The sequence below is a fragment of the Phyllobates terribilis genome, unplaced genomic scaffold (assembly GCF_046119375.1).
Source record: "Phyllobates terribilis strain yellow unplaced genomic scaffold, ASM4611937v1 Scaffold_5__5_contigs__length_657084704, whole genome shotgun sequence".
In the NCBI taxonomy this organism is placed as follows: Eukaryota; Metazoa; Chordata; class Amphibia; order Anura; family Dendrobatidae; genus Phyllobates; species Phyllobates terribilis.
This window is the reverse complement of record NW_027362765.1, coordinates 446759566-446903744: the sequence shown is the minus strand read 5'-3', so window position 1 is coordinate 446903744 and position 144179 is coordinate 446759566.

Below are 144179 nucleotides of genomic sequence, written 5' to 3'. Positions count from 1 at the left end.
GACAATCCTCAGACCACCTCCAGAGAGCTGCAGCATCAACTTGCTGCAGATGGTGTCACTGTGCATCGGTCAACTATACAACGCACTTTGCACAAGGAGAAGCTGTATGGGAGAGTGATGCGAAAGAAGCCGTTTCTGCAAGCACGCCACAAACAGAGTCGCTGAGGTATGCAAAAGCACATTTGGAGAAGCCAATTTCTTTTTGGAGGAAGGTCCTGTGGACTGATGAAAGCAAGATTGAGTTGTTTGGTCATACAAAAAGGCGTTATGCATGGCGGCAAAAAAACACAGCATTCCAAGAAAAACACTTGCTACCCACAGTAAAATTTGGTGGAGGTTCCATCATGCTTTGGGGCTGTGTGGCCAATGCCGGCACCGGGAATCTTGTTAAAGTTGAGGGACGCATGGATTCCACTCAGTATCAGCAGATTCTTGACAATAATGTTCAAGAATCAGTGATAAAGTTGAAGTTACGCAGGGGATGGATCTTTCAGCAAGACAATGATCCAAAACACCGCTCCAAATCTACTCAGGCATTCATGCAGAGGAACAATGACAATGTTCTGGAATGGCCATCCCAGTCCCCAGACCTGAATATCATTGAACATCTGTGGGATCATTTGAAGAGGGCTGTCCATGCTCTGCGACCATCAAACTTAACTGAACTGGAATTGTTTTGTAAAGAGGAATGGTCAAAAATACCTTCATCCAGGTTCCAGGAACTCATTAAAAGCTACAGGAAGCGACTAGAGGCTGTTATTTTTGCAAAAGGAGGATCTACTAAATATTAATGTCACTTTTCTGGTGAGGTGCCCATACTTATGCACCTGTCAAATTTTGTTTGAATGCAGATTGCACATTTTCTGTTAGTACAATAAACCTCATTTCAAGGCAGAAACATTACTGTGTCCAACAGTTATTACATATATCTAACTGAAATAGCTGTTGCAAAAACACCAATTTTTATAAAACAATAAGCTTAAGATTAATAGGGGTGCCCAAACTTTTTCATATAACTGTATATACACTGCTCAAAAAAAAAGTGGAAAACACACTACAGGCTGATCCAACTTTGATGTAATGTCCTTAAAACAAGTCATAATGAGGCTCAGTATTGTGTGTGGCCTCCACGTGCCTGTATGACCTCCCTACAACGCCTGGGCATGCTACTGATGAGGTTGCGGATGGTCTCCTGTGGGATCTCCTCCCAGACCTACCTGGACTAAAGCATCCGCCAACTCCTGGACAGTCTGTGGTGCAACGTCACGTTGGTGGATGGAGCGAGACATGATGTCCCAGATGTGCTCAATCGGATTCAGGTCTGGCGAACGGGCGGGCCAGTCCATAGCTTCAATGCCTTCATCTTGCAGGAACGGCTGACACACTCCAGCCACATGAGGTCTGGCATTGTCCTGCATTAGGAGGAACCCAGGGCCAACCGCACCAGCATATGGTCTCACAAGGGGTCTGAGGATCTCATCTCGGTACCTCTGGCGAGCTCATGGAGGGCTGTGCGGCCCTCCAAAGAAATGCCACCCCACACTATTACTGACCCACTGCCAAACCGGTCATGCTGAAGGAAGTTGCAGGCAGCAGATCGCTCTGCACGCGTCTCCCGACTCTGTCACGTCTGTCACATGTGCTCAGTGTGAACCTGCTTTCATCTGTGAAGAGCACAGGGCGCCAGTGGCGACTTTGCCAATCCTGGTGTTCTGTGGCAAATGCCAAGTGTCCTGCACGGTGTTGGGCTGTGAACACAACCCCCATCTGTGGACATCAGGCCCTCATACCACCCTCATAGAGTTGGTTTCTAACCGTTTGTGCAGACACATGCACATTTGTGGCCTGCTGGAGGTCATTTTGCAATGCTCTGGCAGTGCTCCTCCTGTTCCTCCTTGCACAAAGGTGGAGGTAGCGGTCCTGCTGCTGGGTTGTTGCCCTCCTACGGCCCCCTCCACGTCTCCTGGTGTATTGGCCTGTCTCCTGGTAGCACCTCCAGCCTCTGGACACTACGCTGACAGACACAGCAAACCTTCTTGCCACAGCTCGCATTGATGTGCCATCCTGGATGAGCTGCACTACCTGAGCAACTTCTGTGGGTTGTAGAGTCCGTCTCATGCTACCATGAGTGTGAAAGCACAACCAACATTCAAAAGTGACCAAAACAACAGCCAGAAAGCATTGGTACTGAGATGTGGTCTGTGGTCCCCATCTGAAGAACCACTCTTTTATTGAGGGTGTCTTGATAATTGCCAATAATTTCCATCTATTGTCTACTCCATTTGCACAACAGCATGTCAAATTGATTGTCAATCAGTGTTGCTTCCTAAGTGGACAGTTTGATTTCACAGAAGTTTGATTTACTTGGAGTTATATTTTGTTAAGTGTTCCCTTTATTTTTTTGAGCAGTGTATATATATATATAGTTAGTCCATGTCCATAGAAACGTGATATGAGGTATATGGATGTTTTGTGGTTTAATTGCACTGCTAATTGACTGGCCATTTATGATCTGAAGGGTTATTGTTTGTTTGACAAGGACATCATATGTGTTTCTTTTGGACTTTGTTAGGGTTTTTCTGGCCAGATTGTTGAACAGTATTGATGATCGATCCCTCAGCCCACTAGTATCTATATTTTATATATTTATACATGTTCATTACATATTATCTGATTGAGGATGCCTGATCAGTTAGAGTATTGGTAAGGCCACATAGGGGTAGTCAACGAGGAGTGGGGGCGCCATACCGTTTCAAGTTAGTGTGCCAACCTCCACTGTCAGGAAGGGAATTGTAAAAGGTAAAACTAGTCCCTATATCCCCTCATTTCTGCTCTTTTTTTTAAATCCCTGTTTTTCTGTGCAAATGTATGTGCATTTATGTTTTTATGTAATGGGTTTTTAAAAGAAATAATGAAAGGGAGAATTTTTAAGGTGTCTTTTTTTGCTATGGTTTACATGTATAAGAGCCCCATAGGTTGATGGCTTTGTTTGTTGATTGAGGGGGCTATTTGGGGGCTCATATTGCATGTAGGGGGCTCTGTGGGGACTCATACTGTAGATAGGGTGGTGTGAGCATACTTAATTCTGCTCAATATTAAGTGATACAATTAATATAAAAAATAATTCTAATCAATATGTTAATATTAATATTGATCAGAATTACCAAAGTTAATTTCAGCATAATGGATCGGCGTCCACAACAGTCACGGTCTCTCATGTGGCCCCTCATGAAAATTATTCTCCCACCCCTGCTCTATTATGTATATCGCTATGTTATGTATAGTGCTGTATGTAAGAGATAAATTTGCGTGCCGCTATCTCTGCCGTTTTCCATCCACAGATCTGCACCAGAGCACCTGCGTTTTACTCACATGACCTATCACATGATCTATCAAAGGGGATCATGTGGCATGTCACGTGATACATCAGGTACCTGGGGGAACCCACACCTTTTAAACTGCCTGGACCCTGGCTACTCCTAATCCACCCCTGCAGGTAATACAGTGATCACCAGTGACATTATACACAGGAGCTCTGTATATAGTATATAGTGTACAGGTAATACAGAGATCACCAGTGACTTTATACACAGGAGCCCTGTCAGGGCCGGCTCCAGGTTTTTCTGGGCCCCGGGCGAAAGAGTCTCAGTGGGCCCCTTTAACACATACCACGATTCATGATGCACAGATACCGCAGAGAAATATATATATGCAGTACAATGCAAAGATTTCACTTCTTACATTACATGAGCGGTATCTATTGTAAATTCCAGAATAGCTCAGAAACCAGCAAATTGCTCCACACAGTATACTGGCCCCCATATAACGCTCCATACAGAATACTGGCCCCCATAAAATGCTCCATACAGAATACTGCCCCCCATAAAACGCTCCGTACAGGATACTGGCCCTCATATAACGCTCCATACAGAATACTGGCCCCCATAAAACGCTCCGTACAGGATACTGGTCCCCATATAATGCTCCATGCAGGTTGTTCCCCCCACATAATGCCCTATGCAGACTGTTCCCACCTTATAATTCCCCATGCAGGATGTCACCCCCCATATAATGCCCCATGCAGGATGTCACCCCCCCATATAATGCCCCAAGCGGGATGTCAATTCCCCCATATATTGCCCCATGCGGGATGTCACTCCCCTCATATAATGCGCCATGCAGGATATCACTTCTCCCCCCCATATAATGCCCCATGCAGGATGTCACCCCACATATACTACCCCATGCAGGATGTCACCCCCCATATAATGCCCCAAGCAGAATGTCACTCCCCCCCATATAATGCCCCATGCAGAATATCACTTCTCCCCCCCATATAATGCCCCATGCAGGATATCACTTCTCCCCCCCATATAATGCCCCATGCAGGATATCACTTCTCCCCCCCATATAATGCCCCATGCAGGATGTCACCCCCCTCCCCATATAATGTCCCATGCAGGATGTTACCCCCTCATATAAGGCTCCATGCAGGATGTCACCCCCCCATATAATGCCCCACGCAGGATGTCACCCCCCCCATATAATGCCCCATGCAGGATGTCACCCCCTCATATAATGCTCCATGCCTCCATACATTAAAAAAAAAAATACCTCACTCCTCCTCACCTGCTGCCACTGTTCAGGTCCTGACTCCAGCGTTGCCGGCGTCATCCCGCTCTGCGCTGCCTGTGAAGGCTCAGGAGAGGGCGTGGTGGAAAGACGTCACCGCACCCTCTGACCTGAGAAGTCACAGGGAGCGCACAGCAGGAAGACAGCGGATCTGCAGAGGCACGGGGAGAGGTAAGTATCCGGCTGCCGGGGCCCTGAGCAAGCGGGGGAGAAGGGCAGTGCTGGCACCGCTCTCCTCCGCCCATAGCCCGGCGGGGTGCCTGACCGCGAGTGGGCCCTCCGTGTGCTCAGGGACCCGGCACTTGCCTGGGTGCACCGGGTGCTGACGCCGGCCCTGAGCCCTGTATATAGTATATAGTGTAAGTGTACAGGTAACACACTGACTCACCAGTGACGTCTCTAGTTGAAGTCCTTCGTCTTCGCTTTTCTTCTTCATCCAGCACAGACCGCCATCACTTCTTCCAGCCAGGACTCGTCTCTGCAGAAAATAACAGTTATCTAGAGAACATTCCTCAATTTTTCCCTAACTTGTACACTACGCCAGATGAAGAAAAAGGCGACATAGTGCCGGCCTGCATCGTAACAGGACCCCCCTCACTGAAAACCGCATCCTCAAAAATAAAATACATCACAGCCGTAATAATGTTTCACATCCTGGCCCTTCCTGTAATGACGTGTCTCATTCCTGGCCCCCATTGTGTCTCATTCCTGGCCCCCATTGTGTCTCATTCCTGGCCCCCATTGTGTCTCATTTCTGGCCCCATATGTTTTCCCATCCAGGCCCCATGTGTCTCCATGCTGCCCCCAGGCTGCATATGATGTCCCATCCCGGCCCCAGGCCATATATGTTCTCCCATCCTGCCCCCAGGCCCCATATGATCTCCCATCCTGGCCCCATACAAAAAAACAAAAAAAATTTCTCCTGGCGGTACAGCGGCGTCCTCTTCCTCATCCATTTGAGGCGCGGACACGCTGGCGCATGGCAGTGACGTCGTTGCCAGCGATGTGCGTGCCGATGTCAGCTGCTACCCTCTGATTGGCTGGAGGCTGTTAACTGTTGCTATCAGTGCCGACTCCAGATTTTCGTGAGCCCCAGGCGAAAGCGTCTCAGTGGGCCCCTTTAACACATACCACGATTCATGATGCACGGATAAAAAATATAGATACAGTACAATGCGAAAGATTTCACTGACTTCTTACATTACATAAGTGATATCTATTGTAAATTCTACAATAGCTCAGAAATCGGCGAATCCTCGCAGCGCACAGTGCATGTTTTGGGGGGATTCAAAAGTCTGTAGTCACACAGAGTGACACGACATAGACATTTCATTTTAGACTAGACAGTATAGTCCTCCATACAGTATTATAGGCACCATATAGTCCTCCATACAAAATAATGGGTCCCACATAGTCCTCCATACAGAATAAAGGGTCCCACATAGTCCTCCATACAGAATAATGGGTCCCACATAGTCCTCCATACAGAATAATGGGTCCGACATATTCCTCCATACAGAATAATGGGTCCCACATAGTCCTCCATACAGAATAATAGGTCCCACACAGTCCTCCATACAGAATAATAGGTCCCGCATAGTCCTCCATACAGAATAATGAGTCCCACATAGTCCTCCATACAGAATAATGGGTCCCACATATTCCTCCATACAGAATAATGGTCCCACATAGTCCTCCATACAGTATAATGGGTACCACATAGTCCTCCATACAGAATAATGGGTCCCACATAGTCCTCCATACAGAATAATGGGTCCCACATAGTGCTCCATACAGTATAATGGGCCCCACATAGTCCTCCATACAGAATAATGGGCCCCACATAGTCCTCCATACAGAATAATGGGTCCCACATAGTCCTCCATACAGAATTATGGGTCCCACATAGTGCTCCATACAGTATAATGGGTCCCACATAGTCCTCCATATAGAATAATAGGTCCCACATAGTCTTCCATACAGAATTATGGGTCCCACATAGTCCTCCATACAGAATAATGGGTCCCACATAGTCCTCCATACAGAATAATGGGTCCCACATAGTCCACCATACAGAATAATGGGCCCCACATAGTCCTCCATACAGCATAATGGGTCCCACATATTCCTCCGTACAGAATAATGGGTCCCATACAGTCCTCTATAAAGTATTATGGGTCCCACATATTCCTCCATACAGAATAATGGGTCCCACATAGTCCTCCATACAGAATAATGGGTCCCACATAGTCCTCCATACAGAATAGTGGGTCCCACATAGTCCTTCATACAGAATAATGGGTCCCACATAGTCCCCCATACAGAATAATGGGTCCCACATAGTCCTCCATTCAGAATAACGGGTCCCACATATTCCTCCATACAGAGTAATGGGTCGCACATAGTCCTCCATACAGAATAATGGGTCCCACATAGTCCTCCATACAGAATAATGGGTCCTACATAGTCCTCCATACATAATAATGGGTTCCACATATTGCTCCATACAGTATAATGGGCCCCACATAGTCCTCCATACAGAATAATGGGCCCCACATAGTCCTCCATACAGAATAATGGGTCCCACATAGTCCTCCATACAGAATTATGGGTTCCACATAGTGCTCCATATAGTATAATGGGTCCCACATAGTCCTCCATACAGAATAATGGGTCCCACATAGTCCTCCATACAGAATAATGGGTCCCACATATTCCTCCATACAGAATAATGGGTACCACATAGTCCTCCATACAGTATAATGGGTCCCACATAGTCCTCCATACAGAATAATGGGTCCCACATAATCCTCCATACAGAATAATGGGCCCCACATATTCCTCCATACAGTATTATGGGCACCATATAGTCCTCCATACAGAATAATGGGTCCCACATAGTCCTCCATATAGAATAATGGGTCCCACATAGTCTTCCATACAGAATAATGGGTCCCACATAGTCCTCCATACAGAATAATGGGTCCCACATAGTGCTCCATACAGAATAATGGGTCCCACATAGTCCTCCATACAGAATAATGGGCCCCACATAGTCCTCCATACAGTATAATGGGTCCCACATATTCCTCCATACAGAATAATGGGTCCCATACTGTCCTCTATAAAGTATTATGGGCACCACATAGTCCTCCATACAGAATAATGGGTCCCATATATTGCTCCATACAGAAGAATGGGCCCCGCATAGTCCTCCATACAGAATAATGGGTCCCCATAGTTCTCCATACAGAATAATGGGCCCCACATAGTCCTCCATACAGTATAATGGGTCCCACATATTCCTCAATACAGAATAATGGGTCCCATACAGTCCTCTATAAAGTATTATGGGCACCACATAGTCCTCCATACAGAATAAAGGGTCCCCATAGTCCTCCATACAGAATAATGGGTCCCACATAGTCCTCCATACAGAATAATGGGTCCCACACAGTCCCCCATACAGAATAATGGGTTCCACATAGTGCTCCATACAGTATAATGGGCCCCACATATTCCTCCATACAGAATAATGGGCCCCACATAGTCCTCCATACAGAATAATGGGTCCCACATAGTCCTCCATACAGAATTATGGGTCCCACATAGTGCTCCATATAGTATAATGGGTCCCACATAGTCCTCCATACAGAATAATGGGTCCCACATAGTCCTTCATACAGAATAATGGGTCCCACATATTCCTCCATACAGAATAATGGGTACCACATAGTCCTACATACAGTATAATGGTTCCCACATAGCCCTCCATACAGAATAATGGGTCCCACATAATCCTCCATACAGAATAATGGGCCCCACATATTCCTCCATACAGTATTATGGGCACCATATAGTCCTCCATACAGCATAATGGGCCCCACATATTCCTCCGTACAGAATAATGGGTCCCATAAAGTCTTCTATAAAGTATTATGGGTCCCACATATTCCTCCATACAGAATAATGGGTGACACATAGTCCTCCATACAGAATAATGGGTCCCACATAGTCCTCCATACAGAATAGTGGGTCCCACATAGTCCTCCATACAGAATAATGGGTCCCACATAGTCCCCCATACAGAATAATGGGTCCCACATAGTCCTCCATACAGAATAACGGGTCCCACATATTCCTCCATACAGAGTAATGGGTCGCACATAGTCCTCCATACAGAATAATGGGTCCCACATAGTCCTCCATACAGAATAATGGGTCCCACATAGTCCCCCATACAGAATAATGGGTCCCACATAGTCCTCCATACAGAATAACGGGTCCCACATATTCCTCCATACAGAGTAATGGGTCGCACATAGTCCTCCATACAGAATAATGGGTCCCACATAGTCCTCCATACAGAATAATGGGTTCCACATAGTGCTCCATACAGTATAATGGGCCCCACATATTCCTCCATACAGAATAATGGGCCCCACATAGTCCTCCATACAGAATAAAGGGTCCCACATAGTCCTCCATACAGAATTATGGGTCCCACATAGTGCTCCATATAGTATAATGGGTCCCACATAGTCCTCCATACAGAATAATGGGTCCCACATAGTCCTCCATACAGAATAATGGGTCCCACATATTCCTCCATACAGAATAATGGGTAACACATAGTCCTCCATACAGTATAATGGGTCCCACATAGTCCTCCATACAGAATAATGGGCCCCACATATTCCTCCATACAGTATTATGGGCACCATATAGTCCTCCATACAGAATAATGGGTCCCACATAGTCCTCCATATAGAATAATGGGTCCCACATAGTCTTCCATACAGAATAATGGGTCCCACATAGTCCTCCATACAGAATAATGGGTCCCACATAGTCCTCCATACAGAATAATGGGTCCCACATAGTCCTCCATACAGAATAATGGGCCCCACATAGTCCTCCATACAGTATAATGGGTCCCACATATTCCTCCATACAGAATAATGGGTCCCATACTGTCCTCTATAAAGTATTATGGGCACCACATAGTCCTCCATACAGAATAATGGGTCCCATATATTGCTCCATACAGAAGAATGGGCCCCGCATAGTCCTCCATACAGAATAATGGGTCCCCATAGTCCTCCATACAGAATAATGGGCCCCACATAGTCCTCCATACAGTATAATGGGTCCCACATATTCCTCAATACAGAATAATGGGTCCCATACAGTCCTCTATAAAGTATTATGGGCACCACATAGTCCTCCATACAGAATAAAGGGTCCCACATAGTCCTCCATACAGAATAATGGGTCCCACATAGTCCTCCATACAGAATAATGGGTCCCACACAGTCCTCCATACAGAATAATGGGTTCCACATAGTGCTCCATACAGTATAATGGGCCCCACATATTCCTCCATACAGAATAATGGGCCCCACATAGTCCTCCATACAGAATAATGGGTCCCACATAGTCCTCCATACAGAATTATGGGTCCCACATAGTGCTCCATATAGTATAATGGGTCCCACATAGTCCTCCATACAGAATAATGGGTCCCACATAGTCCTCCATACAGAATAATGGGTCCCACATATTCCTCCATACAGAATAATGGGTACCACATAGTCCTCCATACAGTATAATGGTTCCCACATAGTCCTCCATACAGAATAATGGGTTCCACATAATCCTCCATACAGAATAATGGGCCCCACATATTCCTCCATACAGTATTATGGGCACCATATAGTCCTCCATACAGAATAATGGGTCCCACATAGTCCTCCATATAGAATAATGGGTCCCACATAGTCTTCCATACAGAATAATGGGTCCCACATAGTCCTCCATACAGAATAATGGGTCCCAAATAGTCCTCCATACAGAATAATGGATCCCACATAGTCCTCCATACAGAATTATGGGTCCCACTTAGTGCTCCATACAGTATAATGGGTCCCACATAGTCCTCCATACAGAATAATGGGTCCCACATAGTCCTCCATACAGAATAATGGGTCCCACATATTCCTCCATACAGAATAATGGGTACCACATAGTCCTCCATACAGTATAATGGGTCCCACATAGTCCTCCATACTGAATAATGGGTCCCACAAAATCCTCCATACAGAATAATGGGCCCCACATATTCCTCCATACAGTATTATGGGCACCATATAGTCCTCCATACAGAATAATGGGTCCCACATAGTCCTCCATATAGAATAATAGGTCCCACATAGTCTTCCATACAGAATAATGGGTCCCACATAGTCCTCCATACAGAATAATGGGTCCCACATAGTCCTCCATACAGAATAATGGGTCCCACATAGTCCACCATACAGAATAGTAGGCCCCACATAGTCCTCCATACAGCATAATGGGTCCCACATATTCCTCAGTACAGAATAATGGGTCCCATACAGTCCTCTATAAAGTATTATGGGTCCCACATATTCCTCCATACAGAATAATGGGTCCCACATAGTCCTCCATACAGAATAATGGGTCCCACATAGTCCTCCATACAGAATAATGGGTCCCACATAGTCCTCCATACAGAATAATGGGTCCCACATAGTCCTCCATACAGAATAATGGGTCGCACATAGTCCTCCATACAGAATAATGGGTCCCACATAGTCCTCCATACAGAATAATGGGTCCCACATAGTCCTCCATACAGAATAATGGGTTCCACATAGTGCTCCATACAGTATAATGGGCCCCACATAGTCCTCCATACAGAATAATGGGCCCCACATAGTCCTCCATACAGAATAATGGGTCCCACATAGTCCTCCATACAGAATTATGGGTCCCACATAGTCCTCCATACAGAATTATGGGTCCCACATAGTGCTCCCTATAGTATAATGGGTCCCACATAGTCCTCCATACAGAATAATGGGTCCCACATAGTCCTCCATACAGAATAATGGGTCCCACATATTCCTCCATACAGAATAATGGGTACCACATAGTCCTCCATACAGTATAATGGGTCCCACATAGTCCTCCATACAGAATAATGGGCCCCACATATTCCTCCATACAGTATTATGGGCACCATATAGTCCTCCATACAGAATAATGGGTCCCACATAGTCCTCCATATAGAATAATGTGTCCCGCATAGTATTCCATACAGAATAATGGGTCCCACATAGTCCTCCATACAGAATAATGGGTCCCACATAGTCCTCCATACAGAATAATGGGTCCCACATAGTCCTCCATACAGAATAATGGGCCCCACATAGTCCTCCATACAGTATAATGGGTCCCACATATTCCTCCATACAGAATAATGGGTCCCATACTGTCCTCTATAAAGTATTATGGGCACCACATAGTCCTCCATACAGAATAATTCGTCCCATATATTGCTCCATACAGAATAATGGGCCCCGCATAGTCCTCCATACAGAATAATGGGTCCCAATAGTCCTCCATACACAATAATGGGCCCCACATAGTCCTCCATACAGTATAATGGGTCCCACATATTCCTCAATACAGAATAATGGGTCCCATACAGTCCTCTATAAAGTATTATGGGCACCACATAGTCCTCCATACAGAATAATGGGTCCCACATAGTCCTCCATACAGAATAATGGGTCCCACATAGTCCTCCATACAGAATAATGGGTCCCACATAGTCCTCCATACAGAATAATGGGTTCCACATAGTGCTCCATACAGTATTATGGGCCCCACATAGTCCTCCATACAGAATAATGGGCCCCACATAGTCCTCCATACAGAATAATGGGTCCCACATAGTCCTCCATACAGAGCTATGGGTCCCACATAGTGCTCCATATAGTATAATGGGTCCCACATAGTCCTCCATACAGAATAATGGGTCCCACATAGTCCTCCATACAGAATAATGGGTCCCACATATTCCTCCATACAGAATAATGGGTCCCACATAGTCCTCCATAGAGAATAATGGGTCCCACATAATCCTCCATACAGAATAATGGGCCCCACATATTCCTCCATACAGTATTATGGGCACCATATAGTCCTCCATACAGAATAATGGGTCCCACATAGTCTTCCATACAGAATAATGGGTCCCACATAGTCCTCCATAGAGAATAATGGCTCTCACATAGTCCTCCATACAGAATAATGGGTCCCACATAGTCCTCCATACAGAATAATGGGCCCCACATAGTCCTCCATACAGAATAATGGCCCCACATAGTCCTTAATACAGTATAATGGGTCCCACATATTCCTCCGTACAGAATAATGGGTCCCATACTGTCCTCTATAAAGTATTATGGGCACCACATAGTCCTCCATACAAAATAATGGGTCCCATATATTGCTCCATACAGAATAATGGGCCCCGCATAGTCCTCCATACAGAATAATGGGTCCCCATAGTCCTCCATACAGAATAATGGGCCCCACATAGTCCTCCATACAGTATAATGGGTCCCACATATTCCTCAATACAGAATAATGGGTCCCATACTGTCCTCTATAAAGTATTATGGGCACCACATAGTCCTCCATACAGTATAATGGGTCCCACATAGTCCTCCATACAGAATAATGGGCCCCACATATTCCTCCATACAGTATTATGGGCACCATATAGTCCTCCATACAGAATAATGGGTCCCACATAGTCCTCCATATAGAATAATGGGTCCCACATAGTCTTCCATACAGAATAATGGGTCCCACATAGTCCTCCATACAGAATAATGGGTCCCACATAGTGCTCCATACAGAATAATGGGTCCCACATAGTCCTCCATACAGAATAATGGGCACCACATAGTCCTCCATACAGTATAATGGGTCCCACATATTCCTCCATACAGAATAATGGGTCCCATACTGTCCTCTATAAAGTATTATGGGCACCACATAGTCCTCCATACAGAATAATGGGTCCCATATATTGCTCCATACAGAATAATGGGCCCCGCATAGTCCTCCATACAGAATAATGGGTCCCCATAGTCCTCCATACACAATAATGGGCCCCACATAGTCCTCCATACAGTATAATGGGTCCCACATATTCCTCAATACAGAATAATGGGTCCCATACAGTCCTCTATAAAGTATTATGGGCAACACATAGTCCTCCATACAGAATAATGAGTCCCACATAGTTCTCCATACAGAATAATGGGTCCCACATAGTCCTCCATACAGAATAATGGGTCCCACATAGTCCTCCATACAGAATAATGGGTTCCACATAGTGCTCCATACAGTATTATGGGCCCCACATAGTCCTCCATACAGAATAATGGGCCCCACATAGTCCTCCATACAGAATAATGGGTCCCACATAGTCCTCCATACAGAATTATGGGTCCCACATAGTGCTCCATATATTATAATGGGTCCCACATAGTCCTCCATACAGAATAATGGGTCCCACATAGTCCTCCATACAGAATAATGGGTCCCACATATTCCTCCATACAGAATAATGGGTACCACATAGTCCTCCATACAGTATAATGGGTCCCACATAGTCCTCCATACAGAATGGGTCCCACATAATCCTCCATACAGAATAATGGGCCCCACATATTCCTCCATACAGTATTATGGGCACCATATAGTCCTCCATACAGAATAATGGGTCCCACATAGTCCTCCATATAGAATAATGGGTCCCACATAGTCTTCCATACAGAATAATGGGTCCCACATAGTCCTCCATACAGAATAATGGGTCCCACATAGTCCTCCATACAGAATAATGGGTCCCACATAGTCCTCCATACAGAATAATGGGCCCCACATAGTCCTCAATACAGTATAATGGGTCCCACATATTCCTCCGTACAGAATAATGGGTCCCATACTGTCCTCTATAAAGTATTATGGGCACCACATAGTCCTCCATACAAAATAATGGGTCCCATATATTGCTCCATACAGAATAATGGCCCTGCATAGTCCTCCATACAGAATAATGGGTCCCCATAGTCCTCCATACAGAATAATGGGCCCCACATAGTCCTCCATACAGTATAATGGGCCCCGCATAGTCCTCCATACAGAATAATGGGTCCCCATAGTCCTCCATACAGAATAATGGGTCCCACATAGTCCTCCATACAGTATAATGGGTCCCACATATTCCTCAATACAGAATAATGGGTCCCATACAGTCCTCTATAAAGTATTATGGGCACCACATAGTCCTCCATACAGAATAATGGGTCCCACATAGTCCTCCATACAGAATAATGGGTCCCACATAGTCCTCCATACAGAAAAATGGGTCCCACATAGTCCTCCATACAGAATAATGGGCCCCACATAGTCCTCCATACAGTATAATGGGTCCCACATATTCCTCCATACAGAATAATGGGTCCCATACTATCCTCTATAAAGTATTATGGGCACCACATAGTCCTCCATACAGAATAATGGGTCCCATATATTGCTCCATACAGAAGAATGGGCCCCGCATAGTCCTCCATACAGAATAATGGGTCCCCATAGTCCTCCATACAGAATAATGGGCCCCACATAGTCCTCCATACAGTATAATGGGTCCCACATATTCCTCAATACAGAATAATGGGTCCCATACAGTCCTCTATAAAGTATTATGGGCACCACATAGTCCTCCATACAGAATAAAGGGTCCCACATAGTCCTCCATACAGAATAATGGGTCCCACATAGTCCTCCATACAGAATAATGGGTCCCACACAGTCCTCCATACAGAATAATGGGTTCCACATAGTGCTCCATACAGTATAATGGGCCCCACATATTCCTCCATACAGAATAATGGGCCCCACATAGTCCTCCATACAGAATAATGGGTCCCACATAGTCCTCCATACAGAATTATGGGTCCCACATAGTGCTCCATATAGTATAATGGGTCCCACATAGTCCTCCATACAGAATAATGGGTCCCACATAGTCCTCCATACAGAATAATGGGTCCCACATATTCCTCCATACAGAATAATGGGTACCACATAGTCCTCCATACAGTATAATGGTTCCCACATAGTCCTCCATACAGAATAATGGGTTCCACATAATCCTCCATACAGAATAATGGGCCCCACATATTCCTCCATACAGTATTATGGGCACCATATAGTCCTCCATACAGAATAATGGGTCCCACATAGTCCTCCATATAGAATAATGGGTCCCACATAGTCTTCCATACAGAATAATGGGTCCCACATAGTCCTCCATACAGAATAATGGGTCCCAAATAGTCCTCCATACAGAATAATGGATCCCACATAGTCCTCCATACAGAATTATGGGTCCCACTTAGTGCTCCATATAGTATAATGGGTCCCACATAGTCCTCCATACAGAATAATGGGTCCCACATAGTCCTCCATACAGAATAATGGGTCCCACATATTCCTCCATACAGAATAATGGGTACCACATAGTCCTCCATACAGTATAATGGGTCCCACATAGTCCTCCATACTGAATAATGGGTCCCACATAATCCTCCATACAGAATAATGGGCCCCACATATTCCTCCATACAGTATTATGGGCACCATATAGTCCTCCATACAGAATAATGGGTCCCTCATAGTCCTCCATATAGAATAATAGGTCCCACATAGTCTTCCATACAGAATAATGGGTCCCACATAGTCCTCCATACAGAATAATGGGTCCCACATAGTCCTCCATACAGAATAATGGGTCCCACATAGTCCACCATACAGAATAGTAGGCCCCACATAGTCCTCCATACAGCATAATGGGTCCCACATATTCCTCAGTACAGAATAATGGGTCCCATACAGTCCTCTATAAAGTATTATGGGTCCCACATATTCCTCCATACAGAATAATGGGTCCCACATAGTCCTCCATACAGAATAATGGGTCCCACATAGTCCGCCATACAGAATAATGGGTCCCACATAGTCCTCCATACAGAATAATCTGTCCCACATAGTCCTCCATACAGAATAATGGGTCGCACATAGTCCTCCATACAGAATAATGGGTCCCACATAGTCCTCCATACAGAATAATGGGTCCCACATAGTCCTCCATACAGAATAATGGGTTCCACATAGTGCTCCATACAGTATAATGGGCCCCACATAGTCCTCCATACAGAATAATGGGCCCCACATAGTCCTCCATACAGAATAATGGGTCCCACATAGTCCTCCATACAGAATTATGGGTCCCACATAGTCCTCCATACAGAATTATGGGTCCCACATAGTGCTCCCTATAGTATAATGGGTCCCACATAGTCCTCCATACAGAATAATGGGTCCCACATAGTCCTCCATACAGAATAATGGGTCCCACATATTCCTCCATACAGAATAATGGGTACCACATAGTCCTCCATACAGTATAATGGGTCCCACATAGTCCTCCATACAGAATAATGGGCCCCACATATTCCTCCATACAGTATTATGGGCACCATATAGTCCTCCATACAGAATAATGGGTCCCACATAGTCCTCCATATAGAATAATGTGTCCCGCATAGTATTCCATACAGAATAATGGGTCCCACATAGTCCTCCATACAGAATAATGGGTCCCACATAGTCCTCCATACAGAATAATGGGTCCCACATAGTCCTCCATACAGAATAATGGGCCCCACATAGTCCTCCATACAGAATAATGGGCCCCACATAGTCCTCCATACAGTATAATGGGTCCCACATATTCCTCCATACAGAATAATGGGTCCCATACTGTCCTCTATAAAGTATTATGGGCACCACATAGTCCTCCATACAGAATAATTCGTCCCATATATTGCTCCATACAGAATAATGGGCCCCGCATAGTCCTCCATACAGAATAATGGGTCCCCATAGTCCTCCATACACAATAATGGGCCCCACATAGTCCTCCATACAGTATAATGGGTCCCACATATTCCTCAATACAGAATAATGGGTCCCATACAGTCCTCTATAAAGTATTATGGGCACCACATAGTCCTCCATACAGAATAATGGGTCCCACATAGTCCTCCATACAGAATAATGGGTCCCACATAGTCCTCCATACAGAATAATGGGTCCCACATAGTCCTCCATACAGAATAATGGGTTCCACATAGTGCTCCATACAGTATTATGGGCCCCACATAGTCCTCCGTACAGAATAATGGGCCCCACATAGTCCTCCATACAGAATAATGGGTCCCACATAGTCCTCCATACAGAGCTATGGGTCCCACATAGTGCTCCATATAGTATAATGGGTCCCACATAGTCCTCCATACAGAATAATGGGTCCCACATAGTCCTCCATACAGAATAATGGGTCCCACATATTCCTCCATACAGAATAATGGGTCCCACATAGTCCTCCATAGAGAATAATGGGTCCCACATAATTCTCCATACAGAATAATGGGCCCCACATATTCCTCCATACAGTATTATGGGCACCATATAGTCCTCCATACAGAATAATGGGTCCCACATAGTCCTCCATATAGAATAATGGGTCCCACATAGTCTTCCATACAGAATAATGGGTCCCACATAGTCCTCCATAGAGAATAATGGCTCTCACATAGTCCTCCATACAGAATAATGGGTCCCACATAGTCCTCCATACAGAATAATGGGCCCCACATAGTCCTCCATACAGAATAATGGCCCCACATAGTCCTCAATACAGTATAATGGGTCCCACATATTCCTCCGTACAGAATAATGGGTCCCATACTGTCCTCTATAAAGTATTATGGGCACCACATAGTCCTCCATACAAAATAATGGGTCCCATATATTGCTCCATACAGAATAATGGGCCCCGCATAGTCCTCCATACAGAATAATGGGTCCCCATAGTCCTCCATACAGAATAATGGGCCCCACATAGTCCTCCATACAGTATAATGGGTCCCACATATTCCTCAATACAGAATAATGGGTCCCATACTGTCCTCTATAAAGTATTATGGGCACCACATAGTCCTCCATACAGTATAATGGGTCCCACATAGTCCTCCATACAGAATAATGGGCCCCACATATTCCTCCATACAGTATTATGGGCACCATATAGTCCTCCATACAGAATAATGGGTCCCACATAGTCCTCCATATAGAATAATGGGTCCCACATAGTCTTCCATACAGAATAATGGGTCCCACATAGTCCTCCATACAGAATAATGGGTCCCACATAGTCCTCCATACAGAATAATGGGTCCCACATAGTCCTCCATACAGAATAATGGGTTCCACATAGTGCTCCATACAGTATTATGGGCCCCACATAGTCCTCCGTACAGAATAATGGGCCCCACATAGTCCTCCATACAGAATAATGGGTCCCACATAGTCCTCCATACAGAGCTATGGGTCCCACATAGTGCTCCATATAGTATAATGGGTCCCACATAGTCCTCCATACAGAATAATGGGTCCCACATAGTCCTCCATACAGAATAATGGGTCCCACATATTCCTCCATACAGAATAATGGGTCCCACATAGTCCTCCATAGAGAATAATGGGTCCCACATAATCCTCCATACAGAATAATGGGCCCCACATATTCCTCCATACAGTATTATGGGCACCATATAGTCCTCCATACAGAATAATGGGTCCCACATAGTCCTCCATATAGAATAATGGGTCCCACATAGTCTTCCATACAGAATAATGGGTCCCACATAGTCCTCCATAGAGAATAATGGCTCTCACATAGTCCTCCATACAGAATAATGGGTCCCACATAGTCCTCCATACAGAATAATGGGCCCCACATAGTCCTCCATACAGAATAATGGCCCCACATAGTCCTCAATACAGTATAATGGGTCCCACATATTCCTCCGTACAGAATAATGGGTCCCATACTGTCCTCTATAAAGTATTATGGGCACCACATAGTCCTCCATACAAAATAATGGGTCCCATATATTGCTCCATACAGAATAATGGGCCCCGCATAGTCCTCCATACAGAATAATGGGTCCCCATAGTCCTCCATACAGAATAATGGGCCCCACATAGTCCTCCATACAGTATAATGGGTCCCACATATTCCTCAATACAGAATAATGGGTCCCATACTGTCCTCTATAAAGTATTATGGGCACCACATAGTCCTCCATACAGTATAATGGGTCCCACATAGTCCTCCATACAGAATAATGGGCCCCACATATTCCTCCATACAGTATTATGGGCACCATATAGTCCTCCATACAGAATAATGGGTCCCACATAGTCCTCCATATAGAATAATGGGTCCCACATAGTCTTCCATACAGAATAATGGGTCCCACATAGTCCTCCATACAGAATAATGGGTCCCACATAGTGCTCCATACAGAATAATGGGTCCCACATAGTCCTCCATACAGAATAATGGGCACCACATAGTCCTCCATACAGTATAATGGGTCCCACATATTCCTCCATACAGAATAATGGGTCCCATACTGTCCTCTGTAAAGTATTATGGGCACCACATAGTCCTCCATACAGAATAATGGGTCCCATATATTGCTCCATACAGAATAATGGGCCCCGCATAGTCCTCCATACAGAATAATGGGTCCCCATAGTCCTCCATACACAATAATGGGCCCCACATAGTCCTCCATACAGTATAATGGGTCCCATATATTGCTCCATACAGAATAATGGGCCCCGCATAGTCCTCCATACAGAATAATGGGTTCCACATAGTGCTCCATACAGTATTATGGGCCCCACATAGTCCTCCATACAGAATAATGGGCCCCACATAGTCCTCCATACAGAATAATGGGTCCCACATAGTCCTCCATACAGAATTATGGGTCCCACATAGTGCTCCATATATTATAATGGGTCCCACATAGTCCTCCATACAGAATAATGGGTCCCACATAGTCCTCCATACAGAATAATGGGTCCCACATATTCCTCCATACAGAATAATGGGTACCACATAGTCCTCCATACAGTATAATGGGTCCCACATAGTCCTCCATACAGAATGGGTCCCACATAATCCTCCATACAGAATAATGGGCTCCACATATTCCTCCATACAGTATTATGGGCACCATATAGTCCTCCATACAGAATAATGGGTCCCACATAGTCCTCCATATAGAATAATGGGTCCCACATAGTCTTCCATACAGAATAATGGGTCCCACATAGTCCTCCATACAGAATAATGGGTCCCACATAGTCCTCCATACAGAATAATGGGTCCCACATAGTCCTCCATACAGAATAATGGGCCCCACATAGTCCTCAATACAGTATAATGGGTCCCACATATTCCTCCGTACAGAATAATGGGTCCCATACTGTCCTCTATAAAGTATTATCGGCACCACATAGTCCTCCATACAAAATAATGGGTCCCATATATTGCTCCATACAGAATAATGGCCCTGCATAGTCCTCCATACAGAATAATGGGTCCCCATAGTCCTCCATACAGAATAATGGGCCCCACATAGTCCTCCATACAGTATAATGGGCCCCGCATAGTCCTCCATACAGAATAATGGGTCCCCATAGTCCTCCATACAGAATAATGGGTCCCACATAGTCCTCCATACAGTATAATGGGTCCCACATATTCCTCAATACAGAATAATGGGTCCCATACAGTCCTCTATAAAGTATTATGGGCACCACATAGTCCTCCATACAGAATAATGGGTCCCATATATTGCTCCATACAGTATTATGAGCCCCATATATTGTGCCATACAGTATTATGGGCCCCATATATTGCTTCATACATTATTATGGGCCCTATATATTGCTTCATATACATACAGTATAATGGGCACCATATACTGCTCCATACAGTATAATGGGCCCCATTTAATGCTCCACAGAATAATGGGCCCCATATATTGCTTTATACAGTACAATGGCCCCATATATTGCTCCATACAATATATAATGGGCCCCATATATTGCTCCATACAGTATAATGGCCCAATATATTGCTCCATACAGTATATAATGGCACCATATATTGCTCCATACAGTATATAATTGGCCCCATATATTGCTCCATACAGTATAATGGCCCAATATAATGCTTCATACAATATATAATGGCCCCATATATTGTTCAATACAGTTTCATGGCCCCATACAGTATATAATGGCCCCATATATTACTACATACAGTATATAATGCTCCCATATATTGTTCAATACAGTTTAATGGCCCCATATATTGCTCCATACAGTATATAATTTGTCCCATATGTTATAATAATAATAATATTTTTTTTTTTTATAGCGCCAACATATTCCGCAGCACTTTACAATTTTAGGGGGGGACTTATACAAGCAATACAGAATAAGCATTTCTCAAATCAAAAGGAGAGAGGGCCCTGCTGGCAAGCTTACAATCTATGAGGAAATGGGGAAGACACAAAAGGTAAAGTGTACATATATTGTATAATAGCTCCATACAGTATAATGGCCACATATATTGCTCCATACAGTACAATGGCCCCATATATTGCTCCATACAGTATATAATTGGTCCCATATATTGCCCCATACAGTATAAAGGCCCCATATATTGCTCCATACAGTATATAATGGCTCCATATGTTGCTCCATACAGTATATAATGGCCCCATATATTGTTTAATTCAGTTTAGTGGCCCCATATATTGCTCCATACAATATATAATGGCGCTATATATTGCTCCATACAGTATAATGGCCCATATAATGCTTCATACAGAATATAATGGCCCCATATAATGCTACACACAGTATATAATGGCCCTATATATTGCTCCATGCAGTATAATGGCCCCATATATTGCTCCATACAGTACAATGGCCCTATATATTGCTCCATACAGTACAATGGCCCCATATATTGCTCCATACAGTACAATGGCCCCATATATTGCTTCGTACAGTATAATGGCCCCATATATTGCTCCATACAGTACAATGGCAACAAATATTGCTCCATACAGTACAATGGCCCCATATATTGTTCCATACAGTACAATGGCCCCATATATTGCTCTATACAGTACAATGGCCCTATATATTGCTCCATACAGTACAATGGCCCCATATATTGCTCCATACAGTACAATGGCACCATATATTGCTTCGTACAGTATAATGGCCCCATATATTGCTCCATACAGTACAATGGCAACATATATTGCTCCATACAGTACAATGGCCCCATATATTGTTCCATACAGTATAATGGCCCCATATATTGCTCCATATAGTATATAATGGTCCCATATATTGCTCCATACAGTATATAATTGGTCCCATATATTGCTCCATACAGTATATAATTGGCCCCATATATTGCTCCATACAGTATATAATGGCCCCATATATGGTTCAATACAGTTTAATGGCCCCTATATTGCTCAATACAGTATAATGGCCCCATATAATGCTTCATACAGAATATAATGGCCCCATATAATGCTCCACACAGTGTATAATGGCCCCATATATTGCTCCATACAGTATATAATGGCCCTATATATTGCTCCATACAGTATAATGGCCCCATATACTGCTCCATGCAGTATAATGGCCACATATTTGCTCCTTATAGTACAATGGCCCCATATATTGCTCCATACAGTATATAATGGACCAATATATTGCACCATACAGTATATAATTGGTCCCATATATTGCTCCATACAGTATATAATTGGCCCCATATAATGCTTCATACAGTATATAATGGCTTCATATATTGCTCCATACAGTATATAATTGCCCCATATATTGCTAAATACAGTATATAATGGCCCCATATATTGTTCAATACAGTTTAATGGCCCATATATGGCTCCATACAGTATAATGTCCCCATATTATGCTTCATACAGAATATAATGGCCACATATAATGCTTCACAGAGTATATATTGGCCCTATATATTGCTCCATATAGTATAATGGCCCCATATATAGCTCCATGCAGTTTAATGGTCCCATATATAGCTCCATACAGTACAATGGCCCCATATATTGCTCCATACAGTACAATGGCCCCATATATTGCTCCATACAGGACAATGGCCCTATATATTGCTCCTTACAGTACAATGGCCACATATATTGCTCCATACAGTACAATGGCCCCATATATTGCTCCATACAGTACAATGGCCCCATATATTGCTCCATACAGTATAATGGCCCCATATATTGCTCCATACAGTACAATGGCAACATATATTGCTCCATACAGTACAATGGACCCATATATTGCTCCATATAGTATATAATGGTCCCATATATTGCTCCATACAGTATATAATGGTCCCATATATTACTTCATACAGTATATAATTGGTCCCATATATTGCTCAATACAGTATATAATTGACCCTATATATTGTTCCATACAGTATAAAGGTCCCATATAATGCTTCATACAGTATATAATGGTCCCCATATATTGCTCCATACAGTATATAATGGCCCCATATATTGTTCAATAGTTTAATGGCCCCATATATTGCTCTATACAGTATATAATGGCACCATATATTGCTCCGTACAGTATATAATGGCCCTATATATTGCTCCGTACAGTATAATGGCCCCATATAATGCTTCATACAGAATATAATGGCCCCATATAATGCTCCACACAGTATATAATGGCCCCATATATTGCTCCTTACAGTATATAATGGCCCCATATATTGTTCAATACAGTTTAATGGCCCCATATATTGCTCCATACAGTATATAATGACCCTATATATTGCTCCATACAGTATAATGGCTCCATATAATGCTTCATATAGAATATAATGGCCCCATATAATGTTCCACACAGTACAATGACCCCATATATTGTTCCATACAGTATAATGGCCCCATATATAGCTCCATGCAGTATAATGGCCCCATATATTGCTCCATACAGTACAATGGCCCCATATATTGCTCCATACAGTACAATGGCCCTATATATTGCTCCATACAGTATAATGGCCCCATATATTGCTCAATACAGTACAATGGCCCCATATACTGCTCCATACAGTACAATGACCCCATATATTGTTCCATACAGTATAATGGCCCCATATATTGCTCCATACAGTACAATGGCAACATATATTGCTCCATACAGTACAATGGCCCCATATATTGTTCCATACAGTATAATGTCCCCGTATATTGATCCATACAGTATAATGGCCTCATATATTACTCAATACAGTATAATGGCCCGACATAGTGATCCATACAATATAATGGACTCAAATATTGTTCCTCTCCTAGTTCCCCGCTGGCCGCTGCTTTGGTCTCCTCAGCATCTTCTGACTCTCTGCACTGCTCAGCACAGAGGGTGCGCTGTAGTGATGTCATCACGCCCTCTGCCTGAGACGTCAGAGAGTCAGAAGACACTGGGGAGACCAGAGATGATGGGAATGAGGAGAGGTGAGTATTTGAGGGGGGGCACGGTGGTACTGGGATCCCCTGACTCATGGGCCCCATAGTGTGCCGGTGTCCCCGACAGCAAGTGGGACCCTCCATTCGTCCAAGGCCCCGGGACTTGCGCTGGGTGGTGATGCCGGCCCTGACTGCCGTGCAGGAAGCCATCGGCAATAGATTTTAACTGAATGTGCATCCTCAGACGGTCAAACGTCTGAATCCTGCCCCTGCCCCTGGGGCCCCCCTCCTCACTGGGCCCCATACACCAGTAAGGGCAGTAATGCCCTTATGGTGGCCCTGCCCTCATATTGTGTATTGGGGACCAGGGCTGTCACCAGGAAAAAAGTTTGGGCACCCCTATTAATCTTAAGCTTAATGTTTTATAAAAATTGGTGTTTTTGCAACAGCTATTTCAGTTTGATATATGTAATAACTGTTGGACACAGTAATGTTTCTGCCTTGAAATGAGGTTTATTGTACTAACAGAAAATGTGCAATCTGCATTCAAACAAAATTTGACAGGTGCATAAGTATGGGCACCCTTATCATTTTCTTGTTTTAAATACTCCTACCTACTTTTACTGACTTACTAAAGCACTTTTTTTGGTTTTGTAACCTCATTGAGCTTTGAACTTCATAGCCACGTGTATGCAATCATGAGAAAAGCTACTTAAAGTGGCCACTTGCAAGTTGTTCTCCTGTTTGAATCTCCTCTGAAGAGTGGCATCATGGGCTCCTCAAAACAACTGTCAAATGATCTGAAAACAAAGATTATTCAACATAGTTGTTCAGGGGAAGGATACAAAAAGCTGTCTCAGAGATTTAACCTGTCAGTTTCCACTGTGAGGAACATAGTAAGGAAATGGAAGAACACAGGGACAGTTCTTGTTAAGGCCAGAAGTGGCAGGCCAAGAAAAACATCAGAAAGGCAGAGAAGAAGAATGGTGAAATCAGTCAAGGACAATCCTCAGACCACCTCCAGAGAGCTGCAGCATCAACTTGCTGCAGATGGTGTCACTGTGCATCGGTCAACTATACAACGCACTTTGCACAAGGAGAAGCTGTATGGGAGAGTGATGCGAAAGAAGCCGTTTCTGCAAGCACGCCACAAACAGAGTCGGCTGAGGTATGCAAAAGCACATTTGGAGAAGCCAATTTATTTTTGGAAGAAGGTCATGTGGACTGATGAAACCAAGATTGAGTTGTTTGGTCATACAAAAAGGCGTTATGCATGGCAGCAAAAAAACACAGCATTCCAAGAAAAACACTTGCTACCCACAGTAAAATTTGGTGGAGGTTCCATCATGCTTTGGGGCTGTGTGGCCAATGCCGGCACCGGGAATCTTGTTAAAGTTGAGGGACGCATGGATTCCACTCAGTATCAGCAGATTCTTGACAATAATGTTCAAGAATCAGTGATAAAGTTGAAGTTACGCAGGGGATGGATCTTTCAGCAAGACAATGATCCAAAACACCGCTCCAAATCTACTCAGGCATTCATGCAGAGGAACAATTACAATGTTCTGGAATGGCCATCCCAGACCCCAGACCTGAATATCATTGAACATCTGTGGGATCATTTGAAGAGGGCTGTCCATGCTCAGCGACCATCAAACTTAACTGAACTGGAATTGTTTTGTAAAGAGGAATGGTCAAAAATACCTTCATCCAGGATCCAGGAACTCATTAAAAGCTACAGGAAGCGACTAGAGGCTGTTATTTTTGCAAAAGGAGGATCTACTAAATATTAATGTCACTTTTCTGGTGGTGTGCCCAAACTTATGCACCAGTCAAATTTTGTTTGAATGCAGATTGCACATTTTCTGTTAGTACAATAAACCTCATTTCAAGGTAGAAACATTACTGTGTCCAACAGTTATTACATATATCAAACTGAAATAGCTGTTGCAAAAACACCAATTTTTATAAAACATTAAGCTTAAGATTAATAGGGGCGCCCAAACTTTTTCATATAACTGTACATAGCCAGTAGCCTTTGTTTTGGCCTAAAGATTTTTTAAGCCGCCACCACGACAAGGTAGACTCTTCTGGCTGGGCCCTACTCTACTCTAACCTATTAAACATTTCTTAAAACATCCAGTACTCTTTTTAGGTATATTTTCATTTTTTTTTCTTTAAGGGAATGTGTCACATAAATGTTTCAAAATGAGCAATAATATGACATACAAGGGACAAATACCGTCACACCATGGTATATAATTGGTCCCTTATATTACAATAATAATAATCATTTTTATTTTTTATAGCGCCAACATATTCCGCAGCACTTTACAATTTTAGGGGGGACTTATACAAGCAATACAGAATAAGCATTTCTCAAATCAAAAGTAGAGAGGGCCCTGCTCGCAAGCTTACAGTCTATGAGGAAATGGGGGAGACACAAAAGGTAAAGTGTACATATATTGTATAATAGCTCCATACAGTATAATGGCCACATATATTGCTCCATACAGTACAATGGCCCCATATCAAGACTCTTCAGACCTACAGATCACTACCCATTCCTGCTAATACATGTGGGGACAAATGACACCGCAAGAAAGGACCTGGAAACCATCTGCAGTGACTTTGAAGACTTACTCAAGAAAGTGAAAGAATTGGGAGCGCAGGTGGTCTTCTCATCCATCCTCCCAGTGGATGGCCATGGAACAATGAGGTGGAATAAGATTCTACAGGTGAACAACTGGCTACGTCGATGGTGCCGTCAACAAGGATTTGGATTTCTGGATCACGGAATGAATTACCTATACGATGGACTACTTGCTAGAGATGGGGTGCACCTTACGAAGACTGGAAAACATGTATTTGGAAGTCGCCTTGCTACACTCATCAGAAGAGCTTTAAACTAGAACAATGTGGGAAAGGAAGCAAAAGGCCAGAAAAAGCCATACAGCAGACAAATACTATTGAGATCTCTGCTACTGGAAGTGGAAAGGAAGAACAAAGACAAAACAATTTAAATAATAAAAATATGGGAGGAAGAGAAACCAATCACAAACTAAAATGTTTTTATACAAATGCACAAAGCATGGGCAACAAACAAGGAGAATTGGAACTACTAATGCAGGAAAAGGAATATGATGTCATTGGAATCACTGAAACTTGGTGGGACGATACACATGATTGGAATAAAAGGCTAAAAGGATACAACTTATTTGCAAGAAACAGACTTGATAAACGAGGAGGAGGTGTTGCATTGTATGTTAGAAAAGCGTATATCCGCACAGACATTGAAGCTTCAGAGACTGGGAGTTCTTTGGAAACTGTTTGGGTAAGAATACAAGGAGAGAACAACGGAAAGGACACCATTGTAGGCATTTACTACAGGCCACCTGGGCAAGCTGAAGATATGGATGAACTCTTTATGTATCAAATGACCAAGTTCTCCAAAAAATATGACGTAGTGGTCATGGGAGATTTCAACTATCCAGACATTTGTTGGGAATCTCTCTCAAGTAAAACTAACAGGTCAAGCAAATTCTTATCCTCTCTTGCTGACAACTTTATCTTCCAAAAGGTAGGGGAGAAAACAAGGGGATCTGCTACTTTGGATCTAATCCTTATAAACAGGGAGGAAATGGTTGAGGAGGTAAAGGTGGCTGGGACCCTAGGAGGCAGCGATCATGCTATTATAGAATTTTGGATAACTAGAGGAGGAAGACATGTGAAGACTCAAACTTCAAGGTTAGATTTTAGAAAGGCAGATTTTAAGAGACTCAGAAAGAGAATAGGAGGGATCCAATGGCTGGATGTCCTTAAGGACAAAAATGTCCAGGAAGGATGGGAAATTTTTAAAAATGAGATTCTCAAAGCACAATCGTTAACAATCCCGAAAAGTAGGAAGAATGGGAAGCATTTAAGGAAACCAGGATGGATGAACACAGAACTTAAACACATGCTAAAAAGAAAGAAAGAAATGTTTATTAAATGGAAAGAGGGAGGCATATCTAAAGAAGATTATAATGCAGTCTGCAGATCCTGCAGGGCACGTATCAGGTTAGCTAAAGCTGACAATGAATTAAGGCTTGCAAGAGATGTCAAAAGCAATAAAAAAGGATTTTGGGGGTATGTCAAAAGTAAAAGAAAAGTCAAAGATGCTATAGGATTTTTACAGGATGAAAATGGAGAAATGATAAGAGAGGATGTTGAGAAGGCCGAACTTTTTAATTCCTATTTTGCATCTGTTTTCTCTCAGAAAGAAAATGTAACATCAACTGATCTTCACTCTCCTTTTAAAGGAATAGAGGAATCCAAGTTATCTGTAAACAGAAAGATTGTGAGGGAATATTTAGCTAACATAAATGAGTTCAAGTCTCCAGGTCCAGATGAATTACACCCCAGAGTACTGAAGGAGATCGTAGAAGAAATTTTAGAACCACTCTCCATAATCTTTGAAAATTCTTGGAGAACAGGAGAAGTCCCAGAAGACTGGAGAAGAGCAAATGTTGTTCCTATCTTCAAAAAGGGGAAGAAGGTGGACCCAGGGAACTATAGGCCGGTGAGTCTGACTTCTATACCAGGAAAGATCTTTGAACAAATTATTAAACAACATGTATGTAAGTACATGGATAAGAATGAAGTGATTAACCAGAGTCAGCATGGGTTTGTAACTAACAAGTCATGTCAGACTAACTTAATTTCCTTCTATGACAGAATCACTGACTGAGTGGATCAGGGAAATGCTGTAGATATAGTATATCTTGACTTCAGCAAAGCATTTGACAAAGTATCTCACACCATCCTTATTGAAAAAATGACCAAGTATGCAATGGACCAGGCAACTGTTAGGTGGATTCATAACTGGCTTAGTGATCGGACTCAAAGGGTGGTTGTAAATGGCTTCACATCCAGCTGGATGAATGTCTCAAGTGGAGTACCACAGGGCTCCGTCCTGGGACCTGTATTGTTCAACATCTTTATCAATGATTTAGATGAAGGAATTGAGGGTAAACTGATTAAATTTGCTGATGACACAAAGCTAGGAGGGATAGCTAATACTAGAGAAGAGAGAGAGAGGATTCAAAAAGACCTAAATAAACTGGAGCAGTGGGCAGCAAACAACACAATGGTTTTTAACAGGGAAAAATGCAAAGTACTACATCTGGGCAATAAAAATGAAAAAAGCATATACAGAATGGGAGGGATAGAGCTAAGCAACAGTACATGTGAAAAAGACTTAGGTATACTAATAGATCATAGACTGAACATGAGTCAACAGTGTGATGCAGCAGCAAAAAAGGCAAATACAATTCTGGGATGTATTAACAGAAGCATACAGTCTAGATCACGTGAAGTCATTATCGGTCTTTACTCCTCTTTGGTCAGACCTCATCTGGAATACTGTGTACAGTTTTGGGCACCACATTTTAAAAAAGACATCGACAAACTGGAGCAAGTTCAGAGAAGAGCGACCAGAATGGTGACTGGTCTGCAAACCATGTCCTATGAGGAACGGTTGCAGGATTTGGGAATGTTTAGCTTGCAAAAAAGAAGACTGAGAGGATACTTAATAGCTGTCTACAAATATGTCAAGGGCTGTCACATTGTAGAAGGATCATCTTTATTCTCATTTGCACAAGGAAAGACTAGAAGCAATGGGATGAAACTAAATGGGAGGAGACACAGATTAGATATTAGAAAAAACTTTTTGACAGTTAGGGTGATTAATGAGTGGAACAGGCTGCCACGAGAGGTGGTGAGTTCCCCTTCAATGGACGTCTTCAAACAGAGGCTGGACAGACATCTGTCTGAGATGATCTAGTGAATCCTGCTTTGAGCAGGGGGTTGGACCAGATGACCCAGGAGGTCCCTTCCAACTCTACCATTCTATGATATATTGCTCCATACAGTATATAATTGGTCCCATATATTGCCCCATACAGTATAAAGGCCCCATATATTGCTCCATACAGTATATAATGGCTCCATATGTTGCTCCATACAGTATATAATGGCCCCAGATATTGTTTAATACAGTTTAGTGGCCCCATATATTGCTCCATACAATATATAATGGCGCTATATATTGCTCCATACAGTATAATGGCCGATATAATGCTTCATACAGAATATAATGGCCCCATATAATGCTCCACACAGTATATAATGGCCCTATATATTGCTCCATGCAGTATAATGACCCCATATATTGCTCCATACAGTACAATGGCCCCATATATTGCTCTATACAGTACAATGGCCCTATATATTGCTCCATACAGTACAATGGCCCCATATATTGTTCCATACAGTATAATGTCCCCGTATATTGATCCATACAGTATAATGGCCTCATATATTACTCAATACAGTATAATGGCCCGACATAGTGATCCATACAATATAATGGACTCAAATATTGTTCCTCTCCTAGTTCCCCACTGGCCGCTGCTTTGGGCTCCTCAGCATCTTCTGACTCTCTGCACTGCTCAGCACAGAGGGTGCGCTGTAGTGATGTCATCACGCCCTCTGCCTGAGACGTCAGAGAGTCAGAAGACACTGGGGAGACCAGAGATGATGGGAATGAGGAGAGGTGAGTATTTGAGGGGGGGCACGGTGGTACTGGGATCCCCTGACTCATGGGCCCCATAGTGTGCCGGTGTTCCCGACAGCAAGTGGGACCCTTCATTCGTCCAAGGCCCCGGGACTTGCGCTGGGTGGTGATGCCGGCCCTGACTGCCGTGCAGGAAGCCATCGGCAATAGATTTTAACTGAATGTGCATCCTCAGACGGTCAAATGTCTGAATCCTGCCCCTGCCCCTGGGGCCCCCCTCCTCACTGGGCCCCATACACCAGTAAGGGCAGTAATGCCCTTATGGTGGCCCTGCCCTCATATTGTGTATTGGGACCAGGGCTGTCACCAGGAATTTCAGGGCCCCATACTGGAAATATATTTGGGCCCCTTTGAGACTCTGCCTCCATCCCAGCTCCTTCTCCATCCCTCGAACCTTCTACAATCACACCGCCCACTCTTGGAAAAACTACACTTCTGCACAACATCCTTACCAATCACATATTTCCCATTGAACACCATATCACATACATAGCCAGTAGCCTTTGTTTTGGCCTAAAGATTTTTTAAGCCGCCACCACGACAAGGTAGACTCTTCTGGCTGGGCCCTACTCTACTCTAACCTATTAAACATTTCTTAAAACATCCAGTACTCTTTTTAGGTATATTTTTATTTATTTTTCTTTAAGGGAATGTGTCACATAAATGTTTCAAAATGAGCAATAATATCACATACAAGGGACAAATACTGTCACACCATGGTATATAATTGGTCCCTTATATTACAATAATAATAATAATTTTTATTTTTTATAGCGCCAACATATTCCGCAGCACTTTACAATTTTAGGGGGACTTATACAAGCAATACAGAATAAGCATTTCTCAAATCAAAAGTAGAGAGGGCCCTGCTCGCAAGCTTACAGTCTATGAGGAAATGGGGGAGACACAAAAGGTAAAGTGTACATATATTGTATAATAGCTCCATACAGTATAATGGCCACATATATTGCTCCATACAGTACAATGGCCCCATATATTGCTCCATACAGTGTATAATTGGTCCCATATATTGCCCCATACAGTATAAAGGCCCCATATATTGCTCCATACAGTATATAATGGCTCCATATGTTGCTCCATACAGTATATAATGGCCCCATATATTGTTTAATACAGTTTAGTGGCCCCATATATTGCTCCATACAATATATAATGGCGCTATATATTGCTCCATACAGTATAATGGCCGATATAATGCTTCATAAAGAATATAATGGCCCCATATAATGCTCCACACAGTATATAATGGCCCTATATATTGCTCCATGCAGTATAATGGCCCCATATATTGCTCCATACAGTACAATGGCCCCATATATTGCTCTATACAGTACAATGGCCCTATATATTTCTCCATACAGTACAATGGCCCCATATATTGCTCCATACAGTACAATGGCCCCATATATTGCTTCGTACAGAATAATGGCCCCACATATTGCTCCATACAGTACATTGGCAACATATATTGCTCCATACAGTACAATGGCCCCATATATTGTTCCATACAGTACAATGGCCCTATATATTGCTCTATACAGTACAATGGCCCTATATATTGCTCCATACAGTACAATGGCCCCATATATTGCTCCATACAGTACAATGGCCCCATATATTGCTTCGTACAGTATAATGGCCCCATATATTGCTCCATACAGTACAATGGCAACATATATTGCTCCATACAGTACAATGGCCCCATATATTGTTCCATACAGTATAATGGCCCCATATATTGCTCCATATAGTATATAATGGTCCCATATATTGCTCCATACAGTATATAATTGGTCCCATATATTGCTCCATACAGTATATAATTGGCCCCATATATTGCTCCATACAGTATATAATGGCCCCATATATGGTTCAATACAGTTTAATGGCCCCTATATTGCTCAATACAGTATAATGGTCCCATATAATGCTTCATACAGAATATAATGGCCCCATATAATGCTCCACACAGTGTATAATGGCCCCATATATTGCTCCATACAGTATATAATGGCCCTATATATTGCTCCATACAGTATAATGGCCCCATATACTGCTCCATGCAGTATAATGGCCACATATTTGCTCCTTATAGTACAATGGCCCCATATATTGCTCCATACAGTATATAATGGACCAATATATTGCTCCATACAGTATATAATTGGTCCCATATATTGCTCCATACAGTATATAATTGGCCCCATATAATGCTTCATACAGTATATAATGGCTCCATATATTGCTCCATACAGTATATAATTGCCCCATATATTGCTAAATGCAGTATATAATGGCCCCATATATTGTTCAATACAGTTTAATGGCCCATATATGGCTCCATACAATATAATGGCCCCATATTATGCTTCATACAGAATATAATGGCCACATATAATGCTCCACAGAGTATATAATGGCCCTATATATTGCTCCATATAGTATAATAGTATAATGACCCCATATATAGCTCCATGCAGTTTAATGGTCCCATATATAGCTCCATACAGTACAATGGCCCCATATATTGCTCCATACAGGACAATGGCCCTATATATTGCTCCTTACAGTACAATGGCCACATATATTGCTCCATACAGTACAATGGCCCCATAGATTGCTCCATACAGGACAATGGCCCTATATATTGCTCCTTACAGTACAATGGCCACATATATTGCTCCATACAGTACAATGGCCCCATATATTGCTCCATGCAGTATAATGGCCCCATATATTGCTCCATACAGTATAATGGCCCCATATATTGCTCCATACAGTACAATGGCAACATATATTGCTCCATACAGTACAATGGACCCATATATTGCTCCATATAGTATATAATGGTCCCATATATTGCTCCATACAGTATATAATGGTCCCATATATTACTCCATACAGTATATAATTGGTCCCATATATTGCTCAATACAGTATATAATTGGCCCTATATATTGCTCCATATAGTATAAAGGTCCCATATAATGCTTCATACAGTATATAACGGTCCCCATATATTGCTCCATACAGTATATAATGGCCCCATATATTGTTCAATAGTTTAATGGCCCCATATATTGCTCTATACAGTATATAATGGCCCTATATATTGCTCCGTACAGTATAATGGCCCCATATAATGCTTCATACAGAATATAATGGCCCCATATAATGCTCCACACAGTATATAATGGCCCCATATATTGCTCCTTACAGTATATAATGGCCCCATATATTGTTCAATACAGTTTAATGGCCCCATATATTGCTCCATACAGTATATAATGACCCTATATATAGCTCCATACAGTATAATGGCTCCATATAATGCTTCATATAGAATATAATGGCCCCATATAATGTTCCACACAGTATATAATGGCCCTATATATTGCTCCGTACAGTATAATTGCCCCATATAAAGCTCCATGCAGTATAATGGCCCCATATATTGCTCCATACAGTACAATGGCCCCATATATTGCTCCATACAGTACAATGGCCCTATATATTGCTCCATACAGTATAATGGCCCCATATATTGCTCAATACAGTACAATGGCCCCATATACTGCTCCATACAGTACAATGACCCCATATATTGTTCCATACAGTATAATGGCCCCATATATTGCTCCATACAGTACAATGGCAACATATATTGCTCCATACAGTACAATGGCCCCATATATTGTTCCATACAGTATAATGTCCCCGTATATTGATCCATACAGTATAATGGCCTCATATATTACTCAATACAGTATAATGGCCCGACATAGTGATCCATACAATATAATGGACTCAAATATTGTTCCTCTCCTAGTTCCCCGCTGGCCGCTGCTTTGGTCTCCTCAGCATCTTCTGACTCTCTGCACTGCTCAGCACAGAGGGTGCGCTGTAGTGATGTCATCACGCCCTCTGCCTGAGACGTCAGAGAGTCAGAAGACACTGGGGAGACCAGAAATGATGGGAATGAGGAGAGGTGAGTATTTGAGGGGGGGCACGGTGGTACTGGGATCCCCTGACTCATGGGCCCCATAGTGTGCCGGTGTCCCCGACAGCAAGTGGGACCCTCCATTCGTCCAAGGCCCCGGGACTTGCGCTGGGTGGTGATGCCGGCCCTGAGTGCCGTGCAGGAAGCCATCGGCAATAGATTTTAACTGAATGTGCATCCTCAGACAGTCAAACGTCTGAATCCTGCCCCTGCCCCTGGGGCCCCCCTCCTCACTGGGCCCCATACACCAGTAAGGGTAGTAATGCCCTTATGGTGGCCCTACCCTCATATTGTGTATTGGGGACCAGGGCTGTCACCAGGAATTTCAGGGCCCCATACTGGAAATATATTTGGGCCCCTTTGAGACTCTGCCTCCATCCCAGCTCCTTCTCCATCCCTCGAACCTTCTACAATCACACCGCCCACTCTGGGAAAAACTACCCTTCTGCACAACATCCTTACCAATCACATATTTCCCATTGAACACCATATCACATACATAGCCAGTAGCCTTTGTTTTGGCCTAAAGATTTTTTAAGCCGCCACCACGACAAGGTAGACTCTTCTGGCTGGGCCCTACTCTACTCTAACCTATTAAACATTTCTTAAAACATCCAGTACTCTTTTTAGGTATATTTTTATTTATTTTTCTTTAAGGGAATGTGTCACATAAATGTTTCAAAATGAGCAATAATATCACATACAAGGGACAAATACCGTCACATCATGGCCGGACCAGATATTACCACCACAGAGTGACCAAATAATACCACATACAAGGAACAAATACCGCCACACCATGACCAGACCACATATTACCATCACATAGAAACCAAAAATAGCACATACAAGGAACAAATACCTCCACACCATGACCAGATCACATATTACCACCACATAGTCACCGAATACTACAATACTCATCATTAATTAAAAATCACAATACTAATATTACCAAAAGTGCCATTATACACAGGAGCTCTGTACATAGTATACAGTGTATAGTGTCAGTGTACAGATAACACACTGAGTCACCGGTGACGTCACTAGTTGAAGTCCTTCATCTTCGCTTTTCTCCTTCATCCAGCGCAGACCGCCATCACTTCTTCCAGCCAGGACTCTTCTCTGAATAAAATATCACAGTTATCTAAAGCACATTCCCCAACTTCTACACTACGCAGCTGAATACAGACATGCACCCACCATTAATATATAAGTAGCTATTATGTAACCCACCATTCCAAATATAAATTGTAATCCACCACTTTGCCCCCACTGACTGTAAATAGCCACTTTCCCCACCTAATAAATATATCAATTAATTAGAACCTGTACTCTTTCCCCCAATTCATTACTAGTCACACTCTGTCACCCTCAATGCCCCCTCTCCCAATTAATTATATTTACATGCCCCTCTCCGCCCCAATTCATTTTGTCATGTCCTCTCTCTCCTACCCCCACTGCATCATCATTTACTCTCCCCCACCCTCAATTCATTATAATTTGCTCTCCCCACCCCCACGCTCAATTCATCATTATTTGAGCTACCCCACCCTCAATTCATTATTTGCTAGCCCCATCCCTACTCCCAATTAATTTGCTTTCCCCACCCCCACACCCAATTCATAATTTGCTCTCCCTACCCCCATTCTTTATTTGCTCCCCCCACTGCTAATTCATCATTAGCTCTCCCCACTCCCAGTTCATCATATGCTCTGCCCACTCCCCAGTCCATCATATGCTCTGCCCACTCCCCAGTCCATAATATGCTCTACCCACTCCCCAGTCCATCATGTGCTCTCCCCACTCCCAGTTCATCATATGCTCTGCCCACTCCCCAGTCCCAGTTCATCATATGCTCTGCCCACTCCCCAGTCCATCATATGCTCTGCCCAGTCCCAGTCCATAATATGCTCTACTCACACCCCAGTCCATCATGTGCTCTCCCCACCCCCCACTCCCAGTTCATCATATGCTCTGCCCACTCCCCAGTCCCAGTTCATCATATGCTCTGCCCACTCCCCAGTCCCAGTTCATCATATGCTCTGCCCACTCCCCAGTCCCAGTTCATCATATGCTCTGCCCACTCCCCAGTCCCAGTCCATCATATGCTCTCCCTACCCCCCAGTCCCAGTCCATCATATGCTCTCAGCACCAGCACGTGATAACCCGGGGCCCGGTGACCAGAAGCACAAGAGGGGGGCCCCGGCCCATGCTCTTTACAGCTGTTCACCTGGCCCCATACAGCAGTAAGGGCAGTAATGACCTGATGGCGCCCCTGGCCGCAAATAACAATGGCAAGAAAGATGCTTCAGGAGAAACTGCGCCAGCATTTTCCTGAAATGTCTAACTCGACGCTGGTGTCTAAAAAATGCCATGTGTTCATACTCTTAAGACTATAAATAACACCTACTAAATTAGTTGTTATGAAAAGTATTCAAACTCATTGCAAATTAGGTTTATTAGTAAAATTTACAAACTTTCTGCTGTTTACAAGATTTTTGATCGCTTGTTACAGCATTTTTTGTGATATTGCAGCAGCCAAACAATATAATTTTGTCGTTTTTAAAAAAATTTCTGTTTACAATGTTTGCAAATCTGGCTAATAATTTTCATATTTTGATAGATTGGGCTTTTCTGAACACGGCGATGCCACATATGCTTATTTCTTTTACTTTTTTTATTATCTTTATTTTTAACTTTCATGTTTTGTTTTTTTTCATATATTTTAAATCATTTTTTTTTCTGACAGAGCCCCTTGAAAGCATACATGTCAAACTCTGGCCCATGGAGTAAATCTGGCCCGCAGGGTGGTTTTATTTGGCCTGTGACACCAGAACAGCCACCCCTATGTGGGGCCATTATTCTGTATGGAGGATTATGTGGGGCCATTATTCTGTATGGAGGACTATGTGGGGCCCATTTTACAGTATGTATGGAGGACTATGTGGGCCCCATTATACTGTATGGAGGACTATGTGTGGCCCATTATTCTGTATGGAGGACTATGTGAGGCCCATTATTCTATATGGAGGACTATGTGGGGCCATTATTCTGCATGGAGGACTATGTGAGGCCCATTATTCTGTATGGAGCCATTATTCTGTATGGAGGATTATGTGGGGCCATTATTCTGTATGGAGGACTATGTGGGGCACATTATACTGTATGGAGGACTATGTGGGCACCATTATACTGTATGGAGGACTATGTGTGGCCCATTATTCTGTATGGAGGACTATGTGAGGCCCATTATTCTGTATGGAGGATTAAGTGGGGCCATTATTCTGTATGGAGGACTATATGGGGCACATTATACGGTATGGAGGAATATGTGGGGCCCATTATTCTGTATGGAGGACTATGTGGGGCCCATTATACTGTATGGAGGACTATGTGAGGCCCATTATTCTGTATGGAGGATTATGTGGGGCCATTATTCTGTATGGAGGACTATGTGGGCCCCATTATACTGTATGGAGGACTATGTGTGGCCCATTATTCTGTATGGAGGACTATGTGGGGCCATTATTCTGTATGGAGGACTATGTGAGGCCATTATTCTGTAAGGAGGACTATGTGGGGCCATTATTCTGTATGGAGAACTATGTGGGACCCATTATTCTGTATGGAGGTTTATGTGGGGCCATTATTCTGTATGGAGGACTATGTGGGGCCCATTATTCTGTATGGAGGACTATGTGGGGCCCATTATACTGTATGGAGGACTATGTGGGGCCCATTATACTGTATGGAGGGCTATGTGGGCCATAATTCTGCATGGAGGACTATGTGGGGCCCATTATTCTGTAAGAAGGACTATGTGGGGCCCATTATTCTGTATGGAGGACTATGTGGGGCCCATTACACTGTATGGAGGACTATGTGGCGCCCATTACACTGTATGGAGGTCTATGTGGGGCCCATTACACTGTATGGAGGACTATGTGGGGCCCATTATACTGTATGGAGGACTATGTGGGGCCATTATACTGTATGGAGGACTATGTGGCGCCAATTACACTGTATGGAGGACTATGTGGGGCCCATTATACTGTATGGAGGACTATGTGGGGCCCATTATACTGTATGGAGGACTATGTGGGGCCATTATACTGTATGGAGGACTATTTGGGGCTCATTATTCTGTATGGAGGATATGTAGGCACATTATACTCTATGGAGAACTATGTGGGGCCCATTATTCCCCCAGCGGGCGATTTTCCTCTTATGGTTATGAATAATCGATGGGAGCCCACGCTTTTTTTAAATTTAATTCTTGATTTTACACACAAAGTACACTGCGGGTACTGAATACAACTTCCATCATTGCCGCCTGATCGCAGAGAGAGCAGACGACAATTATGTGAGCTGCATTCAGCACCTGGCGCCGGGGAACAGCGCAAACTGCAGTGTCCGGTAAGTGTCACACTGATGACACAAGGATGTCATCAGTGTGCACGTGTGTGGGACATTTTGCGGCCTATACTGCGTGCAAAAAACAGACATGTCAGTGTATTTTGCCCACGGACACACGGTCCATGGAAACACACTAACATGTGCGCAGACCCATTCATTTGAATGGGTCTATGTGTGTAAGTGTCTCCGGTACTTTTGGAAACTGTCACCACACGTACTGGAGACACGGATGTGTGAATGAGATCTTAGATGGTGTTAGGCGTTCCAGCTCCTCAACTAAGGATTATCTTGCTTGATAAAGCCCAGCTGCTTTTCCTGCGGTCTGACTGTGAGTTCTCCTTCCCGTACCCTTCCCTTTCTTTTATGTTTGGGGGATTGGGAGGTTTTTCGCTTAGTCCATTTATTTTTTTGCTTCTAGATATATATCCCTGTCTATCCTGTGTGAACGTGTTTAGTTTCTTACCCTGAGTTCTTCTGTCTCCCTGCCTTTCCCTTTTGCAGCATTTGTGTTGCGTCCTCCCATCGGGTTCCTTAGGAGGTACAAGAAACCCCTCAACAGCCTTTTAGGGAGCCAGGAAGTGTTTTTGAGTTATGTGGTTAATGATTTTTCTAGTCTGTACAGAGACCAGTTGGGTGCAGGTACAGCGACTCTCTTTCCTTTTTTTCAACCGTTACCTGTGTTAGAGTGTGAACATGGTCATAACAATGCAGTTGAGCATTACCAAAGAAGAGTTCTTGTTTGTACGTGAAAGTGGTATATAATAGTTATTGCTATGAAAATACTCGATAACTCCGCTCGCAGATGTACTATACCTATGGACATATATATTATTATTACACCAAAGATTAATGACAACAGAAAGCCGCCTATGTTACAACACTGGCCTTGCCCTTAATAGGAACATGCTTACAGAATGGTGACATCAATTATAAGTCATGATTGTGTAGTGAGCTGGCCGGCTCTGGCTGTTCTGTCATAATTGAGATAGAGCCTGTGACAGAAATGATTACGCAGGATGGTGTTTCCACCTTGTGGCCAGAGGTTGCACCTGCGCCGGGTGTGATGACAGAGAAAAAGACTGAGTCTCCTGTGTCCCGCCCTAGAGAGTCACGTGACCAGAGTGAGAAGCAGGAAAAAGCGCGCGGAGAGTCTGAGAGAGTCTGTGAAAAGAACCAGGACGGTGTGCAGGTCCTCGTGTGTGCCTTAGAGGATACTCTCAACGTGGCTGCTGTTATCTGACATCTTTTCCTCAGAGCTTTCCCCAGTTTCTGCACTGCTGAAGGATTCAGCTGTTACACTCCCCACTACTGGAGTGTGGACTACACAAGGGAATCCACAAGAGCTGCTATCCGGATCAGAGAGACTGTAAGCGGGACCTCTGGCGAGAGGCCGAAGTATTCCTTCCTTTCAGCGAAATTTGTTGTTCCTGTTTTTTTTTCTTCGGCTGGGACGCCTTCCTGCAAAGACAGACAGGCCTGCGACGGGGGACACATCCTTCTGGAGTAAAGGACTGGTAACGTGTGAGTAGGGACAGTGAGGGTCAGCTTATAAGTACACGTTATTGCTGTGAACATTTACGGTTGTCATTTATTGTGTTCTGCTATGTTAAAAATGTATACAAGTAAAGATACGGTTATCAAGATAGAGTCTGTGTGTGGGGATCTTGCTGGGCCAGATCATGGATATCAACGCGCGGCCTTGCCCGCGGTCACTTCATCTGGCGTAGTCGGCAGGATCTGTGACCAACAAGATTCCCACCCAGGCCACGTGTACAGTCAGAAAGCCCTGCCGGTGTCTATTGTGAATCAGGTCAGGAAATTTGGCGGACGAAACTACCCTGTACCAGAGTGGGCGGAACAAGTCCGGATACTGGGGGAAATGTATAATATTGACCCTAAGACCTTGGCAGAAATGGCGGTACTGACGCTAGAGGGGGAGGCATGGACGACAGTCAGACTGGAGATGGCTAGGGGCCAGCATACAGTGGATGATTTGGTGCGGGTGCTGGAGAACACCTATGGGCCGACCACATACCCGGGAACACTGCGACACATGTTCTTTAGACGGACGCAGCTTGAATGGGAGGATATTCCCCAATATGCGAACGCTCTTCAGGTACTCCTTGAACAAGCCTGTGGAAAAGGGGAACAACTAGCTGGTATGGCTCCTCGTGACCTGGTACTGAGAGACCAATTTGTAATAGGACTGAGAGACCAGTATCTTAACCGCACGTTACAGGACTTGATCCGGATGATGCCGACTCTTACTTTTGCTGAAGTCAAACAGGAAGCCATAGAACGTTCAAGGGGACCCGTCATGGATGTGGGGATTCAAGGTGCTGCATGCAGATCCATATCTGACATTAAAAATCCGAACAGTGACACGGAAGACCTGAAACAGATGGTAGCAGACTTACAGAAACAGATATTACAGTTAACATAAGACCGACAGGGAGACCAGCGAAGACAGCCTAGCCGTCCCATAGGACAGTGTTGGTCATGCGGTGATCCTCGCCATAGGGCAAATCGTTGTCCTCAACACTTCCCTCCGCAAAAACCTCAGTCACCCCAGCAAAGGGAATTTTGATCAGACCAGCGAATGGAACCCCAGCCATATCCACAAGCAGAGCTATCATGCCGGGCCTCACCACAATGGCCGCCGTTAAACTAGACACCCCTGCAATTGAGGCTCGCACAGCAGGGGAGTCCAAAGAGAGGAGTGTGGAAAAACAGAGCCGACGGCGGAGTACTCTTGCCTCGAGTAGCCCAACACTTGAAGTTGTCCTGGAAAGAATTGCTGTACAGGGACTGATGGACACTGGGTCACAAGTGACCACGATCTCTGAATAGTTTTACGAAAATTACCTCAAACCAAGAACTGCTTGTGACCCAGACACCGCCATTAAGATTATTGCGGCTAATAATCTACCCATTCCAGTGACCGGAGTTGCTTGGATGGACACAAAGGCCTGCGGACAGGACTTAGGGAAACGAGGGATCGTCATCGTCAAGGAAGGTTTCGGCTCCGAGACCCCAGGGATAGTTGGAATGAACATCTTGAAAGACCTGGATCTTATGCTGTTGACAAGAAAAGGACCCAAATACTGGCAGAAAGTCACCAAACATAAGCCGACTCGTCTGGCGTTCCAGTGCGTAATCCGGACCGTTGGACTTCAACAGATGGCAGAGGAACAACTACCCCTAGCCGCCATTACGGTGCCACGCCGTACCCGGATTACTTTGCCCGCTGAAAAAGAGACAGTCATTTCCTTACCCCTTAACACCCACCGACAACTTGAGGGGGTTGAAGTGTTGATTGAGCCGAGGACCCCAAGTGGGGGTAAGCTAAACCCACTAGTTGCTCGCACTCTAGCCGTCGTGAGGAACAGGAGAGTCCCTGTCAGGCTAAACAACACCGCAGACGTAGGCCTAGCCCTTGAAGCCGGCACTCAGCTTGCCCGGGTATATGCTCTACCCACGGAAGTGAATGCCATTGGACCCCTAAAATTCACCCCGTGTACAGAAGGCGACTGGACGGTAACCGTCTCAGCCATAAACTCTCAAGTAGATGATGAAGACATTGGGCGAAAACTACGGGAAAAAGTACAGCTAGACACGTCCCAATACACCAAACAAGAAGTGTCTCAAGTGGAGGAACTCCTGCGGGAACACCAAGACTCCTTTGCAAAGCATGACACAGACTTTAGGTGTACCACCAGTATCCAGCACGAGATACCCATGGGCGATACCCCCCTATCCGCGAGAGGTACCGGCAGATACCACCTCAACAATACCAGGAGGTGAAAAGCCAATTAGAATCCATGCTACACGCCGGAGTGGTACGTGAAAGCCAGAGCCCGTGGGCTGCACCCGTGGTGATAGTCAAAAAGAAAGATGGTTCCCTGAGATTTTGCATAGACTACCGTAGGCTGAACGCTTGCACTATCCGGGACTCATATCCACTTCCCCGGACCGAAGAGTCACTGAACGCCCTGAAGAAGGCCAAATATTTTTCGTCCCTAGACCTGGCCAGTGGATATTGGCAGGTTCCAATGAGTGAGAAGGACAGGGAAAAGACCGCCTTCATCCTTCCCATGGGCCTGTATGAGTTCGACCGGATGCCGTTCGGCTTGAATAACGCACCAGGGACCTTTCAGAGACTGATGGAAAGCTGTCTGGGAGACTTTAACTTTGAGTTTACGCTGATATACCTTGACGACATCGTGGTATACTCCGCCACCTTTGAGGATCATCTTCACAAGCTTGGCCAAGTGTTCCAGCGCTTGAGGGGACACGGCTTGAAGTTGAAGCCCAGCAAGTGCCGTCTGTTCCAGCAGGAAATCGACTACTTGGGTCACCGGATCTCGGCCGAAGGTGTCCAGCCCTCTCCGGAGAAGATAGCAGCCGTTCAAGAGTGGCCACAGCCAACTACCGTCAAAGAAGTCCGGGCTTTTCTGGGGCTGGCAGGCTACTACCGTCAGTTTGTCAAGGACTTTGCTTGGCTTGCTGAACCACTGCATGAGGTTCTCTGAGGGACCGCGAACAGTCCCAGAGGATGACGCATCAGTTGGGGGCCTGACCGAGAAAAATCCTTTCAGGCACTTAAGGCTGCTCTAACATCACCCCCTGTTCTGGTTTATGCAGAGTACACATTACCGTTTCAGTTGCACACCGACGCCAGCCTTCAAGGTCTAGGGGCGGTCCTCTCTCAAGTTCAAGATAATAAAGAACGCGTAATAGCCTATGCCAGTAGGTCTCTCCGTGACACCGAAAAGAATCCCGTCAACACCAGCTCCTTCCGCTTGGAACTCTTGGCTCTGACTTGGGCTATGACGGAGAAATTTGCTGGCTACCTGACAGGAGCGGAGGTGCTGGTCATGACGGACAACAATCCTCTTGCCCACCTAGAGAATGCCAAACTAGGGGCAATGGAACAGCGCTGGATGGCCAGGCTCTCTAGATTCCAGTACAAAATTAAATACAGAGCGGGGAACGAGAATCAGAATGCTGACAGCCTGTCTAGAGTGACATCATCCCCGCCAGTGGGGGACCGGGATGAAGAGTTGGAGGAAGATGAGATGCCTGACTTTGCCGGGCTCGCAAAGCAAATAGAAGATAGCCGCCAGTATGCGGTAGGAGGGATTGAAGCCGTAGTGGGATCTCCCCTGTCCCAGCAAGAATGGGCCAAGCTGCAAGATCGAGATCCCGAGCACGTCTTACTGAAACAGTATGTGAATAAACAAGAGAAACCGCCCTCCGAAGTGAGAGCCCGACTATCGACCGGAGCCTTGGCTCTGCTTGCCCAATGGGATCGGCAGATCGTGAAAGATGGAGTCCTATATCGCAGGGCCCTTTTATCCCATATGCTGGAGGAGTGTTTGCAGATTGTCGTCCTGGTGCAGTTGGCCCATGAGATGGTGGGCGAAGCTCACAGGAGGAACGGCCACTTCGGCATAGACAAGACCCTTCGGTGGACCCAGCAGTTCATTTTTTGTCCGGGGCTCCGTAAGCTGGTTGAAAACATCTGTCAAGAATGCCGTACCTGTGAATTCCACAAGTCCGCGGAGCAGCGTGCCCCAGTCCAGACTATTAAGACGTCGAGGCCCCTCGAGCTGTTGATGGTGGACTATCTGTTGATCGGAGCGGCGAATAGTGGCTACCAGTACTGTCTGGTGATGGTGGACCACTTCACGAAATTCGCCGTCGCTGTTGCTACCAGGGATCAGACTGCCGAATCAGCTGCACAGGCCATCTGTCAGCAATTCGTTCGGGTCTACTGGTGTCCGGAGCGGCTACACTCTGAACAGGGGGCTTGTTTCGAAGGGCGAGTCATTGAAGAACTCCAACGGATGTATGGAATCAAGAAGTCCAGGACCACCCCTTACCATCTGACGCGCCCCCTGGGCCAGTGCTGTTAGGGATACCCGGAGCCGGATCAGATGGGGGTTGTAGTCTCCGAGTGGCTGTGACCCGGTCCGTGCCCAGGGTGTCAAACTCAGTGTGTGGCAGTCCTTATAGATGTTACTAGATGTTCTTTTATGTCGACTACGCCACCCGTTGATTTGCGGTCACTACGGCCGCCGCTGCAGCAGGGTCCGCTGAGGCTGGTGGTGTGTGTGCAGCTTAGGTAGTATAACCCCCAACGGGAGGGGTATAGCCTCAGGGGGTCAGCCGTGGAGGATGGTGGTTGTGAAGGTGCAGCAAGGAGACTCAGAGGCATAAAATGCAGTTCCAGGGTTTTACTTACTGGTGTTGCTCGGGTCACTGTGTACAGCAGTGACCACCCAAGCCGTGCTGCGTCCACCAGGTCCTGGACTCGGTCAACTCCCAGGCAACTCCGGAGTGTGGTCCTGAGCTCCTTTCTGTCTCTCCCTTCTTCTGGCCGTTCCCACCAGGGATCCACCTAAGTCCGGCTCCCTCGGGCCTCTTGTTGGTCAAGCCTCCTCTGGGCTCCCTGACCCTATTCTTGGTCTGCCTTCCGGGTGGATTTAGTGGGTGATCGTGGCAGATCCTGCCCACGACCTCCGGTTCCTGGCTAAGGTGTGCTGTAGCCTCTGCCAGCTTGGGATTCGGTACCCTGTTGCCGACCCTTCACCCTTTTGTCCTTATTCTGGGATCTTGGGGTCCCCTCTGCGCCTCTGGGTCTCTCTTCCTACTCCTCTGCTCTGCTTCTCAGGCTCTCAGACAGACTGTCTGACTGGCTGACTGACAACTGACTGACCCTGATCTAAGATGGTGCCCACCTTATATACTCCCTCTATGTGTGAGCTCAGGTGACCAGCACCCAATGAGCTCCTAGCTTTACCCAGGCTGCTCCCCCTATCTGCCCCTACACTACTGGGATGTTCCACCCCCCTCCCACTCCAGCCAGGAACAGACACTGTCGTACCTGCACATTTCTCTAGTGGGAGTACCATCGGTCTGTTCCCCGGAAATGGGATGTGTGTAGTGCATGCAGCCTACTAGCTCAGTTCCACACCCCATCCTTACCCGGGAGTGGAATATCACACCTCTGGGTTGAGGTGCAATACCCCTGTAGCAGCCGAATCCTCAGGGTGCTACACATCCACAAGGGAATGGCGCGTGTGAACGCTTTAACCGGACCCTCTTACAACTGATCCGGACACTGGCTGAAGACAAAAAGCCCGACTGGCCTCGATTCCTCCCAGAACTGCTGTGGGCCTATAATAATCAAGTCCATTCCGTCACCGGAGATACCCCATACACGCTTCTCTTTGGCCGTCCAGGCAAAGGCATCCATGAGTTGCAACTGTCTAGCTCCGAAGAAGATACCTGTGGTACCTATCCTTCCTGGCTACAAACACACCGCCAGAGAATGGAGACTGTCTCCCGGCTGGTAGGCCGACAAATCCAGGATCAAGTGCACGCTGACCCACTTCCGGTACAAGAGGACTCACTGAATGTAGGTCAACTGGTCCTAGTCCGTATAAAGAAACCGCAACGGAAACTCCGGTCCAAGTGGGAGACCGAAGTCTATCGAGTAATTGGACAGCCGTACCCCGGTGGCCCCGTCTATCGAGTGCAGGGCGAAGACAGCGGCAGCATCCGAACTTTGCACCGTAATATGTTGCGCCCCTGCCGTTCCCAGCCTGACTCCCCTACTGTGATACCTAGAGAGATGGATATCACTAATACTGTCGGAGACACTGACCCCGGGGATGTTGAGATTGAATGCATGCCTACCCCTGTCCATCCGACTGACACACTTGAACCGATTACCTCCTCTACTGACAAGTTGACTGGGAAAGAGAGTGGGGTGACTGATCGGAGAGAGGGGATCCAACCCGTTAGGCGGACAACGAGGACCACTACAGGGGTACCTCCAGGACAGTCCTACAGGGACCAATATGTGTGGCCCTCTTCCCAGCCGCCCCCTGTCACATCCACAGCCATTGCCGCCCTGGAGCCGGTCGTTGACAGGGACTGCCAACCTTTGAGTGGGGGGGAGTGTAGTGAGCTGGCAGGCTCTGGCTGTTCTGTGATAATTGAGATAGAGCCTGTGACAGAAATGATTACGCAGGATGGTGTTGCCACCTTGTGGCCAGAGGTTGCACCTGCGCAGGGTGTGATGACAGAGAAAAAGACTGAGTCTCCTGTGTCCCGCCCTAGAGAGTCATGTGACCAGAGTGAGAAGCAGGAAAAAGCGTTCGGAGAGTCTGAGAGAGTCTGTGAAAAGAACCAGGACGGTGTGCAGGTCCTCGTGTGTGCCTTAGAGGATACTCTCAACGTGGCTGCTGTTATCTGACATCTTTTCCTCAGAGCTTTCCCCAGTTTCTGCACTGCTGAAGGATTCAGCTGTTACACTCCCCACTACTGGAGTGTGGACTACACAAGGGAATCCACAAGAGCTGCTATCCGGATCAGAGAGACTGTAAGCGGGACCTCTGGCGAGAGGCCGAAGTATTCCTTCCTTTCAGCGAAATTTGTTGTTCCTGTTTTTTTTTCTTTGGCTGGGACGCCTTCCTGCAAAGACAGACAGGCCTGCGACGGGGGACACATCCTTCTGGAGTAAAGGACTGGTAACGTGTGAGTAGGGACAGTGAGGGTCAGCTTATAAGTACACGTTATTGCTGTGAACATTTACGGTTGTCATTTATTGTGTTCTGCTATGATAAAAATGTATACAAGTAAAGATACGGTTATCAAGATAGAGTCTGTGTGTGGGGATCTTGCTGGGCCAGATCATGGATATCAACGCGCGGCCTTGCCCTCGGTCACTTCAATTGCTTTGTCTAAAATGACTGAAATATCAGCTATGTATATGAACTCTGAATAACAGCTGTTATAGATGTCTGAATCAAGTCTCCTCTGATGCAAGGTTTAACTGAGCCAACCTCACAAGGACTAAAATTCAAGACACCAATGCATTTTTTTTAGTTTTCTTTTATTACTTACTTCCCTAAGACATCACAGAGTCAGAAGACATGGAAGACACCGGAGCTGCGGTGGAACAGGGAGAAGTAGTTATTGCAAGGGCTGGGACCCTTAGCAAGCGGGGGGGCCCACTCGCGGGTGCTGGCACTGGGCTCCCCCAACTCAAGGGCCCCATAGCGTGATAGAGTTCCCGGTGGCGAGTGGGCCCCCCGCTTTCTCAGGGCCCTGGCACTTGCCTGGGTGCGCGGGGTGGTGACCCGGCCCAGCGTCTCCAGTGATCTATATGCCCCAGCCCAGCATCTCAAATGATGTACAGGTGCAGCTCACAAAATTAGAATATCATCAAAAATGTAATTTCTTTCAGTTCTTCAATCCAAAAAGTGAAACTCATATTATATAGTCATTAGAAACGGAGTGATCTACTTCAAGTGTCTATGTCTGTTAATGTTGATGATTATGGCTTACAGCCAATGAAAACACAAAAGTCATTATCTCAGTAAAATACAATAATTACCAAAGAACACCTGCAAAGGCTTCCTAAGCATATATATCCCTTAGTCTGTTTCAGTAGGCTCCACAATCATGGGGAAGACTGCTGACTTGACAGATGTCCAGAAGGCAGTCATTGACACACTCCACAAGGTCTCAGAGTTCCAATTTTCATTTGGAAATCAAGGCCCCAGAGTCTGGAGGAAGAGTGGAGAGGACACAATCTAAGCTGCTTGAGGTCTAGTGTGAAGTTTCCACAATCAGTGATGGTTTGGGGAGCCATGTCATCTGCTGGTGTAGGTCCACTGTGTTTTATCAAGACCAAAGTCAGCACAGCCGTCTACCAGGAAATTTTAGAGCACTTCATGCTTCCCTCTGCCGACAAGCTTTTTGGAGATGGAAATTTCATTCTCCAGCAGGACTTGGCACCTGTCCACACTGCCAAAAGTACCAATACCTGGTTTACAAACAACAGTATCACTGTGCTTGATTGGCCAGCAAACTCGCCTGACCTTAACCCCATAGAGAATCTATGGGGTATTGTCAAGAGGAAGATGAGAGACACCAGATCCAACAATGCAGACGAGCTGAAGGCTGCTATCAAAGCAACCTGGGCTCCATAACACCTCAGCAGTGCCACAGGCTGATCGCCTCCATGCCACGCCGCATTGATGCAGTAATTGATGCAAAATGAGCCCCGACCAAGTATTGAGTGCATTTACTGAACATACATTTCAGTAGGCGAACATTTCGGATTTTAAAAACATTTTTCAAGCTGTTGTTATAAAGTATTCTAATTTACTGAGATAATGACTTTTATGTTTTCATTGGCTGTAAGCCATAATCATCAACCTTAACAGAAATAAACACATGAAATCACTCTGTTTGTAATGACTCCATATAATATATGAGTTTCACTTTTTATATTGAAGAACTGAAATAAATTAACTTTTTGATGATATTTTAATTTAGTGAGATGCACCTGTATATGCCCCAGCCCAGTGTCTTCAGTAATGTATATGCCCCAGCCCAGTGTCTCCAGTAATGTGTATGCCCCAGCCCAGTGTCTCCAGTAATGTGTATGCCCCAGCCCAGTGTCTCCAGTAATGTGTATGCCCCAGCCCAGTGTCTCCAGTAATGTGTATGCCCCAGCCCAGTGTCTCCAGTAATGTATATGCCCCAGCCCAGTGTCTCCAGTAATGTATATGCCCCAGCCCAGTGTCTCCAGTAATGTATATGCCCCAGCCAAGCATCTCCAGTAATGTATATGCCTCAGCCAAGTCTCTCCAGTGAAATATATGCTCTAACCCAGCATCTTTAGTGATATATATGCCTCAGTCAAGTCTCTCCAGTGATGTATATGCCTCAGCCCAGTGTCTCCAGTGATGTATATGCCTCAGCCCAGTGTCTCCAGTAATGTATATGCCTCAGCCAAGTCTCTCCAGTGAAATATATGCTCTAACCCAGCATCTTTAGTGATATATATGCCTCAGTCAAGTCTCTCCAGTGATGTATATGCCTCAGTCAAGTCTCTCCAGTAATGTATATGCCTCAGCCCAGTGTCTCCAGTAATGTATATGCCCCAGCCCAGTGTCTCCAGTGATGTATATGCCCCAGCCCAGTGTCTCCAGTGATGTATATGCCCCAGCCCAGTCTCTCCAGTGATGTATATGCCTCAGTCAAGTCTCTCCAGTAATGTATATGCCCCAGCCCAGTGTCTCCAGTAATGTATATGCCCCAGCCCAGTGTCTCCAGTGATGTATGTGCCTCAGCCCAGTGTTTCCAGTGATGTATATGCCCCAGCCCAGTGTCTTCAGTGATGTATATGCCCCAGCCCAGTGTCTCCAGTAATGTATATGCCCCAGCCCAGTGTCTCCAGTAATGTATATGCCCCACCCTAGTGTCTCCAGTAATGTATATGCCCCAGCCCAGTGTCTCCAGTGATGTATATGCACCAGCCCTGATGTTTTATAGTATAAGTGATCAAACAAATGCAGCTTCAAGTCTCTTAAGGGGACTAAAAAATAAAGTAAAAGTAGAAAACCGTTAAATAAATATAAAAATTTTAATCATTCAAACATTTTTGGTATCAGAAATAGCCCATCTACATTCTTATACATAGGAGCCAGTATTCTAGTATACTAATTAAATATTGTTTCCTATGTAAAGAAAAAAAAATATTTTCTATGAAAAAAAAAAGATTATTACTTGAATTATAAATGAAACGCACAACGCAATATCACTGATATGAAGATTGTCTGGTACAGTATATTTTCTCTCACCCTAACAACAGTTAACTCTGTGACCACTAGGTGTCAGTGTATGGTTAATAATAATAATAATAATACAGAAATTCACCATTTATACTATGTTCTGCCACTAAGAGCTTAGAGTATTTTTGAAAAACTCTTTCTGGATAACCCCTGCTATTATGTGATTGTAACTTCAGCAATATATCTGTGGAAAACCAACAGAGAAAAGTAGATGTTCCCAATAATATTTAAATTGTGATAAAATGTCACACTTAAAGAGAACCTGTCAGCAGTTTTTTTTGCTATGTAATGTGAGGATAGCATAATGTAGGTGTTAAAACACTGAATTCAGCAATGTGTCAATTATCAGCTTGTGTACTGTTGTTTATTTACAATGAAGGTTCTATCACCAGGATATTATCACTGCTAGACTAGGTCTCACACAACTGCTAGTCTGACCACGCCCCCCTCCTGTGATAATCAGCTCACTGTCAATAGACTAGGTACATACAGAGCCTGGTGTGGGCGGGGTTAGCTTTCTAAGCTCTGCTACATTCTACATCTAAGAACTCTGATTGTGTCACAACTGCTGCACCCAGGAAACTAAGTGATACATCATTGGAATCAGGGTCTATTTTCCCACATTATGCTGCTCTCAGATGAGGTAACAAAAACCTGGTGACAGATTCACTTTAATAAATTTTATGTCTTTTGCCTTAAAGAAAGCAATATTCCTGTGGAATTAGGTCTCATTTATACAAACAGCCACTTCTGAGACATGCAGGGAAGTGGCCGATTCCCGTTTTGTCATCTCTATGAGTCTGGCAATCTTAGATCACGTGAGAATAAGCGGGTTCAGTGTTGTCACCTTGTGAGAATTTTGTCTCATCACGATTACTGAGAAAATTTGTAAACTTTGGGAGTCAGACAGATTCTCCCTTTTAATGGCAATGAATTCTGAGAAATAATACATTATTGTAATCCGTTGTTAATCTACGTTTATATTTTATTGTTTTTCCTACTATCCCCAAAAAATAACACTTCACCTGTCAAACGTCTGCCTGGGTTGGTGCTTTCTGACATGGCAATTTTTTTTTTAATCTCCACATTTTAAAGCTCATAACTTTGGAATACAAATAATATTTAACATAGTATTATTAGGAGGTGTTAAAGAATGCTGGTGTTCGGAGTTAAGAGGTTAAACCACTATCCCTAAAAAATAGTTGAGCACCTTATCGGGTATATGACCCATTAGGTTACCAACAATGTCGGACTGTGGTGTCTGGGGTCCACAGGAGGAATTGATCCTAAGGGCCCACCCTACAGCTATATGCAAATACCCGTTAGCTGTTATCCCCGTTATAGTGGAGTGTCGACTGTAAATCACAGGCGGCTCCTGCACAACTACTGTGCGCCACCATAACTGGGATGTACAATTACGATAGTTTGCATTAAAGGGGTTCTTTGGTTAAAACAAGTTATCATCGATCCATGGGCTCCACAGGATTGGTGACAACTTATTGATTGTTTGTGTTCAAACATTGGAAAACGCACTGATCGGAAGAATGGGGACATTTTATCCCTGACAGGATATTCATTCTCTTTGTGGCTTCCAGAAAAAGACAAGAACAGCCACTGAGGGAATGAATGGATCAGTGGTCAAGTCGCACATGAGCTCCAGTCTAATGGGATAAAAACTCCACATTCTACCAATCGGTGTGGGTCCCAGCAGTCAGACCCCCACTAGTCACTAATTTATCACTTATCCTGTGGAGAGGTGATTACTTGTTTTCCCTGGAGAACCCCTGTGAGTGCATCTTGTTCCAAGTATTTAATCACTAATGGAAATAAAGAATCTTCTAATTAATATCAGAGAGAACAAATGACCGCCATACACAACACAATCCACTATACCAACACCAATAGTACCACGTACAAGGGAGAAATACTGCCACACCGTGACCAGACCACATATTACCACCACATAGTGACCGAATAATACTACATACAAGGGAGAAATACAGTAACCCCGTGGCCAGACAACATATTACCACCACATAGTGACCAAATAATACTACATACAAGGGAGAAATACCACCACACCATGACCAGACCACATATTAACAGTATATAGCGTCCAAATAATCCCCCATCATTGCTCTCCCCTATCCCCATCATTGCTCTCCCCCATCCCCATGATTGCTCTCCCCACCTCCTCCATCATTGTTCTCCCCCACCTCCTCCATCATTTTCATATCTCCTCCACCTCCTCCATCATCATTGCCATATCTCCCCCATCATCATTGTCATATCCTCCCCACCTCCTCCATCAATGCCATATCTCCCCCCCACCTCCTCCATCATTGCCGTATCTCCCCCACCTCCTCCATCATCATTGCCATATCTCCCCACACCTCCTCAATCATTGCCATATCTTCCCCCACCTCAATCATCGTTGCCATATCTTCCCCACCTCCTCCATCAACATTGCCATATCTCCCCCACCTCCTCCATCATCATTGCCATATCTCCCCCATCTCCTCCATCATCATTGCCATATCTCCCCCACCTCCTCCATCATCATTGCCATATCTCCCCCACACCTCCTCCATCATTGCCATTTCTCCCCCACACCTCCTCAATCATTGCCATATCTCCCCACCTCCTCCATCAACATTGCCATATCTCCCCCACACCTCCTCCATCATTGCCATAGCTCCCCCACCTCCTCCATTATAATTGCCATGCTATATCTCCCCCACCTCCTCCATCATCATTGCCATATCTTCCCCACCTCCTCCGTCATCATTGCCATATCTCCCCGCACCTATCAATCATCATTGCCATATCTTCCCCCACCTCATTCATCGTTGCCATATCTCCCCCACCTCCTCCATCATCATTGCCATATCTCCCCATCTCCTCCATCATCATTGGCATATCTCCCGCACCTCCTCCATCATCATTGCCATATCTCCCCCACACCTCCTCCATCATTGCCATTTCTCCCCCACACCTCCTCCATCATTACCATATCTCCCCCACCTCCTCCATCATCATTGCCACATCCCCCCCACCTCCTCCATCATCATTGCCATATCTCCCCCACCTCCTTCATCATCATTGCCATATCTCCCCCACCTCCTCCATCATTGCCATATCTCCCCCACCTCCTCCATCATTGTCATATCTCCCCCACCTCCTCCATCATCATTGCCATATCTCCCCCACACTTCCTCCATCATCATTGCCATATCTCCCCCACACCTCCTCCATCATTGTCATATCTCCCCCACCTCCTCCATCATCATTGCCATATCTCCCCCACACCTCCTCCATCATTGCCATATCTCCCTCACCTCCTCCATCATCATTGCCACATCTCCCCCACCTCCTCCATCATCATTGCCATATCTCCCCCACCTCCTTCATCATCATTGCCATATCTCCCCCACCTCCTCCATCATTGCCATATCTTCCCCCACCTCAATCATCGTTGCCATATCTTCCCCACCTCCTCCATCAACATTGCCATATCTCCCCCACCAAAAAAAAACAGAGAAATAAAGGCAAATTGGACATAATGTCACACAAAACCCATAAATGGGCTGAACAGAATTTGCTGGCACCTTTCCGAAATTGTGAGTAAACAACTCACCTGTGGCAAGTAACAGCTGAGGGCAAAATGAAAATCACACCTGAAACCAGATAAAAAGGGGATAAATTGACTCAATCTTTGCATTTTATGTCTGTGTGCAACACTAAGCATGGAGAGCAGAGAGAGGAGAAGAGAACTGTCTGGAGACTTGAGAACCAAAATTGTTGAAAAATATCAACAATCTCAAGCTTACAAGTCCATCTCCAGAGATCTTGATGTTCCTTTGTCCACAGTGCGAAACATAATGAAAATGTTTACAACCCATGGCACTGTAGCTAATCTCCCTGGACATGGACGGCAGAGAAAAATTGGTGAAAGGTTGCAACGCAGGATGGCCTGGATGGTGAATAAGCTGCCCCAATCAATTTCCAAAGAAATTCAACCTGTCCTGCAGGCTCAGGGTGCATCAGTGTCAGCGCAAGCTATCTGTCGACATTTGAATAAAATGAAACACTATGGTAGGAGACCCAGGAGGACCCCACTGCTGACACGGAGACATAAAAAAGATAGACTGCAGTTTGCCAAATTGTATGTTAGTAAGCCAAAATCCTTCTTAAAAAGTGTCTTCTGGATAGATGAGCTGTTTGATAAAGCACATCATTCTGCTGTACCACAGTACCAACAGTCAAATATGGTGGAGGTTCAAATATGTTTTGTGGTTGTTTTGCTGCCTCTGGCACTGGGTGCCTTGACTTTGTGCAAAGTATTATGAAATCTGTGCTTTTTGGTAAAGCACATCATTCTACTGCTTAGCAAATAAAAAAGGAGGTGCCAAGATGTTTTGGGTTTGTTTTGTTGGCTTTGGCACTAGGTGCCTTGACTGTGAACAAGGCATCATGAAATCTGAACATTACCTATGGATTTTGGGTTGCAATGTAGTGCGCAGTGTCAGAAAGCTGGGTTTGCTTCCTAGGTTATGGGTATTTCAGCTGGAAAATGACTCCAAACATACTTCAAGAAGCACCCAGAAATGGATGGAAACAAAGCGCTGAAGAGTTCTGAAGTGGCAGTAATGAGTCCGGATCTAAATCTCATTGAATACCTTTTGAGATATCTGAAAATTGCTGTTGGGAGAAGGCGCCTTCAAATATGAGAGACCTGGAGCAGTTTGCAAAAGAAGAGTGGTTCAAAATTCCGGTTGAGAGTTGTAAGAAGCTTGTTGATGGTTGATGTTGATGGAAGCGATTGATTGCAGTTATTTATTCCAAAGGGTGTGCAACTAAATATTAAGTTGAAGGTGCCAACAATTTTGTCCGGTCAATTTTTGGGATTTTGTGTAAAATGATGTCCAATTTGCCATTTTTTCTCTGTTTTTTTGTGTTGTTATAATACACACAAAGGAAATAAACTTGTGTGTAACAAAACATGTGTAATTGCAATAATTTTCTGGCAGAAATACTTCATTTTCTGAAAAAATTTCAAGGGTGCCAACACTTTCGACCATGGCTATATGTATCACACTCATAGTGCACACACTCATGTACGCATGTATACACTGAGCACACACACACCTATATGTATACACAGAGCACATACATACAGACACATAAATGCACATAGCACATACATACATATAGACATGTGTATACACAGTAAACCTTCATACAAACTCATAAATACTTACGAGGAGCCCATGCATTCTAATGTCTTTTCTAATATATACCTACCAGGAGCCCATACATTCTGATATCTTCATTAATATATATCACCAGGACCTCGTACATTCTGATGTCTTCACTAATATATATCCAACAGGATCCCATACATTCTGATGTCCTCACTAATATATACCACCAGGACCCTATACATTGTAATGTCCTCACTAATATATACCACCAGGACCCCATACATTCTGATGTCTTCATTATTATATACCCACCAGGACTCCATACATTCTGATGTTGTCACTAACATATACCCACCAGACAGGGCCGGCTCCAGGTTTTCGTGGGCCCCGGAGAATGAGCCTCAGTGAGCTCCTTTAGCACATACCACCATTCATGATGCACAGATACGGCGGAGAAATATAGTTATAGTACACGGGGCCCAGCCTGTCCCCTCATCCTTCACATATGCAGACATGCACACATGCACAGTAGGCAGACATGCGCACACACACGGTTTGCAGACATGCACATGGTACACAGATATACACACATACAATACGCAGACACGCACAGATACATACACATACATATTTTAACAGATTCTTAAAAACATATAAAACAGACATAAATATGTATATACAGTCATACACACTGACATACACAGACATTCACATCATACATGCACACACACATTAGAAATATTTTTTATATGAGGATTGGGGACGCCTCGCTCACCTGCCCCCTGGCATGTGTCCCGTCCAGCTCCTCAGTCATGTGGCAGTGCAGGACCTCCGGCGTGTCACATGCCCTGGACCATCAGGGGGACCCATTCACCGTCGGGGCCCGGGCCGCTTACCCGTCATGTGTACAGGGTCCTGCTCTGCTTCATGCAGCAGTCAGTGTGCTGCTGCTTCACCAATTAGGCCCAGTGCTGTCACTTTCCAGACATGGCCGCGCGCTGTGCGCCTGTGTCTGGTAGTAATGATGCGGCAGGGGTGACACTACGCCTTTAATTTTGCTTGTGTGTCTCCCAGACACAGCCACACAGCGCACTGCGTGTGTGTGACGCTGGAAGCCCTACCCTGGGAGATGGGGGACTCGGAGCCGGGTCCTGTGTTGTAGATGGGGTGCAGCCGTGGCCCGGACCCGCTCCGTGCCCAGGGCCATCACACTAAAAAGGGGTGGTATGGGCTTATCCGGGTTGAGTGGCTGATCTCGACTACGCCACCTGTGGCACCTGGTGAAGGCCACCAGCGCTGCTGCAGGCCGCTGAGGCAGGATGTTATGGCAGCCGTCATTGTTACTACTCCCCACAGGCTGAGCAGGGCCTCAGGGCAGAGAGAGCCAGGATGGAGGGGGTTGTAGTCTAGGAGGTCTGGTGCTGCGTAGTGCGGTGTAATGCAGAATAAAGAGTCTGGAGGCCATAGGGGTTAACTTCCAGGGTTTTTACTCACGGTGGAGATTGCAGTTGAAAGGCTTCTCCCTGCTCATCGCGGAGTTTTGCGGTCACCACAGGTGGGGGGGGTCCGACAACCTCCGAGTAAGTCCAGTGTTCAATCAGGACCCCGCACCAGAGTGTTCCTGGACTTCAGACCGGGTCCTTTCCTGTCTGTGTGTGTGTAGATAGGCCGGGTCTCCCTCTGAACTTCACTCAGAAAAAGGGTACGGGTGGAAGCTCCGCTCCTTCCGTTACCCGGTGGGATCCTCAGGGCCTACCGGACTTCCCTGACCAGGACGTAGAGTGGCAAGGTCAGGTGTCAGGGGCCGGTACCCCTCTTGCAGCTGGAATCCTTCTGAATAGATCAGGTTGCGAGGACAGGTGGCGTATACCCCTCCGTCTGCATCCCCCTGGGATCCATTTGCGGTGGAGCTACACTCCTAAGCTCTGGGCCTTCTTGGTCATGGTCCTTGACCGGGCTGAGACATAAATTATCTGCAACCTGCCCCTCGACCCAAGGCCAGGGTACGAGGGCCGTGCCTCCATCCTCTGCAGGTCCACACAGGATCCACGCTCAGGGAGGGAGGTCACGATCCAAGAACCCAGAACCAAGATGGCTGTGTATTAAATATCACATTTAAAGTGTCACTAAAATGTGAATCGTCCACCCTCACCCACTAGTTGGTTCCCGTATCTCTTGGTTCCCCAGTCTCCCGATTCCCAGCAGAGGCGGCACCTGGTGCCTACTAGCCCCCTCTGGTGGGAGAAGTGTGGTGTTGGATGTGGAGGTAGAGTCCTGAGCATCGCACTGTTCTTACCTCAAAGGAGGAACACTACACCCCATTAAAGAGGTGCAGCATCCCTGTGGCGGTCGAACCCTCAGGGGCGCCACACGTGCGGCCATGTCTGGAAAGTGACAGCACTGGGCCTGATTGGTGGAGCAGCAGCACACTGACAGCACACTGACTGCTGCATGAAGCAGAGCAGGGCTCGGACAGGACCGGCAGCCCTGCACAGATGCGGGGGAAGCGGCCCGGGCTCCGACGGCGAGTGGGCCCCCCTGATGGCCCAGGGCCCCAGCACTTGCCCGGGTACGCCGGGTGCTGATGCCGGCCCTGCCATCAGGAGCCCATACATTCTGATGTCCTCACTAATATATATCGCCAGGACCCCGTACATTCTGATGTCTTCATTAATATATACCACCAGGAGCCCATATATTCTGATATCTTCACTAATATATTGCCACCAGGACCCCATACATTCTGAGGTCTTCACTAATATATACCACCAGGACCCTGTACATTCTGATGTCTTTATTAATATATACCACCAGGACCTCATACATTCTGATGTCTTCACTAATATATAGCACCAGGAGCCCTTACATTCTGATGTCCTCACTAATATATACCACCAGGACCCCATACATTATGATGTCTTCACTAATATATACCACCAGGGCCCCATACATTCTGATGTCTACACTAATATATATCCAACAGGATCCCATACTTTCTGTTGTTGTCACTAATATATACCACCAGGAGCCCATACATTCTGATATCTTCAGTAATATATACCACCAGGAGCCCAAACATTCTGCATTCTCGATTGTAGCATAGTCATCATGTGGCCATTGAGACCAGAAATTGGATAAAGAAGTCATATCAGTGTAGTCATTGTTGTACTTCTTGGTATGAATTCAAATATGATGCAAATTATTGAATCATTGTCTGTTTTGGTTGTGATATAAGATGTGAGGAGCTGGCCATGGACTAAAGACTATTGGACCAATGGACGTAGAGTGGAGTCCACTGCTCTAATGGATGTAGACTTTTTCCAGCATGGAGCACTGGTTACGTCGATTATATTGTTGCATTTTATTAGAGATTTGCTTGCTCGTCAGTTTAAGGTGCACAAATTTCTCCTGGAATGTGTTCAGCCTCAGGAATCAATGCGGGCTGGATTTTGTGTATATGTGTCACCCTGGCCTGGATGCCACAAATATAATAAAGCTGTGTCTGAGAGCAAGGGGGAGGTCCTCTAGTCAGGGATCATTAGCATGCAGCACCTCCTGTCCCAGACCAGTAGGGGGAGCAGGCTGCCCCTATAAAAGCTGGAGCTGGGGGCAGGGTTAGGGAGAACTGGACGACCTGTCTCTGGATTGAGAGGTGTTCCAGAGCAGAGAGAGACAGTTGTGTTGCAGCCTAAGAGGACGTGTGGCAGTTGCAAGCCATACGGGCGAGAGGACACGGTGAGCTCGGGAACGTGGGCTGTTACACTACAAGGAGGGAAATAGCCAGAAGGAGCACAGAGAGCACGGTAGGCCTACACCCTCACCCTGACCAGGGCCAGCCTCCCACTTGTTCTCAGACACCAGGCCCCCCTCCTAGCCGGGCCTGTTTCTGGGTCATATTACCTGTTCTAATAAAGACCCTGAACTGTTTAAGAGGCCTCCGTTTCCTGGCTATCGCGGTCGGAATCATCCCCCCCATCATCCATTATATATTCTGTCCTGGGGCCATACTCCTCCCGTGGGGAGTTGAACTATTCAGTGCTGCACATTTATATCAGCCCCAGCGGTCTGCACTGCAGTGGCGGTTAGCCCTGACCGCAATCCACGGGTGGCGTAGTCGGACATTACCTACAGCACATAGCAGACTACCACTGGTCTGACCACCCTGAGCCACTGAACCGGGTCGCCACTACTACTTCCAGCATTGCCCTGAAGCCCGGTTCCGAGTGCCCCACGGCCCAGGGGGCGAGTCAGTTTTGTGCGTAGTCGGCAGGATAGTAACCAACCCGCCACAAACGGGTATTGCGTGCCTGAAAAAGACTGTACACGCACCTGAAAAGAGGTTTCCCGCCATCCGGAGCCGTTTCCCGCCATCTTCCATCGGTTCCCGCCATCTTCCATCGGTTCCCGCCATCTTCAGCCGTTTTCCCGCCATCGGACGCCATCTTCAGGACACCGAGCGGGAAGAAGAGGGGCGTGGACGTCCAAACCACGCGAGACCCGAAGCTCCGCCCCACGCACCGACGCTGCGCAAGGTCCTGGAAGGGAGAGAGAGCGACGCTGACGTCACCCGGACGCGACGCAAGGTCCTCGTCCGGAGCAGCACCAGCGGAGCCGCGGCCTACAGAAGAGGATCGTCGGAAGGTAGGACACGCTTAACTAGGGGGGAGGAAGATGACGGACGCGGAGGGACCTTCTACCACCAGCGCCGCTGCAGCAGCGGTGATGCCATTTTCCCTGCCTTACATCCCTGGAGCGGCCTGGCTGCCCAAGTATTCAGGGGAGCCCCATGCCCTAACTGACTTTAAGGAAAGGCTGTACAGTTTGTTCCAAGTTTACCCCCTGACAGAGGAACAGAAGATTAGCATACTGACAGGGCAGCTAACTGGCGCAGCCCAGCGGGAGGTAAAGTCATGGCCCGCTGAGGAGAAAAGGACTGTAAAGGACATTCTGGCCCGGCTGCGAGGTACCTTTGATACCCGTACCTCCGCTGAAATTAAAATGCGGTTCTATGGATGTAAGCAGCGGGCACAGGACAGCATTAGAGACTATGCCCTAAATTTGCAGGAAGCCTTGAGGGCCATCAAACAAGCTGACCCTGGCAGCATGCAGGATACGGATAAGCTACTAACAGAACAGTTCATAGAAGGTCTGCTGTCTAGCGCCCACAGGACTCAGCTGCGCCTCAAGTTCTTTCAGAACCCTGATCTGACCTTTGCCCAATTCAAGGACAGGGCCATAAGGGTGCTCCGTGAACCCGCAACAAGTGGCGCTATAAACCCTCGGCGCCCTGCTTTCACCTACCACCAGGAGGCGGCGCCCTCCTCTATGGACTCTGTGGGGGCCGATGCACAGGCCCTGAACCAAGCCCCGTTGAAAGATCTGCATCACCAAGTCCAGGAGCTGACCAGGAGCGTCGCGGCGTTGACCAGGACCGTCCAGGCGTTACAAGTGGACCCGTCAAGACTCATCAAGTTGGCTTCAAGTCCGGAGGATGTCCCGTGGCGTCGACAGAGGAGGACCCTGTCGTTTCGAGGGAGGCCTACAGACCGCTACGCAGAGGATGGACAGCCCATTTGCCGTCGATGCAACCAGCCCGGACACATTTCCAGGTACTGTAATTTAAACGGGTCCAACCTGGGGCAGAGGGCCAACCCCCAGGCATAAGATCACCAGGCCCTTACAATTGGCGTAATAAGTACGTTGGGGGGCGCCCGGTTTTACCCGTGGTGCTGGACGGTATCCCCATGAGCGCCTTGCTGGATACCGGGCCGCAAGTAACCACTATCCCTTATGTACTTTTTAAGCAGTATTGGACTGATGCTGATATAACACGGTATCCAGACAGTGACTTGAGCATCATCGCCAGTAATGGCTTGCCCGTGCCGCAGATGGGGTTCAAAGAGATGACCATTAAGATTGGTAAAGTTGAACTGCCGGCACAGGGAGTGATTATTGTGGACATTGACCGTCGTGAAAGTCACCCTAAAATAACTGTGGGTACTAACGTGATTGAAAATTGTCTTTCAGAGGTAATTGTAATTCTACAACAGGTGGCGGTGAATGCTAGTTCCAGCCAACAGAGAGTCCTCAACAAAGAGATAAAAGCCCTGATGAGACGGCAGCAGGTAGAACTGTCTGGTGGTGAGATCGGTAGCGTAAGAATGAGTGACCCATTCCCTATTTCCATGCCTCCCAAAAGTGAAATGATGATCTGGTGTTGGACTGCAATCGGGTTGAGAGGTAGAGACTACCAAGCCATGGTAGAACCCGTGTACTCAGACAGCAGGCCCACCATTTTGACAGCCCAGGGGGTGGTTGATGTCCGTCATGGGAGGGTGCCCGTTCGCATTCTCAACATCGGAGAGAGGGAGGTACACTTACCCAGGTACGATACACTTGCCAAACTGTTTGCTGTCGAACACAAAGCTATCAGGGCCGTGGAGCCTTTGCCTCCATCTCCACAGGCGGAGGGTAATGGCTCTCAGAAACAAAAGGAGGACTGGTGCCAGAAACTCCATGTGGGTGCTGACTCCACTCCCCTGCACCAAAAACAAGGAGTCTACCGGGTGGTCCAGGAGTACCAGAGAATTTTTAGTAAGCACCCGCTAGACTTCGGCAGAGTAAAAGGGATAGAACACCATATGCCCAAGGGGAGCCACCCACCAATAAAAGAGAGACACAGGCCTGTACCCCCTGCACATTATCAGAACGCCAAGGGCATGCTAAGAGAAATGAAAGAAGCTGGGGTCATTAGAGATAGCTGTAGCCCCTGGGCAGCCCCCCTGGTTCTGGTAAAAAAGAAAGACGGCACCATGAGAATGTGCGTGGACTATAGACAAATCAACCGTATCACCCACAAAGACGCATATCCGCTGCCTAGAATAGAGGAGTCTTTAGCCGCACTAAAATCAGCTAACTTCTTTTCTACTTTGGACCTTACTAGTGGGTACTGGCAGGTTCCTGTGGCAGAGGCTGACAAGGAGAAGACCGCCTTCACCACCCCGATGGGACTGAGCGAATTCAACTGTATGCCCTTCGGGCTCTGCAACGCACCAGGGAGCTTCCAGAGGCTGATGGAATGCTGTCTAGGGCACCGAAACTTCGAGACGGTCCTCCTTTACCTGGACGACGTGATCGTCTATTTGAAGACTTACGAGGACCATCTAAAGCACCAGGCCGAGGTGTTCGAAGCCCTGGCAGGCTATGGCCTGAAGGTGAAACTATCGAAGTGTCACCTGTTGAAACCGAAGGTCCAGTACGTAGGGCACGTGGTAAGTGCGGAAGGAGTAGCCCCCGACCCTGACAAGGTCACGGCAATCAAGAGCTGGCCAAGCCCTTCGAACATCAAAGAAGTGATGCCGTTCCTCGGGTTGGTAGGCTACTACCGAAGGTTCATCCCCGGGTTCACTAAGATGGCAGCTCCTATGCAGGACCTCCTGATAGGACAGTCTAAGTCCAGAAGCCAAAAGCCACCCTTCAAGTGGGATAAACAGGAAGAGGAGTCCTTCCGCCAGTTGAAGATGGCCCTCACAGGGGATGAGATCCTGGCCTACCCTGATTATGGCCAGCCTTTTATTCTCCACACAGACGCCAGTAATGTGGGACTGGGAGCCGTACTGTCACAAAACCAACAGGGCAGAGAAAGGGTGATCGCGTACGCCAGCCGGAAGCTGAGGCCCACCGAGAGGAACCCGTAGAATTACAGCTCCTTCAAGCTAGAATTCTTGGCGGTGGTGTGGGCCGTGACGGAACGCTTCAAGCATTACCTGGCCTCCGCAAAGTTCACTGTGTACACGGACAACAACCCGTTAACACACCTAGACAGTGCAAGACTTGGTGCCCTGGAACAGCGGTGGATGGCCCGTCTCTCCAATTATGACTTCGTGATCAAGTACCGGGCAGGCCAAACCAATGCCAACGCTGACGCCCTGTCGAGAATGCCTCACTTACCTGAAGGTGACGAAGACCCAGAAGAGCTGGAGGAGGTAGAACTCCTCGCGTTCCACCGGTATGGGGCCGCTCAATACTCCCACCGCGTGAAAGAGGAAGATTTAACAACTGTTATGATTAATCCCCTACCTCACCACAGTTGGGCCGAGACCCAAGATAGTGACCCTGCAATCCGCCTGGTGAAAGATCTGCTGACCCAGGAAGACGCCCGCTTAGATCCGGATGCTCCAGAGGAAGCCAAGCAGCTATGGAAAGAGAAGAGCAAGCTGTTCCTCTATGAAGGCAAGCTGTGCAGAAGACTTGTCAACCACCGGACACACGAGCTGACCTGGCAAGTCGTGGTCCCAAGGCGGGATGCAGCTATGGTCCTGGGGGCTTACCATGACAGAGCGGGGCACTTTGGTTGGAAGAAACTGGAGTTCCAGCTAAGAGGACGGTTCTTTTGGGTCGGCATGAGAGGGGCTGTAGAGAAGTGGTGCAGGGACTGTGGCCCTTGTAACTTAAGGAGAAAAGACCGCACCAGCCAGAAGACACCCTTGAAGCCCATCGTCACCCAGCAGCCTCTTGAGCTGGTAGCTCTGGACCACGTCAAATTGGCTCGAAGCCGGTCAGGATACATCTACGCCCTGACAATCGTGGACCACTATTCCCGTTTTCTAGTGGTGGTCCCGGTGAAAGACTTGACAGCCCAAACGGCGGCCAGAGCCTTCCAGCAATACTTCTGCCGTCCACACGGGTATCCGGAAGAGGTCCTGACAGACCAGGGTCCAGCGTTCGAAGCCGAAATCTTCCAAGAGTTCTGCAACCTCTATGGCTGTAAGAAGATTCGTACAACGCCTTACCACCCACAAACCAACGGGATGTGTGAGAAAATGAACAATATAGTCATTGATCTCTAGAAGACGTTGCCCCTGGAGGAACGCAGCCTGTGGCCAGAAAAACTACCGGACCTGATAGACTTATACAACCATATCCCGGTGAATGCTACAAACTGCACCCCGGCTTACCTGATGCGAGCCAGGCCAGGTAAGCTGCCCATGGACCTGGAGATGGGAGTCCTAACACCTGAGGACACCTCCCTGGATGCGGACTGGGATACGGAAAGGCGACTGCAGTACAAGAAGGTACAGGAGAGTGTGGAGAAGAGCCTGGCCCAGGTGAGAGAAAGGCAAGAAAGACTCTTCAACCAACACGCCCCTGCTGGTCCCCTAGAACCTGGTGAGCAGGTCCTGAAGCGAAAGAGAAGGCTACATAAGTTGGATGACCAGTGGGAAAGGGAACCCTACACCGTACTGCAGTCTGACCACGACAACTCAAAGGTGTGCGTGATCACCAAGGATGGAGGAGAAACCACTAGTACCGTCTCCAGAGACCACCTAAACAGGTGCCTCGAGCAACTCCGTAGTGCAGAAGAGGATCAAAGTGACCTTGAACCCGCAGAGGACAAGGAAGAAATGATCAGCACCGTTCTCAGAGAGTTTCCTCAGTCCTGGACTCGAATAAACGATGCCATAGTGGTACCTGTCCTGCATTTCCTGCAACCGGCTCAGCAACAACCTACACCAGAGCCGGAAGGTGAAGAAGAGCAAGCAGTTCCAGAGGCAGAAGAGCCTGTACCAGCAGCCCAGGAGAATCAACCCTCTGCTGACAGTAAGCCTGCCATGCCTGCGGTAAGCCAAAGGACCCACAGACAGCTGCCTGCCCTACCTGTACACCAAGCTGGTAGCTGTACCCCTAACGCTAGTGGGGAAAGCCAGGTCGGTCCACCACCAGGCAGTGGATTAAGTAGGTCAACCAGGAGCACAAAGGGGCAGATACCCGCTCGCTGGAGAATATAGGGTGCACTAAACTGTAAATAACCCTGTTGCCAAGTGTTGAAATGTTTGCAAAGTTACATGCATGATTGGTAATTGTGTGTTTCAGTTTCTTGCAGTTACCGTACAGACTCAAAGGTTATGGACTTTTAATAACCGGGACTTTGTATGGACTGCGTTCGGAGCCTGACCAAGGAATGAACTAAGACTGTAAAGGACTTGGGGCTAGGACAGACCCCCACCTGGTTAAGGCTCACCGATGTGTTGGTGATATGGACACCCGGTCACAGACCACACTGTGACCTTAAGAACTCAACTTGTGCGTCGTTTGTCTACTAATGTTTTATGTTCATGCATGCTATTCTTGTTTCTCGTTTAGTCCCGGAGTACTAAATTTCACTAGGGGGGAATGTGTCACCCTGGCCTGGATGCCACAAATATAATAAAGCTGTGTCTGAGAGCAAGGGGGAGGTCCTCTAGTCAGGGATCATTAGCATGCAGCACCTCCTGTCCCAGACCAGTAGGGGGAGCAGGCTGCCCCTATAAAAGCTGGAGCTGGGGGCAGGGTTAGGGAGAACTGGACGACCTGTCTCTGGATTGAGAGGTGTCCCAGAGCAGAGAGAGACAGTTGTGTTGCAGCCTAAGAGGACGTGTGGCAGTAGGAGAGCCACGAGCCAGGGACAAGAGGCGAAGTGCGCCTGTCCTGGCAGACGAAGAGACTAATCTACCAGACTTTGGTGTCTGGGGCTGTGAGGATTCCACGTCCTACAGCAGATAACCAGTCCGCAGGGGACTGTATGTTCCTTGGCCTAAGAAGCCCGGAGGCTCCGCCACAGCGGAAGGGACCAGCAAAGCCGTACCAGGCCGGGAGTAGAAAGGGACCCAAGTTGCAAGCCATACGGGCGAGAGGACACGGTGAGCTCGGGAACGTGGGCTGTTACACTACAAGGAGGGAAATAGACAGAAGGAGCACAGAGAGCACGGTAGGCCTACACCCTCACCCTGACCAGGGCCAGCCTCCCACTTGTTCTCAGACATCCAGGCCCCCCTCCTAGCCGGGCCTTTTTCTGGGTCATATTACCTGTTCTAATAAAGACCCTGAACTGTTTAAGAGGCCTCCGTTTCCTGGCTATCGCGGTCGGAATCATCCCCCCCATCATCCATTATATATTCTGCCCTGGGGCCATACTCCTCCAGTGGGGAGTTGAACTATTCAGTGCTGCACATTTATATTAGCCCCAGCGGTCTGCACTGCAGCGGCGGTTAGCCCTGACCGCAATCCACGGGTGGCGTAGTCGGACATTACTTACAGCACATAGCAGACTACCACTGGTCTGACCACCCTGAGCCACGGAACCGGGTCGCCACTACTACTCCCAGCATTGCCCTGAAGTCCGGTTCCGAGTGCCCCACGGCCCAGGGGGTGAGTCATATACATAAGGCCAGACAAAGATTGGTAATCAGATAAAGCAATCATTCCATTACTCTAGTTACTGTCTCAGGGGCCACAATTAAGCCATTTTTCTCCCAGTCACTAGTCCCATTATGTGGATGGAGATATTAGACCCAGTGGAGCCGTCACCACAGGGAATCTTACATGCAGTCCCAGGTGAGGGGCTCAGCCCCAGAAAAATACCATCACCAATGCATAACTTTGGGGGAGTGAAGGGGAGGTGCACTACAATACTTGGGATTTAAAGGGGTTGTATGGTCTTTTGCTAAGGCTTCGTGCCCACGATCAGGAAGAGCAGAGTTTTGGACGCAGCCCATCTGCGCTGCGTCCAGAACGATGCATTCTACATTACAAGCACAGTGGATGGGATTTATAGAAATCCCATGCCCACTGTGCTTCTGTTTAACGCTGCGTAAACTCACCTGCGGTGTGGGTTTACAAGCTGCAGCATGTCAATTTCTGTAGTGGAGATAGCGTCTTAGTGCGGATTTTGACCAATTGAATGTCATTACATGCCGTCCGTTGTGCTCATCCTATTACTGTCCTTTGGGTTCATCCCCAGGGATGTATCCCACTGTTCAGTGAGCTCACCCTGGGACCCCTTAGCACAGAGGTCCCCAACCGCCGGTCCGCGGACCAGGACCGGGCCGTTGGGGTTTTTCAGCCGGTCCGCGGCGCCGCTGACAGCTAGCTCCGCGGCCCTGCGCCTGGTCAGAGCTCGCTCTGTGTGGATTTATAATGTTTTCTGCCATAGCCGTGACAGCTCGCAGCTCCCGGCAGAGAACATTATGCAGGACGGGGTGGGGCGTCGGGCGGGTCTTAGTGACGCGGCCCTCCTGCACAGCATGGTGTGTTCCTGACGGGGTGGGGCGGCAGGCTCTCCTCACTGACACGCCCCCGGCAGAACATGTTATGTGGGGCGTGCTGGGGCAGCAGACTGGCTTCAGTGACGCGGCTCCCGGTACCGGTGTTCAGTGTGTAGCACTGCTAAGCAGCAGCGCTGTATACACTGACGCTCAATGTACAATGCTGCTACTTAGCAGCGCTGTACACCGAGGTCCCGCCAGCATCCTCCCCATACAGCTCCACCCCTCCATAACCCCACCCCCATATGACCAAAGCCCCGCCCCCACCCCCACCGGGCCATGGAAAACTGGTCTTGCTTAAAGCCGGTCCCTGGTGCAAAAAAGGTTGGGGACCTCTGCCTTAGCAGATTTAGCTCAGGGGGAAATCTGGCTATGATGAAGATTCCTTTCTCTGTCCACTCTGCTCATCCCCAGGGACCCATATTCCACTGTCCACTGAGTCCACCCCAGTGACCTCTTTGACAAAACACATTGCCATGTAATAGAAAAAATAAAAAAAATACATCTCTCCAAAACTCCAGGGACTCATTTCATCATCTGAAACTGAGCTGAGCTTGCACAGAGACCCATATACAGCACACTGAGCTTATCCCAGGAACTCCCAGGAACAGTCATAGGGCTCGCTCTCACTTTCGATTAAATTGGAAAAATGCAATCGAATAAAAAATCAGATTGCATTCAGTCCAATGTTAATCTATGAATTGGATCACGATCGGACTGAAAAAAAAAACGCAAACTGCAATTGCATGCTGAGTTTGGATCGCACGCACCCATATAAGTCAATGGGTGAGTGTGAAACATAGCACTGCACTCAGATGTCACCCGAGTGCAGTGCGATTCCCTCTGATGCCAGTAACAGGGGAGATGGAGAAATTAATTTCTACGTCTCCTCCGCAGCTGTGCTGTGATTCTCACATGCTAGAGGATTGGAGCACAGAGCACTGACACTCGGCTCACGCTCGCTGCAGAGCAGGAGCCGAGTGTCATTAGCATATCGAACACTGGAGGATAAAAAGAAAAATGCCAACACCAGAAAACACTTCACGCTGACACAATCAAGCCTACTCTGGATAGGTGGATCACACTATGGCTCTGGGAACTTGGGTGCTCACCATGAAGAAAAGTGCAAATAGCATAGTCCATGAAAAATAAAAAAAAGGTGGCACTCACCGTCCTCTTAAAAAACCTTTATTTCATGTCCCTAAAACATTGGACGTTGAAGCGCAGCTAGCAGAAAACGGCCGTCGTCCGTCCAGCATCCAAATGATGACATCGCTGCAATATTTTAAGGACATTATATGCATTTTTTTAAGAGGACGGTGAGCGCCACGTTTTTACTATTTTTCATGCACTAAGTCATCAGCATATTGCATCCGATGCTCTCACATCGAATGTGATACGCTGGTGGGACCCCAGCCTTAATCACATGCCAACAAGCTGCTCTCGGTAGTTCTCTCAATGTTCAGTGAAAAAAAGAGAAGCGGGAAGAGAAGCTCGTCATGTGACCGTAACATTGAAAATCACATATGAGTGAAGTGGCCATGAGATGACTGCTGGAACCAGAGCTGTTAGGATCGGCTACAGGGCTTCATTTTATAATTAAGGGCTCGTCCAGGCTTGAGATGAAAGTCTGCAGTCACTCTATGTGACTGCAGGCTTCTGAATTCTCCCAGCGCATGCACTATACACTTTTAGGATTCTCCCTTGCACAACACAAGTATGCGATTTGTATAATTCTGGCCACATTCCATCTAGATGTGTCCGGCCTCGCTCAATTCATTTTCATTGAGTGAGGCCACGCATGTCTAGTCGGCTCGTGACCACATGTATGCAAATTGCTGGCACGAGAGAATCCTGACAGCGTGCAGTCACATAGAATGACTGCAGACTCATCACAAACTTGGACAACCCCTTTAAAGCTCTGAACATAAATAAAAATATGAGAATTAGTCAGTATCAAAAGAAAACAGTTACATCCAGGTACCTTATAGATGACATTATCTCTGGAGTCGTTCTCTTTCTTTTCTTCTTCATATTGTCCAGTCTCCATGATGAGTTTTCTCATCCACAGCTCATCTCTACAGACTTATGTGGCGCCCCTGAGGGTTCGGTCGCCACAGAGGTACTGCACCTCTCCCAGAGGTGTGGTGTCTCCCTTCTCTCAGGTAAGGAGGGAGTGCTGCACGGAACCCCAAACACCTACATCCAACACTACACTACCCCAGGCCAGCAGGAGGGGCAAGACAAGGGGAGGACCTACCGCCCGTGCAGCCGGTTCATTGAATGGGGCCCCCGAGGGAGAGGGCGCCCCTCCAGCCTCCAGCAGGGCCGCCATCAGGGCATGACTGCCCTGACTCCAGCATGGGGCCCGGCCGGTCGGGGCCCCCTCGGAGCCCCCCTCTTGTGCGTCTCCTCATGGGGCCCCCCTGCAGGACCCCCCTCCATCACATGACCGGAGATGTCCCTGCGCTCGACATGGGCCCCCGGCCCCATGCTGAGCGCAGGGACATCTCCGGTCATGTGACGGCGCGGGCACAATACTTACCCCTCCCCGTGCCTCCACAGCGTCTTCCGCGTCCTCTGACTGTGATGTCTCAGGTCAGAGGGCGCGGTGATATGTTTACACCGCTCGCGATCTCCCGTGAGCTGTCACAGCGCGAAGACGCGGGCGATGCTGGAGTCCGGATCAGCATCAGGTGAGAAGTGAGGTGAGTATTTGATTTTTTTTTTTTATGTATGGGGGCATGGGGCATTATATGGAGGGGGGAGAGTGGGTGTGACATCCTGCATGGGGCATTATATGGGGGGGTGACATGCTGCATGGGGCATTATAAGAGGGGGAGGGGGAAATTGACATCCTGCATGGGGCATTATATGGGGGAGGGGGGAATTGACATCCTGCATGGGGGCATTATATGGGGGTGGGGGTGTGTGACATCCTGCATGGGGCATTATAAGAGGGGAAGGGGGGAAGTGACATCCTGCATGGGGCATTATAAGAGGGGAAGTGGGGAAGTGACATCCTGCATGGGGCATTATAAGGGAGGGGGGGTGACATCCTGCATGGGGCATTATAAGGGAGGGGGTGTGACATCCTGCATGGGGCATTATAAGAGAGGGAGGGGGGAAGTGACATCCTGCATGGGGCATTATAAGGGAGGGGGTGTGACATCCTGCATGGGGCATCATAAGGGAGGGGGTGTGACATCCTGCATGGGGCATTATAAGAGGGGAAGGGGGAAGTGACATCCTGCATGGGGCATTATAAGAGGGGAAGTGACATCCTGCATGGGGCATTATAAGGGAGGGGGGGTGACATCCTGCATGGGGCATTATAAGGGAGGGGGTGTGACATCCTGCATGGAGCATTATAAGAGAGGGAGGGGGGAAGTGACATCCTCCATGGGGCATCATAAGGGAGGGGGTGTGACATCCTGCATGGGGCATTATAAGAGGGTGAGGGGGGAATTGACATCCTGCATGGGGCATTATAAGGGAGGGGGTGTTTGTCATCCTGCATGGGGCATTATAAGGAGGGTGGATGTGTGATATACTGCACGGGGCATTATAAGGAGGGGGGGTGTGACCTCCTGCATGGGCATTATAAGGGAGGGGGTGGTCTGACATACTGCATGGGGCATTGAAAAGGGGGGAAGTGACATCCTGCAAGGGGCATTATATGGGGGGGAGAGGTGACATCCTGCATGGGGCATTTTATAGGGGGTAGAGGTGACATCCTGCATAGGGCATTAAAAGGGGGGTGTCATCCTGCATGGGGCATTATAAGGGGGAAACAGCCTGCATGGAGCGTTACATGGGGGCCAATATTCTGTATGGAGCATTATATGGGGGTCAGTATTCTGTATGGAGCGTTATATGGGGGACAGTATTCTGTATGGAGCGTTATATGGGGGCCAGTATTCTGTATGCAGTGTTATATGGGGACCAGTATCCTGTATGGAGCGTTATATGGGGACCAGTATCCTGTATGGAGCATTATATGGGGACCAGTATCCTGTATGGAGCATTATATGGGGACCAGTATCCTGTATGGCGCATTATAAGGGGGTCAGTATCCTGTACGGAGCATTATATGGTGCCCATAATACTGTATGGAGGACTATACTGTCCAGTCTGCACTGTGCGCTGTGAGGTTTCGCCGGTTTCTGAGCTATTGTAGAATTTACAATAGATATCGCTCGTGTAATGGGGCATTATAAGGGGGGAACAGCCTGCATGGAGCGTTATATGGGGGCCAATATTCTGTATGGAGCGATATATGGGGGTCAGTATTCTGTATGGAGCGTTATATGGGGGACAGTATTCTATATGGAGCGTTATATGGGGGACAGTATTCTGTATGCAGTGTTATATGGGGACCAGTATCCTGTATGGAGCGTTATATGGGGACCAGTATCCTGTATGGAGCATTATATGGGGACCAGTATCCTGTATGGAGCAGTATAAGGCTATGTGCCCACGATGCAGAAATGAAGCAGAAAATTTCTGCAGCATTTCTGCATCTCCCTGGCAGAAAAAACGCATGCAGATTGTGCATGCGTTTTTCCTGCAGAATACATGCGGATTCACATGCGTATCCACATGCGTTAAAGCATGTGTTTCCGTATGCGGACTGACAAGCACTTTCCAGGCGATAGTATCACTTGGAAAGTGCTTGACAACTAGGTCACACTATATAAATGCTTGCAAAAGGCATGGATTTATATAGTGTGACCGTAAAAATAAAAAAATAAAGCTATACTTACCCCCGATCCCCCGCCGCGTGTGCTGTCGCACTCGTCCTGGCTTCTTCCGGGTTGCCGGCACATCGCGAGACAGCCTTCGGTCACATGACCGAGACGTCATCTCAGGTCCTGGAAGGAGAAGCGCTGCAGGGGCCGCCGGACAGGTGAATATAAACTTTTTTATTATTTTATTCTTTTTTTCACAGGTACAATGGTAACCCAGGTCTGGATGAGAGTCTCCTCTCCTCCGGCCCTGGGTACCATCTGCAAATGTACAGACACGGATTATGTGCGTCTCAATGCAAGTCAATGGCGACCATTCCGCTGCGCTTCCGCAAAATTAATGAACATGCTGTGGATTTATGAGCGCTGCAGAAACGCTGCGGAAAAATCTGCAGCATGTGCATTGACATTGCGGAATGCCATTGAGGACCATGTGGTGCGGATGACCATGCGTTTTTGATGCGTTTCCGTTGCGGAAATTCCGCAGCGGAAAAACATGAAAAACGCATCGTGGGCACGCAGCCTTAGGGGGTCAGTATCCTGTATGGAGCATTATATGGTGCCCATAATACTGTATGGAGGACTATACTGTCCGGTCTGCACTGTGCGCTGTGAGGATTCGCCGGTTTCTGAGCTATTGTAGAATTTACAATAGATATCGCTCATGTAGTGTAGTAAGTGAAATCCTTGGCCTTGTACTATATATATATATTTCTGTGCGGTATCTGTGCATCATGAATCGTGGTATGTGTTAAAGGGGCCCACTAAAACACTGTCACCCAGGGCCCACAAAAACCTGGAGCCGACCCTGGGGGTAAGTATAACAAATTCTTGCACAGGGGCCCACTACAGTCTGTGTCCGCCCCTGGGCAAGACGCAAAGTAGTTTTCTGCTGAGCCCTGACCCTGGCTGGGGTGGGAGGAACCCAAAGTTAGGGGGAACCAGTAGTAGGTGTGAGTGGAGGAAGTAGTTCATGGGAGCACTCATACAGTAAAGATATAAAATAGGGAAGACATCTTAGGGTGGCAGTCTAGTGGTTGGAGAACAGCCTGGGGGCAGAGTTTCCTTAGGAGCTCTGCTCCACTACACGGGCCAAGGACTGAGGCCCAGGAGGGGAGCAGGGAGTAGGCTCCATTCTTCAGAGGGGATCCTAGGGGGTACGGCGAGTGCAGGTGGCACCCGTACACCCCGAACCTGCCAAGTGTCAGGAGGATCTAGGCCGCAAGAAGGGGACCGGCCCCTGGCCCAGTCGTGCAGCTTCAAGCCTCGGCTGGAAAAACCGGAGGCTTCTGGCTTTTATACCCAGAAGCCAAACTCTCACTTCAATCCAAAAGTAAGGTCAAGCAGGTCTGTGCAACTCCGACGGACAGGGGGGACCTCGCAGCACCCAAACAGGATTCACAGTGGGAAGCGCAGGGCAGGAGGGAGTAAAGACCCAGCGTGAAGTCGGTCTAGGAAGGTACACAGGAAAGTGGGGTTCTGCCAGCACGCCCGAACTGCCTGAGGAAGGACTGAACCCCTGCCTGATGAACGCAGCGCGACGCGGGAGGTTTGCACCAGTACAGTGCACCTGTGGACTGTCTATGAACTGTGAGTAAATCTTGGATGACTGCACTGAACTGCCTTCGCTCCTTTATTTCACCGTTGTCATTTCCTTCCCTGCACCACAACGCCCAGCGTACCTCAATCTATTCTACACTGCCCTGAGGCCTGCTCCACCTGTGGGGAGCCGTTCCATCCCAAGCTGCCCTATCATCTGCCTCAGTGGACTGTTGCAGCGCTGGTGATCCTCACCAGACACCACAGGTGGCATCACGAAAAATCCCAAAAACCCCATATAGAAGTTCCCTTTTTCACTGACCACCCTGGGTCACGGACCGGGCCAGCCACCGTGATATCCCCTGGCAACCAGAGGCCCGGCAGCCGAGTACCCCACGGCCGTGGGGGGCGAGTCACTTACATCTCTGGTCTTCTGCAGCACATCCCGACACGATGCCCTTAAAGATAGCAGTGTCATTATAATGCTCCTGAATAAAAATATCTGCCATACACTGATCCCTTGAATAAATGATTGCCCCTCACTATATTCCCAGCACAAAATATAACCCGCACACTGTCCCTCTTATGGTACATGCTCCCTACACTGCCCCCCTCCTTTCCATTCTGGGCCCCCTCTTCACACTGTACTCTCACACTGGGTCTCCCATATAGGGCCCACTCTCTATACTGTGCCCCCTCATCACACTCCCCCTCCTTGGCATACTGTTCACTCCTGGCTGTGCCCTTACACTGTTCCCCCATGCTACCCCCCACTACTCAGTCTCTAATCTGTGCCCACTAACACTCCCCCCCCCATACTGTCTCCTCGCACTATTCCCCCAAATTGTCTTCTCACACGTTTCCCCCACCCTCCTCATACATTTACCCTCTCACTTTCCATACTGCCTCTCCACACAGGACAGGGAGTCCCTCTGACCCCCCCATACATTGTCCGCACCCATCCCATCACCCCTTCCTATACATTTTTCCCTTGTTCCTCATACTGTCCGCAGCCATACCCCCACTCACCATACTGTATCTGCAGCCATCTCCCCATACATGCCCCCATCTCACCCCTTCCTCCTCATATTGTGTCTTCAAATTTCTCCCCAGACACACAGTAAATACCCCCCACACCTGGTAAATACCCCACACACACAGTAAATACCCCACACACAGTAAATACCCCCCATACACAGTAAATACCCACACACAGTAAATACCCACACACACAGTAAATACACCTCCCACACAGTAAATACCCCCACACAGTAAATATTCTCACACACACAGTAAATACCCCCCACAGTAAATAACCCCACATGCAGTAAATACCCCCCCAGAAAGTAAATACTCCCCAAGCAGTAAATACACCCCAGCCCCATTACACCAAATCCCCCCCATCTTCGGTGTCTTCAGCTCCATTAATGTGGAGCACTTACCATCAATGCTCTCTGTGCCAGCAAGTGACGTCAGCAGCGTGATAACAAGACTTGATCGTGCTGCTGACGACACTCTAACCTGGCAGTCAGAGCTTCCATTGTTCTTGCATCTTAAAGACACGAGTACAATTGATCACAGGGAGCGGGTGCGCTGCAGCTTCTGTGAGCCGGATGTTAGCTTGACAGCCGGCTCAAAGAACTGCCGACTTCCAGTCCAGGGGGCGGCAGAATGCAGCCGCCGGGGGAGACACTTCGGACCACCGCATTAGGCGGCCCGACTGCGCCCCCATGCTGGCTGCGTCCAGGGAACATGCCCCGGCTGCCCTTCTCCTAGATATGCCTCTGGGTGATGGCAGTGATGGCTTAGGAGTGTAGTGATCTGGAGTCAGCCTGGTGGAGGTGTGACATGGTCCATGTAGTGAGTAATAAATTCAGGTGTTAGACTTGAGTTCTTTGTCAAAGACATGAACTTTCTTATCAGCTTGAATACCGAAATTATTCTCCATTTTTCTTAAAATGTCTTTTCAGGATTATCACTTTATATCTGTCATACTGCAGAGCAGTAGAAAAGTGGCAAGGTTGGGGGAGATTGGTGTGGAAGAACCTGACGGGCCGCACCGAGTCCGGACTTTAACCCCATCCAACACCTTTGAGATGAACTAGAATGGAGATTGCTAGCCAGGACGAAACACTCTTCTGAATGAAGGGGCTAAAATTCCCACAGACGCCTCCAAAATCTTGTACAAAGAGACCAACTCCAAATTATTGCCTATGAATTCAGAATGGGATGTCATAAAATTCTGTATCCCTATACTTATGTCCCTATGGTGTATATGTATAGTAACAATACTGTAGAAGAAAACAATTTGATTATAAGACCCTTCTGCGTATATGTGTTCATGGGTCTGTATGTGATGTGTTGCTGTTTCTTATCATTTGTAACCATTTACTGTGTCAGATTATTTACATACAATTATAAACCCTCCATAGACTTTATTATTATACATAGTTATATTGGATCTCATTGGCTGCAGGGCTTGTTCTAGAATGTTATGACATCACAGGATGGGCACCATGGTCACCTCTGCCTGGACATTATGATATCATGAGGACTATATAAGCAACTGCTCACCCAGAATTCCGTTGAGGGTTATAGTAGGAGATTTACAGTGAGTATCTGTCTCTTACACTCCTGTCCTGTCCTTATTATTTCCCATTTCCTATAGATATAAGTTTCTGATTTCTTATGACAAGCTTCCTCTACTTCCCAATTCTCATATCCCAGACATTTTTCATTAGAAAACCTTATATTTGTTAATTAGCTCGTTATGGCAATATGTACAATTGATACAATTGGTATTTAACATTAGGTTATTTATAAGGAAACCTCTCTCTTTATCCAATTCAGGTTTCTGTGATTATTTATTTTTGAAAAATGTCGAGCGCACACTGGACAAAGATTTTTGTAAGTCTGAAATAAGAAAAGTCATGTAATTCAGAATAGTGAATGTAATGATGTCTCTATACGGATATATAAAAATTAATTTCTGTTGTCTGATGTCCATTCTTTATTCACGGCCAAATGCCTGGACCAATCAGATCAGTACGATTACAACGATACCAAACTTGCATTGTTTTTTTTAATTTAAAGGAAATCTGTCAGCTGGTTTTTGCTATGTAAACTGAAAAGTGCATGCTGTAGGGGTAAACACAGATTTCAGCGATGCCTCTCTTATCAAGCCCCATGTTGTTTGCTTACAAGGATTGTGACTACCTAGTCCCATGAGCCCTGGTCCAACACGCCCCTTCCTGTGACAGGCAGCTCACTATCTATTGACATTGTACATACAGAGCCTGGTGTGGGCGGGGATAGCTGTGGTGTGGGCGGGGTTAGCTTTCTCAGCTCTGCTTCGTTGCTAAATCTAAAAACTTTGATTGGTGTGAGAACTGCTGCACCCAGTAATCTATGTGATACACAGTTGGATTCAGCTTCTCTTTGCCTACATCAGGCTGCTCTCAGATGAGGTAGAAAAAAAACTGCTGACAGATTCCCTTTAAATGCTAAATAAAAAAATATGAATTTTGTAAAAAAACAAAAGAAAACAAGAATTAACTTGAGTCGTCATTTTTGAATACCAGTAAAATTTAAATTTTTGGGTGGATGGAGCTGTGTGAGGGCTTCTTTTTTTGCATGGTGACCTGATGTTTTTATTGATACTATTTTGGGATAGTTATGAAGCTTTGATCGCTTCTTAATTCATTTTTTTTAGTTGTAGCATCCAAAAACCCGCAATTTTGGCATTTTGATTTTTTTTTTGCTTTACAGTTTTTACAGATTGGGTCAATTACTTTTATATTTTCATAGATTGGACTTTTCTGAACACATTGAAACCAAATATGTGTATTTTTTTATTTATTTTTTCCTTTAAATTTAACTGGGTAATTCGATTACATTTTTTTAAAAAAATGTCTTTACTGTTTACTTTATTTGTTAGGTCCATTACAGGACTTGAACCTGCGATTATCTGATCACTTGTGTAACATACAGTAATACAGCAGTATTGCGGTATATAGTAAAAATCACTGTGTTCTCTGACGCTCAACCACAGGATGGACATCACAGGAGAGATCACATACCAGGCACAGGGGAGTTTAGCCGGCCCCTGACTGTCACAGCAACCCATCCGCCCCCTGCGATCACGTCACGTCAGAAACTGACAGCGGCATTAAACAGGTTAACAGCAGCAGTCAGGGGTCACGCCAATTGCTGCTTTTAGAGGATGATGCTGTCTATATAATATAGCGACATCTGCCCAGTGTGGAGTGGACTCTGCTTCTGAGACCGCTCCAAAGTCCCTGACACGCTCCATGAGGAATATATTTCTCATGGGGCATTAAAGGGTTAATCTATGTAGTATACAGCACCCGGAATACACATAACTCTTACATTCATGCAGATTTACCAATGCAGCTCTGCCAGTCTGACCCCATAAATTAACACAAATGTGGAAAAATAGACACAGCTTCAGAGACTCATAACACACAGCTCATTTATAGATATTGTGGCAAAGCTGCTTGCTTGGCTGTACACGGAGGTAGACACAAGACACGGTCTCTTTAAAATTTTGGGTTAGTTTATTAAGCGTCATAAACTAACCTGGAGTCCATAAAGTAAACACAGCCCATTTGGCAAAAAATCCCAAAACAAAATACAAAGTGCAGCACAGTCCATATATCGGCCGAGGTCTGGCCACTCAGGGTTAATCACACAGGGTTCAGCACAATCCCTGCCAGCTGCTCTCTGGAACAAGTCTCTCCAGATACTGAACAACACCTGAGTCAAAAGGCTGGCTATTTAAAGCCCAGAAGACTCCCTGGATTGGAGGTATGGTGGATGGCCTCCCACCTTGCACTTAGCAATCCACCAATAAAACATGCCCTTGTAAACCTGACTCATTAACCCTCTCTGCACCTAATATGCAGAATCAACTTCCATGTTTTACATCACTGAAGCTAATAGCCTCAGTGAAACATATCTCCCCTCCCTCCAGTATTCTGCCACTGTCACAATATATTCCACATATTTTATACTTGAATAAGTGGACAATAAAGTCAGATGTCACTGAGTTGTCAGCAGATTCCGGGGTCACTTACCGGGCATGCGGTTTATGGACTATATGAATGCTGCATGGGGCACGGACTGGCTCTCTGCTCATAGACTGCGCTAGTATTAATAAATCTATCTTGTGCGATAACTTAAAAACCCATTGATTATCCAGTGTAATAGGAAACCATGAGTATGTGATGTACAATGTAAGAAGCTGAAATATTTCATGGACTTTATATATTTCTCTGTTTTACTATTACAGACGGCAATTTCCAACATGAGATGTAAGTACTGACATTCTCACACAATTATAGCATTTATACCTCGCCGTGTTCCCCAGCGCCCTGCTCCGGTCTGTGCAGTGTGGGGACTGAGGCTTTGCACAGCAGGCGCCATCCAGTGACGTAATCGCGCCTGCTGAGCTGAGTCTCAGACGCACAGGTGCAGGCTGAATGGTGGAACATGAGCAGTAATATAGTGATGACGGTTGGGTGATGGGGGTACAGAGCCAGCGCTCCCCAGGACTCACGGCCGTGTGGTCTGCCGCTATGGATGTTACACCCCCGCACTGCAGTAGTTACAGTACAGCCGAAACCTGAATGCCAGATCAGATCCGATATTGTGTAAGGAAGTCTCTGTACAATAACGATGGAGAGGAAGGGCTCATTCACATGGTTGTGTCTGTACCAGGTGTATGGTGTGCAGTTTTCACTGGCCCTTATATTCTATGGAGCTAGTAACATGTCAGCTCTGGGGAGAATTGTGGATCACACTCACCCATTGACTGACTACTAAGAAAAACTTCCAGCAGCTTTTTTCCTTTTTTTGCATATAAGAGAAATGGATGACATACTGATGGTAAAAATGGGCACGGACCCCAAAAAAAAAGATGAAACTCGGATGCAGTATAATAGTGACAACTAGTTGTTTTGGTTTTATGCAGATGAGAATAAAATGAAGTGTGAATACGGCCTAAAAATAAGTCATTGACTGCAGCTGAGTGACTTTTATTATATAATTCAGTAAATCTAATTCTAACCTGTTGTTTGTCTTTCAGCCACAGACCTGATTTACAGGTAAGAGTCTTTCTTCTCATTGTATAGTGGTGGGGTGCGCAGGCGTCACCGCGGCTCCATCCTACAAGGGCATCTCAGAGCTGGAGGGTCCGGCAGATGGATCCCAGCAATCAGCAGCTTATTCCCTGTACTGTGGAGAGGGGAGAAATAAGCTGGGACATCTTTTTTAATAGTTCAAATCAATTACCAGTGTAAGGCTATGTGCCCACGATGCAGAAATGCTCCGGATTTTTCCTGAGCGTTTCTGCATCTCCCTGGCAGTAAAAACGCATGCGGAATTTACATGCGGATTTTACATGCGGATTTTACATGCGTTTTTCCTGCCAGGGACAAGCGTAAGTGAAGCGTTTTGATCATGCGATTTCGCATGTGGGTTATCAAGCGCTTTCCAAGTGATTTTAGCATCACTTGGAAAAGTGCTTGATAAGTTGATCACACAATATAAATCCATGCAACCGGCATGGATTTATAATGTGTGAACAACTTAGATGTTTTAAATGCAGCATCTATAGTAAAAAAAAAAAAGAATTAAAAAGTAAAAAAAAAAAAAAACCTGTATACTCGCCTCTCCGGCGGCCCCCGGTCTGCTCTCCGGGCTCCTCCGGTCTGCTCCCGGCCACGTCTTCTCTCTTCAGCGTCCCGCAGTGTACTGTCAGGACCTACGGTGACGTCATTTAGTCACCTGATGGTCATGCGACCGCTGACGTCGGCGGTCAGGTGATGGTCGCGTGACTATCAGCTGACTAAATGACGTCACCGCAGGTCCTGACACTACACTGCGGGATGCTGAAGAGAGAAGACGCGGCCGGGAGCAGACTGGAGGAGACCGGAGAGCAGACTGGGGGCCGCCGGAGAGGCGAGTATACAGGTTTTTTTTTTTTTTTTAACTTTTTAATTCTTTTTTTTTTACTATAGATGCTGCATTTAAAGCATCTAAGTTGTTCACACATTATAAATCCATGCCGGTTGCATGGATTTATATTGTGTGATCAACTTATCAAGCACTTTTCCAAGTGATGCTCTCAGGCTGTGTGCCCACGTAACGTTTTTCAAGCGTTTATGCTGCGGAATTTCCAAAATGCAAAATGCAAAACAACTGCAATATTGCTATTTTTTGCGATTAATATTTACAATATTCACTTTGTGGGGCATAGTTAGGAAATCACCAGTAAATTAAATATGTCTGGTATAATTGACTCACCCCCTGGGCCTAGTGTGGACGCGTGTGGGTTACCCGGAGCCGGGTCTCTGGGGGTTGTAGTCTCCGTGGCGGCGACCCGGACCCGTGGCTCAGGGTGGTCAGGCTGATGGTGGTCTTTTATGGGGTTTTTGTGGTTTAATGTCCGACTACGCCACCCGTGGATTGCGGTCAGTGCGGACCGCCGCTGCAAGGCTGACCGCTGGGGCTGATGGTGTATGCAGCTTAGGTAGTGTGACTCCCCACGGGAAGAGTGCGGCCCCAGGGCAGTGTAGTTGATGGTGAGGGTGATAGTGCACGGGAGTCCCAGCACTAATAGTGCTGGTGCGGCGATGAAGCAGGAACGACTCAGAGTCTTAGCAGTGCAGTTTAGGGTCTTTACTGGTGATATTAATGCAGACCCTCCCGGGAGTGCTGGCTAGCATAAGGGGCCTGGTCAGTCTGCGAGCAAACAGGAGTTCCCCTGGCCAGGTGGAGTTGTAGGCCTCCCCTTCTATCTGCACTCTTTCTGGCTACCTTGCTGTAAGAGGGTAGAAGTAGCCCACGTCCCTGAGTATACCGTGTGGTCCTCACCCGTATGGCTGGTGACTTGGGGCCTTCTGTTAGCCTCCGCTCCTGGATGGCGGTGCTGGTCCCTTCCTTGTGACTGAGCCTCCGGGCTTCTAAGGCCAGAGGACCTGGAATCCCCTGTCGGCTGGTTTCTGCTGCTGGGTGGATATCAGTCCCCACAGCCTCGGACTCTGGTGTCCGGTTATCAGATTCTTCTGCCAGGGCGAGCTATATCTCTGCTTAGCTTCCAGCCCCTGGTCTTCTGCTCCTAGCTCCTACAGAGCTCCTGCTGTAACTTTCCCTCTCCAGGCTCTGACTCTCTGATCCTGCCCCAGACCCAGTTTATAAGGGCAGATTCCTCCCCTCCCAGGTCTGGGCAGGAGATGTTGCATGCTTAAGGGCTCCTGACCAGAGAAACCTCCCACTTGCCCTCAGACGTAATATTCCTATTACTGTGGCAACCAGACCCCTGGGGTGCCACATAATCATCTATTGTAAATTTAAAAAAGGGAAATAATATGGACAAGATGGACCACGGAGTCTTTTTCTGCCAATTATCTTCTAGGTCCTGGCAGCAACTGGCAGACAGAATTTTAGTAATTAGGGCGGCACCATCGTATACATTGGACGAGCTCTATCCGATTTTTTTATTGCATAGCATTCATACCAATGTTATTGAATAGGGCAGTGGTGATGACTGATTGCAGGATCTGGCAGTGAAAAAAATCACAGCATGCTGCGATTCATTCTGAAATCAGATGCCACTCACCCATTCAAGCCTATGGGTGCGTGGAAAACATCAGACTGCACTCGGTGACAACTAAGTGCAGTCCAATTTCCACGGACTCACAAAATTGAAAAAAGGGAGAAATTTTGTTCTCCATCTTCTACTCACGGATCACACTATGCCGACACCCTGAGCAAACTCTGATCAGATTGTCATTAACATAATGGACCTAATTCTCTTGGATGAGAGAATCTACGGTTGTCTGACCCTGGACTTAATGGAAATCTGTCACCAGGTTTCCCATCTAAAAGCACCGATTCCAGCAATGTGTCACTTACTGGGCTGCTTGCTGTAGTTTAATAAAATCACTGTTTTCTCTGCTGTAGATCTAGCTGACCTCTGAATGCTGAGCTCTGTATAGCACCACTCATAGGGCCATAATTATCATTAGGCACTGGAGGGCTGGTGCCTAGGGCGGCATATTGTAGGGGGTGGTGCCACCTAGTGGTGATTTTTTCCCCACTCCCCTTTTTCTCCTTCCAGACTTGTAAGTTATTTTGGTGTTTTTCTGAGGGGGGAGGGAAGGGGTGTGTTTTTTTGCGGAGACGAGGGCAGACAGAAAGCAGCAGAATAATGTAGTGAAAAATAGAACGCTCAGCGCTGATTGGTGGAACGGAAGTCAGCAGGGGCTGCTGTGCGATGCTCCACCAATCAGAAGACAGATTACATCCAAGGACACTGTGCATAGGGAAGACTGATCCCCGGCTGCGCCATCAGATCATCCTGCATCAGGACAGTGTAAGTACATCGGTTCAGGGATGAGCAGGTCTGTTACTCCGCCCCCTGGACACTCCGCCCCTGGACACTCCGCCCCTGGACACTCCGCCCCCTGGACACTCCGCCCCTGGACACTCCGCCCCCTGGACACTCCGCCCCCTGGACACTCCGCCCCCTGGACACTCCGCCCCCAGATCCTTTTTTTTTTTTTTTTTGTTCACTGGGTAAGAGAAGCTTGGAGATTTTTTTTGTCTTGCTTACCTGGATAACAGATATGTAAAAAAAACTAGAGTGCATTAAAAATCACAGTGCCTAGAGCAGCATGAGCGCTAAATCTAGCCCTGACCCCAAAAAAATGATACCTGCGTTTTGCTGCATTTTTGCACTCACTCATTGCTTTCTATGGGTGAAAAAACGCTGAAAGAAGTGACATGCTGCAGTTTTCCAATTCAGTCAGGAAAAAAAACAATGTGTGTACATGAGATTTCTGAAATCTCATAGCTTTTGCTGGTACTGTAAAACACAGCTTACATTTTGCATAAATTCGTGTAAAAACAGCAAAAACAGAACGTGTGAACATAGCCTTACAGGTTTTCCTCTACCCCCCCACACTGTAACTTAGTGTAAAGTTTAACTAAGCACCACACTAAGTTACATGGAAACTATGAGAATGTGACCGGGTGACACAATAGTTACCAGCAAGATTCAATGAAAATCCACCTACTGTGCAGGAGCCACAGCACAGCTCTATGGAGGTGATGGGGGCAGCGCTGCACCTAATACAGACATGGCTGAGAGCACAGCGGTACATGGAATAACAGAGGGGAAGCGACACTAACCAGCACTGCGGACCCTTCACTCTCAGGATCTGTAGCACTGGTAGTCGGACCCCCACCAGGTTAGAAAGCGGAGACGTCCCCAGATTTGGTCCTAGAGTAAAATTATATAATAATGAATATTAATATTACCCAGTTATAAGGTGGTTATAAGACACACACAGGACTGGTGAATGCCTAGATGTAAACACATTAAAAGGGAATCTGCCACCAGGTTATAGCTGCCCCATCTCAGAGCAGCAAATGTAGGGTCAGAGATCCTGATTCCTGAGATGTATCACTTACTGGGTTATTTGCAGCAGTTTTGATAAAGTCACTGTTTTATCTGCTGCAGATCTACCAATTCTCTGAATACTGAGCTCAGAATAACCCTGTCCCCACCACTGGCAGTTTTCTGTGTACACTGTGCATAGGCAGAAAGCTGCCGATCAGTAGTGGGGGTGGGATTATACAGAGATTCTGAGTATGGAGGACTAAATGGCAGCAGGATTACTAATCCTCTACTGATAATCTACTGCTGATAAAACAGCAAGCAGCCCAGTAAGTGACACATCACTGGATTTAGAGTAAAAAACCTGGTGACAGTTTCCCTTTACATCAGATGTATGTATTGTAATCTAGTGTATAATGAATGAGTCGTGATACGAGGCCTCATGGATGAAAACTGTTTTCTGTTACAGTCCTGAATAAGAGATGGCTTTGCTGGTGCCGAGCCATCAAATACGTACCGAATTTTTCAGATTATACAACGCACTTTTTTCCCCCTATATTTCGGGGGGAAAATGGGGGTGTGCCTTTTAATCTGAATATAGCTTACAGTGGAGCAGGGTCCTAGAAGAAGCAGGGTCGCTGCTGCAGGAAGCTGGCTGCGGTGTCAGGAGTGGGGCGATGCTGTGGGCCCCGGGTTGGGAGGAGGGAGCTTTCGCTGGTGTGAGGGTTTGCTGCGAGCACGGGGCGTTCCTAAAATATCGGCGGAGTCCCTGCACTATCCATCCTTTTCACTGCGATGAGTTTGGGGAAAATGGCCGCTAGAGGCGGCAAATGCGCAGATTAAAATCTCGTGCCGATTCAGCATGAGAAAATAACAGCAGCAAGCTGTGAATGCATTCGGGAATCGGATTCCAATCACCCATACAAGTCTATGGGTGCAAAACATCGGACTGCACTCGGATGTCATCCAAGTGCAGTGTGATTATTGCAAATGCCGGCAATTGAGCAGCCACCAGCTTTCAGTCATAGAGGAGTGTCCGGCACAGCTTCAGTCACCACTCAGTACACAGTTAGGGCGGCTGTAACCGGACCCCGCCACTGACTGACAGCCGGCTCTGCACTGATGCACTTCTGAGCGACCAGTCAGTGTCGGGGTGTGGTTACATCCGCCGCTCTCAGTGCTGTGAGCCGTGACTGTAATTCCTCCGGGCACGCCTGAACGATTGAAAGCCGGCAGCTCCCAGAAGAAATGACATTTTCTCCCAGGTGCGGCACTTTCAGTGCAGCCGCCCGGCACCTTCATAACGCTAGTAACCTGCAGATTAACCCAATATCTGCAGGTAACAGCATTATAGGACCTGACAGGTTCACCTTAAACTGTTTTTTTAATTATTTTTTTGGATGGTGAGTTCAAGACGCTGGTGGGAGTAGAAGTGGCTCATAAGTGGGGAAGGAAGCATATTTCTCTGATAACCTATATTACAAAGCTTCTTACATTTGCTCGTACTATTGGGTTTGTGACCATTTAACATAAATTGATGGATCTTCCTTGTACAATAGTAAGGACACCCCTAAGAAAGAGGGAAAGAAGAAAATAAAATTGATCAAGAAGAGGATCATTACTATGTAAGTGCAGAGAATTACTGATCTAATAGAAGCAAACCTTATAGATCCCAATGATATAGATGTTTCCTTATCTCCAATGTGTGACTCATTGTCTCCAGGTACAGATGATATAAAACCTGTCTGCACATGATACACCGTATATCTACTACACAGATACAGTAAAGTCAACCTAAATATAGCCAAATAGATCCTATGGCACTTCCATATAAATAATAACCACCTACAAAGAATGGGAAGTCAAAGCAATCATACCAGAAAAACATCAATCTTTATTGTCAAAAATTATTTCTTTAAAAGCAAGTAAAAAATGGTGAAAAATACTAGCAGAAATAAATTCATTCAGTGGTCATACCAGGTTCCTCCACAAGAGGGAGCTCACACTCCATTTCATAGTGATAGATGTAAACTCTCATCATGATATATCAAATTCAGCAAGTTTGAAAGACAATTAATGACAAAAATAATTTGTATCTAGGTCAAGCAAGTAAAGTGAACTTGTGCTTAATAGGTACAAAGAGGAAGAAAAATATACCCCTCACAGGTCTAACTCCGGTGTTAATGTCAGATATGAAGATGATAATTAAAACATGTAGCAGTCCACCTCAAAGTGATTATATTACCAATTCAAATCATAGAAAATCCAAATCACGTAGTGGCCAAAAGGCCTAACATAGTGTAGGTGTATATTAGATAGAATTAGGATCACATAGTAGCAGAAAGTGCTTAAAATAGTGCAAACACGCAGAAAATATGCAGATCAAGTAGGCAGGTATAAAGGGTTAAGAGGTAGATAAGCATAAAGTGCTGGTAGTGAGAGATAAATAAATAGGAGTAGCGTATATGACCTGAGAGATGAATCACTAGCCCCGACGCGCGTTTCGTGATGTGCTTCTTCCTGGGGATAAGCCTGATACACAGATACAGTAGTTGCCATTTACTGGGTGTGGCTCATTTCTCATATTTTATTGTAGAAAGATGGCAGTGTTTTTTATGGGATACAAATATTAGTGGAATTGTTACTTGAATTGTGAGAAGAAAAGAAAAATGAGGCAATATCTTGATATGGCTTCTGTAGAAATATATCAGATATTATAGATGTTAAACCTATAGATAAAGTCATCTCACCGCTGGAGTGTTGAGGACTCCCAGATCACAGTAACATCTGCCAGGAGACACAGACTTTTCAATCCAAAATTTCAGTCCAGCAAAGCAGATCCCATAAGATTTAACATTTATTCCATCCTGGATAAAATATGGTATAAAATACAGGCGATAATGGATTATTCCAGTAGATACAGTAGGTGACAAAACATTTTAGCATTTTGATTTCATTACAAATTTTGCACCATTTGCCTTTCACAGGCGCTTTGTTTCCCTCCACATTCAACTTTGATGTGGTCTGTGATTATAAATTGGCTGAGAGGAACTAAAAAAGACAGATAAAGTTACAAACTCTATCATTGGACCATTAGAACAAGTTCACTGACAGATTTTCGGTTAACTCGTCATGCAGCCAGCAATAGATATTGCAACACAGAAGCTATAGAAGGCAAACGGTGCAAATGAAGATTCCAAAATGGAAAATTTCCCAGTTATTAAAGCTTTAAATAAGTCTGGGATAGACATATATCAAAAGTATATAACAACCATGAGGTCTTTTTATGCCGCCAGCCTTCTAGGTTTCTTCCGTCCCTACACAGTGAGCGCCCTCTAGTGATCGCTCCATGTAGACAAAATTGTATCATTTGTGTAATGTAGATGGAAAATGTTGGGAATGTATTTGGGATGGAGGCCAAGGGGTGGAATGTGTTCACTACTCATCTTCAAATTGCTGATATTTATACATTTACATATGAGATGATGATATATGTTCCATCTACAACAGGAAAGAAATCAAACAAATCTTACAAGAGAGATTGGAAAAAGAAGAGGAAGAGATGAAGACAATGGAGAAAACTTTGTAAGTACTTTTTTTTTTCAGGTAGAAATTATATAAAACCTGTCGACACATATTATATATATCTGTCTACGCTTATAGTTCTATTCTATTCATGACCCAGCATTTTTCTATGGCTCCTTTAGAAAGACATGAGTAATAATTAGAAGTATGTATACTTTCTATAGCATACCTCCTGTCTAGGGTGTTGGATTGGGGAAGCTGTCTCAGGAGGTCGGCACATGTCCAGTCTGTATCCTCATAGATATGGTTGTATATAGTAGTGGAGCAGGGAGCCGTCAGCTCCCTGCACCACCACACAGTCTATGCTCTCCGCACTGTATAAGGTTTGGTGCAGAAGACATAATGATGTCACTAGATCATGTCTGCAGCGTCCAGCCACACGACATAGAATAGAGCAAGCCTGTAGATTCATACTTATCATGGGAACAAGACTTTGTGAGGTTTTTTTAGCCATTGCACTATTCTGCGTGCCGTGGGGTGGGCACTGGGGAGGGCATTTTGAGACATTGTACTGAGTGTGAAGGAGCACCTTGGGGCATTATACTGTGGGGGCATCATAGAGCGAGGGGGATGCCTTGGGGCAACATACTGTGTGGTGGTGCAACTTTTTGGGGCATTATGTGTAGGTGCATAGTAATGTGTGTGTTAGGGGTATTATCCTATGGGTGGGAATACATCTCTGGGCTATCATACTATATGGAGGGGCATCGTGGGGGTGTCATACTGTGAAGGTTTTATACTGTGGGGCATATACGGGGGTATTCTACTGTCATAGAAGACTAAGTGCCCTCATAACACATCACCTTTTCTGTCTTTCAAAGTGCTGAAAAATATTTGTGCAACTCCAAGTTGTGCTAAAATTTAGCAATTTATCCCAGAATTCTGGTTAAATTACTTGGATAAATTCGGGTCTTAGACTATAAAAAATTAAAGGGTCCAGTAAAAAAACACATTACTTAACCCCCCATCATCCTGAGCTGATGAAAGAAGCTGTAGGGAAAGGAAGCTGCTGTTAGATAGTGGCGCCCCCTGCAGTCACACTACACCCTGAGTGGTGCGATCTCTCCGATATGTCACCTTTGTCGGATCATTGTGGCTCTGAGGTCGCTGTCATACATTTGCTGCTGTTAAATCTTTGTCATTACTTTTCTTTTACAACAGAAAGTTCCACAAAATCGCAAATGCAAGACTGATCTGGACGTCCGCATACGAATATAGTATGGAGAATTCATCTCTTGAAAACATCCCGTACGTATATTATTTCTGAAAATATACTATATGACCAGTCTGATATATTATACAAGGTTGCGTTTCCGCTTGACCCCCTGGTGGAGTACAGTACTTGTAGTGATCCTGCTATCTATTTCTCGCACCCGCTGGTCCAGTGCTTTCTATTACTCCCTAGTTATCCAGTAGTTGTTTTACCACCACAGGCGATCCACCTGGCTGACTAGTGTCTCATCTTAATAATAGCATACCTGCTTTCTCAGGATTTATATTAAAGGGCCTGCATTGTAAAAAACACTTCCAGCTGTGGGTAGAGATACCTGGATATGGCATTCACATGGGATATATACTCTTCTACATCAATCGTTTAGATTCCTTTATCCCAGGGGTGGACAGTTACATTCCCCGAGGGTCCACATGAGAGACCGTTCACTGTTGTGGAGGGTCATATTGATGACATCACTTCCGGTTGCGCAAGTGCAGTAACCAGATGCATTCCCGAGTGGACTGCGTAGCCATCTTATATTACGTCACTCTAAGGCGCAGTGAGCATGAAATAGTATTTTGTATGGCAGGGGTCTCAAACTCAGCTGGGCATATGGGCCGCACACGGAAAAACATTTAATTTGCATGACAAACTGACATTTTTAGTGATACCATTTTATTTTCTATACACCTTTTGAACTGGTCCTCATCTTGCAGACATGGTCTCCCCTCCAGGTCCCCCATATTGCAGACATGGTCCCCCATCCAGGTCCCCCATATTGCAGACATGGTCCCTCATCCAGGTCCCCCATATTGCAGACATGGTCTCCCCTCCAGGTCCCCGATATTGCAGACATGGCCTCCCCTCCAGGTCCCCCATATTGCAGACATGGTCTCCCATCCTGGTCCTCCATATTGCAGACATGGTCTCCCATCCAGGTCCCCAATATTGCAGACATGGTCTCCCATCCAGGTCCCCCATATTGCAGACATGGTCTCCCATCAAGGTCCCCAATATTGCAGACATGGTCTCCCATCCAGGTCCCCCATATTGCAGACATGGTCCCCCATCCAGGTCCCCCATATTGCAGACATGGTCCCCCATCCAGATCCCCCATATTGCTGACATGGTCCCCCATCCAGGTCCCCCATATTGCAGACATGGTCCCTCATCCAGGTCCCCCATATTGCAGACATGGTCCCCCATCCAGGTCCCCCATATTGCAGACATGGTCCCCCATCCTGATCCTTATCTCACAGACATGTCCCCCATCCAGGTCCTCATGTTGCAGACATGTCCCCCATCTAGGTCCCCCCCCATAGTGCGCACAGGGCTGCCCCCCCTACTGCACACAGGGTCCCCGTCCCCCCATACTGCGCACAGGGTCCCCGTCCCCCCCCATACTGCGCACAGGGTCCCCGTCCCCCCCCCCATACTGCGCTCAGGGTGCCCATCCCCCACCATACTGCGCTCAGGGTCTCCCGTCCTCCCCATACTGCGCTCAGGGTCCCCATCGCCCCCCCATACTGCGCTCAGGGTCCCCGTCGCCCCCCCATACTGCGCTCAGGGTCCCCGTCGCCCCCCCATACTGCGCTCAGGGTCCCCGTCGCCCCCCCATACTGCGCTCAGGGTCCCCGTCGCCCCCCCATACTGCGCTCAGGGTCCCCGCCCCCCCCCATACTGCGCTCAGGGTCCTCATCTCCCCCATACTGCGCTCAGGGTCCCCGCCCCCCCCATACTGTGCTCAGGGTCCCCGTCCCCCCCATACTGCGCTCAGGGTCCCCGACCCCCTCCCATACTGCGCTCAGGGTCCCCGTCCCCCCCCATACTGCGCTCAGGGTCCCCGTCCCCCCCCATACTGCGCTCAGGGTCCCCGTCCAGTCCCCCATACTGCGCTCAGGGTCCCCGTCCCCCCCCATACTGCGCTCAGTGTCCCCCCCCATACTGCGCTCAGGGTCCCCGTCCCCCCCCATACTGCGCTCAGGGTCCGTCCCCCCCATACTGCGCTCAGGGTGCTCGTCCCCCCATACTGCGCTCAGGGTCCCTGTCCCCCCATACTGCGCACAGTGCCCCATACTGAGCACAGGTCCCCTGTGGTGTATTTCACACGACAGAGAAAAAAAAAAAAAGATTCTCACCTGTCCTCCGTTCCCTCGGCGTCCTTTCTTCACCTGTGGCCCGCAGGCACAGACCCCATAATGATCTTGGCTTTCTCCAGCAGCCGCCGACATCAGCGCTGTAATGCAGTGTATTGCCGCGCAGAGACCGGCTCTCTGCACAGCAATAGCAGTGCCAGCCGCCGGCCTATCAGAGGCCAGCCGCTGACATCTGCGCATGGCAGTGACGTCATACGCCGCTGTGCTGGGACGCCAATGTCAGCTGCTGGCCTCTGATAGGCCGGCGGCTGGCACTGGTATTGCTGTGCAGAGAGATGGTCTCTGCGCGGCAATACACTGCATTACAGCGCTGATGTCGGTGGCTGCTGGAGAGAGCCACGATAGTTACGGGGTCTATGTGCCTGCGGGCTGCAAGAAGCAGCCGGAGGAGGCCGTGTGTTTGAGACCCCTGCCCTAGATTATGTATAGGATGTGGTAGATGATGGATTGATATCCCCACCAAATATCATCGGCAATACTGACGCTCGGTCCAGCGGTGAAGCAGCGGAAATACATGTTTGTTTATTCAATCATGCTGACGTCGCCCCCTGCAGTCTGCCGACCTAGACACCCGCTCTAAGGTGCCATGGGGTAAATACAGCCTTGTGTTACGCCCCATTTCCTTAATCTGTGACCCCGTATCCCTCGTGCAGCGACCTGTCCTGTCAGGATGATGTTCCGGTCTATCACATGGCTGCAGATGCAGCATTCCACAGCCAGCCAATCAGAGCGCTCGCTCACCGACATATGCAAATGAGCTGGTGGCAAAACCAACAACTTTTCAACAAATTTGCCCTAAATATTCAGCAGGGGCGGGACATTTTGCCGGCAGGGGCGGGGTCACTGTCAGCAGGGGCGGGGTCACTGTCAGCAGGTCACTTTAGATATATATTTTTTTAAGTCTCCCTAAGTTAAAAGTTTCTGCCATCACGGGCACATAAATAGAGCTGAGGTTTACCTGTATAATCGGGTGCAGTGCAGAGATCATGGTAGTGTCATAAAGAAAGCATCTGCCAGCAAGCCAGATATCTATCAGAAGATAGATAGGATAGATAGGCGGCAGATCGGAGAGTTCTCCTATGTGGCTTGCCCACCACATATGTAGCTGGCAGGACATTGCCAGGGACTCCAAGACATGAAGTGGTCTCGGCCAAAGCACAATTTTTTCCTACAGGTTTGGTGGCTCAGAGCTTAGTGACGGCGCGGCTCTGGGTTGTGGGTTCAAATCCCACCGTGGCCCCATCCACACAGTATTATAGGCTCGTGCTGCTTTTCTCCCATCTGTTGAATATTAATTCACAGGCTTAATAAATTCAAAGCAGGATTCGGTCATATGCGCTGACAGTGACATTGACTATAATGGTGAAGGTAGAGTCAATGGTCCTATCTGCACCATTATAGTAAATGGCCCTGTCGGCGCATATGCACGAATCCTGTTTTGCGGGGGGTTTGGACTCAAGCCCCGAGTGAACGTGGTGAAGAACGCAGTGTGAAACGGCCCTAAGGCTATATGGACCGTGATTTCCAGTCCGACTGTGAATCTCCGGACCCCACACTCCACATCCTCAGGCTCATATGAAGCTGTTGGGTTCGGGTGAGGAGACTCGCAGCCAGTCCGGAAAATGCATTATGTACCCCGACCATAAAACACAGGCTTGGAATGAATCCTCAGTATAATTACTACTCTCTTTCATTACATGGTTGTACTTGTTTTTGAAAAGGATCGTCCTGGTAGTATGTGTGAGGGAATAGGCCCCGACAGTCCCTCAGGTATAGACATCCATGCTGTGGACAGAAAACTACCTTGTGATATTACAAAATGTATCAACAGAGACAATTGGTGTATACACGGCACCACCCCGGAAGAGTAAATGCGGTACCCGTTATAACCTAACCGGGTGTCCTTGCAAAACACATGGAGACAGGTCTGTTTTTTCTGGCAGCACGGATGACAATGGCCAATACAAGTCTATGGGTCCGTGATAAACACGTACAGCTCATGGATGGAGTTAGTGTACCATCAGTGTGCTGTACGGGTTTAACCCCTTTATGACGTCTGCCGTAATAGTACAACACACATCACAACCCCCTGTTTAGCGCGGGCTCTGGTGCTGAGCCCGCACCTTTCTGGGCACATGTTAGCTGATCTATACAGCTGACATATGCCCGCAACAGCCCCGGTTGAATCTCGATCCACCCGCGGCTGTTAACTTGTTAAATGCCGCTGTCAATCTCTGACAGCGGATTTAACTCGCACTTATTGGAAACGCAACGTTGGCTCCGCCCATCGGTGACCCCATCACATGACTGCGGATCGCCGATGGTTTGGCATGACAAACCGGGGTCTGCAGGAGACCCCTGCGGTTGTCATTGCCAGAATGCTATGAGTGCCACCCAGCAGTCGGCGCTCATAGCCAGTGAGCAATTCTGCTGCACACAGTTGATCTGATGATCGCCTGTGTGTAGTAAAGGAGAACAGACAACTGCAGCTTCTAGTCTCCCATGGAGACATTGAATCATGCAAAAGGTAAAAAAAAATGTTATTGAAAAAAAAGTATAAAAGTTTAAATTTTGAATTTCACCCCATTCAAAATAAAACAATAAAAAAAACAAATATATGACGCGCCCCCTGGGCCTGTGTTGTGCAGGGAATACCCGGAGCCGGATCACTGGGGGTTGTAGTCTCCGTGGCGCTGACCCGGTCCGTGCCCAGGGTGGTCAATTCAGTGGCAGTCTTAGTGTAATAACAAGTGTCCGACTACGCCACCCGTGGATGGCGGTCAGTGGGGACCGCCGCTGCGCTGCAGACCGCTGAGGCTGATGCTGTATGCGCAGCCAAGTATGGGATGACTCCCCACGGGAGAAGTATTGCCTCAGGGCAGCTAGTGTGGATGATGAGAGTGATGGTGTGAGCGTCCCGGTACTGATGGTGCTGGTGCGGCGATGAAACACAAAGACGTGTGGTTGCAGTTTCCAATGCTTTACTCACAGTTCTTTACTGGTCCTAGTCACCTCGGTACCGGCGGTGACTGCCCAAGCCGTGTTGCGTCCACCAGGCAAGGGGCTCGACCAACTCCCAGGCAATTCCAGAGCGTGGCACAGGGCTCCCTTCTCTTCCTTTCTCTGGCCATCCCCACCAGTGACTCACCTTTGTCCAGCTTCCTCGGGCCTTCTCTTGGCAAAACTTATCTCCGGTTTCCCTGACCCTATGTGGTATGCTTTCATGGTGGATGTGTGGCACCCCAGGGGTCTGGTTTCCACAGTAACAGCAATGTTATGTCTGAGAGCAGGTGGGAGGTCTCTTGGTCAGGAATCCTATGCATGCCACACCTCCTGCCCAGTCCTGGGAGGGGAAGAACTTCCCCTGTATAAACCTGGGGCTGAGGCAGGGTTAGAGAGTTCAGAGGGAGAGTTCAGCCAGGAGGGCTGACAGGGAGCTGTGGCTCCGGCTGGGCCCAGCTCCTGGGCCATGCCAGGAGTAGAGAAGAGAAGCAGATATAGGAAGAAACAACAGGAGCTCTGTGGGAGCAGTGTTACAAAGAGTCAGGGGCTGGCAGCTGCAGAGCTCGCCCTGACTGAGAAGATTTCTTACCGGACCCGGAGTCCGAGGCTGTGGGGACTAACTCCTACCCAGCAGCAGAATCCGTCAGGCAGGGGATTTCAGGTCCTCTGGCCAAGAAACCCGAAGGCACGGTCACACGCATGGGACCAGCACCGCCGTCGTGGAGCGGAAGCTACTAGAAGGCCCCGAGTCACCGGCCATACGGGTGAGCACCACACGGTACACTCAGGGACGTGGGCTACTTATACTCGCTTCTAGCAAGGTAGCCAGAAGAGTATCGTTAGTTTGGGAGGCCTACAACTCCGCCTGGCCAGGGGAGATCCCATCTGCTCAAGGACTGACCAGGCCCCAACCGCTAGCCAGTACTCCGGGAGGGTCTATCTTTGTCACCAGTAAAGACCCTGAACTACACCGCATCGTCTCTGAGTGGTTCCTGCTACCCCCATCATCCACGTCGGCTGCCCTGAGGCCATACCCCTCCCGTTGGGGGTTATACCATCCACGCTGCACCATCCTTCCACCGGCCTCAGCGGTCTGCCCTGCAGCGGCAGCTCCATAGCTGCATTCAACGGGTGGCGTAGTCGTCCAACATCTACCGCTAATACAGCGCCACTTAGTCTGACTCCCTGGGCACGGACCGGGTCACCGCCACGAGACTACAACCCTCAACAGATCCGGCTCCGGGTAAGCTCCCGCGTGCGCAACGCTGCGCGACACAGGCCCAGGGGTGCGTCAGATGTAGTGAGGGGTCGCACCAAGTTGTGGTCACAACCTCCGGTCTTTGGCTGAGGAATTTATTGCCTCCACCAATTTGGGTTCCGGTACCCTGTTCTGCCAACCCGTCACCCGCAATCTCCTGGGCCTATGGGGTTCCTTCTTCTCTCGTGTCTCTGGGCCTCTCTTAAAGTTCCTTTTCTTCTTTCCTTTCTGTTCCCGTTCTCTCTCTCTCTGGCTCCGGCCTTCACCCTAGGCCTGCCTCGTGGAGCTGGGCCCAGACTGAGCCACAGCTCCCTGTCAGCCCTCTCTGGCTGAACTCCTTCTCTCCTCTGACTGTCTGTCTGAACAGAACCCCGTTCTAAGATGGTGCCCACCTTATATACTTCCCTCTATGTGTGAGCCCAGGTGTCTAGCAACCAATGGGCTCCTACCTATGCCCAGAGACCCAACCCCTATCTGCTCCTACATCACTGGGTGTACTTTCCCCTCCCCACTCCAGCCAGGGACAGATGCTGTCGTGCCTGCACTTCTGTGGGAGCACCGTTGAGCTGTCCCGCGGAAATGGGGTGTGTGTGGTGCATGCAGCTAACTGAGCCCTGGTCCACACTCCATCCTTACCCGGGAGTGGAATATCACACCTCTGGTTTGAGGTGCAATACCCCTGTAGCAGCCGAGCCCTCGGGGTGCTACATATACACATATTTGTTATTGTCGCGTTCAGAACTGCCCGATCTATCAATGTAAAAATGAATTAATCCGATCGGTAAACGGCGTAACAAGAAAAAAATTAAAAACCCCAGAATTAAGTTTTTTTGGTCACCGCAACATTTAAATGAAATGCAATAACGGGCGATCAAAACATCGGATCTACCCCAAAATAGTATCAATAAAAACGTCAGCTCGGTGGGAAAAAACTAAGCTCACTCTGCCCCAGATCCTGAAAAATGGAGACGCTACGCGTCTCGGAAAATGGCGCCATTTTTCTGTTAACAAACTTTGGATTTTTTTTCACCAATTACATAAAAAATAACCTATATATGTTTGGTGTCTACGAACTAATGACCTGGAGAATTATAATGGCAGGTCAGTTTTAGCATTTAGTGAACATGGAAAAAATAACCCCAAAAAACAACTGTGGAATTGCACTTTTTTTGCAATTTCACCGCACTTGGAATTTTTTTCCCGTTTTAAAGTACACGATATGGTAAAACCAATGGTGTCATTCAAAAGTACAACTCGTCCCTCAAAAAATAAGCCCTCATATGGCCATATTGACCAAAAAACAAAATAAGTTTGGCTCTGGGAAGATGGGGAACGAAAAAACGCGAAATCGGAAAATGGCCTGGTCAGTAAGGGGATAACATTGTGAAGTATAGGAGAAGCTTTGTCATTTCTTTATCCATACTGGAAAAACACTGATGACTACAATGATGGTAAAAACGGAGACACGGATGAATAACACGGATGGCACCAGTCCAGTTATTTCACGTACGTGTTTAAACACTGATGTGTGAAGGGGGTCTAGCGCCAATATATATATATATATATATATATATATTATTGCCTAAGGCCTCCTTCACACATCAGAGTTTAAACACGGACGTGAATTAACGGGACTGGTGCCATTCGAGAAGTCTATACACACACGGGCCCCTGTGCTTTTATCGGTGGAAGTGGCCCCTGTGATCACCAATGATATGTCTGCCCCTGTGTATATTATATACCCTAGATCAGGGGTCTCAAACTCAGCTGGTCACACGGAAAAACATTTAATTTGGGGGGCCGCATTATTTGCATGACAAAGTGACATTTTTAGTGATACCATTTTATTTTCTATACGCCTTTTGAACTGGTCATCTTGCAGACATTGTCTCCCCTCCAGGCCCCCATTTTGCAGACATGGTTTCCCCTCCAGGTCCCCCATTTTGAAGACATGGTCTCCCCTCCAGGCCCCCCATCTTGCAGACATGGTCTTCCCTCCAGGTCCCCCATCTTGCAGGCATGGTCTCCCCTCCAGGTCCTTCATCTTGCAGACATGGTCTCCCCTCCAGGTCCCCCATATTGCAGACATGGTCTCCCATCCTGGTCCCCCATATTGCAGACATGGTCTCCCATCCAGGTCCCCAATATTGCAGACATGGTCTCCCATCCAGGTCCCCCATATTGCAGACATGGTCTCCCATCCAGGTCCCCCATATTGCAGACATGTTCTCCCATCCATGTCCCCAATATTGCAGACATGGTCTCCCCTCCAGGCCCCCCATCTTGCAGACATTGTCTCCCCTCCAGGCCCCCATCTTGCAGACATGGTCTCCCCTCCAGGTCCCCCATCTTGCAGACATGGTCTCCCCTCCAGGCCCCCCATCTTGTAGACATGATCTCCCCTCTAGGTCCCCCATCTTGCAGGCATGGTCTCCCCTCCAGGTCCTTCATCTTGTAGACATGGTCTCCCCTCCAGGTCCCCCATATTGCAGACATGGTCTCCCATCCTGGTCCCACATATTGCAGACATGGTCTCCCATCCAGGTCCCCAATATTGCAGACATGGTCTCCCATCCAGGTCCCCCATATTGCAGACATGGTCTCCCATCCAGGTCCCCAATATTGCAGACATGGTCTCCCATCCAGGTCCCCCATATTGCAGACATGGTCTCCCATCCAGGTCCCCCATATTGCAGACATGGTCCCCCATCCAGGTCCCCCATATTGCAGACATGGTCCCCCATCCAGATCCCCCATATAGCAGACATTGTCCCCCATCCAGGTCCCCCATATTGCAGACATGGTCCCCCATCCAGGTCCCCCATATTGCAGACATGGTCCCCCATCCAGGTCCCCCATATTGCAGACATGGTCCCCCATCCAGGTCCCCCATATTGCAGACATGGTCCCCCATCCTGATCCTTATCTCACAGACATGTCCCCCATCCAGGTCCCCATGTTGCAGACATGTCCCCCATCTAGGTCCCCCTCCCCCCATAGTGCACACAGGGCTGCCCCCCCTACTGCGCACAGGGTCCCCGTCCCCCCATACTGCGCACAGGGTCCCCGCCCCCCCCCCACTGCGGTCAGGGTGCCCGTCCCCCACCATACTGCGCTCAGGGTGCCCGTCCCCCCCCATACTGCGCTCAGGGTCTCCCGTCCCCAGCATACTGAACTCAGGGTCCCCATCGCCCCCCCATACTGCGCTCAGGGTCCCCATCGCCCCCCCATACTGCGCTCAGGGTCCCCGTCGCCCCCCCATACTGCGCTCAGGGTCCCCGTCGCCCCCCCATACTGCGCTCAGGGTCCCCATCGCCCCCCCATACTGCGCTCAGGGTGCCCGTCCCCCACCATACTGCGCTCAGGGTGCCTGTCCCCCCCCATACTGCGCTCAGGGTCTCCCGTCCCCAGCATACTGAGCTCAGGGTCCCCATCGCCTCCCCATACTGCGCTCAGGGTCCCCGTCGCCCCCCCATACTGCGCTCAGGGTCCCCATCGCCCCCCCATACTGCGCTCAGGGTCCCCGTCGCCCCCCCATACTGCGTTCAGGGTCCCCGTCGCCCCCCCATACTGCACTCAGGGTCCTCGTCGCCCCCCCACACTACGCTCAGGGTCCCTATCGCCTCCCCATACTGCGCTCAGGGTCCCCACCCCCCCCATACTGCGCTCAGGGTCCCCTCCCCCCCCATACTGCGCTCAGGGTCCCCGTCCCCCCCATACTGCGCTCAGGGTCCCCGCCCCCCCATACTGCGCTCAGGGTCCCCGTCCCGTCCCCCATACTGCGCTCAGTGTCCCCGTCCCGTCCCCCATACTGCGCTCAGGGTCCCCGTCCCCCCCATACTGCGCTCAGGGTCCCCGCCCCCCCCCATACTGCGCTCAGGGTCCGTCCCCCCCCATACTGCGCTCAGGGTCCTCGTCCCCCCATACTGAGCTCAGGGTCCCCGTCCCACCATACTGCGCTCAGGGTCCCTGTCCCCCCATACTGCGCTCAGGGTCCTCGTCCCCCCATACTGCGCTCAGGGTCCGTCCCCCACCATACTGCGCTCAGGGTCCTCGTCCCCCCATACTGCCCTCAGGGTCCCCGTCCCCCCATACTGCGCTCAGGGTCCCTGTCCCCCCATACTGCGCACAGTGTCCCCCCCCATACTGCGCACAGTGTCCCCACCCATACTGAGCACAGGTCCCCTGTGGTGTATTTCACACGACAGAGAAAAAAAAAAAAAGATTCTCACCTGTCCTCCGTTCCCTCAGCGTCCTTTCTTCACCTGTGGCCCGCAGGCACAGACCCCATAACGATCTTGGCTTTCTCCAGCAGCCGCCGACATCAGCGCTGTAATGTAGTGTATTGCCGCGCAGAGACCATCTCTCTGCACAGCAATAGCAGTGCCAGCCGCCGGCCTATCAGAGGCCAGCCCCTGACATCTGCGCATGGCAGTGACGTCATACGCCGCTGTGCTGGGACGCCAATGTCAGCTGCTGGCCTCTGATAGGCCGGCGGCTGGCACTGGTATTGCTGTGCAGAGAGATGGTCTCTACGCGGCAATACACTGCATTACAGCGCTGATGTCGGTGGCTGCTGGAGAGAGCCGCGATAGTTACGGGGTCTATGTGCCTGAGGGCCGCAAGAAGCAGCCAGAGGGGGCCGTGTGTTTGAGACCCCTGCCCTAGATTATGTATAGGATGTGGTAGATGATGGATTGATATCCCCACCAAATATCATCGGCAATACTGACGCTCGGTCCAGCGGTGAAGCAGCGGAAATACATGTTTGTTTATTCAATCATGCTGACGTCGCCCCCTGCAGTCTGCCGACCTAGACACCCGCTCTAAGGTGCCATGGGGTAAATACAGCCTTGTGTTACGCCCCATTTCCTTAATCTGTGACCCCGTATCCCTCGTGCAGCGACCTGTCCTGTCAGGGTGATGTTCCGGTCTATCACATGGCTGCAGATGCAGCATTCCACAGCCAGCCAATCAGAGCTCTCGCTCACCAACATATGCAAATGAGCTGGTGGCAAAACCAACAACTTTTCAACAAATTTGCCCTAAATATTCAGCAGGGGCGGGACATTTAGCCGGCAGGGGCGGGGTCACTGTCAGCAGGGGCGGGGTCACTGTCAGCAGGTCACTTTAGATATATTTTTTTTTAAGTCTCCCTAAGTTAAAAGTTTCTGCCATCACGGGCACATAAATAGAGCTGAGGTTTACCTGTATAATCGGGTGCAGTGCAGAGATCATGGTAGTGTCATAAAGAAAGCATCTGCCAGCAAGCCAGATATCTATCAGAAGATAGATAGGATAGATAGGCGGCAGATCGGAGAGTTCTCCTATGTGGCTTGCCCACCACATATGCAGCTGGCAGGACATTGCCAGGGACTCCAAGACATGAAGTGGTCTCAGCCAAAGCACAATTTTTTCCTACAGGTTTGGTGGCTCAGAGCTTAGTGACGGCGCGGCTCTGGGTTGTGGGTTCAAATCCCACCGTGGCCCCATCCACACAGTATTATAGGCTCGTGCTGCTTTTCTCCCATCTGTTGAATATTAATTCACAGGCTTAATAAATTCAAAGCAGGATTCGGTCATATGCGCTGACAGTGACATTGACTATAATGGTGAAGGTAGAGTCAATGGTCCTATCTGCACCATTATAGTAAATGGCCCTGTCGGCGCATATGCACGAATCCTGTTTTGCGGGGGGTTCGGACTCAAGCCCCGAGTGAACGTGGTGAAGAACGCAGTGTGAAACGGCCCTAAGGCTATATGGACCGTGATTTCCAGTCCGACTGTGAATCTCCGGACCCCACACTCCACATCCTCAGGCACATATGAAGCTGTTGGGTTCGGGTGAGGAGACTCGCAGCCAGTCCGGAAAATGCATTATGTACCCAGACCATAAAACACAGGCTTGGAATGAATCCTCAGTATAATTACTACTCTCTTTCATTACATGGTTGTTCTTGTTTTTGAAAAGGATCGTCCTGGTAGTATGTGTGAGGGAATAGGCCCCGACAGTCCCTCAGGTATAGACATCCATGCTGTGGACAGAAAACTACCTTGTGATATTACAAAATGTATCAACAGAGACAATTGGTGTATACACGGCACCACCCCGGAAGAGTAAATGCGGTACCCGTTATAACCTAACCGGGTGTCCTTGCAAAACACATGGAGACAGGTCTGTTTTTTCTGGCAGCACGGATGACAATGGCCAATACAAGTCTATGGGTCCGTGATAAACACGTACAGCTCATGGATGGAGTTAGTGTACCATCAGTGTGCTGTACGGGTTTAACCCCTTTATGACGTCTGCCGTAATAGTACAACACACATCACAACCCCCTGTTTAGCGCGGGCTCTGGTGCTGAGCCCGCACCTTTCCGGGCACATGTCAGCTGATCTATACAGCTGACATATGCCCGCAACAGCCACGGGTGGAATCTCGATCCACCCGCGGCTGTTTACCTGTTAACTCGCACTTATCGGAAACGCAAGGTTGGCTCCGCCCATCGGTGATCCCATCACATGACTGCGGGTCGCCGATGGTTTGGCATGACAAACCGGGGTCTGCAGGAGACCCCTGCGGTTGTCATTGCCAGATTGCTATGAGTGCCACCCAGCAGTCGGCGCTCATAGCCAGTGAGCAATTCTGCTACACACAGTTGATCTGATGATCGCCTGTGTGTAGTAAAGGAGAACAGACAACTGACCATGTCTGCAATATGGGGGACCTGGATGGGGGACCATGTCTGAAATATGGGGGACCTGGATTGGGGACCATGTCTGCAATATGGGGGACCTGGATGGGGGACCATGTCTGCAATATGGGGGACCTGGATGGGGGACCATGTCTGCAATATGGGGGATCTGGATGGGGGACCATGTCTGCAATATGGCTGGCACTGGTATTGCTGTGCAGAGAGCCGGTCTCTGCGCGGCAATACACTGCATTACAGCGCTGATGTCGGCGGCAGCTGGAGAGAGCCGCGATAGTTACGGAGTCTGTGCCTGCGGGCCACAAGAAGCAGCCGGTGGGGCAGCATGCAGCCCGCGGGCCGCGTGTTTGAGACCCCTGTTGTATGGTATCCAGTCTCCCTCTATGAGATATGAGGGAGAGACCCCCTTCTCCAGGGTAAGGGGGCTCACCACATCCGGTCCTGGACACACTTAAGGAACAGAGCTCCACAGTTGTGGCACACACTTCCTATGGGGCCATTCACCTTCGGAGGATATATTCTTTGATATGTGCTTCTATGAGGAGCCCACTCTCCATTGGACCTGTGGTTACTGAAATCCATTGAAATAAGTGAAGTCCTTTGGCCTTTATATCTCTACCTACTTTTGCTGCAGATCTGTTTCTGTGTTCTCTCCTGAAGATCCTCTGATGCTGGAGGGGAAACGCGTTGAGTGATTTGGTTTCAATATGTTTAGTGCTGATTGGGGCTTTGTCATTTAGGCTACAATAATTTTTAATGCCATATATGAGAACTTGCTCTATACTGTTTGGATTTGCACAAATCAATCTAGTTCACCTTTATATTTAATGAGGATGTGACTCCATGTTAGTTTGCAGCTATCAGCATATCTGTCTGCCTGTGTGGGTAATATACCTGTATCCTGATATCACCCTTCTGTATTTTGACTTAACAACTGTGACCTGTTCCCCTTTGGGCCATTAGGGATTATTGGGGCCAGTCTTTGAGCAGGAGCGCCATTTGCGTTTTCTAGGGTGGCAACCCCCGTGGTTAGGTAGGATATATAATAGGGTCAGTTTGGGACCCCACATCGTCAGATGTTACACTTGTAGTTTTCCATTAGGGATCACCACCCGGCCCCTGGAGCATTTCTTGTTTGAGTACTGTGTTGGTTTTAAGTATTGCTCTTTTTAGTGCATATCTTATAAAGTATGATTTTATTGGTATATTTTCACTGTGAATATTGACCCTAATCCGCACCGTTACCTGCACATTTACATGAGATGTTTTATGTACTGTAGATATGAGATCACCGAAAATGATGATCAGGAGAAGACCACCACCCTGATCATGTAAGAGCAGAGATGTACTTAGCAAATGATGACATAATGATATAGATGATTCTTTACTACTGTATATTTCTGACTGCACATCTTATATACCTGATTTTTAAGAGGTTTTGGAAGAGTTTTTTTTCCTGAAGCGTTCAAAGTGGATTTTCCATAGAAATGAACTGGAATTGTTTTCCAAGAGTTTCTGGAATTATTTTTGAGGTGAATTTTGGAGATCTGCTTGAAAAAAAAAACCTAAAAAAATATTTATGAGCACATACTCTCCGTGATGTAACCAATGTTTAGCTTTAGGGAGTGTTCACATTGATTTTTTTTTACTGAGTTTTTGGAACAGAAATTTCAAAATCCTCTTCAAAAATTCACAACTCCTCAAAAACTAGGAATTTCTGCTGTTTCCCCTCCAAGGACTGAGGAAAAAGACTCAGTATGAACATACTCTTAAAAAGAACCTGTCAGCAGGATTTTGCTAAATAAAATACACACATGGCCATATTGGCGCTGTGATACTGATTGAAACGATACCTGTGGTGAAGAAATCAGTTTTGTGGATTTTCCGCATAAAGGGTTTGAAGTTTTTTTTGTGCATCGGGGCAGGACTGGGAGTAGGGTCTTCGGCTCTGCCACGGCCCCTCCGCTGCTCCTGTTGTCTTTATTGTCCTTTTGGTTTAGACTTTGCGCCAGTGCTGTCCTAGCCGCGGGCGTCACTTGTGCACATTGATCTCCTGCCAGTCTTCAGGGAAATGGTCCCGGTGGTGGCTCACTGGCAGATTTAGATCTCGGCTCAATGACTAGCCAAGATCTTAATCTGCGCATGTGCCACCACTGGCGCCATTTTACTGAAGACCACCGGGAGGTCAATTTTGCGCATGTGATACCACCAGCGCCATTTTCCTAAAAACTGCAAAGAGATCAATGTGCACCAGCACCACTTGTGGCTAGGACAGCACCGACGCGAAGTCTAAACCAGGAGGACGATAAAGACAACAAGAGCAGCGGAGGGGCTGTGGCAGAGCCGAAGACCCTACCCACAGTTCCATCTCACTGTCCCGCCCCGACGCACAAAGCTATGATTAGAAAAAAACTTCCACCGCTTCAAACACAAAATCCACAAAACAGATTTCTGCACCACAGGTATCGTTTTAATCAGTGTCACAGCCCCAGTATAGCCATGTGTGTACTTTACTTAGCATAAAAAAAGCAATTCTAACTTACAGTACAGACTAAAAGTTTGGACACACCTTCTCATTTAAAGATTTTTCTGTATTTTCATGTCTACAAAAATTGTACATTCACACTGAAGGCATCAAAACTATGAATTAACACATGTGGAATTATATACTTAACAAAAAAGTGTGAAACAGCTGAAAATATGTCTTATATTCTAGGTTCTTCAAAGTAGCCTCCTTTTGCTTTGATGACTGCTTTGCACACTCTTGTCATTCTCTTGATGAGAATCAAGAGGTTGTCACCGGAAATGGTCTTCCAACAATCTTGAAGGAGTTCCCAGAGATGCTTAGCACTTGTTGGCCCTTTTGCCTTCACTTTGCGGTCCAGCTCACCCCAAACCATCTCGATTGGGTTCAGGTCTGGTGACTGTGGAGGCCAGGTCATCTGGCGTAGCACCCCATCACTCTCCTTCTTGGTCAAATAGCCCTTACACAGCCTGGAGGTGTGTTTGGGGTCATTGTCCTGTTGAAAAATAAATGATGGTCCAACTAAAGGCAAACCAGATGGAATAGCATGCCGCTGCAAGACGCTGTGGTAGCCATGCTGGTTCAGTATGCCTTCAATTTTGAATAAATCCCCAACAGTGTCACCAGCAAAGCACCCCCACACCATCACATCTCCTCCTCCATGCTTCACGGTGGGAACCAGGCACGTAGAGTCCATCCGTTCACCTTTTCTGCGTCGCACAAAGACACGGTGGTTGGAACCAAAGATCTCAAATTTGGACTCATCAGACCAAAGCACAGATTTCCACTGGTCTAATGTCCATTTCTTATGTTCTTTAGCCCAAACAAGTCTCTTTTGCTTGTTGCCTGTCCTTAGCAGTGGTTTCCTAGCAGCTATTTTACCATGAAGGCCTGCTGCACAAAGTCTCCTCTTACACTTGTTGTAGAGATGTGTCTGCTGCTAGAACTCTGTGTGGCATTGACCTGGTCTCTAATCTGAGCTGCTGTTAACCTGCGATTTCTGAGGCTGGTGACTCGGATAAACTTATCCTCAGAAGCAGAGGTGACTCTTGGTCTTCATTTCCTGGGGCGGTCCTCATGTGAGCCAGTTTCTTTGAAGCGCTTGATGGTTTTTGCAACTGCACTTGGGGACACTTTCCCAATTTTTCGCACTGACTGACCTTCATTTCTTAAAGTAATGATGGCCATTGGTTTTTCTTTACTTAGCTGCTTTTTTCTTGCCATAATACAAATTCTAACAGTCTATTCAGTAGGACTATCAGCTGTGTATCCACCTGACTTCTGCACAACACAACTGATGGTCCCAACCCTATTTATAAGGCAAGAAATCCTACTTATTAAACCTGACAGGGCACACCTGTGAAGTGAAAACCATTTCCGGTGACTACCTCTTGAAGCCCATCAAGAGAATGCCAAGAGTGTGCAAAGCAGTCATCAAAGCAAAAGGTGGCTACTTTGAAGAACCTAGAATATAAGACATATTTTCAGTTGTTTCACACTTTTTTGTTAAGTATATAATTCCACATGTGTTAATTCATAGTTTTGATGCCTTCAGTGTGAATGTACAATTTTCACAGTCATGAAAATACAGAAAAATCTTTAAATGAGAAGGTGTGTCCAAACTTTTGGTCTGTACTGTATATTGGGAATTATATTTATGGCAAACATTGTGTGGTAAGAAATGACCTGCCAATGTGATTCTCCTCATCAGTATGATTACGGCGATACCAAACTAGTAGTTTTTTCATTATTTTAGTGGTGAAAACAAAAACAGATTTTTGAAAAAAAAATAATTGGGGGGGATTGTGTCTCCATTTCCCAAAACTAATAATGTTTTCATTTTTGGGACTATAGAGCTGTGTGAGGACTTATTTTTTGCGGGGTGAGACAAAGTTTTTATCAATATAATTTATTGACAGATATGACATTTTTATTACTTACAACATTTTTTTACAGTGTTGCTGCACACAAAAAAACACATTTTTTATCATTTTGAATTTTTTTCTGTTTATGATGTTTCCAAACGGGTTAATTATTTTTATGCTTTGACTGGACACTTATGGATGTAGCGATACCACAGATGTATATTTTTATTTTCTTTATTATTCACTGGGGGATAAAGGAGGTGATTCCAACTTTTATGCTTTTTTTATTCATTTTTTCATATTTTAACCCATTTCCGACCTGGTCAGTAATATTATGCACCAGCTCGGAAAGGCCGGTTCAGCGGGGGCTCCGGCGCTGAGCCCGCACTGAACCGGGCACATGTCAGCTGATTTGTACAGCTGACATGTGCCCGCAACAGCCACGGGTCGAATCGCGATCCACCCGCGGCTGTTAACCAGTCAAATGCCGCTGTCAATCTCTGACAGCGGCATTTAACTCGCGCTTCCGGGAAGTGCGTCTTAAGCCCCGCCCATCGGTGACCCCGTCACGTGATCGCGGGTCACCAATGGGTGGGCATGACAACCCAGGGTCTGCAGCAGACCCCTGTGGTTGTCATGTCTCAATTGCTATGAGCGCCACCTAGTGGTCGGCGCTCATAGCAAGTGAGCATTTCTGCTGCATACAAGCGATCTGCTTATCGCCTGTATGTAGTAGAAGCTATCAGACAACTGCTGCTTCTAGTCTCCTATGGAGACTATTGAAGCATGCAGAAAGTGTAAAAAAATGGTTTTATCTTGTGAATTGAATGCACTTTAACATTATTTCTTATATCTCCACTCTATATAGCAAAGAAACATCCGTCTAGCAACAGCAACCACCAGCCAATTCCACCTGGCGACCACCACCACCAGCAGCAGCCAATTCCACCTGGCGACCACCACCACCAGCAGCAGCCAATTTCACCTGGCGACTACCAGCAATAGCAAATTCCATCTGGCGACCACCACCACCAGCAGCAGCCAATTCCACCTTGCAACAACCAGCAGCACCCAATTCCACCTGGCGACCACAACCACCATCGGCAGCAGCCAATTTCACCTAGCGACCACCAGCAGCAGCCAATTCCACCTGGCGACCACCACCACCACCTGAAGTAGCTAATTCCACCTGGCAACCACCACCAGCAGCAGCCAATTCCACCTGGCGACCACCACCACCTGCAGCAGCCAATTCCACCTGGCGACCACCACCACCACCAGAAGCCAATTCCACCTGGCGACCACCACCACCACCGGCAGCAGCCAATTTCACCTAGCGACCACCAGCAGCAGCCAATTCCACCTGGCGACCACCACCACCACCTGAAGCAGCTAATTCCACCTGGCAACCACCACCACCACCACCAGCAGCCAATTCCACCTGGCGACCACCACCACCAGAAGCAGCCAATTCCATCTGGCACCAATTTAAGAAGGTTGTCAGACCGAAAAATAAAACTTTTAAGATAATCTGTGCTCTATTATAATTTATAACTCCCCTATAAATTTTGTGGTTTCTAACTTTCGTTCCTCCTGAATTTCACTACATTGCCTGCACCTGGTTTGTTTACATGCTGCTCTCCAGACTGGGAAACTCCCTGTGCTTTTTTCTAATCTCACAGCCAGAGCTCGCACTGCCCGGCCTAAGTGTCCAGCACTGCCCTCTGCCCATCAGACTCTGTATGACGCTCGTGAGTAGGGTCACATTGCGACCTCTGCGGTGATGTGACAAGTTATGATTTTTTTCAGTTGCTTGTTGTGGTACCTAGAGGATGTAATGTGACCCTATTCACTTTATTTCTGCTGCTATGTAATGTAGCAGGAGATTGCAATGATTTTGTGCTGCACAAACTGTGCCATGGCCAAAATCACTGTGTAAGCCATCATCAATATATAATACAGTGTACTGTAGAGCTGAATAAAAAGATCCACAGGACTCCATGGTTATCAGGTCAGGGTCATGCAAAATAATTAGGCCGGTCAGGAAATAGTGCGCCCTTGTAAATGCCACATACATCCAGGATTCCGGGGTCCCAATACCAGCCGAAGACGTTTGTGGGACCTTGGTCCCACTACAATAGATCCTGTGATCGATTGGCTCGAGTCTGTAGATTATACATTTCATATACATGAGGACATCTGTGCAGTTATTGCTTTACATATAAAAAAGTAACCACATGATTAGAGATTGATACAGATACATATTTATTTATAGTGATATACGGCAAAAAATGTCAGCACTCCAGACTTGATAGTAAAAGAAACTGTGGCCTTTATTCCCCATGTACGGGCGACGTTTCGGCCCTTCTAACTGTGAGTTTATCTCAAACCATGAACATTCACAGTGCAGAAACAAGGTATATATAGGTAACACGCCATAATCAGTGATTAATATACATCAGGAAAGGATAGTGCACAAGTATACAGTGCAAGAATATCAATCTCCCCATGTGTCATTATAACAAGAATTCATTTCTATTCTGTGCCAGTTCACACGTATTCTGCATATAATACAAAAAAATACCTTAATTGCATCAATGATAATATGGTAACACTTATGTTGTAATTATATACTGCTCACACAACTGCTGATGTTAGTAGTATATAGAGATGGGCGACCCCGCGGATGTCGGCCATACAGAAGTTCAAATGGCGAGAGCCCAGTAGAGGCCTGTGGAACCTCTCGGATAGAGAACAACAGGTACGGCAGGAGACAGTCCCAGTCTCTATCGTCCTTTTCTATGGTCTTCCTCAGCATAATCTTCAGAGTTTTATTGAATCTTTCCACAAGGCCATCTGTCTGAGGATGATATACTGATGTCTTTAGTTGGGTGATTTGCAGGCCCTTACACACCTTACACATTTCCCTCATCACCTTACTCCTAAAGGGTGTTCCTTGGTCAGTCAGGACCTCCCTTGGTAATCCTATCCGGGAAAAAAAGTGGACTAATTCGCAAGCTATACTTTTTGCCGAGGAGTTTCTCTGGGGATCCTCTTCAGGATAGTGTGTGGCATAGTCCAGGATTACCAATATATAGTGCTGCTCACGAGCAGATTTAACCAGGGGACCGACCAAGACCATGGCAATTCTCTCAAACGGCACTTCAATGATGGGCAATGGCATGAGGGGACTTCGAAAGTGAGAGGTGGGGGCTGTTAACTGGTACGTAGGACATCACCTGCAATACTTTAAGATTTCCCGGTGACATCCGGGCCAATAGAACCGCTGCATGATCCATTTCTGAGTTTTTTTCCACTCCCAAATGGCCACCCAAGACATTAAATGTGTCATGTCCAACATCCTCCATCTATAGGCTCCTGGTACCAATAACTGTTCCACAAGTTTAACCCTCATTTTCGTAACCTGGTACAATAACTCCCCACTCAACATAAAATAGGGAAATCTCGTGTCAGCCACCGGCGCAATAACATTTATGACTGTTACATTGTTCAATGCTTTCCTTAGAGTTAAGTCCCTATGTTGAGTGGACACAAAATTTTCGCTGGTCACCCCTAACTCAGGAAGTCAGTCCCAGGGGACACTACCTCCTCATCCCCCACAAGGACACAGAAGGGAAACCTGTCAGATTCTGGGTGTGGTGATACTTCTTTAGGTCCAACCGGCTTTTTATTCGAGCAACTAAGCCTTGATCTCTTCCCCCACAGATCCCAAAACAAACAAAAGTCCCGCTCTATAGTAATGGGGTGCAATAAGTCCTGGACGAAGCCTGGATGCTACATCCATTTGCTTGGAGGTCAGGGGACAACGGGCGGCTATATGACCTGGGCCGTGCCATCTCCAGCATATAATATAGCCAGCAGGGACCTTTGGCATGACCTTGGACGCCCCACCCTTTTTTGGGCCTCCGCCCCTGTTGGGAACCCCAGTATGGAGTGGGCTGCCTTCCCAAGGAACCCTCAACCCCCTGATACCTCTCGAACAATCCGATCAGTTCATCAGCGTTCCAGAGATCACCCTGGGCAACCCAAATCTGTATTGGCCTCAGAAGGGAGTGCACAAACCGGTCCATCATCACTCGCTCTACCATCTGCGCAGGGGAAGAGGATCCGGCTGCAACCATTTTTGGACCAGGTGCAGTAGGTCAAACAATTGGGAGTGAGGGGGTTTGTCACGATGATACGCCCAGCGGTGGACCTGCTGCGCCTTGACAGTCATCGTTACCCCCAAGCACGCCAAAATTTCAGTTTTTAGCTTGCCATATTCCTTGGCGTCTTGCAAAGCCAAGTCACAGTAAGTCTTCTGGGGCTCCCCCGTCAAGTATGGCGCCAGTACCTCTGAGGTTGCTCTGGCGGAAGTTACCCCCTCTTGGAGACCCTTTCAAAAACAGGCAAAAAGGCCTCTGTATCATCCCCTGAGGTCATTTTCTGCAGGGCTCTGCTTACCGCCTCCCGGATGGAAAAATCATCCACTGACCTTGTCGGAGCTGTCGCCATGCTACGAATCGCCTCTGCGAGCAAATCAATTTGCTGCTGCTATTGACGGTACTGGTCCTGTCGCTGCTGCTGCATAAGCAGTTTACTTGTCTCCAGTTGCGCCATTTGTTGCTGCTGCTCCCTGTGCTGCTGTAACAATTGCAGATGCTGCTGGTGCAGTGCCTGCTGTGCTTGCACGAGATGTTTAAGAATGTCCTCCATTTTGTCTGGTGTCACTTGCTGGCTTATGGCAAACTTCGCCCAGGACATGCAGTACGTCTTGTAGCAGTCACACGTACTGTATTTGCTGGTAACGCTGCCTGCACTTCTAACACCAATTGTGGGATTTCTATTCACTTGGGTGCGTCGGGAGGCAAAAAAAGAAGCGTTTCTGTTTAAATGTCCATGTCGGTTTATTGCTTCATAAATCATCCACAAGCAAAAGGAAAACAAACAGCCTTCAGTGCAGGCAAAATAAAGAAAACAGTCCTTTAGCCAAAGTCTCTGGTTAGCCAGTCCTGTGAGCACACAGGCTGGAGAGCATCTAGTACCCTGCCTCCGTCTTGATATCACACCGGAGGTCTTTTCCCTCCACACACAGTGTCCAATAACAATGTGTCAAATAACAGACTCCATTTTACCTTGTTAACCACACCCAGAGGTGAGGTATGTGGGTAACCAAATCCACCCATCTCTTCAGCTACCCGTAAAATCTGGGCCCGGACGCATCAAACAAACCTCTTAGCGCTATGTGCACTAGAGCAACACTTCAGGATTACATCACAGATGGCAACCATCTCGGTTATACATACCTCCCATCAACTATGTGTCCGTTAGCTTCCTTACAAGCGTTAGAAAGGTGCCTGACCGCTGTACTGAAAGTGCAGCTCATGGGGAAAAAATTGACTTTATTCATCCCAGGAACCATTGGCTTTCGGTCAATGATGCACTGCACTGGGAGCTGTCAATCAAAGTGCCAGGGCGTAATTACAGGCTGTAAGCTATGTGGGGGCTCATACTGTATATTGGGGACTATGTGAGGACTCATGCTCTATATAGGGGGTTGTGTGAGGGCTTATATTGTATGTAAGGGGCTATGTGGGGGCATAGTGTCTAGGCCTGTGAGCTGTTATCCTCATTGCAGTACGGCTGATGGTCTCTTTTTCTTGTCCTGATTGAAGGAATTGCCTGATGAACCCCTGAATTACTAAAAGAGGAGGGAAATGTGTCAGAAGAAGATGCCATTAAGCTAAGTGCACAACTGTTCAGCCATATAGGGTATATATATATACTGTATACAGTATATATATATATATATATATATATATATATATATACACTGCTCAAAAAAAAAGTGGAAAACACACTACAGGCTGATCCAACTTTGATGTAATGTCCTTAAAACAAGTCATAATGAGGCTCAGTATTGTGTGTGGCCTCCACGTGCCTGTATGACCTCCCTACAACGCCTGGGCATGCTACTGATGAGGTTGCAGATGGTCTCCTGTGGGATCTCCTCCCAGACCTACCTGGACTAAAGCATCCGCCAACTCTTGGACAGTCTGTGGTGCAACGTCACGTTGGTGGATGGAGCGAGACATGATGTCCCAGATGTGCTCAATCGGATTCAGGTCTGGCGAACGGGCGGGCCAGTCCATAGCTTCAATGCCTTCATCTTGCAGGAACGGCTGACACACTCCAGCCACATGAGGTCTGGCATTGTCCTGCATTAGGAGGAACCCAGGGCCAACCGCACCAGCATATGGTCTCACAAGGGGTCTGAGGATCTCCTCTCGGTACCTCTGGCGAGCACATGGAGGGCTGTGCAGCCCTCCAAAGAAATGCCACCCCACACTATTACTGACCCACTGCCAAACCGGTCATGCTGAAGGAAGTTGCAGGCAGCAGATCGCTCTGCACGCGTCTCCCGACTCTGTCACGTCTGTCACATGTGCTCAGTGTGAACCTGCTTTCATCTGTGAAGAGCACAGGGCGCCAGTGGCGACTTTGCCAATCCTGGTGTTCTGTGGCAAATGCCAAGTGTCCTGCACGGTGTTGGGCTGTGAACACAACCCCCATCTGTGGACATCAGGCCCTCATACCACCCTCATAGAGTCGGTTTCTAACCGTTTGTGCAGACACATGCACATTTGTGGCCTGCTGGAGGTCATTTTGCAGGGCTCTGGCAGTGCTCCTCCTGTTCCTCCTTGCACAAAGGTGGAGGTAGCGGTCCTGCTGCTGGGTTGTTGCCCTCCTACGGCCCCCTCCACGTCTCCTGGTGTATTGGCCTGTCTCCTGGTAGCACCTCCAGCCTCTGGACACTACGCTGACAGACACAGCAAACCTTCTTGCCACAGCTCGCATTGATGTGCCATCCTGGATGAGCTGCACTACCTGAGCAACTTCTGTGGGTTGTAGAGTCCGTCTCATGCTACCATGAGTGTGAAAGCACAACCAACATTCAAAAGTGACCAAAACAACAGCCAGAAAGCATTGGTACTGAGATGTGGTCTGTGGTCCCCATCTGAAGAACCACTCTTTTATTGAGGGTGTCTTGATAATTGCCAATAATTTCCATCTATTGTCTACTCCATTTGCACAACAGCATGTCAAATTGATTGTCAATCAGTGTTGCTTCCTAAGTGGACAGTTTGATTTCACAGAAGTTTGATTTACTTGGAGTTATATTCTGTTAAGTGTTCCCTTTATTTTTTTGAGCAGTGTATATATATATATATATATATATATATACATAGTTAGTCCATGTCCATAGAAACGTGATATGAGGTATATGGATGTTTTGTGGTTTAATTGCACTGCTAATTGACTGGCCATTTATGATCTGAAGGGTTATTGTTTGTTTGACAAGGACATCATATGTGTTTCTTTTGGACTTTGTTAGGGTTTTTCTGGCCAGATTGTTGAACAGTATTGATGATCGATCCCTCAGCCCACTAGTATCTATATTTTATATATATATATACATGTTCATTACATATTATCTGATTGAGGATGCCTGATCAGTTAGAGTATTGGTAAGGCCACATAGGGGTAGTCAACGAGGAGTGGGGGCGCCATACCGTTTCAAGTTAGTGTGCCAACCTCCACTGTCAGGAAGGGAATTGTAAAAGGTAAAACTAGTCCCTATATCCCCTCATTTCTGCTCTTTTTTTTAAATCCCTGTTTTTCTGTGCAAATGTATGTGCATTTATGTTTTTATGTAATGGGTTTTTAAAAGAAATAATGAAAGGGAGAATTTTTAAGGTGTCTTTTTTTGCTATGGTTTACATGTATAAGAGCCCCATAGGTTGATGGCTTTGTTTGTTGATTGAGGGGGCTATTTGGGGGCTCATATTGCATGTAGGGGGCTCTGTGGGGACTCATACTGTAGATAGGGTGGTGTGAGCATACTTAATTCTGCTCAATATTAAGTGATACAATTAATATAAAAAATAATTCTAATCAATATGTTAATATTAATATTGATCAGAATTACCAAAGTTAATTTCAGCATAATGGTTCGGCGTCCTCAACAGTCACGGTCTCTCATGTGGCTCCTCATGAAAATTATTCTCCCACCCCTGCTCTATTATGTATATCGCTATGTTATGTATAGTGCTGTATGTAAGAGATAAATTTGCGTGCCGCTATCTCTGCCGTTTTCCATCCACAGATCTGCACCAGAGCACCTGCGTTTTACTCACATGACCTATCACATGATCTATCAAAGGGGATTATGTGGCATGTCACGTGATACATCAGGTACCTGGGGGAACCCACATCTTTTAAACTGCCTGGACCCTGGCTACTCCTAATCCACCCCTGCAGGTAATACAGTGATCACCAGTGACATTATACACAGGAGCTCTGTATATAGTATATAGTGTACAGGTAATACAGAGATCACCAGTGACTTTATACACAGGAGCCCTGTCAGGGCCGGCTCCAGGTTTTTCTGGGCCCCGGGCGAAAGAGTCTCAGTGGGCCCCTTTAACACATACCACGATTCATGATGCACAGATACCGCAGAGAAATATATATATGCAGTACAATGCAAAGATTTCACTTCTTACATTACATGAGCGATATCTATTGTAAATTCCATAATAGCTCAGAAACCAGCAAATTGCTCCACACAGTATACTGGCCCCCATATAACGCTCCATACAGAATACTGACCCCCATAAAACGCTCTGTATAAGATACTGGCCCTCATATAACGCTCCATACAGAATACTGGCCCCCATAAAACGCTCCGTACAGGATACTGGTCCCCATATAATGCTCCATGCAGGTTGTTCCCCCCACATAATGCCCTATGCAGACTGTCCCCCCCTTATAATTCCCCATGCAGGATGTCACCCCCCATATAATGCCCCATGCAGGATGTCACCCCCCCCATATAATGCCCCATGTGGGATGTCACTTCCCCCATATATTGCCCCATGCGGGATGTCACTCCCCTCATATAATGCGCCATGCAGGATATCACTTCTCCCCCCCATATAATGCCCCATGCAGGATGTCACCCCACATATACTGTCCCATGCAGGATGTCACCCCCCTCCCCATATAATGTCCCATGCAGGATGTCACCCCCTCATATAATGCTCCATGCAGGATGTCACCCCCCCATATAATGCCCCACGCAGGATGTCACCCCCCCCATATAATGCCCCATGCAGGATGTCACCCCCTCATATAATGCTCCATGCCTCCATACATTAAAAAAAAAAAATACTCACCTCACTCCTCCTCACCTGCTGCCACTGTTCAGGTCCTGACTCCAGCATTGCCGGCGTCTTCCCGCTCTGCGCTGCCTGTGAAGGCTCAGGAGAGGGCGTGGTGGAAAGACGTCACCGCACCCTCTGACCTGAGACGTCACAGGGAACGCACAGCAGGAAGACAGCGGATCTGCAGTGGCACGGGGAGAGGTAAGTATCCGGCTACCGGGGCCCTGAGCAAGCGGGGGAGAAGGGCAGGTGCTGGCACCGCTCTCCTCCGCCCATAGCCCGGCGGGGAGCCTGACCGCGAGTGGGCCCTCCTCCTGCTCAGGGCCCCGGCACTTGCCTGGGTGCACCGGGTGCTGACGCCGGCCCTGAGCCCTGTATATAGTATATAGTGTAAGTGTACAGGTAACACACTGACTCACCAGTGACGTCTCTAGTTGAAGTCCTTCATCTTCGCTTCTCTTCTTCATCCAGCACAGACCGCCATCACTTCTTCCAGCCAGGACTCGTCTCTGCAGAAAATAACAGTTATCTAGAGAACATTCCTCAATTTTTCCCTAACTTGTACACTACGCCAGATGAAGAAAAAGGCGACATAGTGCCGGCCTGCATCGTAACAGGACCCCCCTCACTGAAAACCGTATCCTCAAAAATAAAATACATCACAGCCGTAATAATGTTTCACATCCTGGCCCTTCCTGTAATGACGTGTCTCATTCCTGGCCCCCATTGTGTCTCATTCCTGGCCCCCATTGTGTCTCATTCCTGGCCCCCATTGTGTCTCATTTCTGGCCCCATGTTTTCCCATCCAGGCCCCATGTGTCTCCATGTGTCTCCATGCTGCCCCCAGGCTGCATATGATGTCCCATCCCGGCCCCAGGCCATATATGTTCTCCCATCCTGCCCCCAGGCCCCATATGATTTCCCATCCTGGCCCCATACAAAAAAACAAAAAAAATTTCTCCTTACCTGGCGGTACAGCGGCGTCCTCTTCCTCATCCATTTGAGGCGCGGACACGCTGGCGCATGGCAGTGACGTCGTTGCCGGCGATGTGCGTGCCGATGTCAGCTGCTAGCCTCTGATTGGCTGGAGGCTGTTAACTGTTGCTATCAGGGCCGACTCCAGATTTTCGTGAGCCTCAGGCGAAAGAGTCTCAGTGGGCCCCTTTAACACATACCACGATTCATGATGCACGGATAAAAAATATAGATGCAGTACAATGCGAAAGATTTCACTGACTAGTTGAAGTCCTTCATCCAGCGCAGACTGCCATCACTTCTTCCAGCCAGGACTCTTCTCTGCATAAAATATCACAGTTATCTAAAGCACATTCCCCAACTTCTACACTACGCAGCTGAATACAGACATGCACCCACCATTAATATATAAGTAGCTAGTATGTAACCCACCATTCCAAATATAAATTGTAATCCACCACTTTGCCCCCACTGACTGTAAATAGCCACTTTCCCCACCTAATAAATATATCAATTAATTAGAACCTGTACTCTTTCCCCCAATTCATTACTAGTCACACTCTGTCACCCTCAATGCCCCCTCTCCCAATTAATTATATTTACATGCCCCTCTCCGCCCCAATTCATTTTTTCATGTCCTCTCTCTCCTACCCCCACTGCATCATCATTTATTCTCCCCCACCCTCAATTCATTATAATTTGCTCTCCCCACCCCCACGCTCAATTCATCATTATTTGAGCTACCCCACCCTCAATTCATTATTTGCTAGCCCCATCCCCACTCCCAATTAATTTGCTTTCCCCACCCCCACACCCAATTCATAATTTACTCTCCCTACCCCCATTCTTTATTTGCTCCCCCACTCCTAATTCATCATTAGCTCTCCCCACTCCCAGTTCATCATATGCTCTGCCCACTCCCCAGTCCATCATATGCTCTGCCCACTCCCCAGTCCATAATATGCTCTACCCACTCCCAAGTCCATCATGTGCTCTCCCCACCCCCCACTCCCAGTTCATCATATGCTCTGCCCACTCCCCAGTCCCAGTTCATCATATGCTCTGCCCACTCCCCAGTCCCAGTTCATCATATGCTCTGCCCACTCCCCAGTCCCAGTTCATCATATGCTCTGCCCACTCCCCAGTCCCAGTCCATCATATGCTCTCCCTACCCCCCAGTCCCAGTCCATCATATGCTCTCAGCACCAGCACGTGATAACCCGGGGCCCGGTGACCAGAAGCACAAGAGGGGGGCCCCGGCCCCTGCTCTTTACAGCTGTTCACCTGGCCCCATACAGCAGTAAGGGCAGTAATGACCTGATGGCGCCCCTGCCGCAAATAACAATGGCAAGAAAGATGCTTCAGGAGAAACTGCGCCAGCATTTTCCTGAAATATTTAACTTGACGCTGGTGTCTAAAAAATGCCATGTGTTCATACTCTTAAGACTATAAATAACACCTACTAAATTAGTTGTTATGAAAAGTATTCAAACTCATTGCAAATTAGGTTTATTAGTAAAATTGACAAACTTTCTGCTGTTTACAAGATTTTTGATCGCTTGTTACAGCATTTTTTGTGATATTGCAGCAGCCAAACAATATAATTTTGTCGTTTTTAAAAAAATTTCTGTTTACAATGTTTGCAAATCTGGCTAATAATTTTCATATTTTGATAGATTGGGCTTTTCTGAACACGGCGATGCCACATATGCTTATTTCTTTTACTTTTTTTATTATCTTTATTTTTAACTTTCATGTTTTGTTTTTTTTTCATATATTTTAAATAATTTTTTTTTTCTGACAGAGCCACTTTAAAGCATACATGTCAAACTCTGGCCCATGGAGAAAATCTGGCCCGCAGGGTGGTTTTATTTGGCCCGCGACACCAGAACAGCCACCCCTATGTGGGGCCATTATTCTGTATGGAGGATTATGTGGGGCCATTATTCATAGTTTTTACATAGTTACATAGTTTATAAGGCCGAAAAAAGACAAGCGTCCATCCAGTTCAGCCTATTTCTTGTGCACTGCAGCTATTCCGCAGCGTTGATCCAGGGGAAGGCAACAAAAAACCATGCGGTATAGGCCAATTTACATCATTGAGGAAAAATTCACTTCCCGACACCAATCTGGCAGTCAGATTAAATCCCTGGATTAATTAACTAAGCATAAAATGTAATTTTATTGTTCTCAAGAAAAGCGTCCAGGCCTCTCTTGAACTCATTAAGTGAGTTGGACATCACCACTTCCTCTCCCAGAGAGTTCCAGAGTCTCACGGCTCTGACCGTAAAGAATCCCCTTCTATGCTGGTGCAGGAACCTCCTTTCCTCCAGACGCATAGTGTGCCCCCTCGTCTTTGTCACCATCCTTGGTATAAACAGGTCATGGGAGAGATCTCTGTATTGCCCCCTGATGTATTTATACATGTTTATGAGGTCTCCCCTAAGCCTTCTCTTTTCCAAAGTAAATAGGCCTAATTTTGACAACCTCTCTGGGTATTCTAGTCCCTCCATTCCCTTTATTACCTTAGTCGCCCTCCTTTGTACCCTCTCTAGCTCCAATATGTCTTTCCTGAGCACCGGAGCCCAGAACTGTGCACAATATTCTAAGTGCGGCCTTACCAGCGCTTTATACAGAGGAAGAACAATGTTCTCATCATATGCCCCTATTCCTCTTCTGATGCATGCCATGACTCTATTTGCCTTTGCAGCTGCTGCCTGACACTGGGCACTCCAATTTAATTTGCTATTAACCAAGACGCCCAGGTCCTTCTCCATGTCAGATTTCCCCAACGGTTTCCCATTTAATATGTATGGGTGACTGCTGTTTTTCTTTCCCATGTGCATGACCTTACATTTATCGGCATTGAACCCCATTTGCCATTTTTTGGCCCAACTCCCCAATTTATCTAAATCCTCCTGTAGCTGTGCCCTATCCTCATCTGTATTAACTACTTTACAAAGTTTAGTATCATCTGCAAATATTGCTATTTTACTATGCAACCCTTCCACTAGATCATTAATAAATATATTAAATAATATAGGGCCCAAGACAGACCCTTGAGGCACCCCGCTAGTAACCCTGACACACCCTGAGCTTACTCCATTGATAACCACCCTCTGCTTTCTATCACTCAGCCAGCTATTTACCCACTTGCACACATTATCCCCCAGACCAAGCATTCTCATTTTATATACCAACATTTGTGTGGCACGGTATCAAACGCTTTGGAGAAGTCAAGGTATACAACATCCACTGACTCTCCCCGGTCCAGCTGTGAGCTCACCTCCTCGTAGAAGGCGATCAGGTTTGTTAGGCAGGAGCGATCCCTCATGAATCCATGTTGATATGGAGTTAGACAGTTATTATCATTAAGATATTCTACAATAGCATCTCTAAGAAATCCTTCAAACAATTTACCCACAACAGACGTTAAGCTGACTGGTCTATAGTTCCCAGGGTCACTTTTAGACCCCTTTTTGAATATTGGTACCACATTTGCTTGGCGCCAGTCTAGTGGGACAGTCCCTGTCCATAAAGAGTGCTTGAATATAAGATACAGCGGTCTGTCTATCACATTACTTAATTCTTTTAGTACCCGGGGGTGTATGCCATCTGGGCCTGGTGACTTGTCTATTTTGATATTATTTAGGCGTTTCTGAACTTCCTCCTGGGTTAGGTGGGTGATATTTAGCGGAGGGTTTACTTTATCACTCTGCATTTCCTCCGATAAATTGTTTTCTTTTGTGAAAACAGTGGAGAAGAAGCTATTGAGTAGGTTTGCTTTACCCTCATCGCCCTCCATGATTTTACCCAGGTTATTTTTCAATGGGCCAACTCCATCAGTTTTAATCTTTTTACTGTTTATATAGTTAAAGAACAGTTTGGGATTCGTTTTACTTTCCTTGGCAATTAGTCTCTCTGTCTCCTCTTTTGCTATTCTTATTTGTTTCTTACAGATTTTGTTTTTTTCCCTATAAGATATTAGCGCTTCCTCGCTGCCTTCTTGTTTAAGTTTACCGAAAGCCCTTTTTTTGTTTTTCATTGGCCTCTTGACTTCCTTATTCTGTATGGAGGACTATGTGGGGCATATTATACGGTATGGAGGAATATGTGGGGCCCATTATTCTGTATGGAGGACTATGTGGGGCCCATTATACTGTATGGAGGACTATGTGAGGCCCATTATTCTGTATGGAGGATTATGTGGGGCCATTATTCCGTATGGAGGACTATGTGGGCCCCATTATACTGTATGGAGGACTATGTGTGGCCCATTATTCTGTATGGAGGACTATGTGGGGCCCATTATTCTGTATGGAGGACTATGTGGGGCCATTATTCTGTAAGGAGGACTATGTGGGGCCATTATTCTGTATGGAGAACTATGTGGGACCCATTATTCTGTATGGAGGATTATGTGGGGCCTTTATTCTGTATGGAGGACTATGTGGGGCCCATTATTCTGTATGGAGGACTATGTGGGGCCCATTATACTGTATGGAGGACTATGTGGGGCCCATTATACTGTATGGAGGGCTATGTGGGCCATAATTCTGCATGGAGGACTATGTGGGGCCCATTATTCTGTAAGGAGGACTATGTGGGGCCCATTATTCTGTATGGAGGACTATGTGGCGCCCATTACACTGTATGGAGGTCTATGTGGGGCCCATTACACTGTATGGAGGACTATGTGGGGCCCATTATACTGTATGGAGGACTATGTGGGGCCATTATACTGTATGGAGGACTATGTGGCGCCCATTACACTGTATGGAGGACTATGTGGGGCCCATTATACTGTATGGAGGACTATGTGGGGCCCATTATACTGTATGGAGGACTATGTGGGGCCCATTATACTGTATGGAGGACTATGTGGGGCCATTATACTGTATGGAGGACTATGTGGGGCTCATTATTCTGTATGGAGGATATGTAGGCACATTATACTCTATGGAGAACTATGTGGGGCCCATTATTCCCCCAGCGGGCGATTTTCCTCTTATGGTTATGAATAATCGATGGGAGCCCACGATTTTTTAAAATTTAATTCTTGATTTTACACACAAAGTACACTGCGGGTACTGAATACAACTTCCATCATTGTCGCCTGATCACAGGGAGAGCAGACGACAATTATGTGAGCTGCATTCAGCACCTGGCGCCGGGGAACAGCGCAAACTGCAGTGTCCGGTAAGTGTCACACTGATGACACACGGATGTCATCAGTGTGCACGTGTGCGGGACATTTTGCGGCCTATACTGCGTTCACACATACTGGAGACACGGACGTGGGAATGAGATCTTAGATGGTGTTAGGCGTTCCAGCTCCTCAACTAAGGATTATCTTGCTTGATAAAGCCCAGCTGCTTTTCCTGCGGTCTGACTGTGAGTTCTCCTTCCCGTACCCTTCCCTTTCTTTTATGTTTGGGGGATTGGGAGGTTTTTCGCTTAGTCCATTTATTTTTTTGCTTCTAGATATATATCCCTGTCTATCCTGTGTGAACGTGTTTAGTTTCTTACCCTGACTTCTTCTGTCTCCCTGCCTTTCCCTTTTGCAGCATTTGTGTTGCGGCCTCCCATCGTGTTCCTTAGGAGGTACAAGAAACCCCTCAACAGCCTTTTAGGGAGCCAGGAAGTGTTTTTGAGTTATGTGGTTAATGATTTTTCTAGTCTGTACAGGGACCAGTTGGGTGCAGGTACAGCGTCTCTCTTTCCTTTTTTTCAACCGTTACCTGTGTTAGAGTGTGAACATGGTCATAACAATGCAGTTGAACATTACCAAAGAAGAGTTCTTGTTTGTACGTGAAAGTGGTATATAGTAGTTATTGCTATGAAAATACTCGATAACGCCGCTCGCAGATGTACTTTACTTATGGACATATATATTATTATTACACCAAAAATTAATGACAACAGAAAGCCGCCTATGTTACAACACTGGCCTTGCCCTTAATAGGAACATGCTTACAGAATGGTGACATCAATTATAAGTCATGATTGCTTTGTCTAAAATGACTGAAATATCAGCCATGTATATGAACTCTGAATAACAGCTGTTATAGATGTCTGTATCAAGTCTCCTCTGATGCAAGGTTTAACTGAGCCAACCTCACAAGGACTAAAATTCAAGACACCAATGTATTTTTTTAGTTTTCTTTTATTACTTACATCCCTAAGACATCACAGAGTCAGAAGACATGGAAGACACCGGAGCTGCGGTGGAACAGGGAGAAGTAGTTATTGCAAGGGCTGGGACCCTAAGCAAGCGGGGGGGCCCACTCGGGGGTGCTGGCACTGGGCTCCCCCAACTCAAGGGCCCCATAGCGTGATAGAGTTCCCGGTGGCGAGTGGGCCCCCCGCTTTCTCAGGGCCCTGGCACTTGCCTGGGTGCGCGGGGTGTCTCCAGTGATCTATATGCCCCAGCCCAGCGTCTCAAATGATGTACAGGTGCAGCTCACAAAATTAGAATATCATCAAAAATGTAATTTCTTTCAGTTCTTCAATCCAAAAAGTGAAACTCATATTATATAGTCATTACAAACGGAGTGATCTATTTCAAGTGTCTGTGTCTGTTAATGTTGATGATTATGGCTTACAGCCAATGAAAACACAAAAGTCATTATCTCAGTAAAATACAATAATTACCAAAGAACACCTGCAAAGGCTTCCTAAGCGTATAAAAAGGTCCCTTAGTCTGTTTCAGTAGGCTCCACAATCATGGGGAAGACTGCTGACTTGACAGATGTCCAGAAGGCAGTCATTGACACACTCCACAAGGTCTCAGAGTTCCAATATTCATTTGGAAATCAAGGCCCCAGAGTCTGGAGGAAGAGTGGAGAGGACACAATCTAAGCTGCTTGAGGTCTAGTGTGAAGTTTCCACAATCAGTGATGGTTTGGGGAGCCATGTCATCTGCTGGTGTAGGTCCACTGTGTTTTATCAAGACCAAAGTCAACGCAGCCATCTACCAGGAAATTTTAGAGCACTTCATGCTTCCCTCTGCCGACAAGCTTTTTGGAGATGGAAATTTCATTCTCCAGCAGGACTTGGCGCCTGTCCACACTGCCAAAAGTACCAATACCTGGTTTACAAACAACAGTATCACTGTGCTTGATTGGCCAGCAAACTCGCCTGACCTTAACCCCATAGAGAATCTATGGGGTATTGTCAAGAGGAAGATGAGAGACACCAGATCCAACAATGCAGACGAGCTGAAGGCTGCTATCAAAGCAACCTGGGCTTCCATAACACCTCAGCAGTGCCACAGGCTGATCGCCTCCATGCCACGCGGCATTGATGCAGTAATTGATGCAATAGGAGCCCCGACCAAGTATTGAGTGCATTTACTGAACATACATTTCAGTAGGCGAACATTTCGGATTTTAAAAACATTTTTCAAGCTGTTGTTATAAAGTATTCTAATTTACTGAGATAATGACTTTTGTGTTTTCATTGGCTGTAAGCCATAATCATCAACATTAACAGAAATAAACACTTGAAATAGATCACTCTGTTTGTAATGACTCCATATAATATATGAGTTTCACTTTTTATATTGAAGAACTGAAATAAATTAACTTTTTGATGATATTTTAATTTAGTGAGATGCACCTGTATATGCCCCAGCCCAGTGTCTTCAGTAATGTATATGCCCCAGCCCAGCGTCTCCAGTAATGTATATGCCCCAGCCCAGTGTCTCCAGTAATGTATATGCCCCAGCCCAGTGTCTCCAGTAAAGTATATGCCTCAGCCAAGTCTCTCCAGTGAAATATATGCTCTAACCCAGCATCTTTAGTGATATATATGCCTCAGTCAAGTCTCTCCAGTGATGTATATGCCTCAGCCCAGTGTCTCCAGTGATGTATATGCCTCAGCCCAGTGTCTCCAGTAATGTATATGCCCCAGCCCAGGGTCTCCAGTAATGTATATGCCCCTGCCCAGTGTCTCCAGTAATGTATATGCACCAGCCCAGTGTCTCCAGTAATGTATATGCCCCAGCCCAGTGTCTCCAGCAATGTATATGCCCCAGCCCAGTGTCTCCAGTGATGTATATGCCTCAGCCATGTCTCTCCAGTGAAATATATGCTCTAACCCAGCATCTTTAGTGAGATATATGCCTCAGTCAAGTCTCTCCAGTAATGTATATTCCCCAGCCCGGGGTCTCCAGTAATGTATATGCCCCAGCCCAGTGTCTCCAGTAATGTATATGCACCAGCCCAGTGTCTCCAGTAATGTATATGCCTCAGTCAAGTCTCTCCAGTAATGTATATGCCTCAGCCCAGTGTCTCCAGTGATGTATATGCCCCAGCCCAGTCTCTCCAGTGATGTATATGCCTCAGTCAAGTCTCTCTAGTAATGTATATGCCCCAGCCCAGTGTCTCCAGTAATGTATATGCCCCAGCCCAGTGTCTCCAGTAATGTATATGCCCCAGCCCAGTGTCTCCAGTAATGTATATGCCCCACCCTAGTGTCTCCAGTAATGTATATACCCCAGCCCAGTGTCTCCAGTGATGTATATACCCCAGCCCAGTGTCTCCAGTAATGTATATACCCCAGCCCAGTGTCTCCAGTGATGTATATACCCCAGCCCAGTGTCTCCAGTAATGTATATACCCCAGCCCAGTGTCTCCAGTGATGTATATGCCCCAGCCCAGTGTCTCCAGTGATGTATATAACCCAGCCCAGTGTCTCCAGTGATGTATATGCACCAGCCCTGATGTTTTATAGTATAAGTGATCAAACAAATGCAGCTTCAAGTCTCTTAAGGGGACTAAAAAATAAAGTAAAAGTAGAAAACCGTTAAATAAATATAAAAATTTTAATCATTCAAACATTTTTGGTATCAGAAATAGCTCATCTACATTCTTATTCATAGGAGCCAGTATTCTAGTATACTAATTAAATATTGTTTCCTATGTAAAAGAAAAAAAATATTTTCTATGAAAAAAAAAAATTATTACTTGAATTATAAATGAAACACACAACTCAATATCACTGATATGAAGATTGTCTGGTACAGTATATTTTCTCTCACCCTAACAACAGTTAACTCTGTGACCACTAGGTGTCAGTGTATGGTTAATAATAATAATAATAATACAGAAATTCACCATTTATACTATGTTCTGCCACTAAGAGCTTAGAGTATTTTTGAAAAACTCTTTCTGGATAACCCCTGCTATTATGTGATTGTAACTTCAGCAATATATCTGTGGAAAACCAACAGAGAAAAGTAGATGTTCCCAATAATATTTAAATTGTGATAAAATGTCACACTTAAAGAGAACCTGTCAGCAGTTTTTTTTGCTATGTAATGTGAGGATAGCATAATGTAGGTGTTAAAACACTGAATTAAGCAATGTGTCAATTATCAGCTTGTGTACTGTTGTTTATTTACAATGAAGGTTCTATCACCAGGATATTATCATTGCTAGACTAGGTCTCACACAACTGCTAGTCTGACCACGCCCCCCTCCTGTGATAATCAGCTCACTGTCAATAGACTAGGTACATACAGAGGCTGGTGTGGGCGGGGTTAGCTTTCTAAGCTCTGCTACATTCTACATCTAAGAACTCTGATTGTGTCACAACTGCTGCACCCAGGAAACTAAGTGATACATCATTGGAATCAGGGTCTATTTTTCCACATTATGCTGCTCTCAGATGAGGTAACAAAAACCTGGTGACAGATTCACTTTAATAAATTTTACGTCTTTTGCCTTAAAGAAAGCAATATTCCTGTGGAATTAGGTCTCATTTATACAAACAGCCACTTCTGAGACATGCAGGGAAGTGGCTGATTCCCGTTTTGTCATCTCTATGAGTCTGGCAATCTTAGATCACGTGAGAATAAGCGGGTTCAGTGTTGTCACCTTGTGAGAATTTTATCTCATCACGATTACTGAGAAAATTTGTAAACTTTGGGAGTCAGACAGATTCTCCCTTTTAATGGCAATGAATTCTGAGAAATAATACATTATTGTAATCCGTTGTTAATCTACGTTTATATTTTATTGTTTTTCCTACTATCCCCAAAAAATAACACTTCACCTGTCAAACGTCTGCCTGGGTTGGTGCTTTCTGACATGGCAATTTTTTTTTTAATCTCCACATTTTAAAGCTCATAACTTTGGAATACAAATAATATTTAACATAGTATTATTAGGAGGTGTTAAAGAATGCTGGTGTTCGGAGTTAAGAGGTTAAACCACTATCCCTAAAAAATAGTTGAGCACCTTATCGGGTATATGACCCATTAGGTTACCAACAATGTCGGACTGTGGTGTCTGGGGTCCACAGGAGGAATTGATCCTAAGGGCCCACCCTACAGCTATATGCAAATACCCGTTAGCTGTTATCCCCGTTATAGTGGAGTGTCGACTGTAAATCACAGGCGGCTCCTGCACAACTACTGTGCGCCACCATAACTGGGATGTACAATTACGATAGTTTGCATTAAAGGGGTTCTTTGGTTAAAACAAGTTATCATCGATCCATGGGCTCCACAGGATTAGTGACAACTTATTGATTGTTTGTGTTCAAACATTGGAAAACGCACTGATCGGAAGAATGGGGACATTTTATCCCTGACAGGATATTCATTCTCTTTGTGGCTTCCAGAAAAAGACAAGAACAGCCACTGAGGGAATGAATGGATCAGTGGTCAAGTCGCACATGAGCTCCAGTCTAATGGGATAAAAACTCCACATTCTACCAATCGGTGTGGGTCCCAGCAGTCAAACCCCCACTAGTCACTAATTTATCACTTATCCTGTGGAGAGGTGATTACTTGTTTTCCCTGGAGAACCCCTGTGAGTGCATCTTGTTCCAAGTATTTAATCACTAATGGAAATAAAGAATCTTCTAATTAATATCAGAGAGAACAAATGACCGCCATACACAACACAATCCACTATACCAACACCAATAGTACCACGTACAAGGGAGAAATACTGCCACACCGTGACCAGACCACATATTACCACCACATAGTGACCGAATAATACAACATACAAGGGAGAAATACAGTAACCCCATGGCCAGACAACATATTACCACCACATAGTGACCAAATAATACTACATACAAGGGAGAAATACCACCACACCATGACCAGACCACATATTAACAGTATATAGCGTCCAAATAATCCCCCATCATTGCTCTCCCCTATCCCCATCATTGCTCTCCCCACCTCCTCCATCATTGTTCTCCCCCACCTCCTCCATCATTTTCATATCTCCTCCACCTCCTCCATCATCATTGCCATATCTCCCCATCATCATTGTCATATCCTCCCCACCTCCTCGATCATTGCCATATCTCCCCCACCTCCTCCATCATCATTGCAATATCTCCCCGCACCTCCTCAATCATTGCCATATCTTCCCCCACCTCAATCATCGTTGCCATATCTTCCCCACCTCCTCCATCAACATTGCCATATCTCCCCCACCTCCTCCATCATCATTGCCATATCTCCCCCATCTCCTCCATCATCATTGCCATATCTCCCCCACCTCCTCCATCATCATTGCCATATCTCCCCCACACCTCCTCCATCATTACCATATCTCCCCCACCTCCTCCATCATCATTGCCACATCTCCCCCACCTCCTCCATCATCATTGCCATATCTCCCCCACCTCCTTCATCATCATTGCCATATCTCCCCCACCTCCTCCATCATTGCCATATCTTCCCCACCTCCTCCATCATCATTGCCATATCTCCTCCACACCTCCTCCATCATGGCCATATCTCCCCCACACTTCCTCCATCATCATTGCCATATCTCCCCCACACCTCCTCCATCATTGCCATATCTCCCCCACCTCCTCCACCATCATTGCCATATCTCCCCCACCTCCTCCATCATCATAGCCATATCTCCCCCACCTCCTGCATCATCATTGCCATATCTCCCCGCACCTATCAATCATCATTGCCATATCTTCCCCCAACTCATTCATCGTTGCCATATCTCCCCCACCTCCTCCATCATCATTGCCATATCTCCCCCATCTCCTCCATCATCATTGCCATATCTCCCCCACCTCCTCCATCATCATTGCCATATCTCCCCCACACCTTCTCCATCATTGCCATTTCTCCCCCACACCTCCTCCATCATTGCCATATCTCCCCCACACATCCTCCATCATTGCCATATCCCCCCCACCTCCTCTATCATCATTGCCATATCTCCCCCACCTCCTCCATTATAATTGCCATGCTATATCTCCCCCACCTCCTCCATCATCATTGCCATATCTCCCCCACCTCCTCCATCATCATTGCCATATCTCCCCCACCTTATCCATCATTGCCATATCTCCCCCACCTCCTCCATCATCATTGCCATATCTCCTCCACCTTATCCATCATTGCCATATCTCCCCCACTTCCTCCATCATAATTGCCATATCTCCCCCACCTCCTCCATCACAATGCCATACATATCTCCCCCCACCTCCTCCATCACCATTCCCATATCTCCCCCACACCTCCTCCATCACCATTGCTCTACCTCATCTCCCTCCATCTCCTCCATAATTGTTGCTCTCCCTCATCTCCTCTCCACCTCCTCCATCATCACTGTATTAGTAAAAAAAAAAAAAAAAACACTTACCCTCTCTGCTCGTTCCCCCGCAGCATCATCCTCGGCTTCCTGCCCGCCATCTTTCTCCCTGACACAGGCTCGCGCTGCATGGTGACGTCATCAAGCAGCGCGAGTCTGTGTCAGGGAGAAAGTGGCAGGCAGGAAGCACAGGACGGATCCCTCCGCTCCGCTGTTATTTTCCTCCCGTCAACAACGGAGCGGGAGGGATCACATCGCTCCCTGCCTGCCGCACACTATGAGGCCTGGGGGTCCACGAAGCAGGCCAGATTGCCCTCATCAACCGCACTGCAAGGGCCCCCCCTCCACCTTCGGGCCCCGGTGCAGGAGCACCAGCGGCCATGTTAACCAGCGGGCCCCATGAGTGCTGCTCAGGGGCCCGCCAAGGACGCGGGCCCACCGGAGAATTCTCCTGTGTCCCGGTGCTACTGTGTCCTTGGTTACCAATGTTATTTATTATTAACCTAAACCCAGGACCAGTTTTAGACAAACCTAACCGGGGCCCTAAATGCTAACAGATTGCACCATCACACTCAATTATTAAGGTTGCAATTACATGGGCTGAGTTTAGGCCGTTAAATGAGCGTGAATGACAATATTGAAGTCAGTCAGCGCTTCTTTCCCGGCCACTTTACACAGGTTTATGAAGAATGATGGGAACAGAATGGTCCCTGATAGATCAATCTGTCCCTATACAGTATCGTGTTATCAGCAGCACATCTACAGTTTTCACTGGGCGATGTGCTGCTGAGAACAATGTTTTCTATTCCAGCATAAACAATCCAATCACCCAATGAATGAGCGGCATTTTGATTGTTCGTTGGGAGATTGCAAACATGTTGGCCAGGACCAGATGTTGTAGAGTCTTTTAATGAGAGCACCACTCAAACATAAACTGTCTTTTACTGGACAATAACGTAGGGAGAAGTATATACTGTCCAAAAATCAGATGCGAGACCTCCAACGCCAGTCCCGCATCTGATTTTTCCTCAGGGGACCCAGTGGTCTTCTCTGTTTAGACCACCCGGCCTTAGCGCACCCTCAGGCTGCAGGCCTCGGGTTCTTCTTCCTCCATCGCAGTCTGTGAAAGAGGCTGACACGGCCCGCGATTATGTTCCCCGTGCGATCCTACCATTCTTCCCTTTAAGTGGGGGACCACCCCCTCCATTGTGTTATCCTCCCATCTCTGCTCCACCAATTCCATCAACTGCCACAGCCGGCCACATCCTCTTTCACCACCCGACTGTACGCTGCACGTGAGGCCTACTTCTACCATAATGGACTTTCGTTCAGTCACTACACGGTACTGCTCACTCCTTGACTTCCAGCAGACTAATGGTAGACAAGTCCCAACAGGTCACACATAAAATACAATGCAACAATACACGTGTCTTCAAGGGGAAATGTTGGCAATACTTCCATCTTCTTATACACTGTATGTTACACACATACATACAGTCATGGCCAAGAGTGTTAGCAGCCTTGAAATTGTTCCAGAAAATGAAGTATTTCTCCCAGGAAATTATTGCAACTCCACATGTTTTATTATACACGTTTATTTCCTTTGTGAGTATTGGAACAACACAAAAAAAACAGAGAAATAAAGGCAAATTGGACATAAAGTCACACAAAACCCATAAATGGGCTGAACAGAATTTGCTGGCACCTTTCCAAAATTGTGAGTAAACAACTCACCTGTGGCAAGTAACAGCTGAGGGCAAAATGAAAATCACACCTGAAACCAGATAAAAAGGGGATAAATTGACTCAATCTTTGCATTTTATGTCTGTGTGCAACACTAAGCATGGAGAGCAGAGAGAGGAGAAGAGAACTGTCTGGAGACTTGAGAACCAAAATTGTTGAAAAATATCAACAATCTCAAGCTTACAAGTCCATCTCCAGAGATCTTGATGTTCCTTTGTCCACAGTGCGAAACATAATGAAAAAGTTTACAACCCATGGCACTGTAGCTAATCTCCCTGGACATGGACGGCAGAGAAAAATTGGTGAAAGGTTGCAACGCAGGATGGCCTGGATGGTGAATAAGCTGCCCCAATCAATTTCCAAAGAAATTCAACCTGTCCTGCAGGCTCAGAGTGCATCAGTGTCAGCGCAAGCTATCTGTCGACATTTGAATAAAATGAAACACTATGGTAGGAGACCCAGGAGGACCCCACTGCTGACACGGAGACATAAAAAAGATAGACTGCAGTTTGCCAAATTGTATGTTAGTAAGCCAAAATCCTTCTTAAAAAGTGTCTTCTGGATAGATGAGCTGTTTGATAAAGCACATCATTCTGCAGTACCAACAGTCAAATATGGTGGAGGTTCAAATATGTTTTGGGGTTGTTTTGCTGCCTCTGGCACTGGGTGCCTTGACTTTGTGCAAAGTATTATGAAATCTGTGCTTTTTGGTAAAGCACATCATTCTACTGCTTAGCAAATAAAAAAGGAGGTGCCAAGATGTTTTGGGTTTGTTTTGTTGGCTTTGGCACTAGGTGCCTTGACTGTGAACAAGGCATCATGAAATCTGAACATTACCTATGGATTTTGGGTTGCAATGTAGTGCGCAGTGTCAGAAAGCTGGGTTTGCTTCCTAGGTTATGGGTATTTCAGCTGGAAAATGACTCCAAACATACTTCAAGAAGCACCCAGAAATGGATGGAAACAAAGCGCTGAAGAGTTCTGAAGTGGCAGTAATGAGTCCGGATCTAAATCTCATTGAATACCTTTTGAGATATCTGAAAATTGCTGTTGGGAGAAGGCGCCTTCAAATATGAGAGACCTGGAGCAGTTTGCAAAAGAAGAGTGGTTCAAAATTCCGGTTGAGAGTTGTAAGAAGCTTGTTGATGGTTGATGTTGATGGAAGCGATTGATTGCAGTTATTTATTCCAAAGGGTGTGCAACTAAATATTAAGTTGAAGGTGCCAAGAATTTTGTCCGGTCAATTTTTGGGATTTTGTGTAAAATGATGTCCAATTTGCCATTTTTTCTCTGTTTTTTTTGTGTTGTTATAATACACACAAAGGAAATAAACTTGTGTGTAACAAAACATGTGTAATTGCAATAATTTTCTGGCAGAAATACTTCATTTTCTGAAAAAATTTCAAGGGTGCCAACACTTTCGACCATGGCTATATGTATCACACTCATAGTGCACACACTCATGTACGCATGTATACACTGAGCACACACACACCTATATGTATACACAGAGCACATACATACAGACACATAAATGCACATACATACATATAGACATGTGTATACACAGTAAACCTTCATACAAACTCATAAATACTTACGAGGAGCCCATGCATTCTAATGTCTTTTCTAATATATACCTACCAGGAGCCCATACATTCTGATCTCTTCATTAATATATATCACCAGGACCTCGTACATTCTGATGTCTTCACTAATATATATCCAACAGGATCCCATACATTCTGATGTCCTCACTAATATATACCACCAGGACCCTATACATTGTAATGTCCTCACTAATATATACCACCAGGACCCCATACATTCTGATGTCTTCATTATTATATACCCACCAGGACTCCATACATTCTGATGTTGTCACTAACATATACCCACCAGGCATGGCCGGCTCCAGGTTTTCGTGGGCCCCGGAGAATAAGGCTCAGTGAGCTCCTTTAGCACATACAACCATTCATGATGCACAGATACGGCGGAGAAATATAGTTATAGTACACGGGGCCCAGCCTGTCCCCTCATCCTTCACATATGCAGACATGCACACATGCACAGTAGGCAGACATGCACACACACACGGTTTGCAGACATGCACATGGTACACAGATATACACACATACAATACGCAGACACGCACAGATACATACACATACATATTTTAACAGATTCTTAAAAGCATATAAAACAGACATAAATATATATATACAGTCATACACACTGACATACACAGACATTCACATCATACATGCACACACACATTAGAAATATTTTTTATATGAGGATTGGGGAAGCCTCGCTGACCTGCCCCCTGGCATGTGTCCCGTCCAGCTCCTCAGTCATGTGGCAGTGCAGGACCTCCGGCGTGTCACATGCCCTGGACCATCAGGGGGACCCATTCACCGTCGGGGCCCGGGCCGCTTACCCGTCATGTGTACAGGGTCCTGCTCTGCTTCATGCAGCAGTTAGTGTGCTGCTGCTCCACCAATTAGGCCCAGTGCTGTCACTTTCCAGACATGGCCGCGCGCTGTGCGCCTGTGTCTGGTAGTAATGATGCGGCAGGGGTGACACTACGCCTTTAATTTTGCTTGTGTGTCTCCCCTGCCGCATCATTACTACCAGACACAGCCACACAGCGCACTGCGTGTGTGTGACGCTGGAAGCCCTACCCTGGGAGATGGGGGACTCGGAGCCGGGTCCTGTGTTGTAGATGGGGTGCAGCCGTGGCCCGGACCCGCTCCATGCCCAGGGCCGTCACACTAAAAAGGGGTGGTATGGGCTTATCCGGGTTGAGTGGCTGATCTCGACTACGCCACCTGTGGCACCTGGTGAAGGCCACCAGCGCTGCTGCAGGCCGCTGAGGCAGGATGTTATGGCACCCGTCATTGTTACTACTCCCCACAGGCGGAGCAGGGCCTCAGGGCAGAGAGAGCCAGGATGGAGGGGGTTGTAGTCTAGGAGGTCTGGTGCTGCGTAGTGCGGTGTAATGCAGAATAAAGAGTCTGGAGGCCATAGGGGTTAACTTCCAGGGTTTTTACTCACGGTGGAGATTGCAGTTGAAAGGCTTCTCCCTGCTCATCGCAGAGTTTTGCGGTCACCAGAGGTGGGGGGGGGTCCGACAACCTCCGAGTAAGTCCAGTGTTCAATCAGGACCCCGCACCAGAGTGTTCCTGGACTTCAGACCGGGTCCTTTCCTGTCTGTGTGTGTGTAGATAGGCCGGGTCTCCCTCTGAACTTCACTCAGAAAAAGGGTACGGGTGGAAGCTCCGCTCCTTCCGTTACCCGGTGGGATCCTCAGGGCCTACCGGACTTCCCTGACCAGGACGTAGAGTGGCAAGGTCAGGTGTCAGGGGCCGGTACCCCTCTTGCAGCTGGAATCCTTCTGAATAGATCAGGTTGCGAGGACAGGTGGCGTATACCCCTCCGTCTGCATCCCCCTGGGATCCATTTGCGGTGGAGCTACACTCCTAAGCTCTGGGCCTTCTTGGTCATGGTCCTTGACCGGGCTGAGACATAAATTATCTGCAACCTGCCCCTCGACCCAAGGCCAGGGTACGAGGGCCGTGCCTCCATCCTCTGCAGGTCCACACAGGATCCACGCTCAGGGAGGGAGGTCACGATCCAAGAACCCAGAACCAAGATGGCTGTGTATTAAATATCACATTTAAAGTGTCACTAAAATGTGAATCCTCCACCCTCACCCACTAGTTGGTTCCCGTATCTCTTGGTTCCCCAGTCTCCCGATTCCCAGCAGAGGCGGCACCTGGTGCCTAGTAGCCGCCTCTGGTGGGAGAAGTGTGGTGTTGGATGTGGAGGTAGAGTCCTGACCATCGCACTGTTCTTACCTCAAAGGAGGAACACTACACCCCATTAAAGAGGTGCAGCATCCCTGTGGCGGTCGAACCCTCAGGGGCGCCACACGTGCGGCCATGTCTGGAAAGTGACAGCACTGGGCCTGATTGGTGGATATCTTCACTAATATATTGCCACCAGGACCCCATACATTCTGAGGTCTTCACTAATATATACCACCAGGACCCTGTACATTCTGATGTCTTTATTAATATATACCACCAGGACCTCATACATTCTGATGTCTTCACTAATATATATCACCAGGAGCCCTTACATTCTGATGTCCTCACTAATATATACCACCAGGACCCCATACATTATGATGTCTTCACTAATATATACCACCAGGACCCCATACATTCTGATGTCTACACTAATATATATCCAACAGGATCCCATACTTTCTGTTGTTGTCACTAATATATACCACCAGGAGCCCATACATTCTGATATCTTCAGTAATATATACCACCAGGAGCCCATACATTCTGCATTCTCGATTGTAGCATAGTCATCATGTGGCCATTGAGACCAGAAATTGGATAAAGAAGTCATATCAGTGTAGTCATTGTTGTACTTCTTGGTATGAATTCAAATATGATGCAAATTATTGAATCATTGTCTGTTTTGGTTGTGATATAAGATGTGAGGAGCTGGCCATGGACTAAAGACTATTGTACCAATGGACGTAGAGTGGAGTCCACTGCTCTAACGGATGTAGACTTTTTCCAGTATGGAGCACTGGTTACGTCGATTATATTGTTGCATTTTATTAGAGATTTGCTTGCTCGTCAGTTTAAGGTGCACAAATTTCTCCTGGAATGTGTTCAGCCTCAGGAATCAATATTTCCATTTGGTGACAGTAAGCAGAGGAAGACATGCGGGCTGGATTTTGTGTATATGTGTCACCCTGGCCTGGATGCCACAAATATAATAAAGCTGTGTCTGAGAGCAAGGGGGAGGTCCTCTAGTCAGGGATCATTAGCATGCAGCACCTCCTGTCCCAGACCAGTAGGGGGAGCAGGCTGCCCCTATAAAAGCTGGAGCTGGGGGCAGGGTTAGGGAGAACTGGACGACCTGTCTCTGGATTGAGAGGTGTTCCAGAGCAGAGAGAGACAGTTGTGTTGCAGCCTAAGAGGACGTGTGGCAGTAGGAGAGCCACGAGCCAGGGACAAGAGGCGAAGTGCGCCTGTCCTGGCAGACGAAGAGACTATTCTACCAGACTTTGGTGTCTGAGGCTGTGAGGATTCCACGTCCTACAGCAGATAACCAGTCCGCAGGGGACTGTATGTTCCTTGGCCTAAGAAGCCCGGAGGCTCCGCCACAGCAGAAGGGACCAGCAAAGCCGTACCAGGCCGGGAGTAGAAAGGGACCCAAGTTGCAAGTCATACGGGCGAGAGGACACGGTGAGCTCGGGAACGTGGGCTGTTACACTACAAGGAGGGAAATAGCCAGAAGGAGCACAGAGAGCACGGTAGGCCTACACCCTCACCCTGACCAGGGCCAGCCTCCCACTTGTTCTCAGACACCAGGCCCCCCTCCTAGCCGGGCCTGTTTCTGGGTCATATTACCTGTTCTAATAAAGACCCTGAACTGTTTAAGAGGCCTCCGTTTCCTGGCTATCGCGGTCGGAATCATCCCCCCCATCATCCATTATATATTCTGCCCTGGGGCCATACTCCTCCCGTGGGGAGTTGAACTATTCAGTGCTGCACATTTATATCAGCCCCAGCGGTCTGCACTGCAGCGGCGGTTAGCCCTGACCGCAATCCACGGGTGGCGTAGTCGGACATTACCTACAGCACATAGCAGACTACCACTGGTCTGACCACCCTGAGCCACTGAACCGGGTCGCCACTACTACTTCCAGCATTGCCCTGAAGTCCGGTTCCGAGTGCCCCACGGCCCAGGGGGCGAGTCAGTTTTGTGCGTAGTCGGCAGGATAGTAACCAACCCGCCACAAACGGGTATTGCGTGACTGAAAAAGACTGTACACGCACCTGAAAAGAGGTTTCCCGCCATCCGGAGCCGTTTCCCGCCATCTTCCATCGGTTCCCGCCATCTTCCATCGGTTCCCGCCATCTTCAGCCGTTTTCCCGCCATCGGACGCCATCTTCAGGACGCCGAGCGGGAAGAAGAGGGGCGTGGACGTCCAAACCACGCGAGACCCGAAGCTCCGCCCCACGCACCGACGCTGCGCAAGGTACTGTGGGAGAGAGAGCGACGCTGACGTCACCAGGACGCGACGCAAGGTCCTCGTCCGGAGCAGCACCAGCGGAGCCGCGGCCTACAGAAGAGGATCGTCGGAAGGTAGGCCACGCTTAACTAGGGGGGAGGAAGATGACGGACGCGGAGGGACCTTCTACCACCAGCGCCGCTGCAGCAGCGGTGATGCCATTTTCCCTGCCTTACATCCCTGGAGCGACCTGGCTGCCCAAGTATTCAGGGGAGCCCCATGCCCTAACTGACTTTAAGGAAAGGCTGTACAGTTTGTTCCAAGTTTACCCCCTGACAGAGGAACAGAAGATTAGCATACTGACAGGGCAGCTAACTGGCGCAGCCCAGCGGGAGGTAAAGTCATGGCCCGCTGAGGAGAAAAGGACTGTAAAGGACATTGTGGCCCGGCTGCGAGGTACCTTTGATACCCGTACCTCCGCTGAAATTAAAATGCGGTTCTATGGATGTAAGCAGCGGGCACAGGACAGCATTAGAGACTATGCCCTAAATTTGCAGGAAGCCTTGAGGGCCATCAAACAAGCTGACCCTGGCAGCATGCAGGATACGGATAAGCTACTAACAGAACAGTTCATAGAAGGTCTGCTGTCTAGCGCCCACAGGACTCAGGTGCGCCTCAAGTTCTTTCAGAACCCTGATCTGACCTTTGCCCAATTCAAGGACAGGGCCATAAGGGTGCTCCGTGAACCCGCAACAAGTGGCGCTATAAACCCCCGGCGCCCTGCTCTCACCTACCACCAGGAGGCGGCGCCCTCCTCTATGGACTCTGTGGGGGCCGATGCACAGGCCCTGAACCAAGCCCCGTCGAAAGATCTGCATCACCAAGTCCAGGAGCTGACCAGGAGCGTCGCGGCGTTGACCAGGACCGTCCAGGCATTACAAGTGGACCCGTCAAGACTCATCAAGTTGGCTTCAAGTCCGGAGGATGTCCCGGGGCGTCGACAGAGGAGGACCCTGTCGTTTCGAGGGAGGCCTACAGACCGCTACGCAGAGGATGGACAGCCCATTTGCCGTCGATGCAACCAGCCCGGACACATTTCCAGGTACTGTAATTTAAACGGGTCCAACCTGGGGCAGAGGGCCAACCCCCAGGCATAAGATCACCAGGCCCTTACAATTGGCGTAATAAGTACGTTGGGGGGCGCCCGGTTTTACCCGTGGTGCTGGACGGTATCCCCATGAGTGTTAGAACCTTGCTCTTAGGTTTTTTCCTTTGCTGGTCACATGACCTTGTTGGCCTATTTAATCCTGCTCCGCCCTTCTGGCTTTGCTGGACTTCATTGTTTAACTACTTTCTAGCTAGCCTGTGCTCTGTATCTAACTCTGTTAGTTTGCTTGGTCTACGGACCTCTATGTTCTATATATTTTGTTTGTTCGTCTGTCTGCTACTATTTCTGTTAGGAGGTGTCCCATTTTCCTCCCAGTCCTTAGTACTTGTAGGGATTCCTTCCCCACATCTATAGGTCTCCGTACAGACTAGCTTAGGACTTTAGCAGGTCTGATCGCAGGATCAGGTCCCCTGTTACATCGTAGGGATTAAGCTGAGTTCTATCGTAGGGACAGATCTCCTCTCTTTCCTTAGCTCTGGTAGCAGAACATAACAGTAAGTCTAGCCCAGCAAATGCTCTAAGGAAAGATTTTTTTCTGTTCCATCATGGTGTCGGTTCTGGATTTGGCTAAACACCTGCAGGGACTCTCTTTGGAGGTGACTGAGCTCCGTCAACACGTGAGTAACTGTCCTGGAGCACATTTCTTGGAGCCTAAGGTACATTTGCCGGATTTATTTTTTGGTGAACACCGAGAATTTTTTTCATTTAAAAATGCTTGCTTATTGTATTTTCGTTTGAGACCCAAGTCCTCTGGGGATGATTCCCAGCGCATAGGGTTTATAATGTCACTTTTGCGCAAAGAGCCTCAGGAGTGGGCCTTTTCTTTGCAACCTAGTGATACATGCTTCAGTTCAGTGGATAGTTTTTTTTCTGCCTTGGGACTATTATATGATGATCCTGACTGTGTCGCATCAGCTGAGACTGAGTTGAGACATTTGAAACAGGGATCAGGTAATGTGGAAAAATATTGTACTCATTTCCGTCGATGGTCTACTCAAACAGGGTGGAACGATTCTGCTCTGAAAAGTCTATTTCTTGCTGGGCTCAGTGAAAGGGTTAAAGACCTGCTAATTGCTTATCCTACACCTGAAGATTTGCAACAGGCTATGCAATTAGCTATACGGGTGGATAGGAGACTGCGTGCAAGGGTTAATGAGAGCAAATCCTCTGCTATGTCAGTTTCTGGTTATGAGAATGTGTGTACTAACAACAGTGGTGAATCGATGGAGATTGGAGCGATGGCACCTCGCTCTCAAGAAAAAGATCGCAGATTTTCTGAAGGCTTGTGTTTCTATTGCGGAAAATCTGGTCATTTAATTAAAGACTGTGAGCTTCGTATCAAGAAAGAAAAAAAAATGGTCAGTCATGCCCGTATTGCCTGTTTAAATTCCAAGGGTGTATTTTTAGCTGCTTCCACGATTGCTCAGGAAAAATTAATGGAATTTCGGGTGTTTGTTGATTGTGGGTCTACTCTGAATGTTATTGATGGGGGATTCTTGGAAAGACTCAATTTAAAACCCGAACCTTTATCATCCCCCATTGCTGTGGTTTCTGTGGATGGTTCCCCTTTGAAGAATATTACTCTCAAGGTCTGTGAATTTCCTCTCACTATTAATGGTGTTCACCATGAGAAATTGGATTTGGTAGTGTTGAATAACTTGCCTTCTCCAGTAATATTGGGATTGCCCTGGTTAAAATTTCACAATCCTGTACTGGATTGGTCTACCAGTGAAATTAAATCCTGGAGCCATAAATGTTATGACAAGTGTTGTAACGGGCGTATTGCAGCTTTGGATAGGGGAGAATTGCCTGTTCCTATTCAGGATTTTTGGAGAGTTTTTTCTGAGAAGGAATCGCAGGTTTTGCCTCCCCATAGAGACTATGATTGTTCTATTGAATTTGTCCCTGGAGCGACTCTTCCTAAAAGTCGTTTATTTAACCTTACTATTCCTGAGAGAAAGGCTTTGGAGGAATACATACAGACAAGCTTGGCCGCCGGTCACATTAGGCCCTCTAAGTCTCCTGTGGCGGTTGGATTTTTTTTTGTAAAAAAAAAGGACGGCGGTTTACGTCCTTGTCTGGATTTTCGTGAGATTAACAAAATTACTGTACGCAATCCTTACCCACTGCCATTGATTCCTGATCTGTTTAACCAGTTAATGGGGGCCAAGTGGTTCTCTAAAATCGACCTTAAGGGGGCATACAATCTGTTGCGCATGAAGGAGGGTGACGAATGGAAGACTGCTTTTAACACTCCTGTGGGTCATTTTGAGAATCTGGTTATGCCTTTTGGTCTTACTAATGCTCCTGCATTTTTTCAGAATCTTATTAATGACATCCTTAGACCTTTGATCGGCAAAAATGTGGTTGTGTATTTGGATGACATTTTGATTTATTCGCCGGATCTGGAGTCTCATTGGCGGAGCGTACGTGAGGTATTACAGTTATTGATGGACAATTCGCTTTTTGCTAAACTGGAGAAATGTGAGTTCGCTGTACAGAGAATTAGTTTTTTGGGCTACATTATCTCCAGCGAAGGTTTTGAGATGGACCCGGTTAAAGTTCAAGCTGTACAGGAATGGCCTAGGCCTATTGGTTTGAAATCGATACAGAGGTTTTTGGGTTTCGCCAATTATTACAGAAAATTCATAAAAAATTTTTCTAGTATTGTCAAACCTCTGACCGATCTCACCAGGAAAGGTGCTGATGCGGTTCAGTGGTCTTCTGAGGCCATTGAAGCTTTTGTGTATCTCAAGGAGAGGTTCACCTCTGCTCCCATCCTTATGCAGCCTGATGTGACTAAGCCGTTTTTGGTTGAGGTTGATGCTTCCTCTGTGGGGGTTGGTGCAGTATTGTCTCAGGATAACGGGGATGGATTACATCCCTGTGCCTTTTTTTCAAAAAATTTTTCGGAGACTGAACTGAATTACGATATTGGTAATCGGGAATTATTGGCTATTAAACTCGCATTTGAACACTGGCGCCACTTCTTGGAAGGTGCGGAATTTCCCGTTCAGGTTCTTACGGATCATAAAAATCTGATATATCTTGATACTGCCAAGCGCCTGAATGCCCGTCAGGCTGGGTGGGCACTGTTTTTCTCGCGGTTTAATTTCTCGGTTACTTACATCCCTGGTACTAAGAATGTTAAGGCGGATGCCTTGTCTCGCAGTTTTTCTCCCATAGTCGGTGCTGAGAAAGAGGAGAACATTTTACAAGAAGGTGTTGTGATAGCTGCTTTGGACTCCGTTTTGGAAGATGAGATTCTTAAAGCACAGGAGAATGCCCCATCTAACACTCCTCATGGGAGGTTGTTTGTGCCTGGGACCTTTAGGAGAGATTTGTTTGTTGAGTGTCACGAATCTCGGTTGGCAGGTCATCCCGGAATCTCTGAGACCAAGAGACTGGTGGGTCGCAGTTTTTGGTGGCCTGGATGGCAGAAGGAAGTCATTAAGTGGGTGCGCCAATGTACTATATGTGCTAGATCTAAGTCCTCACATACTCCTGTTGCGGGGTTGCTTTGTCCTTTGGAGGTTCCCAGTGCTCCTTGGACACATTTGGCTATGGACTTTATAACTGACCTTCCCCCCTCTGAGGGTTTTACTGTCATCTGGGTGGTCGTGGACCATTTTAGCAAGATGTGTCACTTGGTTCCCTTCGTCAAACTGCCCTGCGCTAAAACTCTCGCTAAGGCCTTTGTCAAGGAAATTGTCAGACTTCATGGCGTTCCTACTGACATTGTTTCTGATAGAGGTCCTCAGTTCGTGGCTCGTTTTTGGCGTGCCTTTTGTGACAGGTTGGGAGTTCATTTGTCGTTCTCGTCAGGATATCATCCTGAATCTAATGGCCAGACAGAAAGGAAAAACCAGGATGTTGAGCAGTTCTTGCGTTGTTTTGTGGCAGACAATCAAGAGGGGTGGTCTGAGTTTCTGCCACTTGCTGAATTTGCTCTGAACAATCATACATCTTCTTCTGCTGGTTGTTCGCCTTTTTTTTGTTGTTCTGGGAGACATCCGTCGTTTGGGTCGTTCTCCAAGTTGGGATCTGCCGTGCCTGAGGAGGAGAATTTTTCCGGTGATTTGGAGAGAGTTTGGACGGATGTGCGTGGTAATCTTCAGGAGGCCAACAGAAAATCTAAAGACTACTTTGATAGGAAACGACAGGAGGTTATGTTCGCTGTTGGTGACATGGTTTGGTTGTCCTCTAGGAATCTGCGGTTGAGGATTCCTTCTAAGAAATTGGGTCCCAAGTTTGTAGGGCCCTTTAAGGTGCTTCAGGTTGTCAACCAATCTGCTGTTAGTGTTGGAGGTTCCTACCTCCTGGAGAATTAATCCGGTATTTCATGTCTCTCTGTTGAAAAAAGCTGTTGTATCGGATTGTGACGCCTCTGCCT